The sequence below is a fragment of the Syngnathoides biaculeatus genome, chromosome 2 (genome assembly GCF_019802595.1).
Source record: "Syngnathoides biaculeatus isolate LvHL_M chromosome 2, ASM1980259v1, whole genome shotgun sequence".
NCBI classification, from domain to species: Eukaryota; Metazoa; Chordata; class Actinopteri; order Syngnathiformes; family Syngnathidae; genus Syngnathoides; species Syngnathoides biaculeatus.
The window spans coordinates 12,832,846-12,977,024 of NC_084641.1; the positions used below are offsets into that span (position 1 = coordinate 12,832,846).

The 144,179-nt window shown below is 40.6% G+C and overlaps 1 protein-coding gene across 4 annotated transcripts; it reads left to right on the top strand.

Annotated features, from left to right (window-relative positions):
* Positions 1-9,425: 9,425 nt before the first annotated feature.
* LOC133508345 (neural cell adhesion molecule L1-like protein) lies at positions 9,426-93,446 on the top strand. 4 transcript variants are annotated; one of them, XM_061834251.1, is made up of 33 exons: positions 9,426-9,722; positions 42,161-42,262; positions 42,455-42,522; positions 42,623-43,022; positions 46,823-46,890; positions 47,133-47,223; positions 47,754-47,862; positions 47,953-48,146; positions 48,265-48,387; positions 52,134-52,304; positions 53,916-53,954; positions 54,124-54,229; positions 54,332-54,513; positions 54,639-54,773; positions 55,924-56,064; positions 57,046-57,157; positions 58,584-58,750; positions 59,643-59,808; positions 59,885-60,009; positions 60,499-60,603; positions 61,530-61,727; positions 61,940-62,010; positions 62,080-62,302; positions 63,126-63,241; positions 65,193-65,397; positions 65,839-65,961; positions 67,232-67,414; positions 76,181-76,246; positions 76,624-76,737; positions 78,218-78,379; positions 80,474-80,650; positions 82,662-82,734; positions 90,223-93,446. In XM_061834251.1, exons 6-33 carry the CDS (start codon positions 47,142-47,144, stop codon positions 90,431-90,433), a joined length of 3,879 nt encoding a protein of 1,292 aa, XP_061690235.1. In that variant the 5' UTR covers positions 9,426-9,722; positions 42,161-42,262; positions 42,455-42,522; positions 42,623-43,022; positions 46,823-46,890; positions 47,133-47,141; the 3' UTR covers positions 90,434-93,446. The 4 variants fall into 4 exon arrangements, with proteins under 4 accessions (XP_061690235.1, XP_061690244.1, XP_061690264.1 ...); XM_061834260.1 differs by lacking the exons at positions 46,823-46,890; positions 76,181-76,246; positions 76,624-76,737 and having other exon boundaries at positions 9,427-9,722; positions 47,049-47,223; XM_061834280.1 differs by lacking the exons at positions 46,823-46,890; positions 76,181-76,246; positions 76,624-76,737; positions 78,218-78,379 and having other exon boundaries at positions 9,428-9,722; positions 47,049-47,223; positions 80,474-80,605.
* The last annotated feature ends 50,733 nt before the right edge of the window (positions 93,447-144,179 follow it).

Genomic DNA, 144,179 nt, shown 5'->3' on the forward strand with positions numbered 1-144,179 from the left:
GTGCCCGTGACCCCTCCTGAGCCCTTGTCCCGTGACTCAATGGACAGTGCGCCCCCCCCCCCCCCTCGGCCCCTACAGTGCACACCCGTCGGGGTCGGGTCATCATCCCTCCACGGCACAAGGATTTTGACTATGGGTGAATTCTGGGGGGGGCTTGTGTGGTGTTTACATAATTCACCCGCGGGACCTCGAGTTGGGGTGCGGGGTTCCGCACGGACTGTTTTGTTGTTGCGCTTCCGGAGTAAAGGTTAACAGAGTTCCCGCCGTTATGCGAGTCGTGTTTCGATGTCGAACAATAAAGCAAGTTCTGTTCCTGTGTCCGACACTCCGCCTCCGACTCCTTTTCTCCGGCGCTACAATATAAATAAAAATAGCTTATGTCGAGAATTATTTATTTTTGCTCTGCATAGAGACTTAATGAGACACCCTGTAGATTGTGTTTCATGTTAAATCATCAATGAGGGTTGTTTCTTTATGCATTAAATGGGCAGATTTTTTTCTTGGAAAGAGCTCCATGTAGCCATTTTGCGCCTCATTGCAGGCTGGATGCTCTTTCTTTGATTTTCCATGATAATGCATTGACTTATTCTATGAAAGAGGAAAAGCCTTTTCACCATCTTCAAACAAAGAGCCCCCTATTTTTGTGTATTATTGTTTTTCTATCCAAAGGCTAAGAGATTTTTTTTTTTTTTCTGAAGTCCTCCTCTCGAGACCAGAAAGTGTTGTCAGGCTGAAAATGACGTTTGTCTCCTTTAACCAAACATTTTAGCGCATTGTTTACTTCCATTTGAGAGCATTAAAAGCATATGCGAGTGATCTCTACTGTCTAATGCGCAAACGAAGTTGTTCTTCATTGTTGTTCTCCTGTGCACATGTACAGGTACATGCAAGAGAAATTCAGATCTGTTATTCCGGCATTGGTTTTTACATATTGTCCACGCGTTCAATAAAATTATCTATAGTCACTGAGTATGTTTAAGATACGCATAGTACCAAGGTGGAGACCGCTATTATTTTTAAATAGTCTCTTCCAAAGGAATGTTTTCTCTCTGTTCTCATCAATATCAATAAGGCAATGATCTTTTGCACTTTAAAGCTACAACCATATTAGCTTGTGTCGAAAAGGGCCATCTTGTGATTGTGGCATTCAAGGCAAGGATAAATGATCAGTAGCAGATTAAAGGTGAGCACATCTGTTTCACAGTGGTCAGCTCACTTTTCAAATGCATAAATTATTCAATCATCTTCATTTCCATTAAGGATTTCTTTGGAATCAACACGCTGACTTCTGATGAGTGTGCATTCATCCATTATATACTCTACTTGCCCTGGGCAGGGGATTTGAGGCTCATTCTAGCTCAAATTGATGGGATAGCAGTGCAGTTATTGCCTTATCTGAGTGAAAACAGAGTGAAAAGTCTCAAATTAATGCATGCTTTTGGTCAGTTGGATGAAACCGGCAAGGCTACATGGAACACATGCTGTCAAGGGGATAACTCTTACACTTTGATTGTGCCCGTTGACCTGTTGATATGTTCATGTACTTCATCTATAGTCCCCCAAATTTTTACTTCTGAGCATTCCTTTTTTTTATTTCATTTGGATCAAAAAAACAACAACATTTTTGTTATTTGAGTTTTAATTTTTCTTCTGACCAAGTTTGACTACAGGTATTGGTGGCTAATTGTGAAAACAGTTTTTGTCATACCAAATGTACAATAAATGCTTTTTATTTGGACAAAATTGCAGTCTGCTAGAGCATAGTATTTTCCTGCATGACACCGTAGCATTTCTCAAATGTTAAAATTCCTGCAATGTTTTTTTTTCCCAAAACAAGAAGGCCCCAGATTTTGAGGATTTGACCAAAGATTTGTTAAGCAGAAAACAAGGTTAAATCTGAGTGCTTGTGTTCATGTTTCTTATCACTGAACTACAGGGTGCTGTTTTTTCATAGACGCCTCCGTCATTTAAAAACTCTGAAGATTAATGTTCCTTATCAAAAAGAGGAACTCTATGAATTTTAATTATATAAAAGATGCAAGATAGTTACAATAGCTTCAGTTAAATTCAACCATGTTTCTACGATGACGACATCAGCTCCCGCTTTCAAACAAATTTCCTTCCAACTCTCAAAAACTGTTACTTAGAAAAAGAAAATTCTTTAGTATTGTTGACAGTGGGTTGCCTGCAGTGGTTTTATAGTTTAGTACAAACATACGCAGTAAAATGGAAATGCTCCACCATGCTCCAAATACATAGATTTGTATACAAGAAAATAATACAACAGATGTGCATGCCAAAGCGTAAACCGTACATTAAGAGACACAGAAAGCCTTGAGCAACATGAATACGGCTCCTCTGACACTTCCCAAATCTGCATGTGTATTAAAGTCATTTAACATTTCAACTTCAATTATTCCCTGAAGCAGCAAGAATCTAACAAGCTGCATTAATGCTGTTAAACGGTGATGATGTAATTCCCCTTTCCTTCCACACATATTCAGCTTCCTCTTGAGTAAAATTAATGATTGGTTGCTGCAGGCTTTGACTGCACTTATCAGTCAGCATGCGTTGCAAGTCAGTCTCCATTTAGTAGTCATCACTTAGCTGTTATCTTGTCGTTAATTTTCACTGCACAATCCAGGTTATAGATTTGAATTTGATGGTCCAAGTGTTGTTCATATGGTGCATTTATTCACTAAAACCGTGTGCAGCATCATCCTCATTATGTCTCTCCTCAGATACTGTATAATACAGGTGATCGGTACACTCTCAAGGGCTCCTGTTTCAGATGGAACAACCAATCCCAGAAATCATTCCATCTCTTTCCACACATTTAGTTCATTTTGCAGCAAAAGAGTTGTTATACTACAAAAAGAACTGAAAGAGTATGTGACTTTTGCAACTGAGAAACATAAGGTCATGCAGCTAAGAAGGGATGCGCAGAAAGATATAAGGTTGTGTCAAAGGATTTTGCCGAAGAACAGGATAAGTTTGTGATGTGAGGCAAAGAAACTGACTCATAAATCAAATTGCAGAGATTTATTTTAGCGCAGTGCTGAGGACACGGAAGCAGGAAATCTTGAGGAGGTTGCCTCTTGAATACTTTCAGTGCGTTCCAGGAAGCACGTTTCATTTCCATTCAAGCCACTCTACACTTAGTGTTTGAATAGTGGGGACAGAGTTTGCAACATAATTGATCAATTGATCATAATCAAAATAAGTCCTTTTCTCCTTTTCAAATGCAAATCTGTTCGTCGGATCTGACTCGCATAAAAACTTTGACAAGTTCATCGACTTGCGTTCAGGCTTCCTCACAGTATCCATCTGCACGTGATCACCAGCAGAGTTCAGGACAGCATTAATATCTCTTGTTAATGTGTAAAAAATCATTTGATTCCTGCTCCATGCATCATCACATTTAAAAGAACATCAAGGACTACTGCTTCCAAAATATGACATACATTTGAACTTTTACTTGTCATAAAAGCAGAACGAATTTGATTAACCCCAGCATTGAGAGTAATAGAAACAAAATAATTGCAATGGTGTGAATATGAGTGTCGACATTTTTTCTTTTGCTCTGATGTGCTGGACCATTTTGTGAAGTCACTAGGGGGCATTGTTATACCACAGGAGGCCATTAAAATCTATACTACTGTATTACTATTTCCATGGCAACAGTTTTTTTTAACCAAATTATTTGTTGGAATATATTTTTCACATTTCTGCCATTGTTCACATATCTGTTGGTGAAATGCAAATAGCAAAAAGGTCAATACTACAAACCTGCTGTAGCAATGACCATACTGACATCAGTTTTTTGTTGTTGGTGCTTAAATGTAAAAGCTGTCAATTTCAAGTCTGGGATTTTGTCTTGTAGTTACTGTTGACATGACTAAAACGTGCTGCAGAATGGACAAGTCAGTTATGAGCAGTAAAGTGCTGTGTGAGGCACAACCAAACACAGTGAGATTACAGGTCAGCAGAGCACAACCTTTTTAATGAGTGCCAATTCATGGAGTCGCAACACTGATAGGGTACAAGTCACAGCAGTCGAGGCAGGTTCAATAGGAAATTTGAACATGAAATTATTTGAAGCTGCTTTGAAATGAAGGCTGGTGCTTGCGTGAACAATGTGAACGCAGGGTGCTTTTTTCTGGTTGGTCAATGTTGTTAAGATGAAATCTGTGTGCATGTGTGAGTTCAACTTACGCCTGGCATGAAATCAAACATTTCACAAGGTAAAGAATAAGAATCTTTAATGTTTAAAATCATTTGCAGGAAAAAAAAATTCATCCAGCAACCATTTTTTTGTTGTTGCAAGGATCCAATATATGACTGCAAAAACATTCATCCATCCAATTATCCATCGTGCTCATCTTCATTGGGATCACAGGTGTGCTGGAACCTGGGCCTGACCTTGGGTGAGAGGTTAGCTATACCCTGGACTGGTTGTCATCTAATCACGGGGAACATCCAGTGCCTTGTAAAAGTATTCGCTCCCCTTGAACTTTTCAACTTTTCGCCACATTTCAGGCTTCAAACATAAAGATTTAAAATGTTCCTTTTTTGTCAAGAATCAACAACAAGTGGGACACAATCATGAAGTGCAACAAAATTTATTAGATATTTTATACTTTTTTAACAAATAAAAAACTGAAAAGGGGGGCGTGTAATATTATTTGGCCCTTTAACTTTCAGTGCACCAAACTCACTCCAGAGGTTCAGTGAGGATCTCTGAATGATCCAATGTTGACTGATGATGATAAATAGAATTCACCTGTGTGTAATCTCGTATAAATGCACCTGCTCTGTGATAGTCTCAGGGTGCGGAGAGGATCATGAAGACCAAGGAACACACCAGGCAGGTCCGAGATACTGGTATGGAGAGGTTTAAAGCCGGATTTGGATGCAAAAAGATTTCCTAAGCTTTAAACATCTCAAGGAGCACTGTGCAAGCAATCATATTGAAATGGAAGGAGTATCAGACCCCTGCAAATCTACCAAGACCCGGCCGTCCCTCCAAATTTTCACCTCGAACTAGGAGAAGACTGATCAAAGATCCAGCCAAGAGGCCCATCATCACTCTGGATGAACTGCAGAGATCTACAGCTGAGGTGGGAGAGTCTGTCCATAGGACAACAATCAGTCGTACACTGCACAAATCTGGCCTTTATGGAAGAGTGGCAAGAAGAAAGCCATTTCTCAAAGATATCCATATAAAGTCTCATTTATAGTTTGCCACAATCCACCTGGGAGACACACCAAACATGTCGAAGAAGGTGCTCTGTTCAGATGAAACCAAAATCAAACTTTTTGGCCACAATGCAAAACGATGTTTGGCGTAAAAGCAACGCAGCTCCTCACCCTGAACACACCATCCCCACTGTCAAACATGGTGGTGGGAGCCTCATGGTTTGGGCCTGCTTTTCTTCAGCAGCGACAGCGAAGATGGTTCAAATTGATGGGAAGATGAATGGAACCAAATACAGGACCATTCTGGAAGAAAACCTGTTGGAGTCTGCAAAAGACCTGAGACTGGGACGGAGATTTATCTTCCAACAGGACAATGATCCACAACATAAAGCCAAATCTACAATGGAATGGTTCACAAATAAATGTATGCAGGTGTTCGAAGGGCCAAGTCAAAGTCCAGACCTGAATCCAATTGAGAATCAATGGGCAGAGCTGAAGACTGCTGTTCACCAACACTCTCCATCCAACCTCATTGAGCTCGAGCTGTTTTGCAAGGAAGATTGGGCAAGAATTTCAATCTCTCCATGTGCAAAACTAATAGAGACATAACCCAAGGGACTTGCAACTGTAATTGCAGCAAAACACGGCGCTACAAATTATTAATGCAAGGGGGCAGAATAATATCTCATATATTAATATTTATCTGTTAAAAAAACTTAAAAATATCCATTAAATTTCGTTCCACTTCACGATTGTGTCCCACTTGTTGATTCTTCACACAAAAAAAAAATGTTATATCTTTATGTTTGAAGCCTGAAATGTGGTGAAAAGTTGAAAAGTTCAAGGGGGGCGAATACTTTCACAAGGCACTGTATAAAGACAACCATTCACACTAATATATGTACCTGTGGGAAATTTTGATACTTCAAATAACCCTGATCCAGACATTTAAACTCCACAACGGACTTCTTACCTGTGAGGCGGATATGTTACCCACTACCACACATACAACCCTCATACTTAACATAGTCTTGGACTGAAAAGGCTTTTGAATGCTATTTAATTTAATGCATTTTTCATCAATTTCTAACTAAAAATAAATAAAAAATAACATAATGATTCCATCCCTGTATCATGACAATTTCAATGTATACTTTCTCAAAAAGGCAGCACGTTGGAGGAGTGCTCAGCAGGTCTGCCTCGCACACGCCTCAACCTTTCATTGTGGAATCTGCATGTCCCCACATGCATGCAATGCTTTTCTCTTTATATTGTATACATGTGGCGTGCATTTAACAGGCAACAAGCCCAGGGTGTACTGGGCCTCTCACCCATAATCAACTTGGCGAGGCTACAGGACGAGCAGTATGTTGTTGTCTTAGTGTTCGAGTCTGAGAACCACTTATCATTCTCAACTTGCACTTCACATTCCTCCACATGAACATGCATTAAGGTGACAGCAGAATGCGTCATTTAAATAACACACAGAAACACACAAACAGACTGATTCGTTTCTTATGTCCTCAGCAAGCATTGATTGAATGAATCGGTTCTCTCTTACTCCTACTCTGCAGTAGAGTATATACTGTATATGCTACAGGAGAGTACATTACGAACAAAAGAGATTTGTGCTGCCTAAACAAACGCTCACCTGAAATAATTTGACAGAGATTTTATTTATTAAAAAACGTTGTTTAAAATAGTAGCGAACTGCACAATTATCAATCCATCCATTTTATTTTGCTTATGAAAGGTCAGGTTGTGGGAACAGTAGCTTTAGCAGGGAAGCCCAGACTTCCCTCTCGCCAGCCACTTCATCCAGCTCTTCTGGGGATCCTGAAGCATTTCTAACCCTAACCATCCTGCTTGTATTCGCTATCTTGTTCTGTCTGTCACGACCCACAGCTCGTGCCCATAGGTCAGGGTAGGAATTTAGATCGACCGGTAAATTGAGAGCTTCACCTTTTGGTTTAGCTCCTTCTTCACTTTTGCATCACTGCAGACAGTGCGTCGATCTACTTGTCGATATTCCATTCCATTCTTCCCTCACTCATGTACAAGACACCAAGGTACCTGAACTCCTTTAATTAGGGCAGGATCTCGTTCCCTGACATGGAGAGGCCACTCCACCCTTTTCTTAAATGAGGACCATGATTTTAGATTTGGAGGTGCTGATTTTCATTCCAGCCGCTTCACACTTGGATGTGAACTGCTCCAATGACAGTTAGAGATAACAGTTTGATGAATCCAACAGAACCACATTAACTCCAAAAAGCAGAGATGCTATACTGGGGTCCCCAAACTGGACACCTTCTATCGCTTATCGGTGCTGAGAAATTCTGTCCATAAAAATTAGGAGCAGAATCTATGACGAAGGGGAGCTTTGACAGAGTTCAACCCTCACTGGAAATGAATCCAACTTAATTACAGTAATGGAGACCAAATTCTGATACTGGTCGTACAGCGCCCAAACAGGCCGCACCAGTGGCTAGTACCCCATAATCCTAAAGCAGGAGTCCCTGAGGGACATGGTCGAACATCTTCTCTACATCTAAAATATTTGCGTAGACTGATTAGACAAATTCCCATACACCCTCTTGGAACCAGCTGAGGGTGTCGAGCTGGTCCACTGTTCCAGGACAAAAACCACACGGATCCTCCTGAATCTGAGCTTCATCTTCATGAAAAGACGTTATCAGAGAGCCTGAGGTGTGTGATCCCCCTTTAGTTGGAACACATTCTCTGTTCCCCCATCTTAAAAAGATTGGACCGCTACACCAGTCTCTCAATCCTGAGTCACTGTCCCCAATGTCCTCATGATGTTGCAGAGGCATGCCAACCAGGACAGCCCTACAATATCTGGGGTTTTTAGGAGCTCTGGATGAATCTCATCCACTCCCGGGGCCTTAACACCAAGAAGCTTTATAACCACCTCGGTGACCTCAACCCCAAAGATTGGACACCTCACTTCAGAGATCCCAGACTCTGTTTCCTTATGGGGAGAGCAAGCCAGAGGAATTGAGAGGTCTTCAAAGTATTCTCCCCAACGACTCAGAACATCCCGAGCTGAGCTCAGCAATACTCCATCCCCACTATACTGTACAGCACCTTCTCCTGAAATACCAAATAGAGGACCAGAATTTCCTTAGAGCTGTCCAGAAGTAATTCTTTATGTCATCACCAAACTCCTCCCATGCCAGAGGTTTTGCCTTGGCGACAACCAAAGTTGCATTCCACTTGCCCAGCCAGTACCCATCAGCAACCTCCTGAGTCACACGGGTTAAAATGCCAAATAGGAATCCTTCTTCAGCTTGACGGTATCCCTTACCACTGCCACCTTAGACCCACAGCTCCAGTTGGCTGCATCGGCAATTAAAGCGCGGCACATGCTCCCCCAGGACTTGGGTGAAGTGATGTGGGCTCGCACGCTAGCTATCACGTGCTCTAAATCAGTCATACGGACGCTTAGTGTAGCTGCATAAAATCGCTATTTACATCTTGTAATCTGCAGAATATGATTTTCTTTTGAATGCCATTTCTGTTCAGTCATTCTCAGTTGTTGTTATAAGTTACCGCTAATGTTGAAATGATAGGTACAGAAGGAGAAGACACAAATACACATGCCTAGTGCGCCCTCTTGTGTATGTCAGTGTGAAAACAATGGATAAGGGGCTCAGAAAATGGATAATGACCATTTTCTGAGCCGCTTATCCTCACAAGGGTCGTGGGAGTGCTGAAGCCTAGGAAGGAGGTGGGGTACACCCTGAACTGGTTGACACCCATTCACAGGGCACATCAAGAAAAACAGTCGCACTCACAATCACACTTTAGTGTCCAATTAATGTTGAATGTTTTGGGTTGTGGGGGGCAACCAAAGTGTCCGAAGAAAACCCACGCAAGAACGGGGAGAACATGCATACTTCACACAGAGAGGGCTGGGATTGAACCCGAGTCCTCAGAACTGTGAGGCCAACGCTTATGGATATAATAATGTATTAATAATTTCATATATAAATTGCTCTGGAGTATAAGTCAGACCCCCAGCCGAACTAAGAAAAAAAACCTCCGCCTTATAGATTTCGAAAAATACGGTAATACGGTACGGAGTGAAAGTGCTCATTAATTACGACTGATTATTTTATGAATGGGGACTGACAGTGAGAGTGCGCACGTACAAACATGTGGAGTGAAATATTTCCCTTAAGCATACGGGTGCGTGCTTCTAATGGCAACGGCGTCTGAAACACACAAACACACACACCTACATACACTCACACACAGAGTCTTCTGGTGTGTGTGCACGGTATTGCGTACCTCTTTTACTTTCAAAATAGAAGAATGACTTTGTTGAGACAGGAGGTACAGTTGGAGTAGGCGACGGACTCCTTCAAAGACGTCGTTGGCTGCCTGTGAAAAAAAAAAAAAACTAGACAAAAAAAAAAATCCTGCCAGGAATGTGATGATAGGATAGCTGGGACAGACCGTGGCTCATATTTTCAACTCTCCTGAGGGAATCTAAATAGGTAGGAAACATTTGTCATCGGCCTGCTTACTGAATAGGAAACTGCTGAAACTTTTTGTTTGGTTTTGGGAGATAAAAAAAAAAAAAAAACGGTTGTGCATTTTTGCTCTGGCACATTGAGCAGTGATTCTCAAAGTCTTGCACCAGTACCACTAGTTATTGTACATGCTGACTTCCTCTTGTTATATGACAAATAATTACTGAATTAAAGGCTCAAACTGTCCATCATAGTAATACAGTGGCTTAAAGTTTCTTTTTAATTGTGTAAAACTTGTTAAGAACAGTTCAGTTGTATTTTACTTCTAGGGACCATACAGTAATATGCATTTAATCTTTTACCATTTTGTTTTTATTCAGCTTATATATGCAATACATTTGAACTGATCATCCATCCATCCATCCATCCATCCATCCATTTTGTTAGCAGCTTATCCTCACAAGGGTCGCGGGATGGCTGGAGCCAATCTCAACTGTCAAAGGGCAGGAGGCAGGGTACACCCTGAACTGGTTGCCAGCCAATCGCAGGGCACACTGAGATACACGACAATCACACCTAAGGAGAACTTGGAGTCTCCAATTAATGCATGTTTTTGGGATGTGGGAAGAAACCCATGTAGACACGGGGAGAACATGCAAAGTTCACACGGGTGGGGCCAGGATTTGAACTCCCGTCCTCAGAATTATGAGGCCAACACTCTAACCAGTTGCCCACTATGCTGCCTTGAATTGATTATTATTGAATTAATTAACTTCATTAATTTGTGTCATCAATTTCGTATTCATTATGTAAATACATTTTTTTTCTTGTAATTCTATCTCACTTTGATGAACATCGCGGCATACTACACAACTATTTTAATGATGTATTTGTGTTAGTAATTGGAGAATCAAAGAATGTCTTACGTGGTAATTGTAATATGTCCGAGAACGACTGACATGAAAAGCTGTGTAGTCATTTATAGATGATCACGAGACCACTTCTGCGTGCTTAGTAGTCACACCAACATCCATCCTTTCATCCATTTCCGTAACACTTCTCCTAACTCAGGTTTCAGACGTGCTGGATGTGGGGGGCCCTATTTGTCCTGGCAGAATAGGCCACTAAAAGCCAAATGAAAAAACTCGGCCGTATATATCGGCCAAATACATATCAATAAGCAACATTGTATTTCCATATTCGCTGCAAATGGTTAAATTTTTGATTGATCTGGTGTCTCGTGATCTAAGGTGTCTTCTCTGGGTTTTCTTATGATGGCAAAGTGTACGACATTCTAAACATTGCATGTTTTTGCTAATAGACTTGCACTGTTTGTGATGGCAAACATTCTTTTTTCTAGTAAATCCAAAGAGCCTTTTCTGCTTTTGTCTGATTTTTCGACTACTAGCATGGAAAACTATTTCATGACTACGAAAATGATCTAATAATCATAAAGTTTAGTTCATATTTGAAATTGGATAATTTCCTTCATTCTTTAATTCTTGCTGTCCTGAAAAAAGTCATCAATATTTCAAAGACAGGGGTGCCCCCCCAATGCATTTACAGTATTAGCTGAATAATGTAACCACAAAGCCCGTTTAAGACCCTAAGTGGAATATAGCTTCAACTTATTCACATGAGAAAATACATTTTTTTATGAGCAAGCTCATATGCTGTATCTTGTACTAAAGTGTGTGAGATGATTAGTTTGGAAGATGTTTTATTGTGTTTAAATCCCAAGTGCATGTTGTTATGCGTACACTTTCAGATATATCACCTTCTGGGGTGTGAGCGTGTTTCATATTCAGCAACTCTCGGATATTTAGATCCAGCAGTAACAATTTCATCAGAATTTTTTACCCATCTATTGGACCATTGTGGCAGAAGTTTCTTCTTCGTTTCCTTTTGGCTTGTCCCGTGAGGGGTTGCCACACCGTGTCATCTTAAATGAATGCATATTTGTTTGGCACAGTTTTACCCTGGAAGCCCTTCCTGATGCAACCCTTCTGCATTTAGCTGGGGAGAGAAGCTTCCAGCACGTGGCACTCCCAGGCGGTCTCCCATTCAAGTACTAACCAGGGACAAACCCGCTTAGCTTCTGAGATGTGACGAGATTGGGCGTTCTCAGGGTAGCATGGCCGTAAGTGTTGTGGGAGAAGTTTATAAGGCTTAATTATTTGGATGTGAATTTTCATTCCTTTTAAAATTCAGCTCACATTTTTTTACCAACAAGTAACAATAGGGGAGCACAGTGGAGCGGCTGCAGAGCGTTGGCCTCACAGTTCTGAGGGCTGGGGTTCAAAGACAATTGCGGTTCACCGTTATAGACCAGTCCAATGGGAATTGTGCAAAGGGTGCAGTTGAAAGTGATGAATCATACGATGGTATACAATATATATTGCAATATACTATATTACTAATACCAATACTGATTAGACCAGCAGGCTGTGAGGGTGTGTCCCAACAACGACGAAAGGCAGAAAATAGTAGGTTTGCTGATCAAGAGTGCCACGCCCAATTGAATGCCACCCAGGGTGGCTGCTCATATCACCCAGATCATAAAACTGTCACTTTGTTCCTGTAAAACACGCTATTGGATGGGTTTTTTTTCAGGATTGTATGAGACTGCTCACCCAATATAAGATTAGTACATACAGCACATGTTGCTACACGTCGGCTTCCACCTATTTATAAGAACAAGAGGAGATCATTGATTCTGTGATTGCATGATTGGACACTGCAGGAGTATGGCTCTATGCACGCTTTACTGTCCTAGTTTAAAAAAGAAACTTGTGTCTTGTTTCGTGTATACTATACAGCAGAGCTGTAGACTCGTAGCACAACTTGAACTTGAGACTCAAGATATGAATTCAATGACTTTAGACACAATTTAACAAACACTTGATGACGGGAGGAAGTCCACTTGATAACCCATAGGGTGCCATCACTTAATTGAACATCCCACAGAGCATAAAATATGCATGAGTAGATGAATATTAACATCTAGTCCTACAGAATACATCTATGATTAGGACTTGCAATTCCACTTGGACTTGAATAACAATGACTCACGACTTCACTTGGAGTTGAACTCATCGACTTGAAAAGACTTGTTACTTTGACCAAAGCAGCTAAAAAACAACAACACTTTCTCGCTTTCTATTACGATAGCTATAAGTGCAACTTTTCTACAGAAAAATATGATGACCACAAAATACTCAAGGTCTTAATGACTATTAATTAGGTTGATGTGTCCCACATCATCATTGCTAAGTTAGTTCTTATTATAGAACATTTACCATCCTGTTGAGAACATTGTTGAGAAAATTGACTAAGAGTTTCTTCTTTCACACACGACTGAAAGTAATGTTATTTAAAGAACAAACCAAAGGAAAAACACCTTCACTACAATATGAATCAACAACGTGACAGCTAAATAAGCTGTACATTCCAAGAACCACTGTTTACAAACAACTAAACACCAAAACAAGAACATTTGCTGTAACAATAAAGACAATTATTGCAAAAAGACCAACTCCACATTACATTGTGTATGCTTGTTTTAGCAGCCAGATTTGTGAGGCACCACACAAATAGTTACAGGGTGGGCCAGCTGTGCACTGTCTGACCTTCCTCGACATTACATTAAATCTATGTAGTGTTCTCAAAAATCACTATGTACTGTATTTTATTTCTTTTCTATTCACTTTTTACAACATTCTTCTTCATGTCATTTTCTTCGCACCTTTTTGATGTAACATTTTTTCAGTATCCCAGAGCGTTCCAACTACCACACTTGGATAAAATTGTCCCTTTATAACAAGATGACAAACTTGTGTTCCACTTTTATTTAATGAATACTTTATTGCGTTTGATATTCAGGAAATGCCATGTTTAAACAGAAATATCTGTATTGATGCTTGAAATTGCCTCACTAGAAATGTTGGTAAATAAGAAAATGCATTTTCCTACTTTATGCACAAATGTAATATATCCGCCACACAGTTCAGAGGACCCCGTTTCAAATCTGGCCTTGCCTGCATAGAGTTTGCATGTTCTCCCCGTGCCTGGATGAGTTTTCTCCCTGCACTCTAGTTTCCTCCCACATCCTAAAAACATGTAATAATTGGAGACTCTAAATTGCCCATAGGTGTGAATGCAAGTGGGAATGGTTGTTTGTTTATGCTTTATGCACCTTGCAATTGCCTGGCAATCAGTTCAGGGTGTAGCCCGCTTCCTACCTGCAGTTAGCTGGGATGGGTTCCAGCACGCCCGCGGTGCTAGTGAGAATAAGCGTCGTATAAAATGGCTGGCTGGACTTCATTATTTCAACAGAGTTGTCAGTAGAATACTTGATTACTAATTGCAGCACTACTGGATGCCAATTCTTATTTGTGAAAGCTTTTTTCAAATATCATTTCAGAAATAAAGCAGGAAGACATGAGTTACAGCAAAGCATTTTCATACAGTAACTGAAAATGTGGTATCGATCAGTTTTGAAGGGAGCAAAAAAACCCCCTTCCACCATGAATTGCATTGAAGACGAAAACAAACAATCTTACTAAGGTTAAATGCACTCATCAAATTTGTTTAGATAAATAAATCTGGATTTTAAGATAAATATATACAGTAAATGGAGATAAATACCTATTGGTTACATATAGATGTTACATATATTAAAATATATCTTTTTGTTTTATAAAATGAGTTGAAAGGACTTGAAACTCAAATTGGACGACTTGCTACTTGACCTGGTACTCGCATATGTCGACTTGGGACTTGACCCGAGACATGAGGGCAAAGACTCGAGACTTATTTATAAGTTGCAAAGCAATGACAAAGCAATGACTTGTTGCTGCCTCGCTATACAGTACACAAGACTAGGCATACTGTACTTTTTTTTGTGGCTGTGAATGTGTTTGAAAAGAGATCAAATACAGTATTATTTTGCTGCCAGGCGTAGCATCTAAGCATTGCAATCCACAAGAGGGATAAGATCCTTTATCGGCAGGGGTTGACATTCTCAGCCTCTTAATCAGCGATGTGCTGGGAAGCTCCACGGCTGCCAATTGCATAATCGTCAACAAGATTATTAAAGCTGCCTCCGACTGAAGGAATATAAAACACATGAAAGAAAATGGCAGCCTTCAGATGCTTTGATCGCATCTCTCGTGGCAATAAAAAGTGCCAGGTTTTTGTGATGTAAAACTAAGATAAAGAAAAATACATTTTTGTAGTCACATTTTACACCACAAGCCATGCAAGTCTGCTGAGAACTTCCCCAGCATCAGAGTCCTGTTTAGGACATGTGATGACAATCTCACATCTTCTTCATAAGTCTGGGCTGTGGGATACGAAGGCAAGATGAATGCCGTATCTTACAAAGAAAAAAGAAACATTCTTGAAATCTCTTAGATGACTGTGCGAAAATGTGCTGTGGTCTGAGAAAACCAAGGTTGGACATTTCGGCCGTAATTCCAAAAGATATGTTTGAACACAAACAGTAGACTGCTCTACATATCTGCACTAATGCATGGCAATGTCAGCATCATGCTTCATGGCTGTGTTTCCACAGCAGGAATTACGGCTCTGGGTCAAGGTGGAAGGAATTACAAACTGTTCCAGATTGCAGTCAGTGTTAGGAAAAAAACTTTCTGGCTTATGCTGGAAAGCAAAAAGAAATGTTGGGAAAAGTCTACTAGAACAGCTGAAACCGATTTGGGGTTATTGAGAAGCACATTCAATTATGCCAGGTATGTGTAGACTCCTATGTAACACTAGCTTGATTGTGACTGCTTAATTCTTATATCCCAGATATAAGAGCATGTGCACACCTGTACAACCACATTCGCTATTATTTTTACATCCACTTCAAAAAGACTTTTTAAAAGTCTTTTAAAGTCACTCGGGTTATAGGTCACACTAATGTGCATTTAAAAAAATATATATATTTTGGTCTGTTTATTTTTACATCACAAGAACCTGTTATTTAATAAGGGGTGTTAAGACTTTTTATTTCTATTGTAACAGGGCTTCTGTCACTAAGTTGGTTGAATTGTTCCATTCCATTTGAAGGGATTTATTCCACTATGTTATTTGCATTTAGTTGACGGGCATAAAGTTGCTAAAGTGGATGACGCTATATTGCTTCAAAACTCACTCATTAGTCCTGGAATGACAGGATCAGGGTTCAAATTCAGCACCGCCTATGTGGAGTTTGCATGTTCATCCTGTGCCTGCGTGGGTTTTTTCCCAGTACGTACTCTGGTTTCCACCTCACGTCCCAAAAACATGTTTCGTAACGTTAGTTGTAGACTTTAAACCCTCGTGCCCATAGGTGTGAGTGCCAATGGTCGTACCCATACCCTGTGATTGGCTGGCAACAGCACGCCCGCGACCCGAGTGAAGTTAAGTGATACAGAAGATGGATGGCTCGTGCTCCAACTACTGGAAAACAAAAAACAAAACATGGATTGAGTTTGCAGTACTGCAGGGCCGGGAGATGATAATCAGATATTGGTCTTGATGAAATGATTTATGTGGATTAACATTTTCAACTGTTTGATTTAAAAAAAAAAATCTGAAAATTCTTTGTACATCAATATTTTTACTTCTTCATCAAAGGAATGAACAGCTGTCAGAAACACTCTACGTATTCACATTTGTGTGTTTACATTTTTTTTTTATGCAATCAGTATTCAGGTTACATGCATCTGTTTGAATGAGCTCTTATAAATGAAAATATTGCAATTTCAATCCACAATGTTTAACTGGTTTTCGCGGGCAACCATATTTTTTCAAGTACAACCCATTTTCATAGCAGTGAAATCAAGTAAATATTTGTTGTCTTTTAAAAATCTCTCTCACACACACAAATGTTATTCATGTGTAAAGTGCATTTCAGAGCATTTCACTTTAATCTAAATTTCACAAAATCACCCAAATAAATTTGACATTAAGCTTTCATTGATAGCTTTGTATTAAAACCCAAGATGGAGAAGAACAAGTAATGCCTAAAATATCAAAACTGCAACTTGTAAAGGTCCACAGTTCAGTCAGTATAAGACACTCTGGTCTCTGTCCCTTTTTAACAACAGATTTAAAAAAAAAATACATGAGACTCTCATGATGAATTCATTTAATTAAGAATCTGCAATTCTACCCACCCCAAACCCACTTTTGCTTTTTTTCTTTCGTCAGTTGAGAATCCCATCTTTAATGACGATTTGATGAAGAGGGCCAGGTGGGAGTGCCATCTTTTTTCCCAGGCTCTTGTCTCCTGTCATTGTACGCCAACACTTTCATTCCACACCATTATCAGATGCACAGGAATTACCAGCCTTCTCCCAGTTGACTAATTTCAAGATGTCTAAAGATGACCGGGCAGGAGAATAATAGAAGTGTTTGTGTGCATGTGTGCATTCGTGGGCGTATTTAGTGGGGCAATTTATTGGGCTCCTCTGGGGACGGACAGTTCTCAGCTGGAATGCTTGTGAAATATTTGCAGGAGTCACTGACAGGAGAATTCCCCACAGTTAACACAGCAGTTTAAAATAGAGGGGTCACTGTCGAAAGATGATTGGGTCGTCATTCTGTCTGTCTCGCAAGCAAAAAAAAAATTGCTTTATAGATCTAGGAAGGATTACGATGCAGCGTGTGGATTTCTTCTACCCAGGCTTAGTAAATGTCTCGAGCGGTGTTTTTGTTGCCACAGAATCTGGCTTTATGCCTCTCGGCCCTGCTGGTTCCTGACGACCCGGGGCAAAGTTGATGACCGGCGTAGCCGACAACTGTTTAGTAAAGTCAGCGCCTCACACGGGGGGCAGAAATAACTTTTCACCCTGTTTGAATTGGAGCAACTGAACCAAGGGCTGTCATATGTCTCTTTAGGGAAGTGTGGGTGGCGTGGTCATCATTTAGAAAAAAAACAATCTCAGAGTGGAAATAGATGCCTTAAATGCATTGCCTGCCTTCCACCCACTCTCCACCCCATGCAACTTGGAATGTCCCTCTCATAGTGACAACATTATGTGTGGGTGTAAAGAGATTCAGTGTTGTGATAGACAAAGTGGCTCGTAAATTACATGTAGACATTAACTCTGTTTTGGCACGCTTGTTCATTGGTGGTCAAAAGGATACGTAGATGGCACAAAAGGCATTGGTGTTTCCAAAGCAAATGCATGACTTTTGCAGGGTACACACATGCTTATTTTCAACATCTTCACCAGGCAAAGGGAAACATACCTTGTGAGCTCTAATTGTTCTTTATAGTGTGTGGTGCAGTCAAGGTGACCAACACAGCACACCACACACAACAATATCGATATTGAAATTTGCCAGTCTCTTACAAAAAAACAGATGTCGTAATAGCAAGACTGAGAGGGAGCATGACATGGTTCCATGACGCCCCGAAACTGCCATAAAATATAAAGAAGACAGATTGGTGAAGAAAACACACGAGAAGGCAGGCTAACTATTAGTTTGTCGTGGACCTGCATTCCATTTGCAAGCTCTTCTCCTTGTTGCTACTCGATTTATGTCCAAAAACAGGGTGCACTTTTTGTCCTTCCAAATTGTAATTGACTATCGTTCTGTTTTACAACACGATCGCAGTGTTGACTATTTGTGAGCAGAAGTATAGAACAGATTTAACATTTCACGTTCATGCATCCCTAACTTTTTTCCAAGCTAATTAATGAGGAAAAAGAACACCCAACACCACAGGATAACAACTCATGGTAAACTTTCGGAGATACCCATGAATGGAGCCTTTTCCTGAATTTGGTCGTAAGGAGGTGGAAATGTTTTGGCCTAATTATCTGTGTTTGTGTACCCCACTTCATGTGTTTCAGCTTTCACACTGACATAGCCTCGAGAGTTAGCAACGTCTAATGCTGACAAGTTTATCTAAGAGTCAACTAAAAGACCTCGTGACAATGGTTTGCATTGGTTGTCATATACTTTAAAGGAGCAATTTGTCCAAACTAATAGGAATGGGAGGAATGGATAAGTATTATCGAATTTCCTCTCTCACTCAGACATTCCAATGAGCCCGGCTGGAAAATTGACAGCCACTCAGCGTTTGCCACGCCTGCAGTGCTTCCTGTTCTGACCCCCATTGCTCGTGGACACGTTTCACTGAACAGAGAACGTCAACTATCTGGCATTTTGTGGCCAATTTTTGTGAAAAATAATTACAAACAAACAAAACAAAAATATTGTATTGTATAATGTTCAAGCCGATGCGTTTGAGCCAGAATACACCCAGGCGGAACTTGACGTGTTGAAGAGGGGGTGTGACACTGATGACAAACCATAACAGTTGAAAAATATGGACCTCGGAGATCATCCAGACAGGCTCATTTCGACAGACTGGTGTTTGTGTTGTCTTTGTGACCGAATGCCAACTGTGACGGAATGCCAGTGTTGTCATGAGTTTGAAAAGATCGAACAAAAAATGGACCGTATCGGAATTAACTTGGATCACGATTAACATGTCTGCATAACTTCATCAGAGAGATACGAAGTTATTTGTTTGGACGATGACGTGTTACATATCAATTTACTTGATCTTAGAATCCTATGTGAATGCTATGTGAGCTATATGAATGCTATGGACTATGTCCAAAGTTTATCAAAAGTGCGGTGCGAGCTTATTTTCTCAGTACGGCGTAGGACTATCTAATGCAGGGGTGCCAAGACATTTTTACACCAAGATCTACTTTTCAACCTCTCGTGAGCTGCCGACGACGGGTGTGTGTGTGTGTGTGTTTGTATGTGTGTGTGTGTGTGATATATATATATATATATATATATATACTGTATAAAATACAGAATTAGCTTTTTGTGCACTGTATTGTCTGTGCTTTCATCCTGGATCAGGATGTGCCAAGGTGGACTTTTTAAATTACACACCATCTCATCCTGCACTTTCTACTTTGGCTTCATACCAGACCTTTCCCACTCGAAAAGAGAAAATCTCGTCCAGTTTAACCACTTTTTCTTCTATTATTCACATACGCTTACATTCATGGCATCTTAAATCAACAGCATTCCTTTTTTTACTTTTCCCAACATTATTGAGAGTAAACATAAGCAGCATGTCTAGCTCGTCTTTGCTTTACGTTGCCCAGACAAACCAGTGGCTTCTTTTTTTACATTACGTATGTGAATTGTGCCATTGGATGTAACAGTCATCCCTCACTCATTGAATCACCCTGCAAAATGCCACAAAATGAATAGCTGTATGTTATACTTTCAATTTGCATTGGATTTTTTTTTTTTGTGCGCAATGCAGAATATCTCTGCGCACAGTTTAGAGAGTACATTGGCTGATGTTTTTTTTTGGCATGCCGTCCCGGGATTGACCAAGACTCAACGCATTGAGCACCCCTGATCTTATGGTTTATTTATATCTGGAATATACAGTAAAATGCAAAAAAAAATTAGACTTCCCGAAAGTGATTACACATATATATCCATCCATCCATTTTCTTAGCCGCTTAGCCGCACGAGGGTCGTGGGAGTGCTGGAGCCTATCCTAACTGTCAACGGGTAGCAGGCAGGTTACACACACGCAGACACGGGGAGAACATGCAAACTCCACACAGGGAGGTCCGGGGTTGAACCCGGGTCCTCATAGCTGTGAAGCCAACGCCTTACAACTGCGCCACCATGCCACCTCGTAAAGTATGTTGCTGTTAATACAGTACTGGCACAGGAGGCTATAGTTAAGCGGCTAATAATTTTAACCACGGGAAGTTAAAGAAGGACAAATTTGGGTGCATTTTCTCTATTTTGTTGCAGTTTGGTGCAGAACACGTCGGCATCTTGGCTTAGCCAGAACGAATGGTCTGTAATACTAAGCACCACCGACGTCAGGGGCGAGGTCAAGCACGTTTCTTCCGGGTCTGGCTGTGAAAGCTGGCACATATCCAGATTTTTCTTAGATTTCAGAAACGTTCTTTATTTTCAATTTTTTTTTCTATTAATGTCCAAAATGTATGTACTAATAATATTACTTCACATTGGAAGGTTTTTTGTACATGTGAATTTTGGGGAGAGCCTTCCTTTATTGCCAGTAGTTCCTCATTTATAAACATGAGAATGCCCATCGTATACTGGTTCTTCAAATGGCTTGACACCCATTCATCAGGACACTTTTTGAACCATAGTGTCACTGCTGGGATTGCTTCTTTTTTTAAAATACAGATCCTGACTTTGAGACAGAAATGCACCAAGTGCCAGACGATGAAGTAAAAGTTCACTCTGTATACGGTCACCTCCTGCAGATTTCTCTTTGGATCACTGCAGTTTTGTTGCGCTCCTGGATCCTGTGGAATCAGGAGCTCTACAGGTAGCTTTTTTGAAACTCATCCCATGTCACTGGAAAAGAACTTGTTTGTCAGTGCCATTTGGGCTTCATCATAAGAAAGCATTTTATTATCACTGAGAGAAAACAATTTGGCCGTGATGTTCTGGCTGTCTTTGCACATAGAGTACTCATTCCCTCTGTTGGATAGTAGACACACAAGTCCCCAGCAGAGCTTGCCAAGAGTAAGACAGCATCAAAACTGGTCTGATTTAATGGATTGAAAAAAACAAATAAAAGGGTAAAAAGTAAAGCATTTATTAGCGTTACCTTTTAGTGTCTATCCAGCTGTATTTAGCCATCTGAAAACGGCATCAGAGAGCACCAACACCAGATAGCATTATAGGACGTTATTTTTTATTTTTTTTTTAATGTATGACCAATTAAAAATATGTGCAAGGTGATCATTTTACCTACTGATTACGTGTGAACAATGACGTGACATCCATTATGGTTTTCCAAGTTCAGCCATCCAGTGTCTGCGTACAGGCCACCACTCACAGTTGTAGATACTGTATTTGCCCTTGGTTTGAAGTAGAGAGTGGTCCAATTACTTCTTTTTAACTTTTGTTGCTAACCAGAACTAAATAATTGAGCAAAGAAACTACAAAAGTCTCTTTTTGCATGAGGCTACTGTCTCCTCCCCCGAGGCTTGTCAACACGTTTCGCTGAGCAAATGATTGGCATCTCGACACTTGCTGATTCTCCCCACACTGAGAGGTTTAAACTAATAGCTGGAATTAAGAGAGGGCTGTTTTTGTTAAAGCTCATTTTAATAATAGTCTGCCATATAGGCCAAGAGGTGGGTTTTGTTTGTTTGTTTGTTTGTTTTTACTGCTTTAGGGATCATAGTTTGTGGCAGAATTGTGGTCTAAAGCATGGGTGCTCAATCTGTCGATCACGATCGATTAAGTCAGTTTTGGTTGATCGCGAGATGGTGTGCCAAAAAAAAAAAGACATCAGCCTGACATCTTTTTTTTTTTAACATTTCGGCAGCACGTAGAACTTTCTCTAACAACGACCTGCTGTTTGGCCACACACTCTCCTGCCTGTTTACCTTACACCACCCCCCTCCGCTCTTAAAGGGGTACACTCATAATTATAAATGTCACAGTACTTATGCAGCCCATTAATGTGATTTATAATGACAGCGCACACCACCAGTGCTTTAGTGAGAAACACAGTCTGGGCAACGTAGAGCAAAGACGAGCTAGACATGCTGCTTATGTTTACTCTCGATAATGCTGGCAAAAGTAAAAAAATAAATTCTGTTGCTTTAAGATGCAGTAAATGTTGGAGTATGTGAATAATAGAAGAAAAAGTGATGAAACTGGATGAGATTGTCTGGTTTGAAGCCAAAGTAGAACGTGCAGGATGAGATGGTGTGTAATGTTAAAATTCCACCTTCCACACCCTGATCGAGGATGAAATGAGAGACAATACAGTGCACAAAAAGCTAATTCTGTATTTTAAATATAAGAGGCAACATAACATTAACCTTAAAGGAAGACTCTCCCCAAAATTCATATGTACAATAAACCCTCCAATGTGAAGTAATATTATTTGCTCAATGGTGGGAGTAGTAATACCACGGAGCATCGCTGTTATACTCGCTTTATTGGCTCTTAGCACACAACACGGTGTGACGGTCTGACATATCCTATTTACGGCGATGCCCCACCACCACCACCACCACCCGCCGCCGGTCAATCGCAAGAGGCTGGCTGCTTGAAAAGTAGATCTTGGAGTAAAAACGTCTGGCCACACCTGCTGTATGTTCTCTGCATCTAAACCAACTCCTCAGAAAAGCATCAAACAAATCTCCGCGGTCCATATAATGGGATTATTGTTCGTCGTCAGTGCTACGCCCCCCCCCTCCAACATGTCAAGTTCCGCCTGTGTGTATTCTGGCTCAAATGCACAGGCTTGAACATTGTACATTATGCTATTTTTTTTTATTTGTTTGTAATTATTTTTGACAAAAAAAAACCTGCCACAAAATGCCAAATAGTGGACGTTCTCTGTTCGGTGAAACATATCCACGAGCAATGGGCAGGGATGAGAATTTTCTGCCGATCGGCGGATTTCCGACTTTTTCAGACCAAAATGACCATTCTCGAGATAAGCGCAAATCCGTTGAGAAAATTTCAGGGGGTAGGGTATCGTGCGCCTGCCTCTCGGTGGTGGGCTCCGAACTAAAAGTTCAGCTTCGTGCTAGCACAAGCACGACTATCATATGCTGTTCTAACATGCTCGGTAGTGTAAATATTTGCATTTTGCGACATAAACATTAAAACTTGTTTGCGGCAGATTACTCGATTGGACAACAGAGATATACGGTATAACGATCCAATCGTGTTAGTGGTTAATCGAGTTTCACCATTGCCATTTACATGTGCTCTCGGTTCTCAGAAATCACAGTGTAACTTGTTAGTTAGCCAAGTAATGGCACGTAGGACTTAGAACTGAGCGACGGTGTGTTCAAAGTTTTCCAATGGCGAAAGTGTTAGAAAAAAAGGATGAAGATCAAGCGAGGGCAATTGACAAGGATGCTGGAATCAAAACCTGTTTCAGACATGGCTTGAAAAAAGTGGAACCATGCAGATAGGACCGAAAACGGTATCAACATGTCTAACCGAACACATAAAAAAAGTGGACATTCTCGGCAAAGTGCTGTGCACTCTGTGTTCCGAACAAAAGGAGCAAAAAATATCCAGGAGGACACTCAGACACACATTAAACTGTTGGAAGTGACCTTTCAAATTTATAGTTCATAGTTGGCCTGGTTTGGTTGGCAATGTATTTTTTTGTTTTGTGACATTTTCATTGTAAGTTTGCAAAAACAAATAAAAATTAAAAATTGAAAATGTTCTGATGGGAATGTAAATGCTGTAATCTCAATCTTTTAAGGAGCCATGTAACTACAAAGGATGACACTGATCTGAGCACAGTGCATACGTCTGATGTTGCTCACAGTGGTCAAAAGGAGCGTTCAGGTGCTTAGTGTGTTTGCCCAGACATACGTTGACGTCAGTCTATCGTCCCTCTTGTCGCTTGATTCAGGTGTGGCAGATCCGTTGATGGCAATTTCTAGCAAGGTGGCCTCTTATTTACGGTCTCTCTTTTGCTTTCTCTTACGCCCAAACACACGCACGCACACACACACACACACACACACACACACACACACACACACACACACACACACACACACACAGATCATACAGATAATTGCAGATCCAAGATAAGCAATTATGATGTTATCCCTTATCACAAATTATGGCACTTGACACCAATTATACACAGAAACTTGTAAATCGGAACCTGGTTCTGTCCCCCCCCTCCAAACAGCAGGGGTCCACTGTACAGCAAAATAGTCATTTGCATAAATCTGAGACAGGGCATTACAGACATCCAAAAACTTAAATTTTATGAATGAGGGCCTCTTTCTAATATTTCTTAGTTTTGGTATGGTTGCTGCTATTTGAGATAGACTTTTACTTGTTATGAAAAATTATTTTTTTGTCAAAACCATGAGCATGATGTTTGTTGGCAATAAATCCTATGTGTTGGATTTCCAACAGGTCCTACAGCTGGGATGTACTACTCCTATTTCCTTGTTCTTGTAAAAACATATTTGTTTTTAAGAAGGTGGTGTATCTCTGAAGATTGAGCCCTGATTTGACTGTCAGCTAATCGAGCCACAATTGGCTTCTTACCAAATTGCAACTTGTTAGTGCATCTCTGAACTTGAGAATATAACATTGTCCAAGTGCATCATGGTTTGCCCTGGATACATAAAGCCCCAAACGATGTTTTAACCCAAGAATTGGAGATCCCCACCCCCACTCATCTTTGCTTGTTTGTGGGGACTGCACTGAGTGTCTGTTGTTTCCTGTTGCTGGAATTTGATTCATATGTTAATCAAAAAGCTTCCCATGGATTTCCCTCTCCTGTCTAATGGATATTTTCCACAGAACTTGCTGGACCCCCACCCACTCCCTTCATCTCTCCTGCCGTCTGTGTCAATCTCTTCTATGCTGCAGCTTTTTTTTGTTGCGCAAGTTCTTAACAATGTTCTGCTTCACTACACATATTTTGTCAGTGATGGTATCCTGTGATACCTTTATTCTAGGTGCGGCTACAAATCTCAGACCATTTAAATCAGGGGTCGGGAACCTTTTAGGCTGAGAGAGCCATCAACACAAATATTTTAAAATGTAATTCCTAAAGAGCCATACAATATATTTTTTTAATTAAATACAAGTGTATTCCTGCATTTTATGTAAGACCAACACTTTAAGAGTACAATAAGTCTCTAAATTAATTTAAATAACATTATGCTATTGCTAACCAATAATGACAAAAGTACTTCTTACCATTAATGCGACTTCTTTGCTGATGGCTTTGTCTTCCGTTTCATACATCATTAAATTAAACTTCATGCAGCCTTTGACACTTCCATCCGTTATTCATGAACATAGGTTGGTCTTGATGTTTTTTTAAATGTGAGAAATACTTTTCATATGCATAGGTAGAACCAAACGTCAGTACAGCAATACTCACATGCCGCTGTGTGTGATGTGTGACGGGAAGTACTTTTCAAATTTTCACAATCAGCTGGTCTGCAGGTTGAATTTGTTTTCATTTCTCCCTGCTTATGTGCGCTCTGCAACAATGCTTGCCGACAGAGGCGTGTCTTTATGTAAAAAAATTTCCGGTGGTGGGCGGCAGATAAGCACGCTGTCAATATAAACCACATTGACAGGCTGCGTAAGGACTGTAACATTTGTAATTATGAGTGTACCAATTTAAGAGTGGAGGCGGGCGGTGCAAGGTAAACTAGGAAGGAAAATGAAATAATGCAAGCCCAAAAAATAAAAAAAAATGTTTTTTTTAAGTGATTTTTCTTAGCTTTTCCTGATAAAAAACTGCATAGTAGGAATACATGTATAGTTGAAATAGTTTATATAATTAAATCATTTAAGAAATGTTTTGTTTTTTCTTAAAATGTATGCTTTAGCCTAGTAGAGTATGCTAGGCTGGGAGTCATTACCATATCTGTAGCGACTCGGCCCCCAGCCTTGTAAACCTTTTTTTTAATTAACAAAAGTGCAGAATAACTTTAAACAAGCAATAATGAGGGGGGGGGGGTTGTTTTTTATTTGCACAGAAAGTACGTAACGTAAAAAAAATAAATAACTTGCAACTATAGCGTATGGTTAATGGAACAAAAGAAAAAAAACAATGCAAAACAGTTTTAGATGTCTTCAATGGGGGTGACTTGCCCTTTTTTCACAAAGAACAAATCTAATGTTTGTTTCTGCCGTCTTTTAAGAACTTTTCTGAAGTGGCTCATAACAACATCATTAAAATTTTGCAGTGCTCTGCAACATTCAGCTTTATTTGGGTGATGAAGTTCTACAAAATTATGGATGTCGTTCCATTTATCACAGATAGCTTTAATATCGGCACTTGAGACATCCTTCCTGCCTTCAGCATCTTCAAATGACATCTCCTCCCTTCCTCGCCAACACTTTCCCCAGCTGACTGCTGCTCCTTCATGAAAATAAGAAGTAACTTTTCGACTTCCCCCAAGATCTGTGGCCTCTGCTTGGTCAACACGGTTGCTCCTTTAGCAACATCACTTGCTTTGAGGGCATCCTTGGGTTTCAGAATGGTACTGATCGTCATTTTTGACATCCCATATTTCTTCGATAGAAACACACCAGATTTCTTTGGAGCCATGATCGGGGGTTAATGTTGCTCACTTTGAAGAAAAAAAGTCACTCCAGTACTGGGAAACGTCCACAAGCAGAGGAGTGTATGAGTCAACTGGTTGAGCCGCGCGCTAATGGTAATGCGTGTGGTTTTTCCGTTTTTTTCTGAGGGTGCGTTCGAAAGCACAATAAGAAATCGTTGTGGGTCAGCTGGTCGGGGTGTTCGAATACCGATTTTCGTTCAAAAAACCAAAGCAAAAAAAAACAAAAAAAAAAAAACAAGATGTTCAAAAAACGAGGTACCACTGTACATCTTGAAGCATTAGTTTCTGAATATCATTATTAAAATATTGAAAAAAATGTTGAAGTCACAAAACGATAGCAACACCCGTTGTGGCTGCGAAATTAATTTATCTATGTTCATGGACTATGCTAGATATGACCTTGTACCTCATAGTGGATCAATTGCTAGAGTTCCAAGGAGGCAATGTGGCTTCAATTCCCATTCAATGACAGTGTGAATGTGAGTCTGAAGGGTTTGTCTCTTTAGGTACCTTGTGATTGACAGGCGACTAGTCCAGGGTGTAGTCTGCTCTTGCCTAAAGTCAGCAGGGATAGGCTTTCGCTCCCCATGACATTGAACAGGATAAGAAATCCAGAAAACTGGTGGATTGATATGATATAAATGTCTGCTTCACAGTTCTAGGATCCTGGGTCCAAATCAGGCTTTTCTGTATGGCTTTTATATGTTCTTCCCAAGCTTGTTTCAATCTTTCAGGATACTCTAGTTTATACCCAGATTCCAAAATAATGCATGCTATGTGAATTGAAGACTCAAATTTGTCAATAGGTGTGAATGTGAGTGTAAATGGTTGTCTATATGTGCCCAGTGATTAGTTGCCGATGATTCATGGTTCATGATGGTTCACTTGTATAAAGTCAGCTGTGATAATCTCCAGCTCACCATGACGCAAATGAGGACAAACTGGATTGATAAAGGAAAAATGGTCTGCCTCTATTTAATTGTATGTATTCTGTTAAAAAACAAACAAAGATGCAATCACGTAACTCCAAGGTCATACAACCTGCTGATCAAGGCTCGGACTATGTCTTTTGAATCAGGGTTCCCAATTCATGTGGACAGAAACAAGTGACTTCTGAATCAGAATCAATTCAGAAATAAAGACATCATTGTCAAACCAATTAAACATTTAATTTGATGATGTGAAAACTACCTATTGCACCACAAGAAAAGTATGCCAGAGTATGTTGACCAAAAGGTGAGCAAACTTTAGATACAGAGATGTTAATAATGCACAGTGAGCAGAAAGCTGAGACAGCAAAGTGAAAACAATGAGTGCAATTTCGGCCTTTACACAACAACAAAAATGACGACAAAAACAGAAAAAGAAACCAAATGGAACAATATTGTACATTCAAACATTATTTTTTCAGACAGATTATAATCAGTTATTAGTTGCCTTAAAAAAATCCTGATATGAAATTCTACTTACACTGGCCCCAATCATAATCATTCTATGATTAATCCATTATTTAATTCGATTAAGTTGCAGACACCCTAAAAGGTGTCAAGTGATGTATTATCTGCATACAAAGTAATCTTGACCACCATGATGGCTCTGGCATTGGAAGTATTTTGTTCGTGCCACCATACATTAGATCCCAACGAATTGAAAGGAATCCTCCAAACACTTTTTAATGGACCAATTCTACTGGGTGCACAGACTGGAAAAGAATCACTTTCATTCAGAGGGCTCCAAAAATGCTAATGAAACTCTTGCATAAGCACACCTTTGTCAGCACTCCATGTTGGACAGGCCGTAATTCAGGCTGAGCGATGCAAGGTGTAGCTCCTACGGAAACTGTCTCATGTGTAATTTAAACCTACCTTCTTCACGAGAACTACTGGACTGGGGCCAGAACATTAATTAACATATTAGGTGCAAACCAAGTCAAAACAAGTTGATCTCATCATCTTACTGAAACAGCTAATCAAGTGCCTCGGTGGGATTTTAATTATGCTATTGCTCCAGTTCATAAATATTCTAATAAATGAATCTGATATTTTCAGAAAATCATCTGATAAATGAAAAAAAAAAAACAAGATAGGATTATTAATTGTTATTAGTTTTTTGGTATGAAGTGCACTTTTAGCTGAAACATTAATTAATGAACATCAAGTCAATTGGGTTACTCCCACACACACTGCCTTTTAGTTCATTGGTTTGAAACTGATACTTGTTATAAAGAACCCTCAAATGTTCAGTTCAGTCACTGCTGCGCGCTGCTAAGAAAATGGATATTCATAATTTGGACACCCTTTATGTAAATCATGCAAACTTTTTTTGACCTAGTCCCCTAAAACAACTGGAATCTAGAATCGAAAATGAGAAACTGGAGTCTGGACCAAAATCAAACAATGCCCAACCCTGGTCGTAATGGCAATCCACTTGACTTTCTTGGCTTTTTGTGAAACAATATCAGAAAGGACGAACCGCAGTGGGCGACTAGTTAGCACATTGATCACAGTTCTGATGACCCTGGTCCAAATCTCGCCTGAAGAGTGCTGCGATAGGCTCTGGCACATCTGTGGCCATAGTAAGGAGAAGCGAAACATAAAATGAGAGGAAAATAGAAGCTCATGAGAAGAGAAGAAGAATATTCCATCGAAGTTTCTGTGAAGTACGCACGCTTGCATTCTGAGCAGAAAAGACTTTCAAGTACCTTTGTCCAGCATGATCATGTTTCATTACAACAGTAGTGTGAGGTTATCACAAGTCATCGTGTAAATGGCTTATCGGAACTACTGTTCACATTTGATGCTGATAAGTAAATTTTATTTATAAAGGATTTCTCACAGTCCTTCACAAAGTTAAAATAATAACAACGAAGACCAAAAGAAATAAAAGCCTAATGAAATGCCTGCCTGAAAGCTATATTTTAACTGCTTTTTAATATTCTTGTTGGAGGAGCCAGCTCGAAGCTCAAATAAAAGTGTGCTCCACACTTTGAGAGCAAAGGCCTGCAAGGCTTCCTCACCTTTATTTTTTAATCTTTTCTGAGGGAAAATAAATAAAAGCACTCAGCAGACCTCAGTGACCTAAAAACACAATAAAATGGCACCATATCCACCATGGATGGAGGAACCTGACCATTGAGGGCTATAGTTAGGGTGAGAGAATGAGAGCGATGTAGACAAACCTATGTGTTCTGAACTCTATGGAGACAGTCTGGACTGCCCTCTCAATGTTTTGTGCATCCAAGTATTAATAATGATAAAATAGTCTGGTAAATTATTTTTCATGAGCCAGGAAGGTTAGCTTTGCTCTTTTATTGACTTCCTTAAGTTGACAGCACTGAACTGGAGTGAGCCCATAAAGGTCCTCTAAAAAATGACACTAAACAGCATAACAACAACATATGGCACCTGAATCACTCCAAAGGTGCAAAGGAGGAGACCAAAGCATAAAAGATCATCACCTAATAAACATTAGGGTACTCATCCAACAAATGTTTCAAGAGTGTTACATTGTTTTTAATGTAATGGTTAAATTTGTGGCGCAACTGGTTAGAGCGTTGGCCTCACAGTTCTGAGGACCAGTGTTGAAATCTTTATATTTTTGTTTGTGGACTTGGTTGGACTGGTAGTTTGTGTTTGAGAGCACACAATTTTCATTTTTCAATATTACTGGCGTCTGACTGTTTAGAGCATTAGGTTTTCTCTGGGCACTCCGATTTCCTTGCACATCCCAGAAAGATGCATTCATTGGGGACTCTAAATTGCCCCTAAGTGTTATTGTGAGTGAGAATGATGTCTGTCCTCATGTGCCCTGCGATTGGCTGGAAACCACTTCAGGGTGTACCTCGCCTCTTGCCCGAAGATAGCTGAGATAGCCTCTAGCACGCCCACAACCCTTGTGAGGATAAGTGGCCCAGAAAAATTGATATATGGATGGGAAATTACTGACCTGTGGTCTTGACACTCTGTTGGAGTTGATTTCTGTCGTTATCATGTTTGAGAGTGACATTGACGACAAATCTTTCTGAGCAACAGAATTTGTGTGAGGAGGGAAATGATGTTCATGTATATGGTGTGGCTCTTTGCAGTAACAGTAAAAACAATGTGGCTCTTGTTCTCTGACTGGTTGGCCACCCCTGGACAATACATAATTAATATTATTCATTTAATTGTTTATTTATTATCATCCTCATAGTGAAAAAAAATTTACTTACTGGTCATAAATAATCACCTGATGAGAGAATCTGGGATGAATTAAAAAAATAAACATGACTCACCCGCATTGCAGTGATGAGTTGGCAATTGTTGAGTATCGAAGTGGCTGTTGCAGCATGTCAGGTAAACAAGAGCAGTGAGTCAAATTGAAGAGCTTCCTTACTTCCTTTTTCAAACAACCTTAACTTTGATGAGAACTGATGTGAAAAACCTGCCATACCTCGAAATATGATGATAATCTATTCTATAATGATTTGTCTCTGATCAACTTTCCCATTGAACTGAATTGTATTTTAAATATTTACTTCTAAATTCAAAACAGCCAGCATCGTAAAACCATGGATAACTTGACAGGAAATGTTTCAAAAAATATTTTAACAAACAAAACAAAGTTAAGAATCCTTCCATTTTCTGAGCCACCGATCTTCACAAGAATCGCGGGAGCGCCGAAGCCTATCCCAGCTGTCAGCAGGCAGGACGCTGGGTACACTCTGAACTGGTTGCCAGCCAATCGCAGGGCACATGGAAACAGACAATATTTGGTCTCACAAGGAGCAATTTAGAGTCACCAATTAATGCATGTTATTGGGATGTGGGAGGAAAACAGTAGGGCTCCAGTTGGTCCACCATGAACAGGTCGCCAGCCAATCAAGTCCACAAACAAAAATATAATAAATATAAATAGTATTTTTCTTTAATTCTGACTTCAATTAGTGGGGATTTTTACATTCTTCAAATATGGTTTATCCATTCTTACCACTTGAAGCCAATCTTTCACGTGGGTGTCAGTCAACAAGTAGATTATTTTACAAAGTGACCAATTTCTGATTGCAAAGTTCTATCACTTCCGGAAATTCCATGCTTATGTTGGCGTGGAGTGAGCTGAAGTGTCGCTGAAGATTTGAAGCTTTGAAATGCGACAAAGACATCTGACACAAAAAGCAGAGGGGCTTGCCATTGTGCTCAACAAAAAATGAGCTCTCCCACTCTGGTAAAAACGTTCTGTTTTCATTCATATATCTTCATTTAAATGCATTTTCCCCTGCTATTTTGAGAGCAAATTTGAAAAATGATTTTCCTAAAAGATTGCATTCCAACTGGGAAACGTAAGGCTATTTTCATTCAATGTGCAAGGCAGTTTTGCGAAAATGCTTTCATGCCTTTGTAAACACCCCTTAAAAACGGGTAAAGAGCTGCACGCAGCTCTAGAGCCGCAAGTTTGCCAGCACTCTTTTAAACAATGAGGGAATAATCTTGCTTCTGACTCTTCATCCAAGACAAAAAGGAAAACACATCAAACAGTCTATGGATTTTTCTTGATCCTTTTGTGCTAGCTGCAGATGGAAGATTTCTGAAAAGAATATTTTCACATTGAAAGGAAAATGTTTGTGTAAATGGGATCAGGGACATGACATCCACCCTCTGTCACCATGTTTTTTTTGTGTTTAATATGCAGGGTGAGTGTTCACAATGTGTGTATGCTACAAGACCAGGCAGGTGAAATGAGCCTTCATTACTTTCTGTAATCCGAGCCCTTTGGAGATGAATGTTAATCCACTGGATAGACAAACAGCTGCTCTTTCTAAACAACGCAAAGTGGCATTTATCACAAGTTGTCACTTTGTACACAAAAGCAATCAGATACTTTCTTAATTCGGAGACTAGTAACAGTTTGCTCTTGTAAGCTGGACTTTTCCGTCGTACAAACTTACTGCATCACTGTTAAAACACTGCCTCACAACATTAAGCGCTCTGTTTTCGTGACGAGCACTTGGCGTAATTCTGCAAGGACATGGGCTTGACCTGGTTTTGGTAATTTCATGGACCCTGAGCCCTTTTAAAATGGGACGTCTGCGCTGGTGTGGGCATCAGCGTTGCCACAGTCACTTTGAAGAAGTAACTTTCCTGATTATTTGATCTTAAAAGTAATGTGTTTACTTAGATCTTTAAAGTAACTTACTTTACTGATTAGTTCATTTCAAAAGTAACTAGGATACATTACAAGTTACTTTTTCAATAAATTTCATCCATCCATTATCCAAGCCGCTTATCCTCACAAGGGTCACGGGAAAGCCGGAGCCTATCCCACCTAGCTTCGGGCGAAATGCAGACTACACCGTGAACTGGTCGTCAGTCAGTCGCAGGACAGATAGTGACACCATCTCTGAGCGGGAATCGATCCCACGCTCCCCGCACCAAAGGCAGGCGAGTAGTACTACACCATCAATGACTTTCAATAACTTTCAGCAGCTGTCAAATTACTATAAACAGCACTAGTTTAACTGTACGAATTACTTGGCAATATACACCAAACAGATTACAGATTGACATTACCAACATGAACCATTCATTTTCCATACTGCTTGTCCTCACTAGGGTCATGGGGGTGTTGGAGCCTAACTCAGCTATCTTTTGGTGAGAGGCATGCCACACCCTGAACTGTTCGCAACATGAGTCAGTATCTGAAATATTAGTGCAGATGAAGCGACATTAAAAGCGCTACCGTAGAGCAGAATTAACATGCCAAGTCATGAGTCACTGGTTCAGGATGCAACAGCCTGGACCCCAAGCCCTGTAGACCAGGACAAGACTCCAGAGTGGGGCCAGCATGCACCACCTCAGCACCCAGGGATTGAGAGCAGCCGCGCGACCAGCAACCCCCAGGAGAGTCACACAGATGCAACCACACCCAAGAGGACAAGGAAGGAAGGTAGGAAGGAAAGAGTAGGGAACTGGCTCATCATCCCCAATGGCCCACGTAGCAGATCCAGAAAAATAGGGGTTCAAGTGCATGCAAGTAACTCAATGGCATGCACACGTGTCTAAAATGAAAATATATGATATGGTCCCATTACATCTACATATTGCAGGTTAAAGGTGACCAATTTTTCTTAAAGTTATCCACTTGCTGGCAGCACAGTTCTGATGACCTGGGTTCAATCCCGGCCCTGCCTGTATGGAGTTTACATGTTCTCCACATGCCTGCGTGGGTTTTCTCCATGCACTCCGGCTTCCTCCTACATCCCAAAAACATGCAACATTAATTGGACACTCTAAATTGTCCCTAGGTGTGATTGTGAATGCCACTATTGTCTGTCACCATGTACCATGCTGTTGGCTGACAACCAGTTCAGGGTGGACCCCAACTCCTGCCTGATAGCTGATATAGGCTCCAGCACTCCCGTGACCCCTGTGAGGATAAGCGCCTCAGAAAATTGATCAATACAATCTAGCATTTGGAACACACCAGCATGCTATGGGTTTTAATATGAGATAGGGAGGCTATTCCAAAGATTTAAATTGCAGTCAGGTAGGAGGCGGGGTACACCCTGAACTGGCCAATTGCAGGGCACACACAAACAACCATTCACACTCACATTCCCGCCTATGGGCAATTTAGTCTTCAATTAAGGTACCATGCATATTTTTGTTGTGTGGGTCAGAATGTATTATGAATAAGAGGCTTTTTGTTTTTTAGTCTGTCTGCTAAAACCTTAGAAATTATTCTGGTGTCTATTAAATACATTGGTCAAGAATTATCTGGATGAGTGGGATCTTTCCCTGGTTTTATTAATAAATTTTGTTGAGGCTGTATTCATCTAATTAGGTTTTTATCTTTTATCCCTTTTTCTATTCTGAAAAATAATGCCTATAGGCTATGGAAAACCCATCATTGCCTGAAGCTATACCTATTGGCATATCGCTTAAGGCCTTATGTAACTGCGGGGGTTAATGAGGCATCTAAAAACTCTTTAGTCTCTGAAGTTAATTGAGGGATGTTTAGCTTGTTGAACAACGTTTGAATTGTGTTTTTATGCGATACTGTAAGATACTGTAGTAGTTGTAGAATATATCATTAATATCTTGTGGCGATTGAGTAAATTTGCTGCTTGGACTTTGTATAGTTGTCACTAATTTTATTATATTAGAAGTTCCTGCAGTTGGCTGGCAACCAGTTTCGGGTGTACCCCGCATCCTGCCCGTTGATACCTGGCATTGGCTCCAGCAATCCAGTGACCCTCGTAAGGATAAGCAGCTCAGAAAATGAATGAATGAATGTTGGAAGTTGGTTTGTGAGAAATGTTTCTGATTTATTATTGTGCTTGAAATGTGTGTATCTTAACTGTTGTTGTCGGAATTATGTTCTTTTTTATAATATGAAATTAAATGGCTCTGCTGGGTAAAGCGTTGGCCTCACAGTTCTGAAGTCCCGGGTTCAATCCCAGACCTGCCTGTATGGAGTTTGCACTCCGGTTTCCTCCCACATCCCAAAAACATGCAACATTAATTGGACTCTCTAAATTGCCCCTAGGTGTGATTGAGTGTACGGCTGTTGTCTGTCTCCATGTGCCCTGCGATTGGCTGGCAACCAGTTCAGGGTGTACCCCATCTCCTGCCTGTTGACAGCTGGGATAAGCTCCAGTACTCCCGGTGACCCTCGTGAGGATAAGTGGCAAAGTAAATGGATGGATGGATGTTTAGCATGATAGAATTGCATGGCCCCTATCTGTCAATTGACTCACACACGACAAAAATCGTTGCTCTCGTTATTGGTCTGTTTTCATCACATGCTCGGATGACATACTCAGCCTTCCCCTTGGTTCCACATACCACTGGCTTCTTGATTGATTTTTCAAGTTTGGACCACCTTTCAGCCACCAAATTGGGCATATGTTAAATGATACACCCTCACTCTGCCAAAATGCTGACTCCAGCAAACCCTCACAGCGAGCTATACAGCATGTGCATTCTTAAACAAAGTCTCTCTCTCTCTTTCTCTCTCTGTCTCTCTCTGTCTCTCTCTCTGTCTCTCTCTCTCTCTCTCTCTCTCAGGGCAAGAGTCAATATGGTATAGTCTCTGATATTGTGAGAAAAATAATAGGATAATATCCTATCAAAAGTTAATCTGAATTCCACACCCAAATTTGTACGTTTGGATTCTGCTTTTGACTCCAGATTAGTAGATCAAGGGAGTTTCCTGGCTTCAGAGCTTGATCATCATACAATGAATGAACGGCAATCGGGACCGATCACTACACACTTACTGTGAACAGTCTCCAAATTCTTCAAGTGCCTCCAAGTGTTAAAACTAAGTGACGCCTCTATTTTGTCACATCCCACTGAGGCATATATTGTGGATAAATAGAAACACAGACAAGTAGATGTAGTACAAGGATAAATACTCTGCCACCCGATCATACACTATGGAAATTCTTCTTGTCCATTGTGAAAATTTAAGCACAATGGTGCATGGAGTCATTATTCTCCATTATATCTAGTGTGGAATATGCAATTAGGAGCTTAGTTAACACTTTGGAGCAAATCACTGCTTGTAAGTGGGAGTCTTTGGATCAGCGGTGAACAATATGTAGAGCTGATGAGAAGGTGTGAGGAGGTCACTGGTATTTGAAGGGAGGAATCAGAGTGTGACTGCATGTCTCCACACTGTCTCTCTTCTGGTGAAGATTGAAGGCGCTCCTGAAAGCCACCCTGTGACGCTTCTGACTCAGACAATGAGAACTTTCTGTTCTTTTCATCACCAAATGCCCGCTACGTTTTGGCAGGTGTACAAAATAGTTTAGTTTTTGATAAAATCACATGAATGGCATCAACAAAATATTTTTTTTATAGGATATAAAACGTCTTTGTTTTGGAATCCAAAATGAAAGGATTTAATCAGGTGTTAGACATCTGCTCCTGTTTTGGCATCTTTCCAACTACTGTGTTGAAAAGGAAAGAAGTACACTTGAGTGCATTGTAATCTCCTCTAAATGTGTGTATAAAGCACATGAGCAATTGGAGATGAAGATTTTTTTTTTAATCTTAGTGTTACCTAGTGGACGACACGGTGAATCAGCTGTAAAGCATTGGCCCCACAGTTCTGAGGTCTCGGGTTCAATCCCGGACCCGCCTGTGTGGAGTTTGCATGTTCTCCCCATGCCTGCGTGGGTTTCATCTGGGCACTCCGGTTTCCTCGCATATTCCAAAAACATGCAACATTAAAGGAAGACTCACCCCATAATTCATACGTACAGTAAACCCTCCAATGTGAAGTAATATTATTATTACATATATTTTGGACATTAATTTAAAATAAATTGAAAATGAATATTTTTGAAATCCAAACAAAATCTGGATGTGTGCCAGCTTTCACAGCCAAACGCGGAAGAAACATCCTTGACTGCGCCCCTGACGTCGCCGGTGCTTAGCATTACAGACCATTCGTTCTAGCTAAGCCAAGATGCCGACGTGTTGTCCAACAAAAGTGAGAAAACGCACCCAAATTTCTCCTTCCTTAACCTCCCATGGAGTTAACCTGACAGGATAAAGCTGTGGCTGTCACAGTCGAAGCTCGTTCACCAGGAGGGGAAATTTGCACACATCTAATCATTACCGGTTATTAGCTGCTTAGTTATAGCCTCTCATGCTAATACTGTATAAGCAACACGATATTTTATGAAGCGGCACGGTGGTGCAGTTGTTCAATCCCGGACTTCCGTGTGTGCATGTTCTCCCCGTGTCTGCGTGTGTCTAAATGTGCCTCCTGCCCATAGACAGCTGGGATAGGCTACAGCATTCCTGCGACTATCGTGCAGCTCAGAAAAGGGATGGATGGATATATACGTGGAAGCACACAACATTTCCCGGTTAGTATTTACGGCGATACGCGCATGCAAATCCCCCTGCCCCCCGTCCCACCATCCCCGCCGCCGGTGGATCGCGAGAAGCTTTGCTGCTTGAAAAGTACAATTTGGGGGGAAAAAGAAGTATGGCCACGCTTGCTGTATAATCTCTATATCGAAACCAACTCAGAAAAAAAATTCAATCTCCGCAGTCCATTCAATAGGAGAGTTATTGTTCGTAGTTAGTGCCACGCCCCCTCTATAACACGTCAAGTGTTTGATGTGTGTATTCTGGCTCAAGCACCCAGGCTTCAACATTGTACGTCATGCTACTTTTGTTTTGTTTGTTTGTAATTTTTTTTTCACAAATTTTTTTTCACAAAATGCCAGATAGTGGACGTTCTCCGTTCGGTGAATCGTATCCACGACCAATGGGGGGTCAGAACAGGAACCACTGCAGGCGTGGCAAACACTGATTGGCTGTCAGTTTTCCAGCCCGGCCGGCTCATTGGAACGTCCGAGCAAGATAGGAATTTCGATAATACTTTTCCAATTTAGAGATGCTTCTTGGTGAAATCTGTGGATATCTCTGGCATTAAAAGAAACACTGAACCCTCATCTACTAACTTTAAATGTGTGCTCCCATTCCTATTAGTTTCAACAAAGTCTTCCTTTAATCGGACACTCTAAATTGCCCCTAGGTGTGATTGTGAGTGCGGATGTTTGTCTCTATGGGATGTTTGTCTCTATGTGCCCTGCAAATGGCTGGCAACCAGTTCAGGGTGTACCCCGCCTCCTGCCCTTTGACAGCTGGGATAGGCTCCAGCACTCTTCGCAACCCTCGTGAGGATAAGCGGTGAAGAAAATGGATGGATGGATGTTACCTAGTATACATTTGGAAACAAATGTGCTTTACATGATACTGGAAGTTCAGGTTTTGATGTGTGTCACTGTGACCTGTTTGTGTGAATTCCAGTCATGATTAAACTTGTCGAGGTGCTTAAGGACTGCGAACAGACATGAGTCATTTGAGACTGCACTCACATCTGCCCTGCACATGTCACAATTTGGTGACTGAAAGTCAACTAAACTTGGGCCTGCTCGGACCATGTCTAATGTTTGCTGTAATTCGGCAAGCTCTACGTACCTGTGTTCAACGTCAGATGTAATTTATTCATGAACATATGAAGAGTGGACAGTGAAGCTTCTAAATCATTGTACATACCAATTCATTGATCCTATTATTATTGTTATAATAATTTTCACATTTTTGTTCTATATTATCAACTGGACAGTACACAGGTATGGGCGGGAACTGATGAACAACAGGCAGGCATAGATGATGTCCGCAGACATACCTGTATATAAGTCGCCCACAGTTATCACCTGCTGATAATGTACTTAATCGCGTTGTCTGTTGCGTGCACAGATCGCCGCATCCTCTACCACTTACTGTATGTGTAGCGATGTCTACATCTAAGATTATTGTTCTACTTTTAAAGGGAATGAAATAAGATGTACTCGAATGGGTAGGATTGAAGTCAACTGTGGTGATGCCCACACTAGCAGGGAAGTGTCCCTTTTAAATTTGCTGGGGATACACCGGCACATGAAATTACCATTACTGGGTTTAGCCTGCCTCCATGCAGAGTTACACCTAGCTCAACTCTGGATTTGGACTAGTCAAGCAAATTGAGCCCCCGGGTTATTGCTGTTTTAGGCACTTTTTAAATGTGTTTTTCTTTTTTTGCTCAAAGCTAGCAGGGATAGGCTCCAGCATTCCCACAACCCTTGGGAGGATAATCGGGTTGTAAAATGGACATTGGACAGAGGACAAATGTCTAAAAGATGGTGGAGTGTGGTACATACGCCTGACTTTGGTGCGGGCAGCGTGGGATTGATTCCTGCTCAGTGATGATGTCGATATGTGCCCTGTGACTGGCTGGCGGCCAGTTCAGAGTGTTGTCTGCTTTTCCCCCACTGGTAGCTTAGGTAGGTTCTGACACTCCCCTGACTCTTGTGAGGATAAGCATCTTGGAAAATGGAATGGAAGAAATGTGTTAATGACTGAAAAAGAATATCAACCAGGGAAAAATGACTTTTTAGTGTCAGTAAGTGTTTCTGTGTGGTAATAGTCAGGGATCATTCCAATTAGGTATGTTGTTGACTGAGCAAAGGTGTTGCTTCAGTTGCCATTTTCTGGTGTTAGGCTTTTGGTTTGAGATTTATTTTTGGTTTTTGTTCCTCTCAGCTGTTATTTAGCTGCTTTCTGTGAGAACTTTGATTTGGATATCTCTGACTGGTATTGTGCATTTGTTGTGTGATGTTAGACAAGCATGAGCTTTCAGTAACGGCGCTTTTCACTGAGCCTGAACAGCACAGTGGAATAGTTTGCCTCACAATCAAGAGTTTTTTGCTTTGAAACTTAACTCAGGTTTCTGGATGGCAGGTTTATGAAAGACGCGAGATTTTCCATTGATGTGAAAATTTATGTGAATGGTTGTTTGTCTATGTGGGACCTGTGATTGACTATCAATCAGTCCTAGGTTTTACCCAACTCACCCAAAACCAGACAGCATAGGCTCCAGCTAACCCATGACCGGTTAGGGTGTTATTATTATTTTTTTATGTATTATGTGAGCCAACATATGTAGTTGTAGTGTTTTGTTTGATAATATTTTATTCAGGAAAACAAAACTTTTCAATAAACTCAATTAGTTCATTAAACTCATTGGCACTTTGAGCTTGGCCATCATTAATGAGTCGCTTAAGGGCGGAATCAGAAGCTTGCTTTCCAGGCTTGACGTGAATTGAGACGCAAAGCTGGAATCTGGTCAATTTTCAAAAATACAACACATTTGACACATGAAACGCTATACAATGGAAATTATATAAGTTTGTCATTCTTTCTATTTGGCCTGGTAACAAATGCCTCATGGAGTGGTACTGGTCTGCTGCCCAGGAGTTCGGAACTACTGCTGTAGAACGTGCATGGATGGGTGGGTGGATGTCATTAAACCCAAGCTACTGACGTTAGATAGTCTCTTCCTTCTATAGCCAGAGAGAAGCTTGTTCTTTGCAAACATCAACATATTTGAAAGGCTTTTGCCTTCATCTCTTTTAGTTTAAACAAAAAGTCAGTGTGAATCTGGGAGCTTTTCTCTCATGCCTGCCTGTATTGACTGGTCATTAAACCTTACTTTCTTGGGTGGGTGGTTCTGTGCCTGCTCACTTGTATACCACTTGGCAACAATGCTTTTGGAATAACACACACAGCTGTTTTGCATGTGCAATAGTGGTTGATCTAATGTATAATTTATATTGACATCAAGCTTTGTGTAGGTGTGCAGGTATGTACTGTAACGAGTAGACACTTGCATTCATTGCTTCATAATACAAGTAACAGACTTGTAATTCTCAGAAGATTGCGGAACAGGTAGAACATCCACCTTATTAGTTAGTCACCACATGACACACCAGTCAGGCATTAAGTCATAACTCACAAATGATTTTGTTCTTCACATTTTAAGTAATGTTTTAACATTGTTAACATTCACGCAATTGGAAATATGTTAAAAACTCTTTAAAGGAAAAATAGATGTCTTGCGAGTTTGACACCAACACTTCTTTATTTTTAGATGGTTTAAAACATCTTTTTACATTAGCAGGAACTGTGCAGCAAAATAATGTCAAATACAGGAGCTATACGAAACAAAAACAAAACAAAAAATCTCCCTTTACAAAGAAAACAATGCTAAGTTTTAAAGATCCCATATTTTACCAAACCAACATTCTTCCAGTATTTAGGATGTTACATTGGCTCTATTTCTTCTGAGCAATTGTCTGCCAAAACCAAAGTGTTTTTTTAGAGGAAATTTCACACGTTAGTACTAAGTCTATGGTAAAGAGTCATTCTATGGAGCTCTAAACAGCAAAAATACGCAACCTTTAACTGATAGTCTGTCTGTAATGCATCTAAATTAGTTCACTGTATTGTTAGAAACTCATTAAGAATCACTGCAGATTTGTCAGCGTAAAATGTCAATGTAAAATGTAAGTATTAAGTTTTAACCGGCACAGATTGTGTAAAAATTCTATACACAGGCTTCTTGCTTTTATGCATACAATGTAACTTCAGACTGAGTGCCTACAGAGAGACTCATCTTCCAACAAAAAAACAAAGCAGAATATATGTGAAGAGAAAGCATCAAACAGCAATGGGCTAACTGAAAATCCCAAATTCTTATTATAGGTCCAGGTTGTAATTTACAGGGGGTTGTGGGTTTTTTTGTCCTTAATTTTGTATGACTAACTTTTCTTGTTTACTATCAGATTTTGTTGAATGTATATGTTTGGGCAGGCAGTAGGTGTAGCCTCATAGGTGGTCTCTTGAGCATGTGCACACATTTCAACGGGGCATATCATCAGGCTGTGAGTGGTCCTGCAGGTCTGACGAGCTCCGCTTCATGTCGTGTTCTTTGTGTTTACTGCAGCTATGAACACCTCAGCGAGAAAAAGGCCTTTTTGAAGTGCTTTCCAAACTCTGTCTGCAATAATTGCCGATTATTCTGCACTGAGAATAGTGCGGAATAGCTGTAAGTCATTCTTTATTTGGTAATTGTGAAACATTGTATCAGACATATTAATATTTTATTTATTAATTTTTTGGGGCTCTATACAACACAGTGACCCCCTGCCTATTTGGGATTCGCTATTAGTTTTCACCTGCTCGTAAAAATTTCATTTTGAGAGATTATAACCTTTTATCCATCCATCCATTTCCTAAGGTGCTTATCTTCAGGAAGGTCGCAGGAGTGCTGGAGCCAATCCCAGCAGTCATCGGGCAGAAAGCAGGGTACACCCTTAACTGATTGCCAGCCAATCGCAGGGCACACTCACAATTACACCAAGGGGCAATTTAGAGTCTCCAAATAATGCATGTTTTTGGTTCGCAGGCACAGGGACGACATGTAAACTCCACACAGGACTTGAACCCCGGTCCTCAGAACTTTGAGGCCAACGCTCTCCAGCTGTTCCACTGTGCCGCCTATAACCTTCGAATTTTGTGGAAAAAGCTCAATTTAGTCAGGTCGTTAGCCGAATTTGCAGGGAGTCATCCCTGCGTAGAGATTCTTTTTTTCGTAAATCTCAAAAAAATGCCTTTGTCTCGTTTTGAAAACAAACTCTTCATATGCCATGGTTATTCATTCATGTGTTCAATTTTTGTGTTTGCAATTCTTTAATTGAAGTCACAGGTCCAACTTTAGGATCAACTAAATTTGGTGCTTACAAGCTAAAAAAAAAAGAAAAAGAAGAAGAGGAAAGAAGGCTAAAAAGACAAACTACTGACAGAAAGTAAGGAAAACAACATTTTTTTCTATTTCAAGCATGTGCTCTCATTCCTACAGTTACTGTACAAGTAGCCTGGAGCAAGTCAGGGCAAAGAGAGTCCACTCCTAACAAAAGCTCCTATCTTCAAAAAGATGACACCCTTGTCCTTTCAATGAAGCTGAGACACATTTTGCATTGAAATCATGAGCACAGTGTAAATGGGCGTGCATAGTTTGTAGAAGGCATGATGGAGTTATCCAAGCAAAAAAAAAAAAAAAAAAATAGAGCACGAGACATGCTTGTACTTCCTTTTTCATGCTCCCCACCAGCCCCTGCAGTGCAAGCTTTGTCCCAGTCATTGTCACGGGCTTAGAGAGCCTCTTCTGCCAAGCGAGAGGCTTTGGCGACATATGTCACTTGAGCGACTCTCTTGTCACCCCTTCAGGGTGCTTGAGTGGAGGGGTGGGAGGAGGAGGCGTGTTCATTGGGGGAGGCCTACGGTGGAATAGGAAGGACATGTCAGAAGTTAGTTCATACAGAGGAGTTGGAATGCTCCCCTGATGGTGCTGCTTTTGGAACTCTAGCTCTTTCCCCATGCACTCCAGGATGTAGAATGAATTAGTAAGTACTTCTTCAAAACCTGTTAGGGCATCACATTTTGTTGGACATTATATTTTCTGTTCATTTCAAACAACTGTTTATCTGATGGAAATTGTAGTAGGTTTATGTAACATGTAGCTCATATTTAGGATTTTAGGTAATTTTTTAAAACAGATTGTGTTTTAACAATCATTAGCATTAGCTTAGTAGGCACAATCCCTAAGACTATAAAGCCATGATCTGCCATGTGTTCAGGTGCTGGATAAAATAATGCTTAGTGTTCCATTTACAGTGACATTCAAGATTGCTTGTGTTATCAGTAAAGTGGCAGCTCGAGAGATCCACATATGCGTGAAGTTCTTCAGTAGTGCAATTAGCGAATTTGTTCCGTATTGTAGTTGATGTTGTGTTATTGAGATCAAAATTTAAAAGGATGGTCTGACATCTAATGGACAGGCTAGACTTGAGGCCATTCTGCATAAAACCAATTAATATTGTTCTTGCATTGAAAGTCTGTGTGTGGGAGATCCACGTGAGCCTGGATTTCACAAAAGTAACAATAGTACTACGAATGAAAGCATCTTACCGCTTTATTACAGTGATAAAATGTGCGTTTACTCTTCTGGAATAAACATCTAACCAGCTTTATTTATCATTTAATCCAGCAGAGCAGAATCAAACAAATTATACACAGTAATGCGTTCTCAATTTGTTTAATTGATTCTAAATTCAAGCAGCTTAGTCCTGAGTCACATCAACATTAATTATCACATTACCATTCCTCGCTAAGAATGTGTAACACATGCCCACTTGTGTCTTTACAAGGCGCACTCCGTCATTGTTGGGCATCCGAGCCTTCATTCTTCTGATAGTGTGATTAGCTGCAGGGCGAAGCCGTTTGGCACTGCCAAGGATGCTGCCACAGACTCAGGACTGTGAGAACTAATCCATAAAACGCTGGTGGGTTTAAGCCAATTTACAGTCTGATACTTGGATCTAGCCATCGTAGCAGACAGCAGCTCAGCCATTATGTCACTTGGGTTGACAGTAACCATGCCATGAGACAGGCTATCCGGTGGGGTGTTGGTGGAATAGGTTTAGTAAGTGTTCAGCTGCATTGTTCTATGTTCACATCACGATAACATACAGTACATATGGTTCTAACTGTCTTTTGTTCATGGGATTTCGTTTGAATTCATTTGGCCAAGTACAAGACGGTGACTATTCGTGCAGTTGGCCATCCGAATTTGAATAGATTGTTGGTGGAAAATGTCTGCATTTGTTCTGACATGTAAATGAAATGTGTTCCAAAAGTCAAATGGGAATCAGGTGTAGATTTTTCTAAACTTTTCAAATTTAGTGATTTTGTGTTACTAGCTTTAAAGTCAAGTATAATATTTAGGAGTAACGCTTTGGTGACTTCAAATTCCCTTTGATCCTAAAGTTGAACCAAAGTCATTTTTGTGTTATGTTGCCAAATACAAAGACTGAGATAAATTTAGTACTGAGTTCTTGTGTCTTCGAATTCTTTTTCACTGTGTCAGTTGGCCAGATTTTTGAAGCCTCAAGCCTTTTGTGTGATTTGGGCTCATGTCTTTGTTGTGGTGACCTGCACACGTCTCACCCAGCGCGCCGTCAGAGAGTTGGACGGCTCCACTCTGTAGTAGCCGTCTACTAGGCTATTGTATTTTAGCTGCTACGGGGCTGGTGGACCAGCAGCGGACCGGGGTTGGCCCCATCCAAAACCCCATAAACATGCTCCATGTGCTACAGATACAACAAAGACACTTAAGGAAAAGTTGACTGTTTACTACGCTCGACCCCAGCGGGGTGATCCACAACTTTAGCGCCTTCTTCCGAGTTACTGTGTGTGGGTCAACCACATAACAGCAACATGGGAAAGTTAACTATTTATTAACCACAGTGACACATTATTCAGCCAGTCATTGACGACAGACACTGAGCGCATACAAGTAAACATATTTCATTCACAAGCAAAAGACTGTCTCCACCACCTTTAACGGACATGCCCACACAATCTCATGTCTTGCACTTATAAACCTTAGTTTTTCCAATCTCAGAGTTTTAATTTACATATTAGGGATTTTTTTTTTCCATTCAAATTCTGGAGGCTTTTGAAAACACTCCTCAGGGGTGTGTGGAAAATTTACAACATATTTTTGGGACTCTTTGGTGGGTCTTTAAATTCACTATTATTACCTCGACCAAGTGTGAAAAGTGGTTTTGTTTTGATTGGTCTTCTTAAATTAGTTAGCAGGATTACATGACGTATGGACGCTACCGTTGACGGATGGCTGATATTGATGAGACAACTCTAAACAAACATTGCAATGGAATGCTGGGTGTCAGAGCACTTAAGACCGGCACCCCTACAATCAGACTAGTTGGAAATATGACTGCACCAAATATAGTATGATCTTATGTGGTTTTGGTCAACAACACCAACCATCTTCAAATTGAAGTAGTTATTAATAGTTATCATGTTTGTTTATTAACTTAAATATAGGTTTGTGTTGTATAGTCTTTTTTTTGGGCTTGAGGGGACGGTCTCCATGGTCCTTAACTGGGTTCCCCAGGAGGTCTAGATAAACCCCTGGGCAACATAGATAGTTTGTATTACGCATTACTGCCATCTTTTTTCCCAATTTGATGTGATTTTATTTTTTTTCCCTCCACCAAACAAGACAGACCAGTTTGGCCTTGGCTGAGGTCTATGTTCTACTGAAGGCCATTTCCAAGTTATTGCTTTCTTTTATGTGGATAAAATGGCAAATTCATTTTTGAGTGGATGGAGGTTTTTCTTTTTCATGCTGTTGGTGTCCATATTTGTGACCATGAAGTCAGACAAACATCAATTTCATTCAATTCAATTTATTTTCAAGTTTCCTACAGAAATCCCTTATTTTTTCCTGTCACTGATTTGTTTTTGTTCATGTTGTTCCCTTTTCTGAAATTGAGAACAGCATTACATGCATAAACTCCTTGCAACTAATCCAATTATTAATTTCTCAAAACACACATTAATAAAGCACACTGTTATTTCCTTGAGGGGAAGCTTATTTGAAAAATCACCTGTCTAAAGAAAACAGAATAGATCTTTAATAGGATTTCTCAATAAAAAGCCCTGAGAAGTATGTGTGACTTTATTTTTTTTTTAGTGCATCTAAGTTTGATCAATGTTTTCCTTTTGTTTTCCCTGGCAGGCAGCCATTTTGCATAAAATGCTATTTATAGATCCGATATTTAACACCGCCACCTTGTTCATTTGCAGGTCAGCAACTCTTCTTCTTGGAGGTTGATTCAGTGCTGCCTTTGATTAGAGCAGATGCTTTCAATGCAGTTGCCTGTATTTTGTTAGATTATTTATTTATTTATTCATCTAAATGAACAAGACCTACCCTGACTCTATTTTTAAATGCCACTCTCCAGGTATGCGTTTCTGTCCAAGTCCAAGGATTACCAATTGATCTTCCTCAACACGTATTCCTAAACTCATCCATTTCTGTTGACTAGCCGTGGGTGATGAGGCTGGCAGGGAGTCTCCAGCTTGTCTTGCTGCTGGCCCTGAGCACCGAGGCCACAAGTCTCAATATCCCTCCAGACGGTAGGCGAGTCATTAGAGATCAGCTCGGCATCCGTATCTGAAATACACTACATTAGATACACCCTTGGTGGGCCATCGGTGCCTGGAACAGTGGCCAAAGCCACATGAGAAGCATTTACAAACTAAATTCTAATATTTTTTCATGTTTTATATTTTGAAATGAGTTTATTCTCAACTGTCTGTTGTCTTTGTTTTGTTGTGTTTTCCTTCAGTGCATTGTTTCCAGCACTGTATGTGGATGTGGTGGAGGGTAGATTTTTTTTTGTTTTCAATCCAATCAGATTTCATCTGTTGATTTTGAACGGCTCCAGATAAGGTTCCTTTAATTTCTGTATTTGCAACATGACAGTGGTGGTGTAACAATATTATTGTAATTCACAGTGATCTAGTTTTGTAGAGTCACAGTTCTTCATGCTGCCCTTGTATTGGAGCTCATTAGATTGCATCTATAGTAATGTTGCACTTATCTATACATTTTGCATCCATATTATCTACAGTATCTTTACAAATTGCATTTATTTTAATGACAGTGGAGCAGCTGCCTACTATTATATTTCACACAACGGGGCCCATTATTGCCCTTCCGTACGACAACAGTGTGACTATCAGATGTGAAGCAAGGGGAAACCCACCGCCTGAGTAAGTGACAATTTTGCGGGGGGATTAAAAACTATGAAAACCAATAGAATTCAAAGTTAACCATCCTGCCTTTTTGTTTGCCGTGAGCAGATACAGATGGATGAAAGATGATCTCGACTTTATCCCTCCCCAGCCTTCAACAATCAGAAGTGACCAATTTACCACAAATGGTACTTTCGTGCTTCAGAACAAAAGCCTTGCTCGATTTCAAGGTAAATATCGATGCTATGCTTCCAACAAGCTGGGAACCGCCATGACGGAGACCATTGAGCTAATAGTACCTAGTAAGTAACCTTCACTGTCAAAACTGAACTGTTATTACCAGTTGCAGATAATGCTTTTCATGGTAAACTGTTCAGTCTAGATTTTTGTGTTGAAGTAGTTCCCTCTCCCTTTCATTAGGTATGCCAAAATTTCCGAAGGAAACAATAGAAACAATTGTTGTTGAGGAGGGAAAACCTTTCGTCCTGCATTGTAACCCACCAGAGGGCGTTCCACCAAGAAAGATCCACTGGATGTCCATTGGTAAGATCAGAATTGTGTCTGTTATTTAAAAGCAACCTTTTACACAAACCAACGATGATCTCCACCAAAATTTCTGCTTTTATAAAGGCAGTAATGCTCAATTGACACGGTTGTGTTTGTAGTGGTGGACAGCTGTACTACACACTACTTAGAGCTGTGTCTAAGATTTGGCTTCTTTCAAATCATTACATGAGAGAGTCCAAAATATTAGCAACTACTCTAAGTATGATACAATTGAACACAACTGAAAACTATATCCACACAAATGTTCCCTTTGTTCAATAAATATTTCTTTGACAGTCTCAATTACAATGGAGCATCATTGCTTGTGTAGTTGTAAAATATTTTACACAGCTCATATTGGATATCATGCCTGGTGAATGAATGAATGCAAATGTGATATTGCGACTGGCGTGTGTACAGGTATGCCAAACACGTCCTTTCATGTTTTACCTTTTTATTTAGGTGATGCACACACACACACACAAAATGTAGTTTTAGCAAAGGTTGCTTAATGTGATTAACAGGTAACGGCACAGGCAAAAAGTGTTTTTGTCATAATCAGGGAAAATAACCTAATAATTTTGGACCTGCTGGGAAACTATGTCGTTGTGTTGGATAGAGGCCTTCGACTCAATTTTGAAATCAAGACTGTATAGAGTAGTTGTTGATCCCAATGATGGCTTAGCACTTGTTTGCAAAAGCCAAAACAATATTTACAGAAGAATTGGGAAACCTCGAGACAATGAAGATGCTGGAAAATATGAAGCTGAAGCTTCATTTGCATATAGTCTAACAGCGTCCAGTTTTCTGGGAAGACTTTCTCCAAGAGGTTGGAGTTTGCTGGTGGGATGATGGACAGGAGAGAAAGGTGTCTGCAGCCAACCATCTCTGTAAGCGTTCATGGGGGTCTTCTTACCCAGTCATCCAAGTATATCGTTAAGAAATTTTCTGTGTGCAATGGAAATTGAGAAGGGCCTTCCACAAACTGTCCGGGCAAAGTTAGAACTACGGTATATAATTGTTCAAAATGAGTATGGATTGCTCAACACTGGTGACAATGTCTTTCAAACGTTCACCTCACAGAAAGCTCCTCATCCAGGATTGAGTCTAGGCTGAGTACTTTGGGTGGGCTGAGCTTTCTTTTGGAAAGTCCCCATTTGAAATTTGGTCAAACTATATGCCGGTTTGCTGTAGGTGTATGAACCTGTGGCTATAATTAATGTTGAATATTTGGATGGTTCTTCGGGCGGAATGACACGGAGTCTGACTACTCGGACGCCTACGTGCGGGACGTAAGTGCGTAAACAAAGGCCCCTGGAGCTCCAGGCCAGCAGCCCCGGATTGTTCTTCGGATGGGAATAATGTGGAGTCTGACAAGTGGGCCGCGAGCCGAGCTTTCAGGCGGTGGAGGCCTTCACCCGAGCTTCGATGGTGGTGGAGGCCTTTAGCCGAGCTTCGGCGTCCGGGGATAACGGCCTCCGCCAGCTTCGTTAGCCCCATGAAGCACCGATCAACCGATACTGCTATTTCTCCTTCAGATGAGGATAAATCCGAGAAATTAGCACTGGGCATAATAGTGTCCCATGTAATCCAGTGTTTGGAACAGCACAGTACACGTCACATACGCCCACATGTGACTCGCGAAAATGGCAGCGCCCCTGAAAATTCTTAATTGTCAACAAAAATCTTCTCAAAACACTATTAAATTTAACATCACATTGTCAAAATAGGGTATGTATTACGTGACCTATTGATACACTGTTCATGCAAAGCACTCGATTTCCCCTTTAAGTCATAATTTGCAAATATCTTAATTGATTTTCATGGGGTTAACTTTTTTGTCAATGCTAAAACATGTGCTGCCACCATGGTACTCTTAAAACGACAAGTTAATTTTAGGGATAAATTCATCGGGGGAGCGAAGGTAAATTTTGGGTGTGATTGAGCCTGGCCAAAATGGTGTAGCCCTCGCCACTGTCCTCCCATAAGTGTACCACAGATTGTGCCTGTTTTCTAAGAACTGCCAAAACAAAGTGATTTGTTGAGCAAAAGGTGACCTCTGTCTTTTCTGAGAAGGACTGAGCTAAGTATCTCCCTCTTAAGGTGCCCTCAAACGGATGAAGGAAAGTCAGAACTCAAAACAAGTATTCACTTTTATATATGACCCAAATGCTCGAGAATAGATGCTCATTCCTGCCAAACGCCATGGAACGTCACTCTGTGCTCAACGTGTTTTATGAGTTTGCTTTGTGTATTGACTTTAGCAATGACTCAATGCTATGTTTTAAATTAGACTGTAAATGAAGCTCCAGTGACCCGAGACATAAATAATAGATTTGTAAAAACCAAGCCGTCTTGCAATAGGAGTTCACTGATTCCTTTCAAGTACACTTTCTATTGAAATTAAGTCAGTGTATACGAGACTACATTGTACAAACCCCAAAATACAACAACCATTTTTTCCTCACACTAATAAATACAGGTTGCTGTAATATTTAACTCTTTGAGGCAACACACACAATTGAGTCACGGCACACTCCATTAGGTCCACCAAATGCAAGAGCAGTATCTAAATATTTGGCTTCAAAAATTATTTTTGATTGGCAATTTGAGGTGGAATACATATTTACCCTTGTATTAAAAAAAACATGGTGTGTGGTCCTACACACACTGCAACCCGAAATTACTACGTTCTTTGCCTTTTAAACAATAAACTCAATTCCAGTGAGGTTGGGAAAGCCTAAAATAAATACAAATCCTTTTTAACCTACTGTATATTCAATTGAATAGACTAAATGTAATTTGCAAAGTGATTGACTTTTTTTTTCACGAGGGATATTAGCTGCCCGTTCCAAAAAAAAGCACGAACAAGGACATGCTAACCACTGTATTACATCACTTTTCCTTTTAACAACACTCAATATGTGGGCACTAATTGTTGAAGCTTTTTGTGAGGAATTCTCTCCCGTTCTTGCTTGATGTACAACTTCACTTGCTGAACTGTCGCTTGCGCTTCATAATGCATTTCCAATGGGAGACAAGTCTGGACTGCTGACATGCGAGTCTTGTACTCAGACTCTCTTACGACAAAGCTACGCCGTTGGAACACATGCAGAATATTACTTTGTATTGTTGATGACATCCCAGGTAGTGGCTTTTAAACTTTGCACTGACAACAATTCAGGCGGTCCAAAAATATTTGAAATAGAGACTCGTAAGACCACCGCACACTTTTCCACTTTGCATCAGTCTATTTCAGATGACCTCGGGGCCAGAGAGGCAGGTGGCATTTTCTGGGTGTTGTTGATACACTGTTACCAAAAGTATTCCCCCATCCATCCATCCAAGTAATCAGAATCAGGTGCTCCGATCACATCCACAGGTGTATAGAATCTAACACTTGGACGTGTGGACTGCTTTTGAAGAACAGATTGCTGTAGTGCACATTGTTAGGCTATTAAAGCCTCACAGTTCTGAGGACCAGGGTTCAAATCCTGGCCCTGCCTGTGTGGAGTTTGCATGTTCTCCCTGTGCTTTTTTTTTTTTTGTCTGGGTACTCCGGTTTCCTCCCACATCTCAAAAACATTTTGACTTTTTAATTTGGAAAAATAAACCCGTGGAATTGTCAATACAACGTAGGTTGATCAATACACGTCTTTTTTCTTGTATATGTACAGGATATGTCTAGTTTTGTTTTGGCACCATTATTGTGTCTCTAACAGAAATGTACACTCTTTTTGCAGGTCTGCAGCACATTGATCAGGATACGAGGGTTTCCATGGGCACTGATGGCAGCCTGTACTTCTCTCATGCCTTACAGAAAGACAGTCGTCTGGACTATTGCTGCTTTGCTGACTTTCTCCGTATACGCACAATCGTACAGAAGCCCGCTATGGCAGTTGAGGTCAAGCCGTGTAGGTTTACTGGGCTTCAAATAGAAAATTATTTACAGTGAAAAGATTGGACACTTGGATTTTTTTCTCTGTATCTTAATTGCCTAGTTAAGCTTTTTTTTTTTCAACTGCATACCCAAATGCAGGTCTTGTCCTGTCTAATTTAGACTTTAGGGTGTGTAAGGATGTCAGAAGATTTAGTTGTAGTAGTTGCTTAAAACCCGGGTGTCATCCCCATAAACATTCTAAAATAGATATTGTAATGAAAAATACATATAACAGTATTGACTTCAATGTCTATACGGAAAAAAAAGTGAGTGGAGAGCGCGTCATCCATGCACAAAGTTGCGCAATTGAGTGTCCCTCGACATCCAAGTGGTCGCCATATTAGTCGCGTCATCTGTCCTTGACGTCATTGTCAATTCCGCCGTTGAAAACGCGCAGTGCCTGCTACTACGAAGCCGAACAACAGAGATATTCACATTTTTCCGACGCCCCTTCTGACACCGAAGTTCTTTTAAAAAAGGACAACACCACACAACCGAGTGAAGTTACCGGGGCAATATTACACGATTGTTTCAAGCCCTCAAGGCAATATTACACGATTGTTTCGAGCCATATTCAGATGATATCCGATCCACTCCCGCGGCTCATCTCAGCCGGCCGGTGTGGCTTATGACAGAGCCAAGCGTTGCTGCTTTAGTCACAGTCGAGCCGGGGTGCTTTATGCGCGCACGGAACTGAGTAACGCATTCTCGCCTGGGTTCTTCAGAGCCGCCCCCGTCGCAAAGCTCGACACGCAGCCTTCGCAGAAGCTGTGACCGCCGAAAGGCGCCTCAGCCATGTGTGCCAGTGGTGGCATATAAGGAGGAGGTGGAGCCTACCTATGTTGCTTTTAGGGGTATGTTCAAAGTCGCCGCAGTACTCGATGATCACTATCGAGACATCGTTGGCTGGGCGACGCGCACATCGACCCATTTCATACGTGGATCTTTTGTTACGTTATGAGAGAGAATGATTACGTGGACCGCCCCACACTATTATTTTTTTTAGGACTGTATGCGCACATCAACACATTTCATACGCGGATCTTTTGCCACGTTATGAGAGAGACCGATTACATGGTACGCCCCAAACAATTTTTTTTTTTCAGCTGTATACACGCCTACCTGTTATTTGGAACCCACGAAGCTCTCGTCCTCTGCACCCGTGCAATCCATTTTTCACAACGAACATGGTCTCTTTCAAACTTATGAAGGGTAATTCCATTCTCCCGAGTGTTCAAGCAATGTCCAGAAATGCAATGAGCCGGCATTTCGGTTAACACGAAGGAACAACGAGCTACCTTCCTGGAGGTAAAACTAATGGAAACAAACGAGTCCACTAGGGGGCGCCTCTGTCCTGTACGTCACTTCCTGCTTCTTCCAAAAAACAAATCCCTCGAGAGGATTTTCATGGCGGGAGTTACAAAAAGCTGTATACGTCAAAATCATGTTTTGTGGTGGAAAAAACACGTGGGACCATATTGGCTGTGGGTTTTTCATTAATAATATACCAAAAATCATCCGTTTGACGACACTTGCACTTTAAACTACAGTCTATTCTACTCATGATGGTTTATTTCCATCTCAGGGACACCAGAGTATGAATCTGCTGAGAGCAGTGACGCCAGTGAGTGATTCTCCCTTCTTCTTTTCTCCAACCCAGCAAAATATACATGTCTCATTTTTGTGCCACATTCAAAAATATGAAGCAGTATATGTGGGAGATGCAAATAGCTTTTGCTGATACGACCAATGATATAAATTACGCATAAAAATAAGGGCGATTCGTTTGGCAGGCCACCCTGTGAGAACACCCAGCCTTCTGCTTCCCTCTGGTGTTCAGACTGAGAAAGTGCTCTTGAAAGGAGCAGAGCTTCAGCTTGAATGCATACCAGGAGGATAGTAAGTATCAGTAATGCGACCACATTTTATTCATTCCCGATGACTTTTAGTGTCATTTGTCTGCCTCGACTGTTAATACCATCTACATGTGTCATTTTTCAGTCCCACTCCAGAGATAGAATGGATGAAGATGGGAGAGAAACTTACCGCTCGAGCAAAATTTGACAACTTTGGAAAACTGTTGACGATAGCTGCAATAGAGGAATGTGATGAGGGCAAATACATGTGCCTAGCCAAAAACTCAGCTGGACAGGCTGTCCATTACTTTGATGTAATAGTAGAAGGTTCGTCACCATTAGGTGCTCATTATACATGAAGCACACTGTGAGCACTTTTGTTTTGACTCATAGGGATGACAGTTGATTTAACACAAAGCAAACACAACGTTTCTTTTCTTGCCATCTCACAGAGCCTCCAAAGTGGCTGACAGTGCCGCCTCACAGCCAGCTAACTGTGATCGGCTCTGATGTGCACATCAAGTGTTCGGTCAGCGGGAAACCACAACCAGACATAACGTGGAGAAAAAATGGACAAATCTTTGAAGGTTTGTGACAGAAAGCCATGCATTCATGCATCTGTTTGCATATCAGTCATTGTTGTCACAGTTCAATCTGGCAGGCAAGGACCTCGACTAAATGTTCTTCAAAGCACAACAGATTGGCTCGACTCTTCAAGAATGACACACTGCATGCACTGATGCTGTTTAAAACCAACCCATCCATCCATTTATTTTCTGAGCCACTTATCCTCACAAGGGTCGCAGGGACTGCTGGGGCCTATGCCAGCTCTCATCAGGCAGGAGGTGGAGTACACCCTGAAGTGGTTGCCAGCCAATCGCAGGGCACATAGAGACAGACAACAGTCACACTCATAATCACACCTAGGGGAAATTTTGAGTTTCTGATGAATGCATATTTTTGGGATGTGGGAGAAAACCAGAGTGTCCGGAGAAAAGCCACCCAGGTGCGGGGAAAACATGCAAACTCCACATAGGGGGAGGCTGCGATTTGAACCCCAGTCCTCAGAACTGTGAGGCCAACGCTCGACAGCTGTTCCACAATTCCGCTGTTTAAATCCCAAATTCTCATTTTGAGCTGAATATATGGCCCCAGGTGGCCCAGCTGTAGAGCGTTGGCCTCACAGTTCTGAGGACCGGGGTTCAAATCCCGGCGCCCGCCTGTGTGGAGTTTGAATGTTCTTCCTGTTGTTGTGTGGGTTTTCTCCGGGCACTTGGGTTTCCTCCCACATCACCAAAACATGCAACATCAATTGAAGAGTTTGTTCTCAAAACGAGACATAGGCATTTTTTTCAGATTTACGAAACTCGCGGAGCTCGGATAATTTTGGCGCGAGTTTCGTAAATCTGAAAAAAATGCCTATGTCTCGTTTTGAAAACAAACTCTTCAATTGGACACTCTAAATTGCCCCTCGGTGTGATTGCGAGTGCGGCTGCTTGTCTCCATGTGCCCTGCGATTGGCTGTCAATCATTTCAGGGGGTACCCTGCCTCCTGCCTGAAGATTGCTGGGTTTGGCTCCAGCAATAATCCCGCAACTCTTGTGAGGATGAGTGGCTCAGAAACTGAATGGATGGATGGATGGATGGATGGATGGATGGATTGGCTTTTGTTGAGACATACAGTGTGGGAGTTTGTCAGAATTATTTTTTTTTCCCATGATTTTGAATTTTTTTCAGATGACCCCGTGAACAACAAACGAGTACTTGATGACTCATTGGTGCTCCACAATGCCGTGCCAGATGACAGCGGTGTCTACCAGTGTGAAGCAGTCAACAGACATGGTGTTGTTCTAAGCAACATTAACATCATGGTCATGAGTGAGTAGGCTCCATATTAATTAAAAAAAACTTTAGCTTAGAAACATATTTCTTCACTAGTTGGGTTAAAAAATACATAGAATTTCATTGCATCCATTACCTGTACACACAGAAACAGTGGTGGGGTGGAGAAAAAATATATGTAGAACATGTAGGATATTTACAGGCATTTACCCATCAAATGAAGTCTTTATGAAAATAAATAACAATGATGCAATAATACATTCATACTGATGTGTGCAATGTTTCGACAAATGCGCGCAAGATCTATTGCAAATAAAACTCTAATGCAATAATGCATTGACGAGTTTTGAGTACGTCAGAGATGCATCACTATAACAATGCTTATTAGTGCTATTGTGTTAGGGTTAAAAACGTGTCCCACAACTGAAAAACATTAGAAACAGCTCAACATTTTAAAGTGAATGCTCAATACTTAGCATTATCATATCCACAAAGGCAGATTTATTTTTGCTGCACGTTTGCTCCAAGGACTCGTTAACTTTGAATTTGATGTTAGCTCGACAAACATCAAATTGTTTTGTATTCTAAACGTGCCCTTCACTTTGCTTCAATAGCTTTAGTACTTTCCTTTCAAGTTTTTTTTTTCAAAGATTCAGTTTGTAGTACAATCTATGAACATGAACTGGATTTTTTTTCACCTCAACTGCTGTGTATCACCTTTTACATACATGGTAATATGTAACTTACTTTTTGTGTAATTAGAATTTAATTTACTATGTTCATCACTCTCGATTGAAATTAATGGTTATCCACCACGTATGAAGGTGACAGAGTGTGACTACAATATAATTGCTTCAGTTCAAGGTGTACAATACTGTAGGTCCGGAAAAAGATGACTAAAGTAGATGAAATTACCCCAGAAAGACTAATTGTACAATATTCATTAGCAGTTTCATGTGCACTATTTAATTTTAGCATGAACACACCATCTATTATTTTTCTTCTTTTCACTTATAGACATGGCTCCCCTGATCCTAACCGAGGACTACCGGGAGTATGCAGTGATACGTGGCGAGAACGTGACCATGAACTGCAGCGCTTTTGGCTCGCCACCTCCTACCATCTCTTGGTAAGAAAAGCAGGGCTGTTGCTGAGAAATTTCACAGAAATGACAAAAAGAACCTGACTTATCATGCAATGTTTTATAGGGAAAGTGGTTGGGGGTCTTTGTCATGAACACCTCAGTAAATGTGAGGGGGGGGGGGGGAGTATAAAACTACAGCATGTGAGTCACCTATTCAAGCCACACTGGTTCAGGTGTTCACACCACAGGCTTCCATCTGAATCATGAGATTCTCCTCTTGCCTTCCTGGAAATTGAGGCTAATTAGATTCTATTAATGGAAAATAATTTCCTTTAAAAGCAATCTTACAGGTTGTTCCTCCTCATTTGGTTTTTGGTAGTTTGTGTCTGGTGAAAATCTATTTAAAAACTTAACTGACATGTAATGACCATGCAACCACAACAAAGACAGCAAAAAAAAAAAAAAGACTTCTCACTACCCCGGAAAGGGACACCAAAGTAAAAAAGGAAATGTGCCAAAGTCATGATTGAAAAGCAGTTTCATTCCCTTATCTTGGATGTAGATAGAACTGTTGTTCTTTTTACCATGTAGATCTGCAGCAGAGGTTGTTTGGGCAAAAATACACGCCAAGGTCACAAAGATGCAAATTTTTGCCATAATTACTAGTAATAGACAACCCAAAACTTTGGCGCATGCATTCTTTCCATTAATCCAGTTTATCCTCATTATGCAGGTTGTCTATCACAGCTGACTTTTGGGGGACTTTGTACAGAAAAAAACAACCACTCCACTGATATCATACAGTACCTGTGGAAAACTTTGTGTCGTCAATGAACCGCAGATGCATACAGGCAGACATATTACTCACTACATACTGTGCTTTAACTAACCCTTGGAGGCAAATCTGCTTCTGTATGTGTTTTGGTTAATCATAGGGAGACAAGGCTGTTCCACACAAGGTTGAAAATGAAGGAATGCAGTTAGTCAGAAACACTACAAAGCATTTTGTTGGCTATAATGCATGTGGTTTGCGACTGACAGGGTGTCATCTGCCTCAAGCCTGAATTAAATCAAATCAATCAATCAAAAGTCTTTAATGTCATTATGTGACTGTGCATACAACGAAATGACAAGTGCTTGTCCACAAGGTGCATGCGCAAATAAAATAGAAGGACATCTTAGATGAAAATAACAGATAAAATACGTACATCAAGGAATTCAGCTAATAATAAGCGGTATTCAAAATGGATGGATGACTAGAGTTAGTCCGCCTTGCAATTACAACAGCTTCCACTCTTCTCGGAAAACTTTCTGCAAGAGGTGTTTTTTTTTTCATTCATCCAGAAGAAAATTTGTGACATTGTGAACTCTGTAAAATATTGGTTTTATTAATTCACTTCTGCATAATGGATTCGGCTGTCAGATATGCAGCACCTACTGCATGTGAAAGCCTTCTTGCTCTCTCTCTCAGGGCCAAAGATGAGACTCCAGAAACCATTGAGGGAGAAAGATTTGTTGCCCTTCAAAATGGGTCGTTACAAATCTCCAGTCTGGAGAACAAAGACAGCAGCGAATACCTCTGTGTGGCTGATAACAGCGAGGGCAAGTCCTCTATCACGGCTGTGCTGGCAGTGAAAGGTATCACAATAAAATAAGTACATTGCTTAATTGCGAGGAGACAAAATTGTTCTTAAAGGGCCAGGCACTAATGGACACAAATAATGACAAATGAGCCTATTACAAAGAATTGTCATGGTTGTGGTAAATTCCTAAATTAGCTTTGAGATTGGCAGGTACGAGTATTTTAGACGGCATACTGAATAATGACTTTCTTCGAGACTGGAAGTCTGAATAATTGAATGGAATTAAATATGTATAGTTGCTATAGGCTTCTTCTCAATGGTCTTTACCTATTAAGGATGATATTCCTTTTTGTATTTTATTTATTTCTAAAAAAAAACTTAAATATTTTAGCCACAGATGATCTGGGCAAGGGGTGTCTAAGCATTTTCTTCCAAGAGTAAAAGTATGCAAAAAGAATTGTTATATTTGTGTGTGTGTGTGTGTGTGTTTCTACATCTATATTTCTCCCACATCCCAAAAACTTGCATTGATTAGAGAGACTAAATTGCCTGATTGTGAGTGCAACTGGTTCTTTGTTTCTCTGTGCCCTGGGATTGGCTGGCAACCAGTTCAGGGTGTACCCCGCCTCCAAGCTAATGATAGCTGGGATTGGCTCCAGCACTTCCGCAACCCTTGTGAGGATAAGTGGCTGAGGAAATGGATGGATGAAATCATGCAAAAAAAAAAAAAATAAAGTTCTATGATGAACCCTAAAGTCAAGAATTTTTCAGGATTTTGGTTTGTTCACCAGTCCACAATGTACAGGAGTATAGCTTTTGGTCAGTGTTGGCTAGGAAAGCCTCAAGATTACCTGCAAATGAATGGATGGATGAATATATATTTTCTTTCATAAATGTGTATTTTCATTATCCATTTCCCTGACTGACTTGAGTTCATTTGTTGAAAGACCCCACACATATTGTAAATGGACCTCAGGACAAGCAGGTCATCAGCGGGACCACAGCCCAGTTGACATGTCAGGCTGAATATGATAAAAGTCTAGAGGACTCCTTTGAGGTGCTTTGGATAAAGGACGGGGAGAAAATGACACTTTCCACAGAGGAGGAGTCCAGGTTAGTGGATGCAATACCGTTTCTCCATTGTTTCTGGTATTGTGTACAGTTCCAAATCAAAGGCTTTAATGTTCAGGTACTTCGTGGGTGATGGCATGTTGCAGATCATGAACGTGAACCTGAGTGATCAAGGTGTTTATGCATGCGTAGCCAGAACGCGTCTGGATCAGGATAATGTTACCGCCCTTCTCACGGTGCTTGGTAAGGTACCCTTGTTAACAATACAGTACTTCATACCTATATACAATATACACACTATGTAGTGAGTGGCCATGAGTGGAAAAGATGGAATACACTCAATTTCAAACATTCCAATGCCTTTTGACTTTGTATCATTTGTTCAGAATCGTGTGGAATATGTTTGGACAAAATGAATTTCATAAAGCACTCTGTTGTAAAACATGAATGTAACACATTTTTACATCTCATTAAGATACTGTATGCCTTTTGCCACCTTAACATGTTCAGGAAAGTGAGTGGTGTATAATGATATGTAATGTTGAGTACTACATGAGACAGCACACAGTTATATGCGTAATTAACCTACCTAAGTTGTTGTTTAACAAGAATGTTTTTTTTTTTTGTTTCACAATGTATTAGCAACGTGTGGCTTATCAGATTAATTATTCATTTTAAAAGTTTAAAAAAATCTAAAATAACCTGAGTGTTGGATGTTCCTGCATGCTACAGATGTTCCCGATGCCCCACAAAATGTAGAGATAAATGAACTCACGAATCAGAGAAATATCCGTCTGGCTTGGGTACCTGGCAGTGACCACAACAGCTCCGTAATAGGTAAACCAAAACTGATGTGAATTATGTGTTTCCTTTTTTTACTTAATGTTCACAGAAGCTTTATGGTCATTTAAAAGGTTATTACATAGTCATTGTCCTGCTGCTGCTGTTGTTGTCATAATTTTTATTGATACATTATTGCTATTATTATTTTTCTCATTATATTACAGTTGAAAACTACTACTAGAATAAGGCAGAAATAAGTTCAAACTTTTGAGTAAGTAATTTCTATGATGGGCTGTGCCTTCTGAACCAGTAATTTGTGTTACTATAATTGTTTGAGGTGCTTCTCAAATAAACTTGATTATATTGAAAGTATTTTAGGGCAACACTACAAATTATGCGGTAGCACGGTGGAGTGACTTGCTAGAGCGTCTGTCTCACAGTTCTGAGGACTGGGGTTCAAATCCACATGTGTGGAGTTTGATGTTCTCCCCGTGCCTCCGTGGGTTTTCTCTGGGCACTCTGGTTTCCTCCCACATCCCAAAAGCATGCATTCATTTGAGACTCTCAACTGCCCTTAGGAGTGATTGTGAGTGGGACTGGTTATTTGTCTCTATGTACCCTGTAATTTTCTGACAACCAGTTCAGTGTACCCAAGGTCCTGCCCATAGATAGCTGGGATTGGCTTCAGCACTCCCACAAGGCTTATGAGGATAAGCCGCTCAGGGCATGGATGGATGGATGGATCGATAGAAACTGTGAAATAGGTTTTCCTTGCTGGCTATTTTGTTTTAAAATGTTTACAATTACAATTTGTTTACAATTATATTAGCATTGTCTTCATGTCAAACCGCACACCGACCTGTCGCTAAGAAATGAATAACAATTAAAAACAGGATGTCCATTGTATAATTTCAGAAGTCAATATGAGCATGTGTGTGGTGATGAAATGTGCACTGCCCTGATCCCCTGCATGAATACAGAATTCATTGTGGAGTGTGAGGAGAGCCAATGGGAGCCAGGCAAGTGGAAGGAGCTCCGCAAAGTCCCTGGTAACCAGGCAACAGCTGAGCTGGTGCTCCACGGACATCTTAACTACCAGTTCAGAGTGTACGCTGTGAATGCTGTTGGACCTGGGCCCCCCAGTGAGCCCCCTGTGCGCTACAAAACCCCCCCAGCTGGTGAGAGTCACTCGATCAATCACTTGAATCCATGATTCCTTCTCTGTGGAATGATTCACAACTTTAAATGTATAGGGCACACCAGAATAACGCACTGATTTTGAAGCAGTGAGCATGATGATGTTTTAAAAGCATTTTTTGTCATCTAAAATTTACCACATGTGCACCATTCAGAGAGCAAAAATCATAATTTTTACAAATACTCTTGCAAGCGCCCGATAGGAACCCAGAAGACATTAAAATCCAAGGCCATCTACCAAATCAGATGGACATTAGCTGGGAGGTAAGACTTTGCTAAATGACAATATTTCCGTGTATTAGGATCCAATCCAATGAAATGTTCCCATTATAGCCACTGTTGTCTGTTGAACACAACGGCCCAGGCCTGGAGTACAAGGTGAGCTACAGGAAACTTGCAGTGGAAGACACGTGGACAGAACAGTTGGTGAAACGAAACTTCTTCACTGTGAGAAACACATCAACGTTCATCCCATACGAGATCAAAATTCAGAGCAGGAATAGTCACGGATGGGGACCAGAGCCACGAATTGCTACCGGTTATTCTGGAGAAGATGGTAAGTGCACATTGATGTCCTAATAATAAATATACTGCAGCATGACATTTATTTCTTTTGGATGTGCTGGAAGACAAGCTTTCCCACTCATGAAATAGTGTGTCATACACCCCCATGTTTTGTCAGATGGCCGTCGCCACAATTTACTACAGTAGCGTTATCGTCCAATCGGTCTCCTTCATTTTCAGCACAATTTTCCAGGGAAATCCAAATACTAGTTGTGTTAAATGTCTTTTCTTCTCTTAACTAGAGACTGAACCAGCCCGCATTGTTTATGATTTTTTTTTTTTTTAATTCTTTCTCTTATCGTACCCCACCCTGTCTTCAGTCATCTTTCGCCACTGTCTACGGGAAAATGTGTCAGGTTAAGTTCCTTTTTCTTTTCCTTGTTTGCCTGTGCAGTTGTGATTTTTCCCATCCTCAAATACAGCAGGTGGCAAATAACCTTTTGTAGAGCTGTGAGATCTGAAATGTACCACTTCTGTCTCAGAATCTGGGCGACCTTTACTAGATCACGACGCGCTCCGCGGCGTAGGTTGACAAAAGCGCAATGCTGCTGCTTCTAGTGTCTGCTTTGCTTCCATCCTCTCCAACTATCGTGTAGAGCAGAAATTACGTAGAACTCTTTTGGCTCATATTTAGTGTCCCCCCTCAACTTAAAATATGACTTCTGCTCATTTTGTACCACCATTAGCGATCGACTAAAATACTCGCATCAACATTTCTGTTCAGTAATGGTCATGCATCCGGAAACTTGACTGTAGTGTTAAGAGACTTTGCAGGCTCTGTAGAGTTGTATGACCTCACTCCATACGTCCTTTAGTTCCAACTGCAGCGCCGCGGGATGTGGCAGTGGAAGTTATTAACACAACTGTTCTGAGAGTGAGCTGGACACCGGTTCCGCCTGCCACACTGAGAGGTCACCTAAGGGGGTACCACGTAAGTTTTCACCAAGCAACCTCCATACAATGACTTCTGACCAAATATTCAATTTTATCATTTTAGTTATCGATTCAATTCTATCAAGCATCATTTGCCTACTGAGTTGTTAGGACAACACGGTAACAGATTTGCAATTTAGATGACCAGCTGTATAAATACTCATTGTTATATAAAAATAGTAACAATACAGATCATAGCTGAAATGAATCTTTCAGGGACATAAGAACAGTATATCTATTCATTTATATCTGATTAGATAATTGACTGGTGATTTCAAATTTGGATCATTAAGATGTTTGCCACATTGGAAAAAAAATCAAGAATAGAATGCAGAACATAGAGTTCCTTTTATTACACTTCCTGTTTGCATATCCTTTTTCTCATACTTTTCCTGTGTCGCTGTCCTGTAATAATAATAATATTTTCTAAAGTGACTTTCGAGCCACTCAAGGTCCCCATACAGGACAATCAAAACAGTTCAAATTCAATGAAATGTACAGTAAACAAATATATGCTGTTAATTATACAATTGGAGGCAACAGAACGGCAAGTATCGGCATAAACACTAGCAGCAGAAAAACTTTGGAAAGAACAAAAAGGAGGCTTTTGCAGTGAGTTTTAAAACTGGATATGAGGTCCATGTTCCTGATGTCTGAAGGGAGAGAGTTCCAACCGAGGACCTGAGCGACTGAAGGCTCTGGACTCCAGGTTTTGATAGCTGGGCTGGAGGGCTATTGAGCCTGATGGAGGAGGACCCAAGACTCCAAGTGGGATTGTTGCGGTGGGGGAGGTCAGACAGATAGGATGGAGCGAGGTTCGGTGATAAAGTGCAACTGTAAATTTGCGGTCATCTCACTTACAATTCTCTCAGGATTAGAAAAGAGCCTCAATGGCAGACATGTGTCAGTGGATGAGATGTGAATGAATTCTAATTTCGGAGATTTCCTTCCCACCCAAATTGGTGCTCTTCACAAAGTATTAAATACGCCTCACCAGACGACCAGACAGAGGTCATCACATCCAACCATCTGTTTGTGGGAAGCTGCATTGGCTATTTGAATATGAACACAGACAGCACATTGAGTTTCGCCTGAAAGGTTCAAGTGAATAAAAGTCTGTTAGGCTGTTACGCTGTTCCGACAGAGGTGAAGGGGCCTTCTGACACCCCACCAGATGGCAGCCTGTCTGGGCAATAAATAACAACAACGCGAATATGTGTCATTGTTCGTTTTTCTTGTCACACCTCACCAAATTCTGGATGAAGACACTTATTTTCCATACCGCTTAACCTCACGAGGACGTATTGGAACCTATCCCCGCAATCTTCAAGCAAGAGGCAGGGTACACCCGGAACTGGTCGCCAGCCAATCACAACCATTCACACTCACAATCACATCTGTGGCCAGTTTAGAGTCATCAATCAAGCTACCGCACGTGTAAAGGAGAGGTCAGATTTGATCCGGAGTCCTCAGAACTGTGAGGCAGATGTGCTAACCAGTCGTCCACCGTGCCTGCATGCAGATTAATTCAACTCAAACAGTATCCCTGCCAGGAACAAAGAAGAAAGATTATATGCGTGTACAGTATATTCTTGTTGCACCCCTCAAAGAGAAAGATATCAAACACGTGCAGGGATATGCAAGGCAATAAAGTGGTGGGGCATGCAAGCATAAACTAGCAAGCGAAGTTTCCGGTAGGTTTTGTTTCCTTGCTCAAGGGCACCTTGAGAGTAGTCAGGATGTAGACTATACTTTTTATTCTGCCTGAAGCTCATACAGAAAGGTGACATTCACTTTCTAAAGATAAGCTCTTGCCACCCAATGGCACCCTAATAATACAAAAACAAGAAAATTCCAAAGCAAAGTACCTCTGATTTTTGAAGTCCAACTGGATGGACATTTTTTTTCCCCTGAAAATCAGCATTTCACCATTGTCTGCTTTTTTCCAGGTTCACTTGCTGAGGAAGCGAAGTTTCCTGAATCCTGACAAGATTTTGGATGAGCGCCACACACTGTCATTCCCCGGGAAGAGGACGCATGCCATTGTGCCCAGCCTTCAAGCTTTCTCCGAGTATTCACTCACTGTCAATGTCTTCAACAAGAAGGGAAATGGGCCTAGCAGTGATCCAGTCACCTTCAATTCACCAGAAGGAGGTGAGGTGTTTATATCACCAACTACTGTGTATATACAGATAGAGCCCCGAACAGCAAAGTGATCGTTATATACTCACAGCCTTTAGTCATGCGCAAATATATTTTTGATACATGCAATGAATGTATTCACAGAGTGAAAAACGATAACTCGTTAGTGAAGAGATGCAAAGTGCAAATAAGAGTACCAGAGTGTGAGTTGAATTTCCACCGAGGGAATGGTAAAATAAATTAGAATTACATGATAGTATACACGCACATAAACACTATAATATCTATAGAATGATGCTTACTCTTGAGGAAAGTAAAAGTGAGAGAGACTCATTAAATAAAGTAGCATTATACAACGATACTGATTTGGTTGCTCTCAACTGCAGAAAATTTTGTAATGCTGTACATTTAGTGTAAAATAAACCCCTTCTAAAAAGATTTCATTTTCTACAGTTCCAGAACAGGTACCCATTCTGACCACGTCCAATGCCTTGAAAGATTCCATCCAGCTTGTATGGGCTCCACCCCTGGTGGCAAATGGCATTTTGACTGGCTACCTCCTACAGTACCACCACAGTATGTATAAACAGGCATGCATACCCATACACACACACACACACACACTTCACATGTTGAAATTGACACTTGTTGCTTGTACCAGACATGCCTGATTTGGCTTATTTTGAATTGCCAAATGGAAAGGAGTTTTAAGTATAACACACTGACAAACCATTGGGTATCATCTCATCATAAGGATTGTTAGACCTTTTAATAATACATTGATTTCGCAAATGAATCAATATTCAGGGTTGACTATAAAACACAGTAATTGGAATAAAAGAAGGCCTGTCCTGTAATCAGTGTGAGTCAATATTAAACGCTAGATGGCAGTGTTGAGTTCTAAAGTAGGCCCTAGCAACACCCAAAAGACTGATGACTTCCTAAGTCTTACAGCGGCTCACATCCTCTGAGACTGCAGATTCTTTTCCCAAAACAATCATTCATGCCTCGGCTGATTTTGCCCCGATGCCCTCCCCCATTCACAAGCGTTTTCCAGATGCATGAGAAACGTTGGTGAGGGGCTTTGCTTTTTACACAGTCACTAGCTGAATTATGTTACGATATGATAACACCAGATCCCTTTGTATCCATGCCACATTTTGAAAAAACAGCTGTGTATTGAATGGGCTGATAAAGTGCTCTAGAGTAATCCACTCTGTGTGTCTAAATTAGTAGATGACTAACCTGATGGCGTTCATCAGCACTTGAAAGCCTCAAAGCGGCGGCGAGCTGCTTTGGCTCAGCATCAGCCGTCACCTGCATTTCAACATTGGCATCGGGGTTACTTTCCGCACGAGGCAAACACGCGCTGCACTTTGATCTATAATGCATGTTGGGTGATATGTTCGACTGCTCATGATTGCCCCTATATTCCCACTTCGTTGCACCGCCTACACTTTATGCAAATGTTTTCTTCTTTCTTCTGCATTTCCTAGCTTTCTTCAAGTTTTGCTGCTTTGTTTATCCACTTTTTATGATGCCATCTCCCTCCCCGTTTTGCTTTCTCCCCTCTTCATCAACTGCCACTTGTTAAAAGTCTACCCTCTCTTCTTTTGAGTTCTATATTCCGCCCTCATCTCCCTCTTGACAACTTAATGTATTCCTGCTCAGCTCACCTGTCATGACATGTATGTGCGACATTTGCTTTCTGCATGAGTGGGTGTGACACCTATTCACCAACCCCCTCCTTCCTCAGCCGCTGACCCCTATTTCAGTGTCCAGACGTCGCCAGGACACAACTCAGAAAGATAGAGGCACGAGAACTGACGTAGCATTTCTCTTACAGTTAATGAGACCACAAAGGAGGTGCTTGATTCCCGGGAAATGAACATCACAGTGCCCGACACCACCCACTGGCAGCTGGGGGGTTTAGAAGAGGGCAGCCTCTACCTCTTTCACCTCAGTGCCTGCACCCGAGCAGGGTGTGGACCTCCACTGGCACAAGAGAGCAGCACTGTCACTCCAGCCCGTGAGTACAGGAAAAAGATTCATCTATCATGGCAGACTTGGTGAGGGGCTACATACCCCTTACATAGTCCATCAGTATCCAATGCAAAAGTTGCATCAAAAATTACCATAGTACTCTGAGAACACTCAACCTTGTTTAATCCTTTTTGAAAATGAAGTAGGGTCAGAACTGCTTGGTACTTGGATGGGAGACCACCTGGTGATACCAGGTGCTGTAAGTGTACAGAAAAACTGGAAGGGCAATCCGGAAGCAAATCAATACCAGTTGCAAGCCCAGACAAATAGGGAGGTTTGGTGTTGAAAGTGGCATCCCTCCATTAAACCTGCTCCAAAATGTCATTCAGAATCATCCCCCGGATAGGAAAAAAGTTGGGAAGAAGGTTTGCACTCATAGCCAGTACAGTGGTGCTTTGAAATTTAATCTCAATCCATTCTGAGACAATGGTTGAATGGTTGGTCAAATTGGTCAACAAGGGGGAAAAAAAAACTATTTTCAATAACATCATGCCTTCATCCATGCATCTGTTTTCGATTCTACTTGTCCTTGTTAGGGAAGCAGGTCATTGGAGTCCCTCCCCCTCAGGTGGGAGGTGGTTTTCACCCTGGATTGGTTGCCGGTCACATACACATACTCTGTCTTGACAAACAAGCATATTCTATGGGCCATCTAGAATCTTCCATTACAATAAAGACCTCGTTTTTAGGATATGGATGAAAGTAATAGCTGGAGTAAACATACACAAGTATTGGGAGAATATACAAATGCCGCACAGAGATGTTACAAGGGAGAGATGCTTCTAAATAACATTTGTCATGAATATCTTTCCTCTTGAAGTTCAACAGACATCAATACATCGGAAATAACACTCCTAACTTTAATGACAAATGAGGAGTGGAAACAAGCAAACACCAATCCATCCATTTTCTGAGCTGCTTATCCTCACCAGGGTTACATGAGGGCTGGAGTCTATCCCTCGCAGCCACTGGATAACATGCAAACTCCACACAGGCGGGGTCTGGATTTGAACCATGGTCCTCAGAACTTTTAGTGAATAAAGATAGATATTTGACTTATTTTAAAATGGCTATAATAACATAAAATAATAACAGACAAATCTATCACGCCCATATTACGATACAGTACATTTCTGTCAAAGGCAGTTACTGTTAAGCATCTGTAATGTGTATTCTTGGTGGATTTCATTGTGAATAATGACAATTCTTTCCCAACGGCAAAGTCCTCCAATTGTGTGATTGACTGGCTAGAAGTCCTGCATGGACCAAAATGGGCTGGGATACGCTCCAGCTCACCCGCAACTCTAATGAGCACAAACGCTATTGAAAATGGATGGCTGGAACTCCTCCAAAGAGGCACATCTAATGAATGCATTATTGAAACTTGAGTGTTCATCAGGATATTGCATACAAAGTATTGAAGATATTGTCAGTCAGTGAGATTAGGTATGCTCGTAAGGAATGTTACATATCTATATGATTTTGAAATGTGAGAAAGGATCACCTATTTCATAAACTGTTAGTCACTCACTTACCTGCATTGGTGATACATGTTTGTCAATTATTGGTATTTTGAAATAGCTAATGTATGTCGTTCAACTTCAGTCTACAGGAACTTTAGCTAGCAAAATAAGAAGCTGCCCAACTTTTCGCCACTTCTCTTGTGCTAATTGAATAATAATAGCTGCATTAGTGGTGGTAATTTTGGGCGCAAATTGTATTTAATTACAGAATCATTTAAACTCCCAATAATTTGTTTGCACTCCTCTGAAAATCAGATTTAAGCAGTCAGAGTATAATTGAAAAACAGGATGATAATGCTTTCAATATTGATTGTAAATATGGTTTTACAAAAGTGTTTTGTATCGTTTTTATCTGTCTGAGCACAAATTAATCGTGCGGCTGAACAGTTAAGAGCAGCTTTTTTTGTTTTGGTGCTTTTGTGTTTTGTTCCTGCCAAGATTTTGTTGCCTTCAACTCTTCATGCATATTTTAACTGGGACTATTAAATGAAGCTATTATTTACTCATAAACATCCATCCGTCCACTTTCTGAGTTGCTTATCCTCGCGAGGGTCGGAGGAGTGCTCGAGCCAATCTCCGCTGTCAAATGGCAGGAGGCGGGGTACACCCTGAACTGGTTGCCAGCCAATCGCAGAGCACATGGAGACAGACAAAAGTCGCACTCACAATCACACCTAGGGGCAACTTACAGTCTCCAATTCATCCATGTTTTTTTGATGTGTGGGGAAACCGGAGTGCATACAAACTCCACACAGGCGGGGCCAGGATTGAACCTGGGTCCTCAGAGCTGTGAGTCCAACATGTGCCGCCACCGTGCCGCCTAATCATAAACATACGTATAGTTATTTTTTGATGAATCTTGGTTAATCACCAATTTGTCAAATGAAAAAGGCTTTTTTCAAGCAACATCAAATATATTGGTATTGTATTTTTCTATGCGGAGTATTTTCCCCCACTTTAAGGTGAACAAACAATAAACTAGAATCTAACTATTTTCAGTATAAAACACAGCTTCCAAAAAAGCCCCCCCCCCTAAAAAAATGTAACTACCTTATAGATATAATAATCACTTTTTGTGTTTTCGTAAAGCCATTAAAGATTTGTAATCATGGTGTAGCCAGAAAGCAATTAGCCAGGGGCACTTAATGACAACACATTCAGACACAAATGCATGCTAGCTAATTGTGTTTCGTACCATGAGTCAAATGCGCAGGCTCCACTGGTCCGCTCGTCTCTCAAATCAAAACTGTGATTGCCACAGTTGAATGAACACCTAAATCAACATATTGCTTGACACGTCTGGCAGAACTCAAAGAACACTTCATTTTGATGCCGTACCATGTAATTGAACCCAGCCCGCTTCAACCAGAACATGTTATCCAATCAATTCTATCCAGGCTGCACTCTAATTTCAGTGCAGTTAGTCCACAAACAACAGAGAAGGCATTCGGAGATTTAGAAAACAAGCCCTCGACACATCAGTTGGAAAATGGGACCACGTGGGGAAACACAACAACACACAAATAACTGTTGTTCATACCTTTGTGCCGTTCAATTTTTTGTAAATACAGCTTGGTGTAGTGATTAAAATGATTCTTTTTGAGGAGTGTGATCCCCCAAGCATGTTACGCATTATGTAATTTATATCACAAAGGAGATGCACCATGAATTTGGAGATGAGACTGTTTTGGTGCTGACAAGGGGACGCAAGGGAGCATATAATCACCCTTCAGGGAAAGGTTTCTTTTAGATTTTACCCAGAACTTGCACTTACCTGTAAATGATATAGTCAAAAGTTGTTTTTTTTTCCAATTAGATACTGTCAAAGTTTTGCAAAAGACAATTCATACAAGCACCTCGACTAAACCAGGCCTGTAGCTGGCGTGGCCAACTTGTAAGGAAACGGCAAGCGCATGCACACTATACGTTTTTCCTTCTCTATTTTTTGAATACGCTGTGTAAGCATACGAGTTTAGTATCTGCTCTTTGTGATGAATGCAACTCCCTGAAGTAAGTAAATGTGCACTAAGATGGAGAAGGTGTAAGCACATGCTTTCAGACTGCTTTTTCCATTTTGTTGCCATGCTATCCCCCCGGTTAGGAAAAAAATCCGCAATTCAGTATGGCCCATCTGTCTAGGATTGCTGATTCTGACTCGCGGTCGTTTGTTGGAGTTTTTCCAACTATGAGCCCTGTAATGCGCCGCAAATGAGTGCTTCAAATCAAATTGGTCATTACCTGTTCAATTTTGGGCAAAGGTCCTTGTTCTGTTGAGAAGGTAATCGTTAACAATCGGCAATGATTATGATAACAGTGCTGCAGTCTACAATTTTTTTTACTAGGTGATTAAGTGTGAACAGAAACCCATTTACGACATTTGGACAAAAATCACTTGTGTTGTCATGAACTTCCTGTTATGATCTATATTTTTGTTGGGTGGACTGTAATTAGTTTAGTTTCATTTTAAGTCTTGGTTTTTCATGACAGGGGGTTATGTCTCGGCTCGCTTCTCGTGTTTTTGTTTTTATCTGTTTTCGTAAGCCATGTGTATCAATCAACTCAATCCAACCACTTGTGTCTTGTTTCGGGTGTGGCTTGTTGTTCCGTCAGTTTCCTTGTCCACTCTGTGGACCTCACCAGATTTTCATTTTTGCTGAGGAAGTATCCTTACCTTTCCTGTACTACCCTTTACAGGCAAGATAATCTGAATGTAATTGGAAGATAGGTCGTTTGAATACTTCAAATGCTTAGAAATGGTGCCTTGATGCAACCTGTAAACCACCTTTAGCATAGATGAATCCGGACCCACAATCCATTACAGCACCAATATTTAATGCAATAGACCACTGAGAAAGTTTACGGATGACACCAAGACATTCCAGTTTGAAGCTAAAGATTTAAAAACTATTGAATAACCCTATACATCTGTAGAATTTATGAATTGTTCATTGTTATTTTATACAAAAAAATACCAAGTAATGTATAGTCAGTACGTTAAATATATAATTAATTAATTAAATTTTCTTTTGTTTTAAAGGTAATTGACCCCTCCGTACAGGGCACTTAACCACGCCTCCTGAAGTGACGTCACGCCACGTGCGCTGACGTAAGACAAACAGTAAAAATGGCAAATACAAGACGATACATTCTGAACTGAGACAGACTCCATGCTTCTGATTTCATTCAAATCAACGATATATTATAGATTCTAAATACAATACATTCTTAACTGAGAGAGACGCCATGCTTCTGATTTCATTCAATCATTCACACGTAGCAATGTTATGCTAGCGGAGAACGTCTCATTCATTTATACGAGACGTGTATTAAAAATCAAATTTAGGGCATATCTTCGTGCAAACACAGTCTGGTTAAGCTTCGGCCGCGAGCCAGCAAGAAATCAATATGTTTGTGCAGTGCGATCATCGCTAAATATCGCTCAACAAAGAATAAGTGTGTCAATCATTCACACGTAGCGGTGTTATGCTAGCGGAGAACGTCTCATTCATTTATACGAGACGTGTATTAAAAATCTAATTTAGGGCATATCTTCGTGCAAACACAGTCTGGTTAACTTTCGGCCGCGAGCCAGCAAGAAATCAATATGTTTGTGCAGTCCGATCGTCGCTAAATATCGCTCAACAAAGAATAAGTGTGTCAATCGTTCACACGTAGTGGTGTTATGCTAGCGGAGAACGTCTCATTCATTTATACGAGACGTGTATTAAAAATCAAATTTAGGGCATATCTTCGTGCAAACACAGTCTGGTTAAGCTTCGGCCACGAGCCAGCAAGAAACCGACACGTTTGTGCAGTCCGATCATCGCTAAATATCGCTCAACAAAGAATAAGTGTGTCAATCCTTCACACGCAGCAGTGTTATGCTAGCGAAGAACTTCGAATTCATTTATACGAGACATGTATTGAAAATCAAATATAGGGCATACCTTCGTGCAAACATATGTGTTCCGGTTGATATTAGATGTATTTAGTTGATGATGCGGCGTTCCACAAAGTTTGATCCATCGAAGGCATTTTTCGTACTGGGTCTTCGGTTTTGGAAAGGGTACGAATCGAACTCCACCAACTAGCCTTTCAGGATACCTGTCGTCACTATTACAAAGTCCGTGACTACACCTCTTAACCATATTTTTTGTTAAATAACCCAAATACGCGATAAAACGCTAACTAAACCTATACTGGACCATGCAACGTTGTCTGAGAAAATGGCGGGAGCAAAAAGGGGCTTTGGTTTATGCAGATCTTTGGCCTCTGATTGGTCTGTGACGCGGATTGCGCAATATCCACGGATTACAAACAACCCAATTTATTTAATAAATCTGTAAAAAAAATTGACTGCATTGATTTAAAAAAAACATTTAAACCAAGAAATCTTGAATTAGTGTGGATAAACAGTACCTTCAATGAGTGTTTTCCAAGAGAAAATGTTTTGTTCTTTTGAATTAAAAGATTTTTTTTTGTATGTGAATAGTTGAATCCATAGGTGCCTGATTGGTAGTATCAGGGTTTCGACTGGACTTTATGATTACTGTGATACTAAGCTATGAACACCGTTTCTACTGAGTTGAAATTTGGGGAAAACAATGGAAAATAGTTATGTAAATGGAAAGTAGTCACATAAAAATGGAAAGTAGACTTAACAGAATTTAACATTTGAAAAAACTTGATTTGTGAGGCCAAGATGAGTTACATGCAAAGCAAAGTAGTTGAAAGCTTCCTCTACAAAAAAAAGGAAGAATAAAACTATCAGAAAAAAAAGAAATGTCCATTCCCTTCATAGGGTCTCCGGAGATAAGAGGGCGGCAGAGATAAAGTGGGTTGCAAGCTAGACAAACAGCATCAAGAGCACACATTCCGACTCATATCTCAAGTCGCGGGAAAAATAACTACAAGTTTCCCACTGGGATTCATATATTTGCTCTCTTGCACACATTTGAACGCTCTGCTTGTTATCACCAGCGTGTTGGCTGGTAGCTTTGAAAGTAGCTAATGCTGATTGAGAAAAGTGTTTGTTCAGAAAAATAGCAATCAAGAGCTCTTCTGCTTGACAGCAGTCACAGAGCAGCCCTCAGCAGAATCAGTTTTAGTGCCAGGCAGTCACTCATACATACACACATCCAGAGTATTTATTTTATTAAAGGGGAAATCGAGTGCTTTGCATGAAGAGTGTATCAATAGGTCATGTAATATGTACCGTATTTTGACAATGTGATGTTAAATCCTCTCTCATTTAATAGTGTTTTGAGAAGATTTTTATCGAGAATGAAGAATTTTCAGGGGCGCTGCCATTTTCGCGAGTCACATGATCTACATGGGCGTATGTGACATGTACCGTGCCGCAATAAAGCCTCGATTACATGGGACGCCATTATGCCCAGCGCTGATTTCTCTGATTTATCGTCACCTGATGAAGAATAGCAGTATCGGAGTCTGACTACTCTGAGGCCTACGTGCGGCATAAGTGCATAAACAAAGGCCCCTGGGAGCTCCAGGCTGGCAGCCCCGGATGGTTCTTCGGATGGGAATAACGCAGAGAACAAGCTAACGTAGATCATGTGACTCGCAAAAATGGCAGCGCCCCTGAAAATTCGTCATTGTCGATAAAAATTCTCTCAAAACACTATTAAATGAGAGAGGATTTAACATCACATTGTCAAAATAGGGTACATATTACATGACCTATTGATACACTGTTCACGCAAAGCACTGGATTTCCCCTTTAAAGGTGTTGTATTTGGCCTTTTTAAACCAGAGTATACTGAATCTCTAACATGGACTTAATATAAAAGTGTCAATTTCATTAGAAAAAAACAACACGGCTTTATCATATGAGTGTCCAAAAAAGGCTCCTCTGACAGCTACTTGTGTTTGACTGAGTTTTGTAGCTGGTTTGCCCATATTTGTCGAAGACCGCCCCCATTCCTGACTGGTTCCCTCGGTTTGGAAGAACCACTTGTGAGAGCAGAGGTGTTTGTTATGTTGCTAGCACTGCCTCAGGAGAGGAAAGAAAAGGCAGAGAACTTTGCTAGTGACATAGATTATGTTGAGAAATTCAAATGACCAAATTTCAGTCCTCGAGGCAGAAAAACGTTTTACTTCATATTTCACATTTACTGAGACACCATAGAGACAATATTACATCTCAAATACTTGAAAAAGTTGGTTTGAGAAAATATGTCCCCTGTAAGTGGAGACAGTACTGTGTTGAGGCAAAATGTGGGGGAGAAACGGTGACTGCTCTTCACTGGATCAACCATCATCAATGTCATATTCAATAATAGCCTCAATGAGTTTTCAGCTATCTAACTGAAGATAGCTAATTTTTAAACTATAACAAATGTAGAGAAACCATTTTTGCACATGAAGCATACGAAAAGTAAAAAAATGTTGAAAAAAAATGATTTACATTAAATACTACATTTCACGGAAAATGTAATCTGAACTGCAATCCATCCATCAATGCCATCTATTTAGCCATCAGATGGCCCCACTTTTTTTTTTTCCATTAAATGCATGTAGCAACGATATTTTTACCATTTTCAAGAAACAGTTTCTTGGTGTTGAAGTTCAACAGAATAATAGTGTGTATTTTCGTACATATTTGTATGAGCGCACATGCGTGTCCAGTTTCAACCACATTCGGCCTTGTAGATTATTGTACTGTAATTGGGAAATAATTCAGTAATAAAGGCTGCAAATGTCCTATCATTAATAATAAAAATGTATATTTCTGGTCGATATATAGATTGCACACTTTAAAAATGTCTTTTTCTGGAAAATATAGTACTAATATTTATTTCTTATTTGTCGATTACAGCTATGGCCTCTGTCGATCATGGTATGTTTAACTGCTTGTAGCCTCTGCAGCTCACTGACAGCAGAAGTAGTGCGAGATGTAATTTAAACCTTTTTTATAGAGTAGAAGTTTTAAGGTTGTACACGGCCTGTTCCCAGAGCGCTCAGATCTTGAGCGGCATCATGGATGACTGCAATTCAATGAGTGAGATTCTGTGGGATTTTAGAGGGGATTTTTTTTCCAGAAAATGTGATAAATTGGAGAGTGATACAGCCTCAGGGGTGTTTCGATCTTAGAGGTCCTACTGTAGTACTTTCCGTTCGCTTCAAATCTTGCTAGCTAGTTTGCTTCTTGTTTTCTAACTTGCACAGAAGCATGATTCTAACATCTGAGACTTCTTCTGTCATTTCAGGCCACAACTGCTCGCTTTCCTTTCCACACTCAATTCCAGGCAGAGCTACTCATCGTCCCTCTTTAGGTATATACTGTACAGAATGTACAATCTCTCTGTGATGACATATTCATTGTAACCTTCATTGGACAATGAGATCACAGGCATGGAGTTGCTTTTCTCAGTTTAAGTCTCTTAAGGGAGAGAGTTGTAGATGTCAGCCACGCTCGCTAGCACTGCGTCGATTTTGCACGAGCCCCAATCCAGCTCTGTTTAATTATATCTGGGGGACCGTGGTTGCCTTTTGTGTAATATCGAAGGGGTTCTCAAACTGCAAGGGGAATCCTATTTACTTTGCTAATCCTCTTTGCCTGCCTTCTGTCTCTCTTTTCTGTACCTGGTGGTGTTTTCCTCTCCCTCCCTCTGAATTTTCCCCTCCTACCCATTTCTTCCATCTTTATCAGTTCCAGTCCTGCTCAACATAAGCTCCTACGTGAGCGACACCTATGCCAAAATCAGCTGGACTGCCAGGGAGGAGAAGCAGGACTCACAGCTTTACGTGGCTTATATGAACAACCGTAAGCTTCTCTCGACAGCTTCACACTGACAGAACTTTTAGGTGACATTATTACAAGTGTATCTGAAATAAAACGTCCGAGATTACATGTTTAAGTTAGATTATAGGCTACAGTTTGAACGTCTTAAGATCGAATACTGCTTCCTCATTCAGTTCAGTGTTGGCGTCATGGGTGAGTATTCCTCGGAAAGTTTGCCCCAAAATGAGTTATTGTGCACCTTCAAATGACTTATTGTGCCCCCATGCCTCAGACCACTGAAGTGCAGCCTTTTCATGCCAAACTTTATCCCATTTATTTTTTAATCTATGTGTAAATCTATTTTTAACACACTAACGGTGAGACAAAGAATCCAAACGGCAGGTGTTAAGTGAGCTGAATGCTTTCAAAACTATTTTAACATTTGGATTATGGACTAGGCAGCACAGTGGATCAGCTGCTAAAGCGTTGGCCTCACAGTTCTGAGGTCCCGGGTTCAATCCCGGACCTGCCTGTGTAAAGTTTGTATGTTCTCCCCATGCCTGCGTGGGTTTCCTCCGGGCCCTCCGGTTTCCTCCCACATTGCAAAAACATGCAACGTTAATTGGACACTCTAAATTGCCCCTAGGTGGGATTGTGAGTGCGGCTGTCTGTCTCCTTGTACCCTGCGATTGGCAGGCAACCAGTTCAGGGTGCACCCTGACTCCTGCCCATTGACAACTGGGATAGGCTGCAGCACTCCCCGCGACCCTTTTGAGCATCAGCGGCTAAGAAAATGGATGGATGGATGGATGGATGGATGGATGGATGGATAATGGACTACGGAATATGTAAGAATTCATTATCCAGTCTGACAAATGTGTTTTCAGACATCAGGTGCACAATTCTCAGTAACATCAAATCCCTAGCGGTTCAACTGGTGTCTGAGAGATGTAACCAGAAAAGCAGAGACAAGTGGAAGGACACTGTTGCATGTAGAAAAATGTCCACAATTGCCGCCTCAACTCCTCTAAACCTACACTGTGTGTTTAATTTTACCCAAACCCTGCCAAGTTGTGCATGCACGTGCATTCATTAGGTGACAGAACATGACCACCCCCCACCCTCCCATTGACCTAATACGCCGGTCCCGGGTGTGCTCTAACACTGACACTGGTTTTGAAATTAATAAAAATGTCCCAAAGAAAATAGAAATGATGTGTTCGCAGGTCAAATTCTCAATTATAAAACTTGAAGTTTCATTTCAACATTAATGGCGACACGAGTGTAAAAATAAGTTAGCTCCTGTTACTAGTAAAATCTAAAAACTGGAACAGTTCTAAATAACATATATATAATGGGGAAAAGAAACAATATAACCCCTTTTCATGATGACAACAAACTCGGGTCACAGGCACACAGTTGGTTGAACCAATCGTTGACTTTTGCAAGTTCTACTCCAGCACCATCTCTTCATTTGCTGATTGTTTAAGACTCGCTGCTTGTGCACTTGGCTTGTGTTTAGGTGATGGTAACTGGCGCATATCTGAAGCGGTAAACACGTCACAAAGCTTCCACATTATTGGTGGGCTCAAACCGGGGATGGTGTACACGGTGCGCCTCATGGCCAAGACTTTGCTCGATAACGCTAGCATTTTCGAAGATGTTATCCAGACGCAAAGCACAGGTAAGCAGTGGCAAACTTGTTGTGTATCGTCGGTAGCATTTAGTGCCTGAAGTTGTTGTCTGGGATTCAGAGCCGATCCAAGGCATATGTAAATGAACCACCCGATAAGATCCCTGTTACCACTAGTGGCACCCTAAAAGCAATTAGGAGTCAATCGAGTCAGTCATTTCATTTTATTGATTTTTATAAAATTTTTTTGTATACTACAGTAGTTTAGGAGGAAAAGTAAAAGTACTTTGATGTTTTTCACTAAAGTTCTGCTCATTTTTACAATTATTCGCCTCGTTTTAAACTCAATTCAGTACAATAACATCATTATCTAAATATTTGATTTACATTTGATCTTGATATTTAATTTTTTAAACACTTTTTATATACAGTAGAGTTATCATCATCATCATCTGATTTTAATCCGTGGTCTAGACTTCCTCCCTATGACTAGTAAACTAGCCATATTGCGTTATTGGAGCAGAAATTTTTACCACTTTCTTTTATTTAGGCATGTTTGAGCAACTGGTTTGGGCATTGGTCTCACTGCGCTGAGGACCGGGGTTCAAATCCCCGCTTGTGTGGAGTTTGCATGTTCTCCAAGTTCCCGCATGCATCCTATATTGTTAGCATCAGGAAGGGCATCTGGCTGTAAAAATATCTGCTCCAATATAAAGTAGAGTATGTCAGAGATTTGTTTGTTCAACTTTGTTCTTGTTTTTTTTAAACCCAAAATGTTAACACAGATGAGAATACTGGTTTAATTTGCTTACTTTTAGCACTTAATTTCTTGACTGAAATTGAAGGCCTCAAACTCCAACTTTTGTTACGGCCCCATGGAGACTTGGGCCGGCTCTGCTGCCATTTCACGAAGTGTGTTTTGACGTACGACCATATTCTCCTGCTTGTGCATAAGTCCTTTTCTTTCTTTTTTTCTTGCACCTGGCTTGCATGCTGTCAAGGTGCGTAAATGCTCCCGTAAAACTTGTGATCCCCCCCACCCTTGCGTCCTGTTTTTACTGGGTGAATACTGTACGTGAGAATTCTCCCAGGGGGAACCAAGTGAAGTCTGCGGGAGGCTGCAGGTTCCACAAAGTGGAGTTTCCTTTACACACTTGAAATATCGCAACACTTTAAAAGTGAAATTAACTTCTGTAGCGGCATTGAAAGTTAAGGGCTGTCAGTGAGATGTGAGCACCCTCCATGAAAGAGGCTACTTTGAACGAGCGTGTGTTTTTTTTTTGTATTCTCTTTTCAATAAATACTGCATAATGTATGTAATTTACTCCTTGAATAGAATGTTTATAGTCTCATACAATAAAATGTCTGTCGGATAGAACGTAATAGAATGTTTATTAAGGGCCATCAATTGGAAAACGAGTGAGCCAGCTATTGATTAGCATTGCCCAGCAACCATGATGGTGCAGCACAGACAACCAACAAAATATACATATAAGAACCCATTGTGCCATGAAGATGACTAAAATTCTGAGTGGCACTTTCAGACAAACTCCAAGTCACGATGCAACACGCTACGTAAAAATACCCCTCGCAGGTGCATGAGAAAAACTTTAAGCTGGCGCTTGCTGTATCTGTGACAATTAATAAGACACAGTATGTTGATGTTCGCCAGTTGGCATAATGTGGTAGGGACACATTTACGGCCACTGAGCAGTCAGTGAGCATATATGGGCTATTTGTCCTTTACTACGAGTCATAGGGTCAGAGGAAGAGAGCGAATCAAAACGAGCAATATGATATTTCATTTTCCTGGGGCGGGAGACTTACTACAGCCTCTGGACTGCGGAAGAATGTGCGCTTGGCCAGCTACACGAGGGAACGCCCACACTTCAGGGTTACCCAGCACCCAGAGTGCATAAATGGCGAGAAGGTGCACTAATGATAGAATTAAGCGGAGAGCAGAATGGGCGCAGTCAGAAGAGATGCACACTTTTTGGATTGAAGCATCCGGGAGAATATGGTCCTTTGTGAAGAGAGCGTTCCTGCTGAAATGAGTGTCATCCGCTCCAGCTGGGATGTATGTGTTTAATTAGAGGTAAATGTCCATAGGCTGGTCTTTCAAAGATTGTCTGCTGTTTTCTGCAGCCGTGGCAGTTCAACAGAGAAACATATCCACAAAGGGCTGGTTCATCGGCACCATGTGCGCTGTGGCTCTCCTCACGCTCGTCGTCCTCGCTTTGTGCTTTATGTGGAGAAAGCAAGGTGGCAAGTATGCAGGTACGCCACCGCCTGGGAGACAAGACATGCTCGCCATGGACAAAGGTCAGTTACTTTTTCACCGGGGTTAGTTTTAGTATCTCCCATGTCTTTTTGGGAAGTCAACCAAAATGTTACGACCTTCATTGAGATACAATACATTATCATCCCCTTTATTTGGATACAGTTCATCTGAGCAATTTTTCACCTTCGATTTTGGTTGACCTCCTGAAAGAGTGGGCCTCAACCCCGAAACCCCTAACTCCGGGTCACGTATGCATGTTCCATGTTTTGCGTTATAGCCCATCAGGCCTTACATCAGTGAACAACAGGCTTGAAAGCAATGCTTGTCTTGAGAGTTGAGTCCCGCATCATACAAAACATGCAACACCACTTAAACAGTTTGGCAATAAAAAAAAATGGGTTTTCCGACCAGTTTAGTACGGGAACACAAATCCAGAATCCAAAGAAAAATGTGGCACAAAGGGACAATGCAAAATGACTTTGCAACAGCTGCTGGTTTGTTTTCAACGGTCGAGTATTAGTGCTTTGAGTATTTTCTTCTTTTTTTTTTTAATTTTAGACATTGGACATGGTATAAAGTGTTTTCTTTATTGTTATCTGTGTCAGTTGATGAGAAAAAGCACATTTTCTTGAATATTTAATTCTGTTTTGTTTGTTCTATTTGTTAATGATGCAACCTTCAAAGCTTTAATCAATACTTTATATTTACCTTAAATGTAAAAATAGTGTTGTAAAATGTATTAATACCATGTTTTGGACCGCGTATTACTCAGTGCCATGCCAGTCGGGTTTAATGAATAATGGGTTTAGAATTGGCCTTAAAGTAGGATTAGAAACGTTTTAATTTGTCTTCCCGAACCCGAAGAGACGACTGGTTAGTAGATCTGCATCACAATTTTGAGGACCCATGTTCAAATCCGGCCTTGCCTATTCTCCCATTGCCTGCGTGGTTTTCTGAGATACTCTGCTTTCTTCTAACATATGGCCCCAAAATGGATGGTAGGTTAATTGAAGACTCTAAATTGCCCAAAGGTGTGAAAATAAGTTCAATGGTTGTCTTTATCTATGTGGCCTCACATTGGATGTTGACCATTTCAGCGTGTACAGCGCCTCTGACGCAAATTCAGCTGAGACAGGCGGCAGCGCGCTCACATCGCAAGTGAGGACAAGCGGTTCGCAAAATGGACGGACAGGTGGATGAACCTGCAAAGATATACTGAGTTCAGATGATGGAATAGATTTCATTCAAGTTTGTTTCTTCTATTTATGTAAATTCTCTACTAAATACAGTCTATTAGTGATGAGGTCTTCCTAAATTCTCAGTAGAACTGGCTTTGACAAGCCAGCTACTGCATGTAAAAAAATGCTTTGCATGGTCGTGTTAAGCGTTACTTCCAAATAAAAACCTTGTCAAGGCGAATGAGGCAGTTTCGATTTCTCACCTGTGCTTCAGTTCCCGCTGAGTCTCAGTGCTTCCTCGAAGTAAAGATACTACTTCTCCTTACATGTGCTTCAGTTCCTCACAAGCTGTCTTCTCCCTTGCTAACTCACATCAGCGTGGGTAGTTTTTGACAAGTATTGAAATTTTTCACAGGCACTTTTGGAGCTCTTGCACCCCCACGCCCCCTTTCCCCTCCAGCCTACCCCTCCCCAATCCAGTTTTTTATATAAAAAAGCCTTTTCTGTTTAGTTCAACTTCAAGGTAAGAATAGATAAAGTATAAGGGAGAATAGGAGCACTCCATGCTCAAACTTGATAGAATGTTTGCGCACGCCATATGTCGTTATCCCCAAAAGCTTTTTACTCGTCTTTGGAAATCTAACTCTGGCATCCACTCAAATGCTTTCATGAGGATTTTTAAAAACTATTTTAGCTTGAATGTTAAGTGGCTCTTTACTATTTTTGCAAGCACTGCCAGGCAGAAAAATAACAAAAGGTTTTTATTGCTGTTTTAAGATACCCTTCAGTAGACTGGTGTGCAAATTGTTGCTCCTGTCAGTCCATGTAAAGAAAATCATGTATCACAGCCAAAATGCACCCATTGTTTTTGTAGTGAAAGAGAAGGAAGACCTCCACCCTAACGAGGAGTCGCAAGCAATAAACGATGACACCTTCTGTGAATACAGGTGAGCTGAAACATTGGTTTTTCAGGAAATTGTTCATTTTCTGCAGAGCCGGCTCACCCATTAGGCAATGAAAGTGAATGGTAATGGCGCTGTAGCCTCCGGGAAATGTCTCAAAATTGGGAAAAATTCACCTTTAACATAAGCTTATTAAAACTAGTTCTTGTTTTTAATTCTTAAAAAGGATAAACTAAACAAAAAATGAAAGGCAGATTCTGAGAGAATAGCCTCAATATGGTATGCTTATCAATACATAACCACTTTTTTATATTTCTGTATCTGGAAAGAATGTCCAATGTAACAGTCAAATTTTACTCCACATGCCATATTCAGCTGCTGTTTACTGCTTAACTGCTACTCAATATTACACTGCAAGGAGAACAGTTGTATCTCGGGTAATATGCATATGACAAAAATACATTGTACCCTATAATATACGGGACATGTGAGGTAGACGACAATGTTATTCATTTTTATATTTAAAATTATACTATTTTAAAATGTATTCTATATTTTGACTTGGGTGATGTGATATTTCTGGTGTTAAACGGCTTGTCCAAATTTGGTAAATTTCAAGTTTTCACCAATCAATAAAACTAGCTTGTCCACAAGTGGGTCTTTTATTTTTCCAAATAATTGATCAATCCAAATTGTTGAGTATGACTTTCTCGCTTTGACAATGCAATGTTAATGCTCTAACAAATGTAATTTTTTTTTTTTCGGTTTCCTGAAAAATGATGATTTTGGACATTTGAGAATTTTTCGCGGCGCGAGCGATATTAAAGAGGAGGGTAAAAACAATGCCATTCGATTTCTTTCAGAAGCAAAGGTAAATCACAGAAGTAGGCGGGCGCCCTCTCCGATCTGGCTTGGGGGGCAAATTGCTTAGGGCCGGCTCTGATTTGTGTGTCATGAAACAAGCACAATGTGAACACACTTTCATTTTCTTTCACTGTCATTTTTTTCTTCCCCATCCCAAAAGCAAACCGTCCGTTCATGTGCTTTACGAGGATGAGCCTCGAAGACACTTTTCAACTTTCCGCCATGAAATTGGCTAGGTAATCACACAGTGTTGACAACACTAGTTGGACTAGAACAATAAGTAGATACTAGGATGCACATGTTTTAAATTGTTCTGAGAGTAGGCTTGTGTGTAATTTGTGTATTGCTTGTGGTATCAGTTGTCTAGTGTACCGCTTTAGAATATGCATGTATTGTATGTGTCTTTGCTTTATGTAGTGATATCATTGGCATTGAATATCTCCAGGGCCACTTCATTTCAACAATTTAATGAGGTCTAATTTGAGAGATGTACAGGGACTTAGTTGTTCAATTCTTTCTACGACCACAGTTCTAACTCTAAACAGTTGATACTGGAAATGAATAGAAATGCTGTCAATCCATTCCAGAGCCACAGAAAAGTCATTTTTAGGAAAACAGCACTCTGTGGTCTTGTAATGAATACCAACCGGCCAGCTCGGCAATTAATACAAACATAGATAATACCGAAGAAGAATTCCACAACTATGTGATTCAGAAACTCTCTGTCATATTAGTTGTTTTTCACCAAAGGTAAAAAATATATGCCCTTGAGTATATTGGGATGTTTTTACATGTTCCTGCACCGTTTGTGTTCAAATATCTCTTGATTAAAGGGTAATAAATACCGCAACACTGTTACTAGTTACATTTGCTACAGTATTTGCATAAAGCGAGCTCACTTTTAGAAGTTATGTGCTTTGGTTAAATACACAACATATAATTATCTTTGTTTCATGTTTAAACTTCAACTGGGAATGGTAGGAAAATCCCATTTTTCACTATCTGCTGGTTGCTCTGAAGTTCTATGGCATGAATTAGCCCTCTACTCTGACAGTGTCCATAAAATCTATGTGAAGGCAGTACTTTTGACGCAGCCCTTGTATGATATTAGCTATTTATGACATTCAGGTATAGCTAATGTTTTGGCCAGTGAGTGCATGTCCACTCTTTTGTGCAGAAGTCACTCACACCATCAATTCTACAATTCAATGTGGCAAAGTTATTTATGTGCAAGGAGCAAAGCCAAGAGCGAGAACAAATGGAAAAAAAGGCAACAGAATAATCCCATTTCCTTGATGAGCAACAGAGAAAGCATAACTTCCTTGTCAATACACAGACCAGTGACGCCACTTTATTTTTTAAAGCCAGGGGCTGGGATCAAAGAGCCTAACTTGTGCAATCCACAGGGAGAAAAGGATCAATGAGTAATGCAGACCTAAATCACTTTTGAAAGTGCACAAGCCATCTGCAGCAGCACTCCCTCTGCCACACTGGGATAGAGACGAGTGGGCGCAGGGTTAACATGGCAGATGCATTGCGTGATTTGGTAGTATTCAGCTTCGGACGGTAGCAAAGTTGAATTCCAGTCGGGAAAGGAAATGCATGCAGCAGCCCACCTAATGGACATGTCAACCTTTTTTAAAGGGCTCTTATTGTGGAGGTAAATTTCAACTAGAGAAAACATTTGGAGAGAGTATGTTGACGCGTGAAACTATTAAAGCATTTTTAAAAAAAGGAAAAACATCTCCCTCCATTTCTCTCTCTTCAGTTAATTGTTTTATTTTATTTTTTTTAGTTAGGGTGATATACTGCATATTTAATTAAAGTGCACAAAAACTGAGAAGGTTACCTGCTCAATATCAACCAGACTTTGAGTAATAATAATTTCTTTTCATATCAATTTAAACTGTAGTATGCAGAACAATGAGCACATTCTTAAAATATAATGAAATTCATTGCCATTGCTGTTAATCGTCTATTTTGATCATCCATACCATCCGTTATTTCAACACTTGTTGGGTGGACAGGAACTTCAGAGATACAACTCAGTTCATACAAGCAATTTAAAAGTAACTTTTCTTGAAACAGAGAAGTTGTATTTATAAGCCATAACGAAAGTTCTTCATATTAAATAATTGTTTCTGACGTGTAATTGTTCTTTTTTTTTTGTCGGTGTTATGGCGATAGAAAGGAGAATGGATTGAATCGCGTTTTGCTGCTTGCTGTTTTTGTGACAATGACATGTTTGTACCCACTGTACCCACACAAAAGAAATCACCGAAAATAGCCTTTTCTGTTTTCTTCCATTCTGAACATTGTGAGTCACAATTGCACACTGGCTGCCAATTGCATTCCCGTGACGGTTGCCAAGAAAATAATTCAACAGGAAGAAACGTGTTGTCTTGGGTGTCTTCAAACTCTTCATGCACTATAGCGCTAAGATGTGATAAGGTTTTTCTGCAGCCCAAAGCAATTTGCAGGCATGAAAATGATGCTGGGCAACAGCACTGATTCACTCACTGCAGTGACGTGACTCAAACACACATTGGCCTGCTTTAGATCTTTTTGTCTCCGACTTTTCACTTGGATGGAGGTCTTGTATGACACCAACTACTGTTGTAATAGTCCCTGTGAAGCAGGGAGATCACATTGGGTTTGGACCCAGTCCACCTCAACCAACTCGGTCACATCCACAGAGCTTCCGATAGTCAGCATTTTAGCTCAAGGTCTTCTTAATTACAGTAAACGGATTATGAGGTAGCGAAACAAAGCAAGGGCTCTGTTTATAGTTATAAAGACTACAAGATCCAATAATGTTTCATGTCTATTTTTATTGGATAAAATGGAACGTTTGCTGATTTGTTATGATAAAAGACTACTTTGTGTCTGGATGGCTGTTTAGTTTTATTAAATGTCCCAAAATATTTGGGATGTTTGCCATGGGCTAAGGAGGAAGATAATATGCAATAAATTGGCACAGATGTGAAAAAAGTGTAATTCTGTACCACTCATGTTGACGTAGCCAACCGCATTTGTTTTTCTTCAGTTCCTCAGACGTGAAGGACGTGGCATCTATGACAGTCATGTTTTTTTATTGCTCTGTCCGGAGTCAGTGAGGGGCTGACGTTTTTTTGTTGTGCTATATTATTAGAGGCGGCACGGTGGATCACGGTTCTGAGGTCCCGGGTTCTATCCTGGGACCCGCCTGTGTGGATTTTGCATGTTTTCCAGTGCCTGCGTGGGTTTCCTCCCACATCCCAAAAACATACAACATTAATTGGACACTCTAAATTGCCCCTAGGTGTGATTGTGAGTGCAGCTGTTTGTCTCCATGTACCCTGCAATTGGCTGCCGACCAGTTCAGGGTGAGTAATGCATATATATATATATATATATATATATATTTATTTATTTTTTTTTTTCCCCTTGACTCTATTGGATAGCTGGAAGAAGTAGTGTTAATTCAGTGGAGAAGTTAGACGGCTCCTATCTGTTTAGAATGCCTCTCATGCTTGGTTTCATGAAGCTGTTCTGACTGCCTTCCCCCTGGAGTGCCCTTAGCCCGGCTATGATGTTGTTTTCCTAGCTTTAAAGCTGGATCTGGGCCTCTCTTATGCCCTTTGAGTCTCTGAAGGCAATAAGCCACCCACTGCTTTGCCACGTGTCCGGAGAACTGAGAAGTGGTAATTATGCTTCAGACGATTTCTCATCGGATACAGCCTTCTGGTGCTTTTGCCTGCTGCCCAGTGCAAGATCAGCAGGTGTCAGGGTTCAGGGTCTGCTTGGAGCCACAAAGGAGATTCTATTTTTTGTTTGTCTTTTACCTTGAGCTTGTTTCCTGTTTTTTGTTTTGTTTCACAGAGCTTCCTAAAACAGTTGACTACATACGATGGTATGTTGTTTGCCCATGCACCTTTAGGGTGTTTTCACAGCCAGTCCTGTTCAAACTTATCCGTTGATTATAGTCCATTTCACGATGCCTGTTTGCCTCCTATTTGGTTCGAGGAAATGCACACAAAGGCTAAATTGTTGACACTGTTGGGGGGAACACACACACACACTCGTTACTTAAATGCCTTTAAGATCAACAGTATTGTAGATAGATGAATGAATCGAAGACAGAAATAATCATTAATTTTCAAAGCTTTTTACCTTAAATAGGTGAACAAAATGGCCATGTAGCATAATTTCTGTTATAAAAGTGGAGAAATCGTAAAACATTGGAGGGGCCAACAGACGGAAATCTCAACGCCTGCATGAAGCTTAATCTAACGGCGTATTAAGCACAAGAAGTTGCATTAATTATAAATACTTTTGTCTTCATTGGTTTGCAACATCATATCATTGTTATGTAAAATAATCTGCAGAATATGATTTTCTCTTCAATGGCATTTTTGTTCAGTCCTTCTCAGTTGTTATAAGTTATAGCTAATGTTGAAATGCTGAATTTTCAAAAGTAGCAGGTACAGATAGACTGGCCAAGAGTGCCCTTTTTACGGTTGTCTGTGTGAAAATAACCAATAAACGACTCGGAAAATGGATGGATGTAGTAATGTCTTAATAATTTCACATATAAATCGCCCTGGAGAATAAGACGCACCCCCGGCCAAACTATTAAAAAAAATGAGAGTTATAGTCCGAAAAATACGATACTTGATATCTGGCAGTTTTCCCCTACTAAGAGCAAGCTTATTGAAGGGCAGCCATGGAAAGAAGCCCAAGTGAATCTTTGTATCTACAATGCACAGGATAAGCTAACCTCTCCTGGTCTGTAATGTCCTAGTTTATTTGGTCTATCAGAAAAAGACAGCTTCTTAGCGTTTGTTAAAACAGCTATAAAAAGACGGGAAGTGTGAAAACACCTTGAAACTCTATAAAACCTCTGGATAAGACGCCTTATCCCACCTCCTTGCACCTGATGTTTCTTTGCTACCCTGGAACCAAGTCAGTACGGGTCAATGGCAAGACAAAAGTAATTACTGTGGGCACGGTGATGTGCCTCCACTCCATCATTCAGTTTCTTGTCGGGGGCCGCAGGAAAAGCTTTGTTACACGAGCAGCTGAGGCCGACTCAGACCGAAACGTCCCAAAGGAGCTGCAACTCAAAAGCATTGAGCTGTTTTTTTTTTTTTTTTTTTTTTTTTTTTTTTATCATCATCAGCGCATTCAAAGTCACTGTGGGCGGGCAGCGGCATCTGTGGCATTACACTGCACTTCGATAACAGCCACTTATCTTCACCGAGCAACAATCATCAGCCAAAGGAGTTTTGATAAGAGTTGAAATGTGGACTGAATGTGGCCTGCATGGTAAAACAGCCTAATGGAATAGAATAGAAAAGGAAAGGAAAGATAAGATTGCTTATTAAAAGTCCACATTGAGACCTTCTTTGAATTTTGACGTGCGCCTTTGCCCTCAGAAACTCGACAAAGACATCGCAGTCTAGAACGCCACAATTGATTCTGTAAGTGTGCTATGAGACCATTCGAACACGGAGGCTACTATTTAGGATGGACTTCATCAAAAATCTTTCCGAAACCTTTCTTTTTTTTTTTTAGTGAAATTGAGGCAGAGAATTCACCACTGCACAACCTGCAGAGTCCTGCCGTGCCATTGTCTAATATTTGAATATTGTATTCATCTAATACTGAACCTTATCAATAGCCTGATGTATAGTGCTCAAAGAGGATCCTATCTTAGTATATAAATTACATATTAATGCATGGTGTCTGCTAACAAAAAATGGGATTGAAATAGTATCGCAAAAGCACTTTGCATTTAACATGAAGTGCTGCGCGCAGCTTTGAAACATTTTTTCTTTATTTTTCTCCAACTGCTGCACTGCCGTTAAAGTCCTTTGCCCCACCCTCTCAAGGGAAGGCACAAGTCCCACTGATAAATAGCATCCACCTCTGTACGTAGCTGCTTTGTGTGGTGAATACTAAATCAAAGAGGGAGAGCGGTTTGGGGAATTAGAAAGCACGACAGCAAGGGAGAAATATCCTGTTTTGAGGTGACCTCCTGTCTTGTAGTGAGACACCAGCAAAGTTGGCCGGTTGCCTGCTCTTAAATTGGCATCTAATCTGGTCGGCCCTGGTGTGCAATCCCCCGGGAATACCGCGAGTGACAGGCTGTTTGTCTGGCCCCACCTCTCTCTGCCACCCACCTTCCTGATTCCTCTCCCTTTTCTCAATCTCAGCCTTCAACACCAACTCAGCTCACACACACAAACACGTTCACACACACTCACACATCTTTGTATTTTCATTGTTGGGAATGAGCTCAAGTCTTGCAATTTCCATCATAGGCTCTAAAGAGATTTGAAATTGCCTTTGGTCCAAGAACCTGGGCAATTAGCAATTAGTGAAGTGATTGTAGCAAGCCCTCTGTCGCCTCCCTTGTGCCTCGCAGCCACTGCATCTGCACCTCGTGGCGATGCATTGAAACCGTAAGAACTTGCCTTGCGATTGTGGGCTCACCTGGTCCGGTTGCCCAACATTTGATAGTCTGTATATGATTTGCTTTGTCAGCATTTGCTCTGTGTGATGATGTTTGTTTGCTCAAAGAGGAAAGAAGTCTCCACCGGCCAAACGCGAACTTGCCTTCTTGCTCTGTACGAGGTCTTTTGTTTATGCATTGCACCACTGACCCTGATTTGTTGTTGATGGCAGTGACAGTGATGAAAAGCCGCTGAGGGGCAGCTTGTGTTTCCTGAACGGCGACGATGTGGTCGGGGACAGCGTCAGCAGAGACTGCCTGGTCGACTACGCTGACGGCGGAGGAGAATTCAGTGAGGACGGGTCCTTTATCGGGGAATATTCAGGACACAAACAATCAAACTCTGTCACCGAGCCCAATGGATTTGGCCCTGTCACTGCATGAAGCCAAGCTTCCTTTCAAATTCTGACAAGAACTGCTGTACAGTATACTGTAGTAGGGTTTTACGACATTACGTATAGCACAAATAGCCAAAATCTGAAGCAATGTCTTTTATAACAATTTTGACTGACTGTTAAGATAAATGTTTTTATACTTTATGGACTGAACTGATTGATCACATCGAGGATTTGATGATAAAACGTTTTTACTTGTCAGTAAACCCTTTTTGGTACATTATGTTTACTCGCTGATCAGAACAACTACACATTCACATTCAATCGATGTCCATTTTTTGGGTTAAATACAATCTTTGTCTTCTGGATAGAAATTAAAAACATTGTAAGAAGTTAAATTAAGTAGTTCATCAATTCATTTAGCAACACATGTTGTTGTTTGTTCTTGGTTGATAGCCAGCTGAAGCTTGCAGCATCTAATGTGAGGGCCAGGCGACGGAATCAGTTGCCAGGCAATCAGAGGGCACACGGAGACACGTAACTGGTCACACTTTAACCTGTGGACACGTTTAGTCGTCAATTGACCTAACGTATGTTTTTGGGATCTGAGAGAAAGCTAAAATGCCCAGAGAAAGGGAAAATTAGTAAACGTGAAAGAGTTACAGTGAAGAAAATAAGTATTTGAACACCCTGCTATATTGCAAGTTCTCCCATTTACAAATCATGGAGGGGTCTGAAATTTCATCGTAGGTGCATGTCCACTGTGAGAGAGATAATTTCAAAAGAAAAATCCAGAAATCACAGTATATGATATTTTTTAACGATTTATTTGTATGATACAGCTGCAAATATGTATCAGCTAGAATTCTGACCCTCAAAGACCTGTTACTCTGCCTTTAAAAGTCCACCGCCACTCCATGTATTATCCTGAATAAGATGCACCTGTGTGAGGTCGTTAGCTGCATAAAGACAAGTAGTACACCCCATACAATCAGTAAGACTCAAGCTTGTAACATAGCCAAGACCAAAGAAAAATTGTAAAAGTCCACACATCTGGAAAGGGCTACGGAGAAATTGCCAAGCAGCTTGGTGAAAAAAGGTCCACTGTTGGAGCAATCATTACAAAATGGAAGAAGCTAAACATGACGGTCAATCTCAATCAGAGTGAAGCCCCGTGCAAGACATCACCTAGTGGGGTCTCAGGGATCCTTAGAAAGGTGAGGAATCAGCCCAGGACTACACGACAGGACTTGGTCGATGACCTTAAAAGAGCTGGGACCACCGTTTCCAAGGTGACTGTTGGTAATACACTAAGATGTCATGGTTTTACATCTTGCATGGCACGGAAGATTCCCCTGCTTAAACCAGCACATGTCAAGGCCCGTCTTGAGCTTGCCATTGACCATTTGGATAATACAGAGGAGAACATTTTATGGTCAGATGAAACCCAAATGGAACTTTTTGTTCACCGTGTTTGGAGGAAGACAAATGATGAGTTCCATCCCAATAACACCATCCCTATGCATCATGCTTCGGGGATTTTTCTGCACATGTAACAGGACATCCATCCATCCATCCATCCATCCATCCATCCATCCATCCATCCATCCATCCATCCATCCATCCATCCATCCATCCATTTTCTTAGCCGCTTATCCTCACGAGGGTCGAGGGGTGTACTGGAGCCTATCCCAGCTGTCAACAGGCAGGAGGCGGGATACACCCTGAACTGGTTGACAGCCAATTGCAGGGTACATCGAGACTAACAGCTGCACTCACAATCATATATAGGGGCAATTTAGAGTGTCCAATTAATGTTGCATGTTTTGGGGATGTGGGAGGAATCCGGGGTGCCCGGAGAGAACATGCAAACTCCACACAGGGTAGGCTGGGATTGAATCCTGCACCTCAGAACTGTGAGGCCAACGCTTTACCAGCTGAATCACTGTGCTGCCTTGGGACAAGACAACTGCACTCTATTAAGGAGAGGATGACCGCGGCAATGTATTGTGAGATTTTGGGGAACAACCTCTTTCCCTCAGGCAGAGCATTGAAGATGGGTCGTGGCTGGGTTTTTCAACATGACAATCACCCGAAGCACTCAGCCAGGAAAACCAAGGAGTGGGTCCATAAGAAGCATATCAAGGTTCTGGTGTAGCCTAGCCAGTCTCCAGACCTAAACCAAATAGAAAATCTTTGAAGGTAGCTGAAACTCCGTGTTTCTCAGCAACAGCTCAGAACTGGTTTGTTAAGCTCCAGCGACACTTCACACGTCGGCCCCTCTGAGATCAGGTAACGCTTTTGTCTGGTAACGCCATGTAATATTTATACATCTGTTTGTTCTTAACATTGCCCGTATTACGCAGAGTATAGTTATTACGGTTAGCAAAACCTTCGCCTTGTTGTGAGTCTTAGGCTGCTAAGGTAAAACACATGTTAGGCCCTAACATGCTTTTGCTTCACACATGCGCAAGACGTGTGGGGTAAAACAATGCCAAAGAGAAAAAAAAACAAGTTATAATTTCGATACATGTTACACAGAACTTTTTTGAACGTGTATCAGCCGTGTGGTGCACAAAACAAATATTCAGCAGTGTCTGTGTTCAATTTGCCCTTGAGGGATTATCACGAGTATAAATGAGAAAAACTTCTTATACATCAATTCCAACTTAATGACAGACTTGAGTATGGACATTCTTGGGCTTCAAAGAACTATATTTATTAATATAGTTATAATTTTATTTTTTTATGAAAAAAATGAATGAATTAATTAATACCTGCTATAGTAACATTACTTGTAAGTATTGTTTTGTCAAATCTCAAATGAAATGAATTTTCAAATTTATATATGAGATTTAATGTCACTTAAAAAACAATTACGTTATTTTCAAACCAAGAAACTTTGTATTGTTTTGGTTTATCGTTATTAGTGGTTTACATTCTACTACTGTAATACAAATTGATTTTTACAAAATAATCTCTTTATTTGATGCCCTGAGGGATTTAAGGAACACAAATCAGAGCTATATCGGTGTGATCTTCGCAGTGGTCAACCCCCCACCCCCCGCGATTGTCCTCTCTTTAGTCTTGACATGTGTAATGCACATTGGTGAAATAATAATAAAGGATATACTTTACATGATTTCAATGAAATAAAATGCTGATTATTGCATTGGCTTGTAGCATTTTGTTCTGGAGTTTTTCGGGACTTCAGCGTGAAACAAATCAATGTTATGTAAAATGAGGTTGAATAGTTTTTCGGGGGCGAGGGGGTTCTCTGACATTGTGCACAGCAATTGATGCAAATTTTATCTTAAACTAAACAGATCAAATGCAGCCAAATAGAAGAAGCTATCTGTGAAATTGTTGTCAATCTTTACTGAAGCATCTCCCATGGCACCAATTAGCTGAGCTCCTTTGCACTCAGGAAATATACATTAACTTTTGATTTGGTGATAACAATAACAACGGAAAAATACCCAACTAACAAAGATGACTAACTCATGCGGCTGTCTATCCATGCAGAACATTCAAATTACCTCCCTGATTATTTTTATTTATGAAACATTGTAAGAGATTCTGAAAGTAAACTTTACTGAACTAAGGTATTTTTAATCAAATGTCAAATGTCGAGCACGACACTTTTTATATTTCATACATTTGTGCATGGCGGCATGGTGACTCAGCTGTAGAGGGTTGGCCTCACAGTTCTGGGGTCCAAGGTTCAAATCCCAGCCCACCCTGTGTGGAGTTTGCATGTTCTCTCCGGGCACTCAGGTTTCCTCCCACATCCCAAAATCACGCAACATTAGTTGGACACTCTAAATTGCCCCGAGGCGTGATTGTGAGTGCGACCGTTGTCTGTCACCATGTGGCCTGTGATTGGTGTACCTAGCCTCCTGCCCGATGACAACTGGGATTGTCTCCAGCACTCCCGCAACATTTGTGAGGATAAGCGGCTCAGAAGGTGGATGGACATTGTGCAGTACGTTGTTGCTTGGTAGAGGTCATAGTGCTCTTTTTTGTTTTTTAAAGCTCATACTAGTTACAAGTGAAGGTATCAGTCCAACCCAGTATCAAAGGAAATATATATATTTTTAAAGAAACAATTAAAACAAGACAAACAAAGGAAATGTTGCTGCCTGTGACCCTAGTGAGGATAAGTGGTACAGAAAATGGATGAATGGATAAACATGTTTTCTAGCTGAATGGAAAAGACTGGAAAAAAATGCAATAAAATAAAGATTCACAAATGACTTACAATTCAGGCATGCATTCTGACATTTGGCTACCGGTCACTGTCACTTTTTCCAGCCATATTTAGAGTTCATCTTTCAAGATTTCCATTGTCCATTTAGATTGGGCATCTTCTCACAACTGTATAAAAGCGTCTTTATACTCGCGCGTACAGCCACCGCGTTGACACTACTGCGGCTCTCCCGCACAACGTTCGCCTTTATAGTCAAGCAGTTTTAAAAATGTGCTGCAGTTCTACTCCAAGTCCGAAGTGCCGCTACAGCTTTGTGTTGGCAAGGATTTGGTAGGGTGGAGTTTCCTCAGCACATTAGGTCATTTCCGGGAGGTGATTTTACTCCTCTCCATTCAATAACAAAAAACGAAGCAACTACAGTGGGGACCGTGGAAGCTGGACCTAAATGACGTTTGATTATGCTGCAAAATCGATCGAGAAGGCGGCGGATAAGTGGTATGTGGAGCAAAGAGGACTGGTGAGTACGTCATGCGACTAAAACGTTGCGGATGGCAGAGATGGTGGATGGGAAAACGCGTTGATCACGTGATGTAATGTGGGCGTTGTCTGTTGCACCTGTGTAAAGTGGCCTTAAGTCTTGCTATGGTCTAATGATTCAAGATAAATAAGGCAGAACTGTTTCGCACTCAATGGCTCATGGCAAGTTAAAGGTCGTAAAGAGATAATCCCTCTATTGTAATGGATGATTCCCTCATCCGTTTCCAAACTGTTTTTTTACCGCCAGATGCTAAAACCCCAAAACAACAACAAACCGCTCAGAGCGGGGATGGGGGGGGGGGGCTGTCACACCCAAGTGCCTTTTGTTAATGTTGTTGTGAGGACATACACGGGTGACTTTTTTATAAGTCCTGGTTGTGAAAAAGTATGGGTAAGAATGTCAACATCAATTGTTGCATGGTTGCAGACGATAGCGTAGCATTGGAGAGCCGGCGATCAATAAATGAAGCGAGGCTTGATTTTAATTCCTGCAAGTAGTTTAAAAACTGCAAACTCCCATTTAAATGTGATTGAAGTAGGCTTAAAAAAATCTCTTTCTTCTCAAATTAGGCTTCCTTAAATTTGTACATACCATGATTAGATCTGAACAATTGACAATGTTCTGATACACCCAGTGTGTTGTTTCCGATGTGTCTGAGTACTGGATGTGTCCTGCGTTAGACCTAGATAGAGTGGGGCGTTGTCACTAAGAGTTTGACCTGCCCCAGTTGCTGGAAACCCGTGCCATCCCACTGGTCCCACACTCAAGCGCATAAACCCACGGCTCGCGCTTTTAAAGCGGATCTCCCGCTCTTTTTCAGTCAATTTGATCAGTGCCAATATTAAGGCTCAGTGCCATGGAAATTGCATAGTGGGAGGAAATCGATAACATATTTGCATCACCACCCAAAGGTTGGAAGCGCTCGTCAACTTTAAACATTCCACCTCTCACACGCACGCAACCGACAACGATTGCAAACGGCAGTTCACGATAGAACTGTCCGGTGAAGAAGACGACTACTGGACGTCACAAACATGAACGTCTCATCCATAATGCACACAGCCAGGGTTCACAGCAAGGGTAAGTGTGTGCGTGTGAGACAGGTGTTTGCAAAGGTCCGCTCACGTACAGTCAGTGAAGGAGTTAAAGCAACGTCACTGTCTGCCTTTTGAAATGGGACCAACAATCTACTGAGAGAACACAAAGACACTCTTTCAACACTCTCTCCAGTAAAAGGGGGTAAAGGGTGGTGGCAGGAATTGAGCATTTAATGTTATTTCACGTTCTGCTCTTTATTGTTCTGCTTACATTTGGAGATAAAGAAAACAAGGTCAGACAGAAAGCATGTGACCTTGACAGGGAAATGGAAATCTTTATTTTACATTCTCTTAATGGCCTTTACGTGCCCAAAGCTTTTTAACACAGTGTGGGCTTTTCAATAAAGAAGAGAAAAGGGGAAAGTGGTTGGTGTTCAAGGGGTTCTTCTCATGTTCAGTTCCAGAACCTTGAATTGTTTTAAAAACAGCATAGTTTTGTGCAAGATGGCCACACTACACATTTCTTGCTTTCATGACCCTTTTCACGGCTGTCACACTGCTACACAGTTGTAGGAAAGAAGTACCAGTGTTAACAAGGACTTCACCTAGTTTAACTCTGGACCAGATCATTGGATGTCCTTTATTGTCTATGGCAGAAAAAAAAAAATCTTAATTTGAGCAATTCCTGTCTTAACTCAACGTGAACTTTTGCACTGCATAACTCCCTCGCTCTGCACCAAAATAATTGGGAAAAACTCCTCCTAGATGTCCTAAGGGTCCACCACCACTATTTGTATCATTCTTCTGTCACCAAAACAAATCATACCACTACCTGTGCCGTCTGCTCAAATTTAATCAATCTCACTCAAATGCAAATGTAACAGGATGAATCCGTATACACACAATCCTTTTTGAGGGCTATTATTTTCCCACTAAACTGCTTTAGATACAAGTGCAGACATTTAAAAATGCCAGCAAATGTATCTGTTTGTGTGTTTAGCTTTAAGTGGATTTGGAGGAACATTCAGCCATATCAGAAACTAATGAGACATGCATTGGTAATATAATTAAAGTCAGGCCTCCAATGTCAGAGAAAAGCTTTAGTGAAGGCACGGTGGAGGACAAAGTATATGGGTTTCAAAATTATTTACACAAATATATCCGTGATTTACACATTTTTCAAATCCACAAATATATCCCCATTTTTTTAAATCTCCAAATAACAGTTTACACATTTTTTTTCAATGTTGTCTGTTCATTTACAGTATGACCTATCACTTGTAAATATCTAAGTCTGATTGTGAAGGTACATTTGTGGACCAGCAGGCACGCAGATTTCATCTTGAGACAAAGGTAATGCACTTTTCAAAAATATTCACACACACCTAAATTGAGAATATTCCCACGTGCAGGAAGGCGCGTCGGTTCCATCCAGTAGGCGGAAGTGTTGCTGTACCCGTTGATGACTGCGAAATCTGCAATACATTGAACATAGTTTAGCAAGGTGGACGGCTGACACTTCTCGCCATTGGTAAGCCAAACAAACAAAATCGTCCTCCTCATCTGTCAACAAGATAGAAAAAAATAAAACTTATTATTACCGTGCTTTGTAGCATAACAGTGGCTAGCGCTCAGTCATCTATTTTATAGTCTATGCTGTCAATGGAGACGGCAACACACGGCCAGCGGATGGAGGGAGGACCGTCCCACACGTCTGCTTGTGTGAGTGAATATTTTGAAAACTGTTACATTTGTCACAAGCATAAATGCACATGCCCGTTGATCCATAAATGCGCCGTCAACAATTCATAAGCAGAATTTCATATTTACAAATACGTTTTAATAAATGTGCACACAACATGAAAATCTCATTTGTATAAGGTGTATTTGTGGAGCTTATAAAAAACATAAAAACGCGGTTATATTTGTGTAAATAATTTTGAGACAAGTCTCTCCCCATAAAAGTGGACATAGAGACGTCCACTTGCTCGATTCCATCTTGTGTTTCTTTTGGTGAGTTACTTATAGCAGCATAAGCACAGAATCTCTCGTGAGTCAGTATTTGAAGGATACTGCCCGTGCCTCTATAGGTCAAACATTTGTGTTTTGATACGATTTTCTGCAAGTAGTGTTAGATAAGACGCATCTAAGTGATGCGCGCGTGGAGAATAATTCTCACTCTTCTTTCTGTTGGCCTCGAGTTGTCAGAGCAACCGCACAGCACTCAATGAAATCCATACCCTTAATGTTCATCTACTTGAAGTCTGTGTGAAAAATAACATCCTAGACTTGATGACAAATGACTTCTATTTCTTTGTGTTCACACCAGCGATGCTTTTAGTAAATGAAATTTTGAGTGTGGAATTATTGAAATATTTTCTTATAACCAGCAAATGTACAACCACAAGTCAACATTGCATTTATACTTCTTTTTGCACCTATATTGTGGAACCCAAAAATAAGACAAATAGGTTTGAAACATTTTCCATATTCTGTATGAAAAGTAGGAAGATCGAAGAAAATGACTAAAAGTTTTCCAATTCCTACATAAAAGCCAGAGCTCTGCTGATTTCTACAGCCGAGGCAGCAACCATCAATCTACTTCCATAAGTTTCTTTGTCAAAGCTAAAGCCGTGCTGAATTTCCAGTTCATCCACAAACCTAGTGGGAGCAAATGCTATTTAAAAAAAAAAAGAAGAAGAAAAATACATATGCAGTATATGGGTGAATAGCAGTTGTAGCCTCCACTTTAATAGATGCACGTACCGTCTATTAAAGTGGAGGCTCCTCAATTACTGCTGGACACGCCATCTACTTGAAACCAACTCCAAATAGTGGTGCCTGCTTTATATAAGTAATTGCATTAAAAGGCATTGGACATGAAAGTGAAATCAAATAGTACCTAAATAAACGTGTAAGAGGAAATGCAAACAGAAAAAAAGTTCAACACAACTGAACTGTACTCAGGCACTGATTCTTTCGCCCGCCAGCATAACTGCACCACTTTCAGAATCACTGAATTAAAGGATGCAAGTCTTGTTGAAGTAACTTCATAATTTGTGGAACATTTGAATTTGTCTTCCGGCGGCCATTGTGCTTGCTCTGCATCGTTTTGTACATTCTTATGTCCCGGAGCTATGCGTCTTCATGTTAGTTGCACCGAATGTGTCTCTGTTAAGCATGCCTTCGTTGTTTCCACTTTTGTCTATATTTTCTACACAATTGCCCATTTATATTTATTTGCAAACAAAATTTTCACTGGAAGTTCACTTATCACCATCTGTAAGATCATGAACATAGATTGTTTTTATCGTAATATCATCATGAGCTGATTTAATGAGGAATAATTACTTCAAAATTAAGTCACCTGACATTTGAAAACCAAGAAAAGAATCAAGTACCAGTATAGCATTCAATCACTAAAACAAATGTTTCTGTTTAATAAATCAAAAATTAAACAACCAAATGATTTGGGGATGGGTCTTAGGAACATTTTTAGAGGCGCTAAGGTCCCCCCAAAACGACCTTATCACAAACCACATTTTGGGGGAATCTAAAAGGGAAATTCCGGTGGTTTGGATTAACAATGTATCCAATAGGTCATGTAATATGTACTGTATCTTGAAAATGTGATGTTAATCTTCTCTCATTTAATGATGTTTTGAGAAGATTTTTATCGACAATTATGAATTTTCAGCGCCGCTGCCATTTTGGCATGACCTACATGCGCGGCTGTGACGTATTACGTGCCGGACCAAAGGCTCGATGATGATGGGCACAATTATGGCCAGCGCTGATTTCTCGGATTTACCACCCATCTGATGAAGAAATAGCAGTATCGGTTGATCGGGAAGATGGAGCAATACTTCCACACAGATTTGAACCTGTGGCTGTAAATAATGTAGAATTTTCGGAAGGTTCTTTGGACGAGAATGATGCGCAGTCTGACGAGCTTGCAAGCAGCCCGGCCACTGGAGCTTGTCACATCCGTGCATGTAGGTTATGTGACCCGCCAAAATGGCGGCGCCCCTGAAAATTCTTAATTGTTGGTAAAAATCTTCTCAAAACACCATTAAATGGGAGAGGATTAACATCACGTTTTCAAGATACAATACATATTACATGACCTATTGGATACATTGTTAATCTAAACCACTGTAATTTCCCTTTAAGAACATTTTAGGAATCCCAATCTGTAGGCATTCTGGTAATAGGCAGCTACTGACCATAATCACAATATTTTAGCATTGACAATATTTTGGTTAAAGAGCTTACACAAACAAATGGAAAAAATAAAACAATATGTTGGTACTTCAATGCTGGTAGTTTTGGACTGCTCTGGCAGAAATAAATAAATAATCTACATTGGACGCTGGTCTATTCAGTTTGTTCCACACTCAATTAATGTTCAATGATTGGGGAGCGGTATCTGATCTAATATTTTGGACACAACAGGTATCAAAGGTTTTTTTAGCAGCAAATTAAGACCATTTTTCTTGGTTCCTCCCCAGTAATCGCTTGTCTATCACACCGTCACCGTTAACAGGGATATTAAAGCCGAATTAGGAAGACACGAGTGGGCCAGGTTATTACACGTTCACAAAAAAAGACGGCTTTGTGAGTTTTGATCCTTCAAAACAACTATTTTCAGCGAGTTTGTTCCTGCATTGTGCTTTAATGATACACACCACCTGAATAATTCATTTCGCCTTTATTAAAAGAGAGATTTGCATAACACACGCGGCGGTTGAAAATGCATTAGGGCTTTTGATCTTCGTGTAAATGTCAAATGATTTAGCCTGCCAGTGGACCGTCAAGCGACCAGGGAGCATGGTCGACTTTAAACATCTCAAAGTAAACTGATTACACCTTAAATCTTGCCAAATAATGAAGAAACGTTCTGGTACACTGAGCGTGACTCTGGTATGTTGGAAAATGATAAGCACATTGAGCAAATAAAACATGCCATATAATGTAATTTTGGACGCATTTGAGTACATTTTGAATAAGATGCATAAATAAAATGTCATTTACGAAATTGGCCGGACAGCAAAAAGTTTGTGATTCAATCAGAACTCTGAAGAAAAATTGCATTTTTCTTAGCCACACCCACAACGCAGATGAACAAATCACAGCCTAATACTGAACCAAGATCATTTGAGTTCATCGATACATTGAAAACTATTTGATACATATTTTGCTCTTTTAAAAATGACGTATGAATTTTATTGACTGGTCTCACACTCTTTAATAAGCGGCTGATATGTGCATCGGCTTCTTTTCAACGTGTGAGGGCACTGCAGTAAGGGAATTGTTAAACCATGTAAACACGATTGATATTGACCAAAGATTCAAGCGATATAGTTGAGATTTCTGTGAGAGGAAAAAGTAAAAAGTAAAGTCATGCAAGTTTGGGGAAAAACCATCTGTGACACATTATTTATTATTATTATATTATTATTTATTATATTATTTATATAGTACAACTTATTCTTACCTTGTGCAAAATGACCCAGCTACCACTTTTGTAAAATGTTTTTGAAACAATAAATCTGGATATGATATCTGCATTACGATATAGGAGTGGGTGAAGTATTGGCAACAGCTGCAGTTTTACTCATTGGGTGGCTTTCATGTACAGTACTTGAAATTTTTTATTGCTTGTTCCAGCTGGCTGCAGTAATCAGGCTACTGAACTGAGATCTAACGAGAAAAGCAGGACTGAGATGTTAGTGCTGGCCCCTGTGTCTCGTATCTGTACATGATTGTTCCCAAAGTTGATTCATAAATTTGAATTTGTGAGGGATGGCTTAATAGACAAATTAACATCTGTGTGAATGGTGACTATAATGTATATTGCAATGATTGAATGTTAATACCATTATCAATGACGAATGAGAACAATCCCATTGATTATTTTATATTGTGGAAACAACAGTGTCAGACATCAGCGAAAATTACTTTCTTATCCGTGCATGTTTTAATAAATATGATCTCTGCTGTGTGGATTAAATAAAAGTCCCCTCTACAATGTATTTTTTTTTTTTCATGACAAAAAAAAAACTTCAGTACCTTTCAGATGGAACGTCCCAAATATTGTACAATTTGAAATTCAACACAAAATTTTGGGGAAAAGGAAGAAAAAAAAGGGATCCAAATCTCAGTGCGTTTGATGACGTCTTACAACACAAGCCATAGGCACACCTCGGTAGCTCTGATCTCATTTCAGCCAGAAGGCTCAACGTTGCATGTGTGTTTTGCCTTTTTCTTCGGCTTCACGGCTGAATCATATCCTCAGCAAAAAAGATTTTAGTGGTGTTCAAAGACTTCTGTCCCATAATAGTGTGCGTTTCAGTGTCTTGGTTGTTGGAAATGATTGCTAGTAGTCATGTGGATGATTCAACAGAAATGGCAGTTCTGTTAAGCAACATCTTGTGCTGTCACTTGTTTTATTTTGGTCAGTTGCTTTTCTTGGGTTTCTTCCCTTGTCGCTGCCTTAAAAGGACTCTATGCTGTTTGTGAACAAAGGACATTAGGATCTTGTGTGGTTGATGTTGTGTTTTTGACACCGTTTGTGCTGTTTTATAAGAACTAGGACTGAGTACAGAAGCTGCTTGGTCAAATCTACTGGTTTGCACATCTTTCTCACAGTTCTGAAGACCAGGATGAAAACCGGTACAGAAAATGGGATGGATATTTTCATGATGAAAATGCATCTGTAAAAATAAACGCCTTAGTGTCAATCAAAGCAATGCCATGTAGATGTATAAATGAATGTCCCCTGCCACTAAATGACGAAACACTAAAAGCCACATTTGAATTTGTGCTCATTTCTTGTTCAGTTGTTGCTGTCAGCCTGTCACAAATAAAAGCAAGCCATATTGTGTTTCCATACTTATTCAGGTTTCCCAGTTTAGCTGTCCCATTGTTGCAAAATGTGAACTAGTAAGATCCTGTGCAATGGCAAGTGCAATAATGACGATGTCGACTCCAAAATACTGAACATGGGCATGAAAGCCTACATATTTTCTTCTTTCAGTTCCATTCATCACAGACTGATTACTATGATTATATACTAGCTTTGCCCTTCACTCCACCATGGAAATACTTGATCCTTTCACAAGCTCTATAGACAATTACGGCTGCACGTTAACTTGTGCACACACTGCACCAGTGAGCACAGATGAGTATTATGTGTTTAGTGAGCTTTTCTGTCTAATTGTCTTCTCTTATTACTCTCTTTATTAAAACTGTGTGCCAAGCCTTCAATGTACATTTGAACTACCTCAGTGTTCAAGTTGGCAACAGCAGTCACAGTGTTGTTGCTTTTTGTCAAGTATGTTTTTCTGATTCCTCTGTAAATTGCTGCTAGTTGTGAAGAATCATTTTATTTAGTAGGACAAACAAATCTGGTCAAAAATCCCAGCACATTTATAAAGCAGATGCCATCTGATATCGTCAAGGATTCTGTGAGAATTGAGTGTTTAGCGAGCACTTTTGGAACCCAGACGACAAAAGTTAATCTTATTACTTGTTTGAGACTTTGTGTTTAATTATAAACAGTGTTGTATCAGTTGTTTTAATCAGTGGGAGCTTTATAAATGACAATACAAACGTAACAAAGGTGCCAAGCTAAAATTTCAGAATCAGAATTATCTTTATTTTACCAAGTATTTCAAAAACACACAAGGAATTTCTCTGGTAGTTAGAGCCACTCTGGTACGACAACAGACAGTGGGTTAAAAGAGAATATACATTTGAGACATAAAGAGAGGAAGTATATCTTCTCCTGGGCCTTTTTGAGAATTGATGTTAGTCTCCCACTTCAGGTCCCGAGAGACTTTAATTCCCAGGAACTTGAAGGTCTCGAGAGTTCACACAAGGCGGTTGGACAGCGTGAGGGGCAAATTGAGTGAAATTAAGGTTTTGTGGCAGAAATAACACTTTATCTCAGATGTGTTTTCCCAGACACTAGAGTTTTATCACATCCTACATACGCTGTATGAGAACAAAGTCATTTCTGGTGAGGGTTAGACAACAGCAAGGCTGCCCTTTGTCACCCATTCTTTTCACACCTTTTTATGGGGAGAATTTCTAGGCCCAGTCGAGGTGTGGGTGGGGGTTCCGGTTTGATGGTCTTAGTATTGCATCTTTGCTTTTTGCAGATGATGTGGTTCTGTTGCTTTCATCAAGTCGCTATCTCCAATTCTCACTGGAGCAATTCGCAGCCAAGGGTGAAGTGGCTGGGATGAGAATCAGACCATGGTCCTCAGTTGGAAAAGGGTGGTGTGCCTCTCCATGTCGGAGATGAGATCCTGCCCCAAGTCAAAGAATTAAAGTATCTTGGGATCTTGTTCACAAGTGAGGGAAGGTTGAAACACAAGATCGGCAGGGGGATCGGTAGAGCATCTGCAGTGATGTAGATTTTGTACCGGTCTGTTGTGGTGAAGAAGGAGCGAAAACAAAAGGTAAAAGCTCATTTTACCAGTCGATCTACGTTCCTACCCTCACCTATGGTCATGAGGTGTGAGTCGTGACCAAAAGAACAATATCCTAAATGCACACATCTGAAATGACTTTCCTCCACAGGGTGTCTGGGCTCTCCTTTAGAGATAGGATGAGAAGCTCACTCATCTGGGAGGGACTCAAAGTATAATCAGTACTCCACATTGAGAGGAGCCTGATGAGGTTGCTCCGGGATCTGTTTAGAATGCATCCTGGACACCTCCCTGGTGAGGTTCCGGGCATGCCCCATTGAAAAAAGACCCCAGTGATGACACTAGACAAGAATAGAGAGATTCCGTCTCTCAGTTTGCCTGGGAACCCCTTGGGATCTCGCGGAAGAGCTGGAGGAAGTGGGTCCGAAGATGGAAGTCTGGGATTCCCAGCTACAGGTATAGCTACTGCCCCCATGAGATGACCTTGGGTTTATCGGAAGAAAATGGATGGATGGATGTTTACAAAATTATATGTATAATGGGAAACACAGTGGTCGAGTGGTTACCACATCCTCTATCCAGTTCAGAAGTTTTGGGTTCAAATCCAGGCTCTACCCTTCCTATGTGCAGTTTTTATGTTCTCACCATGCCTGGGTGTGTTTTTTCCAGATAGTCAGATTTCCTCACACAATTCAAAAAATTACATGGTTGATGGTAGGTTAAATGAACACTATAAATTGTCCTTAGGTGTGAATGTGAGTGTGAATGGTTGTTTATATATATTCTCTGATGTGATGGCGGCCAGTTCAGGATGTACACCGACCTCTCGCTCGATGATAGCTGGGATAGGTTGCAGCCCTCCTGCGACCCTAGTGAGGATCAACAGTAGAGAAAATGGATAGTTAAACATGGCAGTAATGCAAACAAATTAAACATACAACAATACTTGCAGGCATCTTTCGGCTCTGTAGAAACAAGTAGAAGTTTATATTTAGCAAATCTGGCTTGCTGTCTTCTTCGTTCCATCATCATCATTCACACTAGCTGTGACTACACAATGTCAACACTATTGCTACTGTAAGCCTTAGACATCTTCACTGAGGGTGCAGTACAGTATCTGTCGTGAAATATTTGCAAGCATAAACCAATGGGCTCAATTAATCAATTTGGACCCATGCATGTGTATTCCAAATACTGTCCTGTATTTAGTTATAACGTGCAAGATAGTGACTAACTGGGAAGGAACGATTACATCATGTAATTATATCCATCCATCCATTTTCTTTTGCCGCTTATCGGAGCGTGCTGGTGCCTATCCCAGCTGTCAACGGGCAGGATGCAGGGTACACTCTGAACTGGTTGCCAGCCAATCGCAGGGCACATGGAGACAAACAGCCGCACTCACAATCACACCTAGGGGCAATTTAGAGTGTCCAATTAATGTTGCATGTATTTGGAATGTGGGAGGAAACCGGAGTGCCCGGAGGAAACCCACGGAGGCACGGGGAGGACATGCAAACTCCACACAAGCGGGTCCGGGATTGAACCTGGGACTTCAGAACTGTGAGGCCAACGCTTTACCAGCTGATCCACCATGCCGCCCATGTAATTATATAACATGGTAAATGGACTTCACTTATACTGTATAGTGCTTTCGCTCTACCATCACAGTGCCCGAAGCGCTTTACAAAGCCTCATATTCAACTTTCACACACACATTCATACACCACTTGACAATTTTTGCAATGCAAGGTGCTGCCAGACCCCCTGGGAGCAAATTAGGGTTCAGTGTCACGACCACAGACACTTCACCATTCAGACAGTTGGAGCAGGGATTCAAACTAGTGACCGTACTGTCACTGGATGAATCTCGCACATATTAACATTCATAGCGGTTATACCAAAGTACTGCGTCATGAAATTAAAATGAGATTACTCTTTCTTTGAAGGTCCATGACAGTAATTGAGGCAGAAGAATCAGGTGTTTAGGGAGCAATACTGTCCCTTAGTGACATTTTCAGATCTGTCGAAAAGTAACACAATTCTCTAAACCAGTTTCTCCTTAATAGCATGAATTGTGCACACAAATAGAAGCACGTTCACTTTGCTTAAACTGGCTTTCAAGTCAGACTTTACCTGTAATGTAAACATTGACATCTCTGTAGTGTCAATTGAAAGAAGTTAGGGACATGGAACTGCACTTGTCTGCGCTTATATTGCGTAACTTCTTCAAACATCTTAACACTCTAGTGCATGTAGAGTGCATCCTCTGCATCTTTGAGTCCAAATCACTTCGTTTCATTTGCCTCCATTATACTTCATCACGCCTCATATCTCCCATACGACTTTACCAGAACTAATTCGCCATCCACTGTCTACGGGCCACATGCAGGGCAAAACAACAGGGTGCCAAGTCCTCAATTAGTAGCCACTCATCCACCCCAGGAATCAATCAACTTTTGCCTACTGTGGATTATTCACACTTCACCCTTCTTCTTAACTTTACATTTTCTGCTTCAGCAAGATCTTCTCTGACAACTGCAATTACTGGAAAACCTTTTGCTACCCTTTACCATTATACTTTATATATTGTTTTAGCTCTCTACAAAATGGCGTGTGAAACACCGTTATGCCATTTGATGTACATAAATGGATAGCTTTATTTGCTCACCAAACGCCATGACTATTTTCCGTTGAATAAAAAAATAAAATAAAAACGAGGATCTGTAAACATGGTGTTCACTACGGCAGAGGGGTGGGTTTACTCTGGGGTACTCTGGTTTCCTCCCACATCCCAAAACATGCTCTGCAGTTAATTGGGGAGTCTAAACTGCACATAGGTGTGAATATGAGTGGAGATGGATGTTTTTTTGTTGTTGTTTTTTTTTTTACATTCCCTGCTATTTTCTGGCTACCAGTTCATGGTGTACTCTCTCCGCCAGAAAAAAGACTGTTATCCGTGTTCACACCTCAGTGAAATGCTCTCTCGTAATGTCTGTTTTTGTTTATTTTGTTCATATTTGGAGATATTATGTGACTCACTTACACAAATGAAGACTTGTTAAACATCAGGGAGTCTTTCACCAGTTTTTGAAAATTTGCTCATGCCCCCCGCCCTCCCGGTTGCTCACCTTGGAGCTGGCTATGGTCTATGGCACATGAAGACGAAAGGAGAAGTGCACCAGGATCCCAGTGAAGCTCCACAAGATAGATTATAGATTTGCGTTCCCGTCGATCCACCTCACAAGTCTGTGCTCCCTACCCAACAAAATCTACGAGCTTTAGCTTCTGATAAAGACCAGTAAAGATTTTGGACATTCCGCTGCCCTGTGCTTCACAGTAACATGGCTTTGAGAGGGTGTTCCTGATTGTTCACCGAGCAGACCATGTCAGGGAATTATCGGGGAAAACAAAAGGGGGTAGGATATGCTTCATTGTCGAGAAAAAATGGTGTACTGATGACATGGAGCTCAGTACACACTGCAGCTCGGATTTAGAATCAGTGTTTTTGAACTGTAAACCATTCTAGATGCCTCATGAGTTTGCATCTTTTATTCTCGTCGGTGTTTACATTCCTCCATAAACCAACACAAATGCCACACTGCTAACACTCACTGAACAAGTAAATGAAATTGAAAACAAACACCCGGACAAAGCTAAACTCAACGAGGAACTCCCTGAAAGAAAGCAGTACACTGATATCCAACCTGGGAAAATAACATTTTAGACCACTGGTATCCTATGCTAAAGAACTCATATCTAGCCATTGCCATACCCCATGCAGCCTTGAGCTCGTCTGAACACTGCTTAAGTCACTTAATACCAACATGTCATCAGTAATTTAAATGTGCAAAGCCTGTGATGAAACTAGTGAAAAGGTGGACCAACTAAGCAAAATAAGAACAAAGTAAAGCGGTCTAGATTTCACAGACTGGAGTGTGTACATGAAAAGACATTTTGCACATAAAAAAAAAAAACTGCCAAACCTTGCCAGGTTAAGGAAAATTGGAAAAATAGTTTACCGCTAATGACACTCAGTCTGGTTTGTATTACAAGCGACCAACCACCCAAGCTGAGAACAATAAAAGACTGGCCAATGACTTTGAAGACCTTCTGTTGCAGATTTGAAAAGGACACTGTCACACCCCACACCCACCTAGCTACACCACCGACCACAATCACTCCTATGACTTGCACTGACCACCACAAACAGGATGTGAGGCACATCTTCAAATACCAAAAGGTTTACAAAGCAGCAGGCCAGATCTTATCTCACTATCGTGCCTGAACTTTGTGTAGTCCAGCTCACTCCAGTCTTCACACAGCTGTTCAATAAATCTCTTGATATGTGTGAAGTACCATTCTGTTTCAAACACTCCACCATCCTCCCAGTCCCCAAGAAACCTGAAATCTCAGGTCAGAATGACTACGGGCCTGTTGTTTTGACATCTATGGTCATCAAGTTATTTGAATGCCTCATGCTGGACCAGGTCAAGAGCAACAAAAGTCCCCTGGTGGACTTCCTGCAGTTGACCTACCAAGAAAACAGGTCTGTGGATGATGCAGTCAACATGGAAGATTGTGTCCTCTTGCCACTGCTCTTCTGTCTCTGCACAAATGACTAAAGTTTGCGGACAACAGCACAGTCATTGGCCTTAAGGACGGTAATGAGCCTCTGGGATGAACAGGAAGTGGAGCGTCCTGAGCTGTGGTGAGGCTGTGAACCTGGAGCTGAACACGCTCACAACTGTAGAGATGATCAGGGACTTCAGAAGGCATCCTTTGCCACAGCTGGACGCTGTCCAACTACCATTTGTCAACCGTCTACACCTACTGGTTCCTGGAAATTATAGCCTCTGAGGACCTGAATTGAGAGATCACCATCAACGGCATCCTGAAAAGACTACGTATGTCCTGCAGCTTCTGGGGAAGCTCGGCCTGCCACAGGAGCTGTTGAGGCAGTTCTACACAGCAGTCCTTGAATCAGTCCTGTGTTTTTCCACCATAGTCTAGTAGGCTAATAATAATACCCAGTTCGGGGTGTACCCCACGCCCTCCCCGAAGATAGCTGGGATAGGCTCCAGCACTCCCTTATCTCATCAACAGTACTCCAACTATCAAACACTACACAAGAAATTAAGTAATTTTTTGGTATCTTGTAATATCGTTTGAATGTTGGTAAATGGCATTTTCTACTGAATGACAATTTGACACATTGACACAATAATTTCAAAATTGGGAAAAATGTTTTCACTATTGGATCAAAATTGTGGTTGTTCTGTATCAGATCGTGTCAGACCTTGGAAATTCCAAGGTTTTTCCAATTCTTCCAAAACTGTACTAAATTCCACAAAAAATGCAACGCTCTCTTGCTGCTGGGCAGCATTGATAGGGTGTGATCATTACCATGTGAATGTTCCCCTGCACCCAATACATACTGTTTCCTTGGAAACTTCGAGCAAAGGGCTCAGCTTCATCAGTACGTATAAGAATTATCTTCATATTCATCCATAATTCTGAATCATGAGACAAACACACAATGTAATTAAATTACCTTCCACATTTTGCTGAAACATATATAACGAGATATAATTGTAGTCGGCCTCTAGACTGCATTAACAAGGGTTTTCATCTGAAAGAGGGTGAAGAGTAGAGACTGAATTTCTTCATGGCATCACGCACTCAAGGGCCTAAGGCAGTTTACAAATGTATATCATACCAGAGCTGCACAGGAGTATTTCTTCACAGGTTTTGTTGCGTATAATTTTGCCGCAGAGGAATAGATTTTATAACTCTTTTTAAAGACCCAATATGTAGACGCCCTGAAGCGTAAGTGTGTGTAACATCCCATTAACTGTAATGAATTGCCTGGTGGCAGCATGATAACCAGGATGACTGGTTAGCACATCTGCGTCACAGTGCTTAGGATCTGGGTTAAAGTTAAAGCCTCACCACACCCAGCCTTTTGCCCGAAGATAGCTGAGATAGGCTCCAGCACACCCGCGATCATGGAGAGGATAAGCGGTACGGAAAATGGATGGATGAATTGCCTGCTGTCGACCTGGTGAGCTAGTACGTCTTTTGGGTTGGTTTATTCCCACTATTGCACAGATCAGTCATGAAGAAGATGGATGAAGATGGTAAATCTTATTGTCATTTCTATTATCTTTTATTGAAAAGCTCGTCTCTCCCTGGATACTCAGCAGAAACTAACTTAAGGATTTTGGGAGGGCCTGCCTGCCCCTGAGTGAAGTGTAAGCAGAAAACAACACAGTAGGTCATAAAACTGCGCTGCACTAGCTCTGAGAAATTTGATGGCTTACTCTCCTTTTCGGAGAGTAGAGGAAACAAATTCCTGGGGTTTGTGCACAATTATCTTGGGCGACAGGGGTGGAATGTACCAGACATCCACAAGTGACCTGAAAATCTTATTAGCTGGGTTACAGTAGTGAATAAAGAATGTAGTTTCTTTGAGCGCTACGGTAAATACACAATAACAAGTGGATAACTTCTGCGACAACCATTTTGCATCCTGTCTGCGCTAGAGCCTTTCCTTCTTAGACGCGAGATGGGCTACGTTACACCCTGGCCTGGTTCGAGGTGAATCACAGGGCACATATGCTCAAACAATACTGATGCTAATTCTGACACAGACAATTTAGACTCTCCAATTAATCTAATAAGCCTGGACAAAGGACCATGATGCTTTAAAATAAGCATTCAATCTGATTGTTTGAATGCAGTGACATTGCATGGGTTTCCAGGAAGTTATTCATCCATGGAATTCACAATTGGTGCGTGCAATGAGACTGAGGTGCGATAGTGGGTGGCTAGTGATAGTAGTGACATCAGCCATTTAGATTGCCCCACCTTGGTCTACGTCAAACTTTTACTCCAGTCTATACAATTTATCGTGTTCATCTAAAAATGGAAGAACAGTAATTCTATTTGAAATATTTGTATATTACAATCAATATTGTTCACTTTTTTTTTTTTTTTTTTGGGACATCAACAAAAGTAATGTGGTGACCAACTTGCATGGTTGAGTGAAACTCAAGCGCCCTCTATTTCACTGGACTTAGCCTTATATGTTTTGTGAAGTACTGCATGTGTTGCCGCATAAACGTCTATGAAAATTTAAATGAGCCAGGGATGTGCATCAGGAGCGCATGTCCCCAGGTCATGGTCTGACATTCTGAGGGGGTGCGTCAGACCGTGCGGTGAAGTGTTGCAATTTCCGCCTGCAGTCTGACCGGAGATACGAGCACCTTCCTCCTCGCAAGGGTGACAAAGCAGAATCTCTTATCTGCCTGTCGTCTTTGTGACAGCTGGCTTTTTAGACGAAGGGGAATTATGGGGCCGCGAGCAATACGAAAGAGGAGAGATGCATGGGTACAACAGCAGCAACTATCACAGCAGCTGTAATTTTGAGCATGCATTATTCAAGAGCGCTTTAAGATGTGTGAGGCTTTGAGATTATTTACACTTTGAAAAGCGGTGACAAGACAATTGCAGATATGTCCTGCAGAGCCCAATGGTAATATCTCAGCATGGGAGAACAGATATGTTTGGTAAATTTCTTCCATATGCCATAATCCAAGGCCTCACAAATTCAATTTACTTTGTTGCAATGATCGCTTACCACCTTTCAATGTCCCACGTCGGACAAAGTATTACATACCACCTCTTACCCAAATGAAAAAAATGCTTTTGATTGTTTGTTATTCATTATTATAATTATTATTTCCATCCCTATTTAGACTGCATCATTAATCTCTTACTTACATCTTCTGCACGGTATTCTAACATTAAACACCGATTAACCTCACTGCACTGTAACTAACATCTCTGCTATCCGCTGTGACAATAATACAAACATGTAGGGAAATTTGATGTTACCCATTGCATCAGCGACGTAGCTCAGCCTCTTTGTATATGTAACAATGCAAAGTCATTGTTAGTTCATGGTAAAGCTGGCTTGCTTGGTGTCTACCTCAAGAGGACAGCAGTCACTTTTGTTATGTTGAGCGGTACCCGGAGAACTTATCAGACTATTTTTGTAATTGTGTCTGCGTCCAGAGTCATCTTACATTCATTATGGCAATTGTCATGGCAGGCAGCGATGACTCTCAAACACGCTGTCCAGTGAGCTTGCCCCACACACTGTGGCCCCTGCTCGAGAACTCAATGTGTTGTGTCTACGTGTGTGTGCCTGGATCTATTTGTGCTGCAGCTACAGGCCTTCCTTACAAATAATACTCAACTTCCTGCTGTCCTTTTGCCAAATCCTCCTCTTGCGGTCTTCATCCTTTTGGCCTCCATCTGTGTCAGAGTGCAGGGTGTTATACCCGGCCCGCGGAGCTGTAAGAACAAACATCTCTCAATCTCCACATGAATGCAGGGGGGCATTATCAGGCAGAAGTATAAACTCTGTATTCAGTCTTCAACTATTATTAACCTTCTAGCACCTCCTCATTGGCATTCATGAAGCGAAATGGCACCGTATGGAAAATGAAGTGCCGTCTGTTTGGTGTATCATTTGCTTAAGAAAACATAACAGGATTTATCATACTAGTTCCTCCACTTTGTTGATTCATTCTATATGCTTATCTTGATACTGATTTTCTGGAAGAAGAGAGCAGAACAGAATATTATTTTGTGTTATTCTTATTATTCTATATATGTTTATTTTATTTTTACATCATCCCATTGGTCGGCACACAGTTATTGGGGCTAGGGCGTACGAATGATCATAGGTGAGGATAGATACATGATAACCACGGAAATTCAGTATTTCACCCACACTTTTCACCAGCTCATACTGTAATTCATCACATTTTTTTTCCCACACCGGTGAAGAGGATTGCACATATCGCTCTTCTAGACAGAGATGTCTCCATGCAAGATTTTCATTTCACCAATGCAAAAAGTCATTTTGATTGGCAGTGAATGAAGTTCCCTCCTTGAGCCGTCACCTTACTGTGGCGCTCTCAATGATAATGGGAGCTAGGTTGTCTGCGGTTTTAGGGTCACCCATGACAAACAGGTCCTATATGAGGGCCCAAACAAAGCACGCCTCAAAGACCCCTATCGATGGTGACAAATGACACACTCAGATTTCCTTTGCCTGGAAGAAAAGACTGATGAGAAGGTGGAGCTTCGAGCCAAGCTTCTGGTTGGAATGAAAATCAGCACCTCCAAATCTGAGACCATGGTCTTCAGTCACTGTCCTCACGGGTCGGTGATGAGTATCGTGGGGTCTCGTTCACGAGTTAGGGAAGAACAGAAGAGAGTGAGGCAAGAATGGAACATGAGATCAATTGGTATATCAGTGCACCCCCCCCCCCCTTTACTCTATGAAGTGCGTGGGGATAGGGAAGTTGTAGTTTCCTTGCAACCCAACCTTGGATAAGAAAAAAATTAATGGAAGGATGGATGGATGAAGTCAACATTATTCACTCCCACAATGTCTTGGGCAGCCCATTTTTCTTTTTTCTTTTAATATGTAAGATGGGCATGTCTGCAAAATTACAAAAACACGGTTTTACCTGCCTCTGTGCATGTTTACACCATCCATCGGACTGTATTATATACTTATTCAAGTTACAGGGATATCGCGCTCCCCCTCCTGGAAGCCATGACTTTACCGTGGAGGAGGGTTTTGTTTGTCCTAATGATCTCAGGAACTAAGTTGTCTCTGGTTTCACAACCCTGGTTGGGTCACCCATGGCAAACGGGTCCTCGGTGAGGGACCAGACAAAGCACAGCAAAAAATCCCCTATAATGAAAAACTTGAATGGATTGAGGTTTACCTTGCCCGGACGCAGGTCACCCCCCCCCCCCTTTCCCCTCTGGAACCAGGCCTGGAGTTGGGGCTCAATGGCTTGCACCCGTGGGGCCTTGCCGGGCTCAGCGCAAAAGTGTAATTTAGGTCCCCCTTTCCATGTTATTTTTCTTATGTGGCATTTCAATAATGTTTGCATGAGTGGAAAAGAGCCGTTCTCACTGACGCATCTCATTTTCACTGTGCTTCGTCATCATAGTTATGCACAGCAGTGCCATTTGCACCTGCCTTTCAGACTACTGAAATCAGAATTTGTCTCAGTTTTGATTAATCACATTGTATGTGTAAAATTCATGTTTTTGCATACATGCCTCCAAAAACGTGCAGTAATTTAGCATGGCTGCAAAAGCCACCATTAGAGTTGATGCTTTTGTAATGCCATACCAATGATAATACCAATCATATTAATGCGTGGAGCACAGCCGCAGACCTCCTCAGAGACTGTTAAATTGCTCTGGTATTGAGTGACTAAAACTGTAAAACATCAAAGTACATTTCTACATCTGTACATTTATTCAGAACATCACATACTGTACATGTAATTGTTTTTTTTTTCATGCGCTTTCCCTTCAATGTTTTGTGTATCACCCTACAATTGAATGGCAACTGGTACCCTGCCTCATGCCCGAAGATACCTGTGATAGCTTCCAGTACACCTGCAACCCTTGTGGGGATAAGCGGGTCAGAAAATGCATGGGTGGATGAATTGTATCATCTTATCAAAAACAGTACTTGAGAAGTTGAAAAGACTGCTACAAAAAAGGTCATCATGAAAACAAAGCTAGAGAGTAGCCTTATGCACAGTGATACATTTTTCACTCAAATAGTATCATGTCAACGCAGTGTACTAGTGGCGAGCACATGTTCCTCACAATTTTGAGGTTTTGGTTTGAAGTTTGCATGTCCTCCCCATGCTTGCATTTTTCCATGAGTACTCTAGTTTCCTCCCTTTTTCAGTGATGGCTCTAAATTGTCCATGTGTCAAATGTGGATGTGAATATTTGTCTGTCGAGGATGCACTCTAATGAGAATCAAGTAGTTAAGAAAAGAGGTTAATCTACGAGTTGGTACACATGCATCATCTTTTTTGTTTGTTACATAATAAATACACACAATTGTCAAATGTTATGGAACGTGTGTATTTTATTATGGAAATCAGCTGTAACACTGATTGTTCCAGATATTTTTGAAAAAAAATTAAAACTCGCGCTTCCGACATTATCAGCCCTTGCACATTGAACAGCTGCTTGGCACATGCTATTTTATTACATCCCCTGGTTGCCAAACCGCAGACGCAAAAATTGTCTTTGCATCCAGTGTCAACGCATTCCAAGTCATTGGTCATCGCCTCCATGATAGCGAATAAGCTACACTTCTTACTATTAGTCTTACAAAGATGTAACGAAGTGAGGATGAGGAATGGATAGGCAAGGACAATACAAAGCCATGCTAATTGGTAAGATATCGTGCCATGAAGTCACAAAACATCGAAATAAGTGATTAGGTGAAATTATACACTTTTCACATACTGTAGGTCTATCTGCATTTTTGCAGAGTAACCAACTTTGAACAAGAAAATAAAAAGTCAATTATTACATGTGTAGAGGTATAAATATAAACTAATGCATGTCCTCATCGGACACCATTCCTGAACTGGCTATGTTATATTGCATCACACGTCACTTCATGACATAAGTAGGTTAAAGATATCCATCCATCCGTTTTCTGAGCTACTTATCCTCACGAAGGTCGCGGGATTGCCCGAGCCTATTCCAGCTATCTTCGGGCAGGAAGCAGGGCATACCCTGAACTGGTTGCCAGCCAATCGCAGGGCACATGGAGACATATGCAACATAAATAGCTTGGAACAATTAGATTTCTTTTTCTTACATAGTATGTATGTACACAAAAAGTGCATTCCACAAAACAAAAACTAAAGCTAATGTCCATTCATAACCTATCCAATTCGGTCTATCAGCAGTTATTGTTTTTGACCTTTGAGAGCTAATTAATCGGCTTTAATATACTTTTTTTTTTTTGGCAGGGTTGGAAACATAATTGGAAAAGGTGAATTAATCCATAGACAAAGATATTTTTATTGATGGAGCATCAAAATGCTATTTACTGGTACTCTGATTCCAGGCTGCAACAGCGTCCGCCATGACACAGTTGATGTAAACATTGAAATGACAACTACTCGAGCCGTAATTTATTCATGATTATGATTATTACTTTCATATAGAAATCAAATTAGAATGTTGAAACCATGGAAACTCAGACAAGTCTTTGTAACATTTGCTCAAGTTATTTCAAACCGTACACAGGGTTTTTTTCTGTGACTTTGGAGGCATTCCTCCCCGAAACGTACTGAACTTCAGATGTTGCACTGTAAATTTCATCTCACGTATTGCTTATGTGTTCCCAGGGTGTTGTTATCTGGCAGGAAAATCTCATATATTCATGCATCAGTATATGTAGCTCATCATAGAAATACTGTCTTGTCGGTCTGCATCTATCTGTCAATACTCTTATTTGTGCGGCAATAATGGATAATGTAATGGATCTGCATCGCTTCCCCCAAACAAAGACTGACCCTAGGACACTCAGAAGTCAATGTGTATTAGCATGATCAACCTCAGTTTACCCGAGAGAAGCTCACATCCTTGGAGAGGTTGCATTTCAGTTGAGCTGCAACTTGCAACACAATCTTCATGAGGCTGAGACGTGAAATTTGCTGCCTGTGAAACCTTCCCTCATGAAAAATTAATTAAGGAATCGAGTAGGTAACATCCAGCTGAGACACATTCGCACACCAAAACAAAAAAAACAAATTCAACCAACGATAAACGCTTCTGTTGTGTTTTCACTTCTGACAGTTTTATTTTCAATATTACAATTTCCAAGGCACGGTCTTAAAAGTGATGTGCAATGATAAATAAGACACGCAATGCCTTCCATCCATTAGGAATACTTTTGCTTCCCTCTGCGGCTTTGAAATAAATGAGGAAGCAGGGCTAAAAACAGACAAAAGAGGCATTAGGATTTGGGCAAAATGCCTTTGCTCTGGATGCCTTTGAATCTACAATCAGTCACTTTGTTGGTTTTATATTGTGGGATGCAAGGTCAGAGATTTGTCTCCTCCATTTGTGAGTTGGTATTTCTGTCAGGTTTTTGAGAGGGAATGACTAATGACGCCGACAGCTCGACAAGCCACAGCCTCAAGCTGCAGGAAAGATATGATTTATCCCCATTATTAACCCATGGCATTTCCCTCCATACTTATTCAAATTCTTGACTAAATCCATCCTATTTTCACCATGCCATTTCTTCCTTGAGTGCCATTTTGCATTGTGCCCTGTTTTGATCTATAGCCAAGGATAGATTTGCTGTTCACACAAAAGACAGCACCCGCATAGTGTGAGGAGGGATATGAATCTTGCATGGTAATATGTGTTCAAGTAAAAGCACAGTGGGGTTTGAGCTGGCCCTGCACAATTTGCCGACAGGTGCACTGAAGAGGGTTGGTTGTAAACGCGTAAAACCTTGCATAACTACAAAAGGTCCCAGTGCATAGCATGGGTGAGTTAAGTATTTGTGCTCTGTACTCAGTGGACTTCTGGTTCCCACTGCATTTCCCCTGTCCAAGTACAGCACAATGAAGAAAATAAGTATTTGAACATGCTTCTATTTTGCAAGTTCTCCCACTTAGAAACCACGGAGAGTTCTGAAATTTTCATCATAGGTGCATGTCCACTGTGAGAGAGATAATCTAAAAAGGAAAATCTAGAAATCACAATGTATGATTTTGTAGCAATTTATTTGTCTGATACAGCTGCAAATGAGTATTTGAACACCTGAGAAAACTAATGTTAATATTTGGTAGAGTAGCCTTTGTTTGCAATTACATAGGTGAAACATTTGCTGTAGTTGTTCACCAGGTTTGCATACACTTCAGGAGGGATTTTGGCCCACTCCTCCACACAGATCTTTTCTAAATCAGAGAGGTTTCTGGGATGTCGCTGAGAAAAACAGTTTCAGCTCCCTCCAAAGATTCTGTATTGGGTTTAGGTCTGGAGACTGGCTAGGCCATGCCAGAACCTTGATATGCTTCTTATGGACCCATTTTCAATGCTTTGGCTGAGGGAAAGAGGTTGTTCCCCAAAATCTCACAAAACATGGCCGTTGTCATCCTCTCCCTAATACAGTGCAGTCGTCCTGTCCCATGTGCAGAAAAACACCCCCAAAGCATGATGCTACCACCCCAATGCTTCACAGTAGGGATGGTGTTCTTGGGATGGAACTCACCGTTCGTCTTCTTCCAAACACGGTTAGTAGAATTATGGTAAAAAAGTTCCATTTTGGTCTCATCTGACCACATAACTTTCTCCTGACTCCTCTGTAGCATCCAAATAGTCATTGGCAAACTTAAGACAGGCCTTGACATGCGCTGGTCTAAGCAGGGGAACCTTCTGTGTCACAGATGATTTCAAACCATGACGTCTTAGTGTATTACCAACAGTCACCTTGGAAACAGTGGTCCCAGCTCATTTCAGGTCATTGACAGAGTCCTGTCGTGTAGTCCTGGGCTGATTCCTCACATTTCTAAGGATCATTGAAACTCCACAATGTGATATCTTGCATGGTGCTCCACTCTGATTGACATTGACCCTCATGTTTAGCTTCTTCCATTTTCTAATGATTGCTCCAACAGTGGACCTTTTTTCACCAAACTGCTTGGCAATTTCTCCATAGCCCTTTCCAGCCACGTGGAGTTGTACAATTTTGTCTCTGGTGTCTTTGGACAGCTCTTTGGTCTTGGACATGTTACAAGTTTGAGTCTTACTGATTGTTCGAGGTGGAGAGGTGTCTTTATGCAGCTAACGACCTCACACATGTGCATCTAATTCAGGATAATACATGGAGTGGAGGTGGACCTTTAATGGCGGACTAACGGGTCTTTGAGGGTCAGAATTCTAGCTGATAGACAAATGTTCAAATACTTATTTGCAGCTGTATCACACAAATAAATCCTTAAAAAATCATACATTGTGATTTCTGGATTTTTCCTTTTAGATTTTCTCTCTCACAGTGGACATGCATATACGATGAAAATTTCAGACCCCTCCATGATTTCTAAGTAGGAGAAGTTGCAATATTGCAGGGTGTTCAAATACTTATTTTCCTCACTGTAACTCTATAACAATAAAAATCAGCATCGTCACTAGTATTAACAGAATATGGGACACCCAAGATGCATCAGCAATCCTAACTCACTAAAAGTAAATGATCGAGGTTCGAGATTCCAATAATAGATGTATCACACATCACATTTCAGAATGGAATTCAGATTCTTTTAAATTGTTCTAAATATTTAACAGTTAATAAGGTGGAGGACTGTTAAGCACATCAACCTCAGAGCTCTGAGGACTGGGGTTCAAGGATTAGCGTTAGGGTTAGGGTTAACCCTAGGGAGGTTCGGAGGTTCTCCCTCTGTCTGTGTGGGTTTTCTCCAAGTACCCTCCCAGTAGTTCTCAGTAGTTCCCCCCATATCCCCAAAACATGGATGGTAGGTTGATGGAAAATTCTAAATGGTGTGAATATGAGTGTGCGAGTGGTTGTTTGTTTCTATATACGCTGCAATTGGCTGGGAACCAGTTCAGGGTGTACCCTGCTTCTCACCTAAAGATAGCTGGGATAAACTCCAGCGAAACCTGTGACCCGAGTACTGAAAATGGATGGATGGAATGAAAATTGTTTATAACTGTCATGTACAGTATAAGGACACAATCTTCAATAAGCACATCTTGTGATAAAACCACGTACATTAATTCTGGAATTCTCATAAAAACAAACTTAAAAATATATATTTTTAATAAAATACTGTACACTTCACATATTGCATAATGTTTTATACTAGTGACCTCAGACGGCTCCTTGAAAGAATTTCAGATGCTGCTATGAATCAAGAAGACACATCTGTGGATGTACGGCATTTATTTGCTGGAGGTCGACCACGTTCATTCCTCTTTGGCTGCTGGAGCATTTTTTTACTGACGGTAAAAGCCTGAAACACCCATTGCAGCCATGACCAATTAAAGCACCCACGCAAAGAGGTTTGTGGGTTTAAGATGTACGATTGGATTTTTCTCTGCACTTTTCCTCTTGCCACACACCAACCCGATGGGCTATTCATATTTGTAGGTTTGACCCAAATGAGTTTTGTGAAGCTGGTTGAACTTCCATTTCATCGACTTAAAACATTATTTGGAATAATTTCTTCAGGAGTACAACATTACACAACTACAATAACGTAACACGAGTAAAAAAATGAAACCAATACCTGATGTAAAGGAAAAAATACATACTATGACCGTTAATAGTCAAGGAATAGCGAGCAGCTAAGACAAGAAGCTAGGTAGTAGTCTATAGTTTCAATTAGTGCTGTGCAACACCAGCCACAGAATATCCCAGTGGTTTTATCAAGACATGGAAATAGAAAAACAGTAAGTAATAACGCTACCAAAATTAACAAAATAACCATACCAAACATCTATTACAGGGACTAATGATTTTCTCTGATAAACATGGTAGTGAAATACTTGACCATAGCAAAAGTACTTTCTACTATGAATTTGAGCTTCTTCTTCTTCTTTTTCTTTCGGCTTGTCCCGTTAGGGGTCGCCAGAGCGTGTCATCTTTTTCCATCTCGTGCATCCTCCTCTCCAACACCCACTGTCCTCATGTCTTCCCTCACAACATCCATCCACCTTTTCTTTGGTCTTCTCTCGCTCTTTTCCCTCGCAGATCCATCCTCACCATCCGTCTACCAATATAATCACTCTCTTGCCTCTGAACATGTCGAAACATCGTAGTCTGCTCTCTCTAACCTTGTCTCCAAAACATCCAACTTTGGCTGTCCCTCTAATGAGCTCATTTCTAGTCCTATCCAACCTGTTCACAACAAGCGAGAACCTCAGCATCTTCATTTCTGCTACCTCCAGTTCTGCTTCCTGTTGTTTCGTCAGGGCCACCGTCTGTGATCCGTACATCATGGACGGCCTCACCACTGTTTCATAGACTTTGCCCTTCATCCTAGTGGATACTTTTCTGTCAAATAGAACACCAGACACCTTCCGCCAACTGTTCCATCCCGCTTGGACCTGTTTCTTCACTTCCTTACCACATTCACCATTGCTCTGTATTGTTGACCCCAAGTATTCGAAGTTGTCCACCCTTGCTAACTCTTCTCCCTGGAGCTTCACTCTTCCTCATCTGCTCCTCTCATTCATGGAAATATATTATGTTTTACTATGGCTGATCTTCATTCCTCTCCTTTCCTGTGCGTACCTCCATCTTTCTAACTGTTCCTCCACCTGTTCCCAGCTTTCACTGCAGATCACAATATCATCTGCGAACATCATGGTCCAAGGGGATTCCAGTCTAACCTCATCTGTTAGCCTTTCCATTACTACTGCAAACAGGAAGGGGCTTAGCACGGAACCCTGATGCAGTCTCCGCCTTAAATTCTTCTGACACACCAACGGCACATCTCATGGCTGTTCTGTTACCCTCATACATGTCCTGAACTACTCTAACATATTTCTCCGCCACACCAGACTTGCGCATGCAGTACCGCAGTTCCTCTCTTGGTACTCTGTCACAGGCTTTCTCTAGGTCTACAAAGATACAATGTAGCTCCTTCTGACCTTCTCTGTACTTTTCCACGAGCATCGTCAAGGCAAATAATGCATCTGTGGTACTCTTTCAAAGCATGAAACCATACTGTTCTTCACAGATACTTACTTCCGTCCTGACTCGAGCTTCCACTACTCTTTCCCATAACTTCATTGTGTGGCCCATCATCTTTATTCCTCTCTAGTTTCCACAGTTCTGAACATCGCTTTTGTTCTTAAAAATTAGGACTAGCACACTTTTCCTCCATTCTTCTGGCATCTTCTCTCCCACTAGTATTCTTTTGAATAAGTAGGTCAAAAACCCCACAGCCACCTCACCAAATTGCTTCCATACCTCCACTGGTATATCATCGGCTCCAACTGTCTTTCCATTTTTCATTCTGTTCAGTGCCTTTTTAACTTCTCCCTTACTAATCATTGCCACTTCCCGAACTGTCTCACTTTAAAATAAGTTTTGATGGAGATTCTTCTCTTCCACACTTTCTTCTTTGCACACCACTATCTTCTCTTCAGGAAAAATAGCAAAAGTCAAAGCACAGCGAGTTAATCCTTTAATTCAGTCTGAAATTGGATCGGTTCAGGTGCGTTCAAAGGTGCTGCCGAAATAACCCAACAAAATAGAACAAATAACCCAGTCGACTGTGATCCGTTGATAACCCATGTGATAAAGTGACATTATGTATGAAAAATATTGAATAATATAATAAGATGAGGTGGTATGGTGGCACAGCTGTGAAGTGTTGGCCTCACAGTTCTGAGGATATGTGTCCAATCCCGTCCCTGCCTGTGTGGAGTTTGTATGTTCTCCCCATGCCTGCGTGGGTTTTCACGGAACATTACTTGGAGACTCTAAATTCCCCCTAGGTGTGATTGTGATTGCGACTGTTGTCTGTCTCCATGTGTCCTGCGATTGGCTGGCAACCAATTCAAGGTATACACCACCTCCTGCCCGCGCTCCAGCACTCCAGCAACCCTTGTGAGGATAAGCGGCTAAGAAAATGGATGGGTGGATAATAATATGAAGACGAATTGAGACATATAGCCCACAGTTGTACTTGTCCTGAAAGTTCAGGGCTTTTAAAATACAAGGTACCATTCCAACATGATTCTCTCACACTGATGAACTAAATTGCAGAAACCAAACAAGAGCTAGAAGAGCCCCTTTATACTACAAAGTCATTTAAGACACTGCACTCAGCCTTCTGAAATGACCCATCCGGAGTTTATTATTCCATGCTAAATATAGGAATGAAAAAAAAAAAACAAATCCACAAAAACACTCACACAATCCACAACAGAGAAAACATGTCCTTGACACAGTTATTTTTATAACACGTCACGTGCCTTAATGAAAACGTCTGTGTTTCACATCCATCTGCAAGGAAGCCAGGCTAATTGCTGTGCACTTTGCTTGTTACCAAAGCCTGAGGACACAAAGTTGAACATTTAGAATAAGGTGTCTCTGGGGTAAAAGGGAGGTTCACCATAGGAGATGCTGCGAGATGAGATACAGTCCACAGCAGGAGCTTCCTCCAAATCCGTGAATGCATATCTAAATAAGATAGGCAGGCGCTCATTTTATACGCATCAGCATGACCACTTTGACCACAGCAGTGGGGAAACCCATTTTCATTCTCTCTCTTTTTGGCGTACTGTGTGTGGCATGGAGGGATCAATCTTCAGTCCTGAATCATGTGTATACTCGATATTAGGGATGTGCTTCTCCATCACTGAGGCTGATATCGTACCTACACATGAAACATAAGCAAAATTGTTGAGATCCTTTGGTTAAATAAAGAATAACCTATAATGCTTATGTAAACAACTCCACAGTGATAGTAATCCATTGCTGTTTTTAGCCTTGGACAAAAATGATAGTACCCTTAACTAAACTTGTTGTTCCACAATAAAGAAATTGTTTTAGTCTCAATGAAACATTTGCCGCTGACTTGTGAGTAAACTTCTCCAGGGGTGGCAGGTTTGAAGGGTGCCTTCTGCAGGTTGAATGTTTAGCTCATTCAGCAAAAGTTCAATATAATTTAGACTGAGGCTGTTCAGAAAAGTCCATTGTTTCATTTTCAGCCATTTTGTGGTTTTTTTAATGTGCGTGTGCTTGGGTCTTTAACCTGTGGAAGAATTATGTCCTGTAGCTAAAACCAGGTTTTCTGACACCAAAGAGCACATTTCCCTTTAAGATGCCTTGAAAGTTTTGAAAGTTTTATGTGTCCAGCACAGAATCAAAATGTCTTGTGCCAGATACAGAAAAACAACCCAAAACAATCAACCCTTCTCTGTGTTTCATGTTCAGTACCATGTTCGATTTTGACGCTCTATGTATCCCTAATGTATGGAAACATAGAGCATATGTGACTTCTCGAAAAAGATCCATTTTTGTCTCATACGTGTAAATTATCCCAAAATCTGTGTGACTTTTCAATATGGATTTACCAATTTGTAGTCTCATCAATTTCAAGTTATGTCATTGACACATGAACAATATCTTTTTTCTGAGATTTCAATGACATTTGAAGCCTTTCAAAGTTAAACAAATGACCACGCACCACATTGTATATTGTGTAGTTATGTGAAGGAGGCGGATGCGGTGAATCTTGGGCGCAGGACCAGAATTGACAAAACATAGAGCAAACAAACAATAAGTCAACATGGAATCTAACAAGGGCAGCACAGTGGAGCAGCTGTAGAGCGTTACCCTCACAGTTCTGAGGAACAGGGTTGCCTGTGTGTAGTTTATATGTTCTCCCCATGCCTGCGTGGGTTTTCTCCCGGCACTCTGGTTTCCTCCCACATCCTCTCCCCCGTAAAATCATGCAACATGAATTAGAAATTCTAAATTTCCCGTAAGTGTGATTGTGAGTGCGACTGTGTTCGGTGTCCATGTGCCCTGCAATTGGCTGGCAACCAGTCCAGGGTGTATACCCTGCCTCCTGCCCATTGACAGCTGGGATAGGCTCCAGCATTCCCGCGACACTCGTGAGGACAAGCGGCTCAGAAAATAATAAGATGGAGAAAAATAAGAACAAGAAAAAGAACTACACATTGTCAGATGAAAGAGCTCAAGATTAATTTGTGAGAATTGTTTGCTAAAGACATTTCCTTGTTTATACTGTTTCATTTTCATGAAACAGGAGTTATTAAATGAAATGAACTGCAATACATTGTATCCTCGACACAGTGAGGCCGACAGAACACCTGCTTACAATCTGAAGCGTTATCACCATCTGCTTTCACATGTGCCTGATAGCATCTGTCTATATTTTGGTGTGGTGTTGGTTATTAGCTAGTTTTGACTTTACTTGTCATACTCTAACCACAGCCTTTGAAACTTGAAGTTAATTAGTGGCTTCACGTCAATTAGCATCTTCTCAAAACATGCTGTGCTGGCCACAGTACCCTTTTTGGGCTGTCAGAGGTAACCGGAGTGCAGGAGAAAACCCACGCAGGCAGAGGAAGAACATACTGTACAAACTCCACACAGCTGGGGCTGGGATTTGAACCCTGGTCCTCCGATTGTGAGCCAGACACTCTAACCAGTCATTCCATTGTGCCGCCATAACAATAATAAGAATTATTATTATTGTGTTTATTTCAGCAAATACGAATCAAAATGCAACACTAGCAAAAACTGGTCCACAATACAGGAACTCACATCTGAGGGCCAATGAATGAAGTGGAATGCTTTGAATATACAGTAATCATTGTTATACAGTATATACAAAACAGATACATAGGATATTGTTTGTAAAATGGTGATGAGGTGATGGGTAACTAAAGGCTCTGCTGAAATATCAAAACCAAGACGTACATTAATCTAAAAAAAGCAGATGGTTCTTGGATCTATACAACTCTATAATTTGCAATTCTGACTATAATTGTTTGATTAGAGCTAACATTGGAGGATTGAGATTATTGACTAATCCCCTTCCCACCCACCCCCCAAAAAAACAGAAATAAATCGTTAAAAAATCATACATTGTGATTTCTGGATTTTTCTTTTTTAGATTATCTCTCTCACAGTGCACATGCACTTACGATGAAAATTTCAGATCCCTCCATGGTTTATAAGCGGGAGAACTTGCAAAATAGCAGGGTGTTCAAATACTTATTTTCTTCACTGTACATGTTAACAACCCCCTACAGTGTAAAATGTACCTTGGCTAATTTTTTTTTTTTTTGGACATTTATATGATGTGATGCAAAACATGTAAAACAAGTACTGTAAACAGAAATTGACATATGTGAGTAGTTGTGACGAGCCTAGTAATAAATGAAAGTCTTTTTTCTCCTACTTAACAGGAGTTATAAGGTTAATGGACTTCCAGACACTTAGGGTGTCAGCAGCACCTTAGCTTTCATTTTAACACATGACTGAAAAGCTAGCTTCTCTCATTCAGGATAGGGGCGCTGTCTCTGACCAACAGGGCAATGGAGGTTGGAGCATATGGAAATGGTCCTGCCTCGAATTACATTTTTCATGAGTGAAATTCAGTTATCAGTTGGCGGATTATATAGCTTGTTTAAAAAGGCCATACATTATACAGCTCTGTTAAAAAATGCTGGGATTCAATTTGGGGGGGGGTTAGTGCACCTCCAAATGTAGCCAAGAAAAACATGTATAGAGTACCATAGTACCTCTCACATCTGACTTAAGTCTAGCATGATCTTACTATAAAGTTAAGTCTTCGATTTGGGAGCACAGAGATCTACCAGACCAGTGAGGTAAAATTCTGGGCCGTCAACACAGCTCGGCACCAATGAAGGTTGATGTACAGTACTTTGTATCACCATATGACCCAATATTGCCCAACACAACATAATTAACAATGCACTTTTTTTTTGTCATTACCTGAGTTTATTCTGATGACTTGCTTTGAAATGAATCAATCACACTGCCTTTGCGAGTCACCAGTGGCTCACAACCGATGTATTGGGCCCACCTGAATGAAACACCAGGATGGATGATAGGCTGGCGGCTTGTTTTTTTTTTTTTTTTGACACACTTAATGCAATCTACCAATACTACCTTCGCGATCGACCAGTACTTTCACGTATGACTGGTCGATCGTGGTCGACGCATTGAGCACCCTGATCTGGAGAGATAATAAAACAAACATGTACAGGCATATATTATTTAGCCTCTGAGAAGAATGATGAATTTTACTGCGTACTGAGGCGTCAAAGACTGTCTCCATGTACAGTACATCTGTAGGTCTTGGACTATACAAACAATTTGATGTTTCTTAATTCCTCTAGATTATAGTACATATTGCAAAAAAAGAAACAACTGCAACCAGTCCTGGTTTCTTTATTGAATACAATACTACAAATTTGGGATAATTCCGCATTTCTCATTCCATGTAAAGCCTCTGCATCCCTAACCTTGGATAAAGATAAAGAATAATAACAACAAACTGCCTCATACATTTTTTTCTCTCTTTCTCTATCGCCAAAACATTCATTAATTGTTTAAAAGGGACAATTTGCTTCTGTTCTGTTGACCATGCAGCAAAGTGGACTTAAATGGCACGTCAATGTAAATAGTCAATGTGGAATTTGTCTTGCTCTGTTTCATGGTAAATTCCCAATGATTTTTTTTTTTAAATGACCATTATGCCCATTAGCAAGCTTTTTAAACACAGGAGATGAGTTATGAGTGTTTAAAAGAAAATTTGTTCCTTAGCTTTGACTTGGATAACAAATTTGCCCTGAAAACCTCAAGAGGCCTCTTAGCTCAGTCATGTTTCCCTGAGCTTGAACATATTCTTTAATTATGTGCTGTCCCCTTTGGCAGACATAAAGCATTTGTGAGCAATGGAGCTGTGACATTTCAAAATGAGAGAAGGCAGGACAAGTAGGGTTTATAGTAGGACTAACTCTTTCTGAACAATCTTAACTTGGATGATCGGAGTTTAAGGTTAATTCTTTTTACAATATGTATTAGTTCTTTCCAAATGTCACATCACATGGAGGGTTTTTGAGTATTTTTCCATTCAATGCTGGGGTGAAGCTTCATGCCGCATGTGCTTACAGGCACTGGGATCCGTTTAACCCAAGGGTATGACTGATAAATGTCACAATTTCTTGGTAATATAAGAATCTGCTACAAATTTGCACTAAAATTACTTGCACCAAAGCTTTGAAAATGTTGAAAGGAAAAAAAAAAGTTGTTTTTGCTTCAGCCTATTGACAAAATCTCCCGCAAGATCCCTTTCGATAGTTGAAGATATCTGTAGACAAAAACAGGGACAATTTATCAGACTATCCTGAAAGCGTATCAGTAGACAACACCCACTCACTGGTTTCCCCCTCAGCAGGGACATAAATAGCTGCCGAGGTCAGTGATTGATAATTATCCTTATCTCCAAATGTCTCCTGTTACGAGGAAACAAATAAGGCGAGAGACGAGCTGGCAGGCAGAGGTCAACGGGAGGACTTCTACATTTCACGCAGTACACACTGAGCGATAGAGGTGCCACCGAGTCAGCGTCGCTGACCCCTAGGTGAGATCTGAACGGGATGATAAAGCCAACTGATGGAGAGAAAATTGGCAGATAATTACAAAGGCTAGAGGGGCACAATTTGTCTCCCAGTGTTTCTTTTTTGTCATATAAAAAACATTTATCATCCCATTCAGCACCAACAATAGCAATGGGCGAATAATGCAACAGCATAGTCAAATCAGTGTTGTGTAACGTCTACTACTGAAATTACCTCTGAACTTTATCCAGGGTGGAAAGATTATACAACAAACAGCACTTAAAAATTTATGAAATCACTACACAATGTATGGTTAAGGCTACCAAAATCACATTTATGTTTCTGTAATTGTTAATGCACCAATGTGGCGGAAGCTCTTTAACTGAAATGTTATTTTAATGCTTCAATAAACATTAACAATGTACATGTAATATTTTACCAAAAAGACAAATTATATAGCACATCATTTATTATTGATGTCAAATGGTTATACATTGGGAGGAGAATTGAAATGCCAGAAACTTCGTTACCCTGCTTTATCAGATCCAAAAGTAGTTTTTGTCTGTGTTTGGGATGGTTGTCCTGTTGGAAGACCCAATATGATTTAATCATTTAGCTATTAATTTGAGGGCAATGTTTTCCACTTCATTATTCCATTCCCTAAATCCATCCACAGAGTATGAAACAGTTGGATGTGTTCTTTGGTTTTTGAAAGCCTCTTCTTGACTCATTTCAAACATTTATCATTATTGCCAGAAATTGTGATATGTGTACTGTCTGACCATAAACCCTGTCTTGACAGCATTTGGCTTGTCTAATTCCAGTTGAGCCTGTCGCTAATCATTTACCTTTAGCCGGAAGGTCACAGTTTTGGTCTTTTCTTCCAGACCTCGGCAAAGTGGTGACACATGCAAATATAAATTTCCACTAAAGTACAATTGGTTCCACTCATCTTAGAATATGGAATCTGTTTGAAATGGCGCCAATAAATGCAGTCCCTATAGAATCTGGGCACATTCCTGATGAAGGATCTTCCAATTAACTTCTCTCAGACCGCATTGAAGGCATCAGTGAATTTATTTGTTTCAATCCAGGGTACATGAAATGTACACTTCTATGTATATTTTCTGATAGCATACAAGAAAATATTCAGAGAGCGATGTGGCACACAAACTGTGCTGCACCTCGGAGCTGAGGTTAAGTGGTTGGTTGTTTGCCTAAGGGCAATAGAGTAATACTGTAGTCAGAATGCTGAATAGGATCTCTCCAACAACCACTTACACAAGATAATACTGTATGAGTGCAAATTAATGATGATCTCTCTGTTGCAGAACAGAGAATGGAACATTGTTTAACATTAGCTTTGGGGTTGAAATGAAATGCTCATAAACAAATAACTCTTTTGATGTTATTTACTTGTAGAAATTCATCTGACTCAATAAATTGCTGCATTATTATGACACAAAATAAATGCTCTGCTTAAAAATGTTTCGGGTTTTTTTGCCAATAGCACAGCGATACAGTAAGTTATTATACTCCTTTTTGTTTACTTTTCTGAACCTATTTTGATATTCATCATGTACGTGTTGGGTATTAATTGTGACATGCATCTCTTGGTGTAGACAATCCCCTTCATCCCCTGGGTTGTGCCGGGGGGGGGTATGCACTTGAGCTGGAAAGAACGCAGCTAAACTAAGATGTGGCTTGTGCGTGCGTGCGTGCGTGCGTGTGTGTGTGTTGCCTGCATGCGTTTGCTGCTGCTCTGCCAACTCAGCGGTAATGCAGCAACTGACATTATCCCCTCAGAAGGGTTTTCTTTTTGTGTTTGCGCTCCTCAATGATTTAATTTGACTGAAGTAAACTGGACACAAATCAGTCAGTAATATTCTGTTTTTTTTATGTTGTTGCATTTTTTTTTCTTCATCCCAAAAGGCCTCCAGAGAGTCAAATGAAATTGTACTGGATAAGGCTGTTGGTTTAAACATAAAACTTGACTCAAACACGCTGATATTTCTATACAGTGGTTTGGCTCACTAATTGTTCCCTTAACACATATAAATGCAGATCTTGGTCTCACATCTCATTGAAGCAGATTCATTGTTGTCCCCCTCATTGCAGACTGTGCTGCTAAAGTAAAGATTAGAGAATAGTACCACGTACAACAGAACCTCCTCCACGTCAAGTCAGTCAAATCCAAACATCGGTCAATATTTCTCTTTACGAGGGTTTGGGTAACCCTAACATGGAAAACAATAAAGATGGGCCCCTAAATTTCGTCTTAATTGGTACATGCATCTTTTTTTATGCACCCAGCGTCACGTATTGGTCGTGAACATAAGGAAGAGGGAATGGCAGAGCCAAGTATACACAGACAAAAACACCAGCTAAGAACATGTTTTTTTCATTGATCAAAGAAAAACGCCAGCGGCAAGTCACTGGAAAATAACACAAACAACAGTGAACACTAGAGACTTAAACTTGAGGAGATGCAAGTGTGGAGAATCCTTACTGGATAACACAAATTACATGACACTGATGAGAAAATGAGCATGCATCAAACGTTGGTTTGGACACCAACCATTTAGAAAAGAACTTTCTTTGACTGTCTCTCTGGTGCAGTGCTGATTATCTAATGAAGATTGGACAAGCTGCATCTGCTTAACTCTTTTTTTCCTGATCACGTCACACATTTATGCAGACAGATGTTTCAAGGCAGTAGAAGTTCAACTGAATTTGTAGGCCTCAATCATACCACAAGTGTCAATCTCAAGACCCGGGGATCAGATCCGGCCTGCCACATCATTTTAATGAGGCCCGCAAAATCAAGTCATGTTTATCAACTTCCATGATTCCCACTAAATTCCATCCATCTTCCACAGCTTATCCAAGGTCAAGTTACAAGGGCAGTAGCTTTAGCAGGGAGGCCCAGATTTCCGTTTCCCCAGCCATTTCATCCAGCTCTTTCAGGGGGATCCCGAGGCATTCCTAGGCCTGTCCAGAGATGTAGTCTCTCCAGCCTGTCCTGGGTCGTCCTCGTGGTCTCTTTCCAGTGGAATGTGCCCGGAACACCTCACCAGGGAGATGGCCAGCCACCTTATCTGGCTTCTCTCAACGTGAAGGAGCAGCAGCTTTATTCTGAACCTCCAGTTCATATATATGTAATAGTATATATCATCATCCTTTTTATTCTGTTGAATTCTTGTATATCTTACTTCTGTTGAATCAATGCTTATGCTGCATGATTTATACTGCCTATTGCCCTTGACACATAAATGTCCTTACCCGGGAATTAAAAAAAAGGATTAAATTAATCTTATTATGACAATGGTTTTTCTTTTTTGATATTTCGGTGTATATTTCTTGTAGGACTTGGACGACTAACTGCATCATAAAACTCTGATGGGACATAAGTACTTTCTAATTTTTTATACTGGTTGCATTATTAAGATGAATAGACTGGCCTTGGATGGCCTAACAGGTGTGGTCAATTAAAACAATCTGTCTGCCTTGCTTGAATTTGGGCAAGGCATTATTGACAAAAAATACCGATTGAATCTCATTGGAATATTGTAAAATTTATAAATGGACTAAAGCAATGCTTCGGTGGTGATGCAGACTCCGACTGCTTGGTGCTAAAATGTTCAGGAAAAAAATACCAGGCCTTTACATCATTTTAAACCAATACCAAAAAATTCACATACGTTATATCCTAACCCTAACCTAACATGAAAACAAAAGTTGATAAAAAGATATACACATATATGTCCGTTTGCTGTGTTTGTCTTTCTGAGAAGTCCATAGCGAACATGAACACTTGGCGACAAGTTGTGGAATGGCACATGTTGAAGGATGGATGGGGATGTTTCAGACTGGCCAGAAAATTTGCAAAATATATGCGCATGTGCATTAACATACGCGGCTGCGCATTTATCACAAGGAGACTTTTCAGCACCGGGAGCCCTCACACCGTCACCCCGGTGATGGATCGGCACCTGCACGGCCATCGCTTTGTCTGCACTTAAACTCGTGTTCTGTCTCACTGGGTCAAATTGATAACCTTTAATGCCTTTATATACTTAGTATTCTTTATCATCTTCATGAGACCCTTCAGAATCACGTTCACTGCTCAAATTATTGGAAAATTCATCGACATTCTCATACTTATACTTGTAAACTTGTATACTTGTGACATCAAGCATCCTTTCGGGAATTTCCGCTGCATGCTCGGATTTTTCTCAGGAGTTTATCAATGTGCGAACAATTTTTGCCAATGATCAATAAATAAAAATGTTTATTTTATATCTGATTCCAGATTTGAATTCAACTTAAAAAAAACTGTATAATATAAGGGAATGGGGATTTTGAAGATGTTCCATACCCTTTAAAAGCGTCGGTCATGTGATCGCAGACCGTGAAAATTCCAATAGAATGAATGTCCCTGCCATTGATTGTACCTGAATGCAGAGGATGCAAGTCAGAGCGCCTGATACATAATTCAACATGAGCAGACATTGAGTGACACTGATCCATTGCTTCGATCGATAGCTTTGTTGATGAAGAATCTAGATGAGCCACAATTGCTGGTAATGGTAGGTGCCTCACTCCATTATTCTGGGGTTGAGAATGCAGCCTCAATTGTCCAACCAACACACGCCGCCATCAGGATGTGTCGTTGTATTGACATCCAACATATTGGATTTCATGCTGGAGCAATCAGAGCAGGACTTCACTATGAAGCAAGACCAGGAGCCAGTGTTATTAACATTCATTGATACATGACTGCTGTAAGCCAGTTTGTCTAGTGAATTAAACCAGCTCATTCCAGACTTATTGAGGAGTCTGAGAGATAAATAATAGATGGCCATCCATTCATTTGCACTTTGGTGTGCATCAGGAGAGTCCTTCACCACAACGCTTTGCCGCCCATTTTCCACAATTTCCGACATCACATTGACCCGTATGAAGACATTTTCCCTCGAAACCAAAACTCAAACCAGTCAAGAAGTGCTTTCTAGTGGTCATGCTAATGACTATTTGTGGAAGATAAAAGATTGAATTGACTCAGTTGAAAGGTTATTCAACTGATAAAGCGTTGGCCTCACACTTCTGAGGACCCGGGTTCGATTCCGGCCCCGCCTGTGTGGTGTTTGCATGTTCTCCCCGTGCCTGCGTGGATTTTCTCTGGGCACTCCGGTTTCCTCCCACATCCCCAGAACATGCAACATTAATTGGACACTCTAAATTGCCCCTAGGTGTGATTGTGAGTGTGAATAGTTGTTTGTCTCCATGTCCCTGTGATTGGCTGGCAACCAGTTCAGTATGTATCCTGCCTCCTGCCTGTTGTCAGCTGGGATAGCCTCCAGCATTCCCCGCGACCCTTGTGAGGAGAAGCAGCAAAGAAAATGGATAGATGGATAAATTGGCTCACTACTTTAATATGATTTTTCTCGAGTATAACTTCGATATCTAGTTTAATTACTAGCAACCTCAATAATGTTTGTTTTTGTCGGCTGTAAGTCGACTCCCAAAAAACAGCCGTCATTAATTAATAGCATTAGTAGTTACCAAAATTATGTCTTCATTTTGTTTAGTTTTGTTTCTTTAATACAGAATTTAGAAATATTCCAAACTGATACTTAATACAGTACTACTTAAACTGCGACTGTCATGAAATGGATGATTTTTGGTATATTATTAATGAAAAACCCACAGCCAATATGGTCCCATGTGTTTTTTCACCACAAGACATTATTTAACGCATACACCTTTTTGTAACTCCCGCCATGAAAATCCTCTCAGGGATTTGGTTTTCGAGAAAAAGAAGGAAGTGACGTACAAAACAGAGGCGCCCCCTAGTAGACTCGTTTGTTTCCATTAGTTTTACCTCCGGGAAGGTAGCTCATTGTTCATTCGTGTTAGCCAAAATGCCGGCTCATTGCATTGCTGGACATTGCTTGAACACTCGGGAGAATGGATTTAGCCTTCATAAGTTTGTAAGAGACCCGGTTCGTTGTGAAAAATGGATTGTACGGGTGCAGAGGACGAGACCTTTACGGGTTCCAAATAACAGGTAGGCAGTAATGCGCCCCGGCTCGACAGTGTTCAACAAGTACTGCGTTGGCTTTGAATATGCACCTAAAAGCAGCACGGCTCGGCTCCATTATATGTCACCACGGCTCTGGTAGTATAGGGGTCGTCTCCCAACCCAAAAGATTCTGGGTTCAATCTTTTACTGTGTCCTTGAGCAGGATGCTGCACCACCAGTTACTCCTGATGCTTTAGTTTTAAGGTAGTAAAACACAATACAAGTGAAAACTCATTTACTATTCTGACAAAAAGCTCAAGTTGATCATTTACATGCATTTAATGTTGTTATGACAGAAGCAGTGTCTCAATATGACCGTATGATCATCAGTGTGCAAATCTTTTGGCATACACACAAGCTGCCAATTGCTCTTCTCCAAATACTGTTTTTAAATAAACAATAGCATGTTCACATGATGCATTTTATTTAGATCACAGCTGCCGTAATATAAATAGATGCTTTCTTAAGTCACTTCAGTACACAGCAGAAAAATAACTAAATGAAACGTTTGCACTCAAGTCATTTCACTGTCCCACACATTCAGTAGCTCGGTTCTGAGAAAGGTACTCTCACTGTCCTCATTATGTCGTTTCTTCCATCATGAACCTTTCCTTATGGCTTGTCAAAAGGGCTCCATCCATGAAGAGCCACTGGTATCAAAGTGTCGTTGTCTCAGACACCAGCATAGCCTTGACAGAGAAGCAAAACCCATCTCTAAAATCTGTCGGTGCTGACAAAATGAAGAAGTATATTTGATATAAAAAGTCTGCACACACTTGATAGGTTTTTGTGATGTGAAAAATGAGACCGGGATAAATAATTTCACGGCTTTTTTCACCACTAACGTGTCCTATTATTATACTACTATTATTACACAGTGCCGTGGAAAAATATTTGCCCCCTCCTGATTTCTTGCTTTTTTTGCATATCTCACACACAGGTTTCAAATCAACAAACCAATTATAATCTCACTCAGAGATGATTCAGAAATTCATTACTGCACAAAAAAAAAAAAATTCGGACCTTCTGTGAAAATCAAATTGCCCCCTGAACCTAATAATGAGTTGTGCCATCCTTGGCAGCAATAATTGATATCAAGCGTTTGCAATAATTAGTGATGCGTGTTTCACATCGCTCTGGATGAATTTTGTCCCACTCTTCTTTTCAGAATTGTTTCAACTCCCACATTGGATGCTCTTCTTCAGGATTTTCTGGCACACAGTTCCATCAATCGCAGCAAGCTGTCCTGAAGTAAAGCTTCCCCAGACCATCACACTGCCACCACCATGCTTCACTGTTGGCATAATGTTCAGTGTTATCAAATGCTGTGCCAATTTTAATGCCAGATTTAATGGGCCGCACACCTTCCAAAAAGTTACATTTTTGACTCGTCACTCCACAGAATTTTTCTCCATAAGTCTTGAGGATCATGAAGATGTCGTTTGGCAATTGTGAGACGAGCCTATGATTCTTTGCTGACAGCGGGAATTTTTCACATAGGGAACCCTCCCATGGATGCCACTTTTGGTCAGTATCCTTCCTGTGGTAAAGTCATGAACAGTGAACTTAACTGAGAACAGCGAGGCCTGCAGATCTTTAAATGTTGTCCGAGGTTCTTTTGTGACCTCCTGGATCAGTCATCGTCGCACTCTTAGAGCTAAGAATGCAATGGCAATCTGATTTCAATATCTTAAGCAATACTTTTTATGCATTCCATTTTATGAATGTATTTTTCATTTATTTTTATTCTTATTTTTATTTCTTTTGCTTTTATGGACGCACTAACACAGTTGTACAGTTGTATGTAGTACATTCATTCATTCAGTGGCTGAAACTATGAACTATGAGCTGTCTTGACTCAATAGGTCGGGCTTTTTCAAAGCAAAGTCTGTGCTAGCTGATTTGCAGCAAATAATGAATTGCTCACTTGAGGTAGGCAAACTTCCAAAAGCTCTTAAAGTAGCTGCCATTAAGCCTCTTCAAAAAGAATTGATTCCTGGATGCTTCCATTTTAGGAAACTATAGACCTATCTCAAATCTCCCTTTCATAGCCAGTTGTACAGCATTGGCGTCACAGTTCTGAGGACCGAGGTTCAAATCCCAGCCCTGCCTGTGTGGAGTTTGCATGTTCTCCCTGTGCTAACGTGAGTTTTCTCCAGGCTCTCCAGTTTCTTCCCACATCCCAAAAACATGTAACATTAATTGGACACTCTAAATTGGTGTGATTGTGAGTGCGACTGATGTCTGTCTCCATGTGCCCTGCGATTGACTGGCAACCAATTCAGTGTACCCTGTCTCCTGCCCGTTGGCAGCTGGGATTGGCTCCCACAACCTTTGTGAGGATAAGCGGCTCAGAAAATGTATGGATGGATTGTTTTTATTGTACAGTACTTTTGTTTTTTTCTGTTTTTAAATGCTTTTAGTCATGTAAAGCATATTGAGTTAACTTGTGGATGAAATGCGCTAAATAAATACATTTGCTTTGCTCTGCTTTGCTTTAAGGGTTATTGATATATCCTGCTGTGACATGGCATGCATTCAAATGTGTTTGCAATAATCATGGACTGCTTCACTTGGAATTATTCAAGTACTTCTAACTTTATTGAGCGTCACTGCCGTTCCTTTACAACACTGGCAGAGGTTGCCTGCCTGAAAAAATTTGGTTCCTTCTGCATTTTAGTTTTGTTGCTGTTGCTGGTTTTCAGTGTGACCTACTATGTCTGTGAAAACACCCCTCCGCCCCCCTCTTTTCACTGCAACATCACTGCATTACAGCCATTGTTGAGTCGAGATTTTCCTGGAATGAAAAAGGAGTTACAGCATATATAGTACATGAGGGTGCCACGCTCTTCAAATATCCGCATTAGTTATTGATGTTGAGTAGTAACCGTCAAAGTAAATGCAGGAGCTGCTGCGACATTCTGAGAGTGCTTTGAGCACAGGTGTCATAATGACGCCCCAGGAACCAGATCCAGCCATGTCATGTATTTCAACTTACATGATTGTTGCTAAAAATCTGTTCAACAATTTTAATTGTCACATGTAATGAAGTACAATGCTAAGATATTGCAACCTTTTTTTTTTTTTTTTTTACCATATACCGTTTCTACAGTATCTTAAACAAACTGTTTTCCTTGACATATGGTTTCAGAATTAGTTCTGCACCAATTTATTATGTTTACGTATAAACATGATGCAATCAAAGATTTAAATGGTTTCACAGTCATGATGGTCCGCCGAGGTAAACCATAACAACAATTTAGTTTTTCATTGAATTTTCTACATTGGTATGATATGGGAAGTGGTGTCTGTTTGTAGAGACAATAAACTTTGTATGACACAAAACAGCCATTTTTTCTTGCGGTTAATTGTTCACCAGAGAGAAAAAGACAGTCAAAGACTGTAGCATCTGCATTAAAATAGGGTTATTAATGAATCACTGAATATGTTCAACTGGCGATTGGGCGATCGCAAGTAAAGGAAGACTATGAAGTCTGTTCCTTTACATTCTAGAGTTGTTCAGTGTATAATCTTGGGCATGTCCAACTCACTAAATCCAGTAAGTGCTGTTGACGTGACATGACACTTGTCTATCAGTATTGACAGGTGTAGTCTAAGATCCATCATGACTGGTGATCAGTCCAGGGTGACCAGCACAACACTTGCCCTAAGTCAGTTTGGCAGGATTCGGCTAGCATGAGACCATGAACATGATAAAAGTACTGGAAAAAAAATTACACCTGGCCCACTACAAGTGACAGGCATTAGTTCATATAGTTTTGTTTCCTCTTCCAAGTAGGTTAAGTATGTCAGGATTTATCATTATTTATTATTGGTCAATATGTTTGAGGCCCCATAGCTCAGTGGTTAGAGCACTGGTTTGGTAAACCAGGGGTTGTGGGCTCGTATCCCACTGGGACCCCTACTCCCTGAGAAGGGTTGTGTCAGGAAGGCCATCTGAAGTAAAAATTGTGCCGAACATATATGTGCGTTCATCTGAGATGACGTGCTGTGGGGACCACGAAAGGGACAAGCTGAAAGAAACTTCTTCTTCATTGGTCAATATGTTTATGTACTGTCCACTGTTGCAGCGCATATCGGGTTTGGATACAAGTTAAAGTAAAAAGAGAGTCGCGAGTTAGATGGAAGAAACTTTAGGTTATAATTCATTTGTATTTGTCTCCTGTAGGGCACCACATTTCTTTATACTTTTACATTTTAGAAAACGTAATGAAAAACCTCGATCAATCTCAGTACTTTCGAAGTTTCTCTACACGAGAAAAAAGTATTCTGGATTACAGCGGTTTTACTGTGGTACTCAAACAACTAAAGTACAAAACAGAAAGTGGAATTTTAGAGGAAATGTAATTAAATCCACAGAGGAAGTTGGGAAAACAATGTAGAGGGACTGTACGACAGATAAACATTCGTAGAGAAGGCTAAACTCATGATGTAAAGCTGTCTAGTTGTCAATTAATTCAATGCCTTGAGAATGTGGCATTGTCCTTGTACATCTCCTGGTGTAGGCGCTTCAAATGGCCATTCAGGGATCAGATATGTTTCATCTCAATATGTGTGTAGTTCTACTTCAGTCTAGTAAGGTTACTTTATTTTCATTATTCTGGAACATAAAAAACATAAAATCGGACTTTTTTGTCTTCCAGGAAAATGTTTTTCTGTTTTAATAATGAACATCTTTTCCTGAAGCTTCTCTTTCCAAAGCCCATTTCCACCATGAGAGGGACAGATTAGAAAATGAAAGGCGTTTAATTAATATTTCAATGAGATTGGGAGTAATGGACTTTGGTCCTTGGAGGGCAGCAGGAAAGTAGTTGACCACAGGAAACATGTCTTATGAATAAGGTGCTTGTGATAAGAGGGAAAGACAATGTGGAATGGAGCTGAAAGCGGCAGTGTGATGATGAGGGAACTCAAGGGTAGGGATGTGGATGAGGTGATGATGATGTAAAGACGTCACCATTTGAATGAATTAGATTTTATGTGGTGAGGAGAAAACAAGGGGACAACTAATTTCATCAGCTGCCACTGGCACAGAGAGAAGGCAAGAAATGTGTTGTGACTAAGTTGGTATACACGGGTATAGTGTATTCCGATTGAAATGTCTTTTTGTGAAGTTTTGCTGTGTTGTTGGAGGCCTGACAAGGACCGTTACATGCATCCATACTTTGTCTATAAAGTCCAAGGCCAAAGACAGACTACCACGTTGACTGGCCACCAGTTAATCACTGGCTGACTGAATGGGGCATCGGTTGTGAGTTACTGTGCTATTATTGGTCAGTACCATCATTGAATACGACAATGCAACCATGTTCAACTATTCACAACAGTTAAATGGAAATGACTCTCTGCAACAATGTGAGCCTTAATTCAATTTATGTTATTGTTTATTGTGCAGTCATTATGTTGGAGGAAAGGAAACCCATTAATGAATAAGACCAGCAGATCCATTTTGATTGAGCTTGAAAATATTTTGATGATTGTAAAGAAACTATGTATATATTTTAAGAATGTTATCATTTAAAAAAAAATCAAATTCTGACAAAAGGAATAAAATTGAGGTCCATGAGCATTTACACTATCTATCCACGCATCCATTCTCTTTTCCCGCTTATCCTCACGAGGGTCGCGGGGAGTGCTGGAGCCTATCCCAGCTGTCAGCGGGGCAGGAGGCAGGGTACACCCTGAACTGGTTGCTAGCCAATTGCAGGGCACATAGAGATAAACAGCAACACTCACATTCACACCTAGGGGCAATTTAGAGTGTTCAATTAATGTTGCATGTTCTTTGGGATGTGGGAGGAAACCGGAGTCCCCGGAGAAAACCCACGCAGGCACGGGGAGAACATGCAAACTCCACACAGGTGGGGCCAGGAGTGAACCTGGGTCCACAGAACTGTGAGGCTAACACTTTACCAGCTGAGCCACCATGCTTCCACTCGTTTACACTAATTGACCAGAATAACAACGGTGAGTAGCAGTAACTCTAGTGGTACTAATTTTATTACAGTTGTCATATTGAGGTTAGGTTAGCGCTTTTGCACCTCTAATGTAGCTAAATAAGAAAAAAAATAGGGTTTAGGGTTAGTGTACAACTAGGGTCGGTAGGTAGTTTTTATTTATTTATTTTTCATTTACAAAATATTTTTACTCTGTCTCCAGTGGCCGTCAACCGCGGCTGCAGCCGAACACACCTGACTTAACTCTATGCTTCCACAACAGCGCACAGGGAGCGCTAGCTCGCTGTGCACGGGGCCGTGGAGAACCACGCTCCTGACATATCACGTGGTGTAAAAATGTTAAGGTCTGTGGGGAATTTTTAGGGTCAGTCGGGAAATCGGAACCACAAGCATTTATTTTTTTTAAACGCCTGATAAACATACCACCAATTGTTATTACTCATAAACACCCCACTAGCCATCCATTTTGTATTTCATTTATCCTGTTCAGGGTCTGGAGTGTATTTTACCTGATGTTGGGCGAAAGCGGGACTACAACCTGGACTGGTTGCTGCTTAATTCCATTGTATCGTAGGATTTTGCATTAATTATTTTTCACATTTTGTTTGGACTTTTTAAAATTCATTTAGTTTTAATTAATTTTTAGAGCAGGTTTGATTATTTTTATTTTTTCCAAAATGCTCTGTTTCAATAGATTTTTTCTAAATTAGTTTCAGTGGTTTTTTTTATTTGTGGAAGTTTGTCAAGTGGGAGAATAAAAAAAAGATAAGTATTGTGTGATAAACACAACACAAAAATACCATTGAACAAAATGTAAATGTATTTATTGTCATGCTTACTTTCTCAGCAATGTACAACTACCCACATCTCATATACAGGTACTCTATAATAGTACATCTGAAGTGCAATATTTGCGGTGCATAATACTATTCATGAGGTTAGATTGGATGCATCACAACGTAGCGTAAAACCATACATGAGACATGTGCTGCTGTATGGCCAATTTAAAAATGCGTATATACGTTTAACCTTGAAAAAAAAATGTGTAATTATTTGGAGGTTTGCCATCACTAAACAGCAAACTTATCAAGTGGTTCATGATGATTGTGACAAAGCGGACATAGTTTTCCAAGCGTTGCTGTGACAATGTCCTGTCATTGCAGTCGCTCAATCACCTGCAGTGTTAGCGAGGCAAACTCATTTTCTGCTTTCACATTTGCTTTTCAAGGCAGGAAACGGCTGCATTTAGAGACTCTCAGCATTTTGAGACTATCGGCAGTTTTCCATTTCTCTGAGTTTTCCCCGAAAGACGAACAGCCAACATGCCACTTCCATTAGCGACAATAAGATGCCTTGGATGTAAAAGTTAGCTTTGTAGCAAAACTCACGCTTGGTCTGGCTAGTAGTCAATACAACGGTGCCGTCCAGTGATGGTACTTCAAGGCAAGACACAGGAAGGGAACTACAAATCCCAGATGGTTATTCCATCTTCCCTCTCTAACTGTCTATTTATTCTAAATAAATACATTAAAAATTAATGCCGATAGTTAATGTAGGGAATTAATTGACAAAGCTGAAACTTATATGATCTTATGATAGTTGTTTCATCTTTTTTTAAACATTCTCATTCATATTTTTGTTTGTCCATTTTTTTCGACTACCATGCGTGTTGAGAATATCAGAGTATTGTTTGCCTCAATGCTGCAGGATCCACCAAATGACTCCACAACAGTTCCTTGGGGGCATCTCATCCCAAGGGCTGAGGTAGTGAACAGTTGAAGGGATTGAATGGGGTCACAAATGGCATCGTTATTGAGACATCAACAGCAAATTATGTAAAAAAAAAAAAAAAAAGCTTAGGTCCTCAGTTGTCACAATGATTACTGCAACTGCGATGTAAATATTTTTGAACACACACTTTAAGCTCTCGAAAAGCATTCAGGATATTGTACAAAGCTTTCAGCTCATGCTTATTTAGATATACCGATCAATTTCTAGTGTGTAACTGTGAATGACAACGCACAGTATAATATAAGCATATTTTCCAAACCCTCACAGCTGTTGTAAAGGTGACAATCTATGAAATATGAATATATCAACCCCCAGTCAGTTCATTCACAGCACAATAGAACTGAAACAAGAACTTTACCATGATGACCACTACAACCATTTTTACCCCATGGCGGATCCATCACACGCAGTATTGTAAATGCTTGGGAAAAAAATTTTGTTAGTTGCACTGACAATCTGTCCAGGGTGCTGACTGCCTTTCATTCCAAGTTGTGTGTGTGTGTGCATGTCTGCGTGTGTGTGTGTCTGAAGGGGGTTGAAAGCAAAATGCATCGATACTTCTTTCCAGTTTGTTACAATAGGATGGCTCGATCTGAAAAGCTGTCACAGATCTATTTCGAGATATTATTTTGATAAACATAATTAAACAGCTATGCAATAGGTTTAAAAACAATGAATGTGAAATTAATATAAAAAATCCTGTATTTTATTACTTGGAAAAACAATATTTTGTGTAGTTTTATAATTTGTAAAAAATTATTTTGTTGTATTTTTTTGTGTTTATTTTTCCATGATGGTGGGTTTAATGATTGAGTGAAATTTCCCGACTTTTATATTGTGGCAATATTTTGAAGTTATTCAATAAGTGGGCAATGTAGCTAAGTCTCGTGCGATTATAGTGTGTCCTTAGTGCTGCTATAGGCCACACATGTATTGAGCTGATTCTAAAAAATAAAAAAAAAAAACACATTGGCAATTGCAGCAGATAATATCACACCAAATGTCAATCTTTGCATTGCATCTTATTCTACAGAAGTGCATCAAATTATACTGACCAGTATTGTCAGTATCACATCATTCCATTTTATGTACTGCATTGCATCTGAAATGTATTCGTATTGTATCGTTTGTGCTGTTTCAAGATATGTATTGGACCAGCCTTATAATTAGAAATGCATTTCCAGACTTACTAGGAAGAGCAGTATGAATAACAAATGGGTGGCTATTTAATGCATGTTGGACTGTATTCCAATAAATAATTGTTTTGGTTTTTTATGAGTTCACCAGTGTTGTGAGTTTGCAAAGCATGTCTTTTTTTTTTTTCTTTCCCCCTAACCAGTATTGGCCCAGCGACCCCCCCCCCACCTCCCCCCACCCCTCCCGACGCGGCTGTCCCTCTCAACCATTATTCTGCTCCATTGAGTAGAAATGTACTTGCACCCCTCTTGTTCTCTACTCAAGCAGAATGGTTGGGAGTGACAAACCTCATTATAATGTTCCTCAATGAGCGCTCCACCTTTAGATGCTTGTTGTAGCCTCCGGGGGACTCTTCTCCTGAGTGTTCTGACCCACGTTTGCATGCTCTCAGTTTGACTGTCCACTCCAATGAATCAGATGCCCAAGTCACGTTTTGTCCTCTGTGCTTTTAGACTGTTACGCATGAGCTGAAAGTCTTCGGGGGGAAA

What these genes read in the sequence shown, in the direction of transcription:
- LOC133508345 (XM_061834251.1), top strand. Translation starts at nt 47,142, where the DNA reads ATGAGGCTGGCAGGGAGTCTCCAGCTTGTCTTGCTGCTGGCCCTGAGC. An exon ending in TCTCAATATCCCTCCAGACG is followed by an intron (nt 47,224 to 47,753) that starts GTAGGCGAGTCA and finishes TTTTAATGACAG; the next exon opens with TGGAGCAGCTGCCTACTATT. An exon ending in CGGTTATTCTGGAGAAGATG is followed by an intron (nt 62,303 to 63,125) that starts GTAAGTGCACAT and finishes TACGTCCTTTAG; the next exon opens with TTCCAACTGCAGCGCCGCGG.